Here is a 144,179-nt window from a genome sequence, read left to right on the forward strand (position 1 = left end):
TGGTATTGCACTTTGCACTTCGGAGTCTGTTTTACTGTTAGGGTTTTAAATGTTTGAATTTGATGTCATTCGTGTTGATAATTTTGGGAGATGTATGCTACAGCACTTTATTGGACTTAAAACTGATGAATAAATAGTCAAAGGTAGATTGATTCCTCCTCGATGTTATCTATTTATTTCGCCTGTACTAGCAGTGCAGGAGGTTTTGTTATATTTAGAGGTTATTATTACCAGGGATAACCTCCCTGATGCTTTATCAAACACCCTGGATTCTCCCTGGAGTCTCCCATAGTATGTTTGATCACTCAGGGCACATGCAGGTCTCTCTCATCACCGGCCGCTTAACTAGAAGTGCCGGCCAATGACATATAGAGGCTAGTACAGTGCACAACTCTACAGGACCAGGAGGCATTAGAACCCAGGGCTAGCACACCAACATCCTGAAATGGGAACAAGGCATAGCAGACGTTTTGGAAGGAGAACGTGCATGCTTCACACACTGTTAATGTACACCTGTAATGGGGCTTTGACCGCCATGTGGTTGTGCTGCACTCCGGTGCCACCACAGTGTTTCAGCAAGCCACTGAAAGTCGGGGTCCTCAAGCATCACCCTGCCTTCACTGCCAGATCTGGTCCAGGTGCCTGGAATTGTCACATTGTCCCTTAGACTCCTTGGCACCTCGCTGGAAGTGATTGGGGACCATTAGCCACGTCATAAGGGTGCTTATAAAGCAAATTATTAAAGTTAAGTGTGAGCCTCATTCAATAGTGGCTTTTGAGGCGTTTTACTAGTCCTGGGTGAACAGGTTCGATGACCTGCCGAATCACCTGAATGTGGTGTGTTTTTTGCTCTCACAAACCTTTAGAAATGTTCTGGAGATTCGTCTGGGGAAGTTAAAAGTCACTCAGGGGTTACAATTAGGACCCATGAAGAAGATCAGGGTCCTGCCATGGCTCACATGGCCCTAAAACATGTCCCCTGCCCTACTGGGGCTTGGTGGGCACCGGCAGGGCATTGCAATATGTTAAAACATTGTTCTCTTTTCGTGTATAAATGAAGTGACATTATTCTTGGGAGGCTGTTGGGATCTGGGGCGACCAAGAGGTGCAGTGGGGAGGCAGAGGGAGGCACAGAGGTGCAAATTGGATGTGCAAGGTGGCAAGTTTGCAAACTCAAAAGTGGCCCGCCATACTATCTGGGAAATAGAACTTTTGACTCTGTGCCACAACAATTTTACGGAACAATTTTGGTGGCGATCGTCCAGCATGGCTTCCTTTTAAGACAATGTACTGAATTTGGTGGTCTCACGTAGTTACTTGGAGATTTCTCTTCATGTCGAACTGATAACTTGGTTTCATGGCTCAGAGAGGTGAGCGAGCTATGTGTATTTACCTAAAACATTAAACAATGCTGCAATTGTGCAGACAAAGTTTAGCACCTGGCAGAATACAACATAATATTATGATGTTGATTACTCAAGAGGAGGTTACCAGACTGAAAAATATGAGAGAGAGAGAGAGAGAGAGAGGGGGGTGCGTGGGAAAAGAGGGGGGGAGGGAGAGAGAGAGAGAGAGAAGGGGCAGAGAATTCTCACACATTTATATTATCTGTGTATATATTTCTCTGTTTGATGTGGTTATATGTTAGATCTTGATGCGTCTATTTTGGGTTAAAGTATTTTGTATCAATTGTTTAAAATTGTTTTGATGGTTTCATGGATTGAAAATATCCGAAATGAACATGCACTGAAGTGAACGGATATTATCTTTTATTTGGGGTAAAATCTTATTCTGTTTTTTGTTGTTGTAGCCTTATAGCTTTTGACTATAATTGAAATATATCATCACAAAGATAACTAAGATTACAGTGATTGTTGAATACAAAGAGCAATGTGAAAGTACAGGAAGGTTGATTTCATGTCTCAACATTGGACCTCCATTTTGTGTAGGTTGGGGGCCATCTGGCTTCCTTGGCTATCGAGAGCAACCTGGCACCGCAGGGATTTCGGGTTAGTGTGAGGGTGTCAGCACGGCACGGCAGGGCTTTGTGACCAGCACTGTGGTACAGGTCTGTGGCTCTGTTTCATTGGGGTCTCTGGTAGGTGGTGCATGTGTCTCCATCCACAGTAAATCCAGCCAATGAAATGCGCAAAATACAGACAATCAGATCTTAAGCATCACAGTTCCCTTTTTGCCATTAAAGGAGACACGTCATCGCCAGAAAATAGAGATACTGGAGCACTTGCTGTGACTTCACAAGCGAAATTACATATTACATTTACTATTGTAAAAGTAAGAAGTAACCAGCAATCTCTTCTTTATTTGAGATTGCACCAGAATTATGTATCCCTATTGCAAACAATATCTGATGTGTCTGAGAACGTCTAAGGTAAAACAAGGATTGCAAAACTGGTTGAGGTCCTAGGGGAGTGGGGTAGTCACTCTCCGTCACCATTTTGGAAATTACACCGATATATGACCTATGGGTGTTCCTTTTTTTAATAGATTTCATTTTAATGGTAAACTCTTTTTGGTAAAAATCTAGCCTGAAATAAAATGCAGGAATTTATTTTCAAGGAGCATGTTGGTGTAAGCTCACGTTAGAAAACGCAAGACAACCTGGGTCAAGCGAATAGGTGTGCTCAGCAGGCAACATATCCCCCAGGGTGGTAAAAAACCCGGCGGCAAAGTCAAGGGCAGCTGAAGTCACCTCTGTGTCTGGGAAGTCAGTGTCCCATAACAACCCAACAGCAAGGTTAGCAATAGACATTTACCCCATTTGAGCTCACTGCCTCACTTCATAGACACATGGGCAGATCGCTGGAGTGGATACATCATCGGAACCATTAGAAACACATCCCCGCTCAAGATATATTCACAAAGCTATCCCGCGTGTGAGCAGAATAAGGGGCCATATAGGCCAGAGACGAAGACTGCTATGTTTGCAAACAGTAACCAAACTGCTACGGTGTTGACCAGTAGCGAGCTCAACAGTGTTAGCAGAGCATCTAATCAAGCATTGCTCCCTTGGATGGACTACTGTATCATGGCTACCTCGGACGACGAGGGGAAGCACCCATGCAATAGAAAATACCGAAAACTCTAAGGTAGCACGCACCCAAGGCACAGTCTTAGTCAAAGGCAATCTCATCTTCAAACACAACTCATAACTTCAGAGATTCAGTCCCTGTGAGTGCAGCAGCTCAGACTCGCTGCCATCTGATACGCTAATGCTCTTATCATTTCACCATTTCACCATGACACCATTTCAAAACTAAAAGCCTCCAATTGCAAAGAAGATAGCGTGCCAGCCAAACTAGTGAAAGCCTGTGCCTCCACACTCACCCCTACTCTGACTAATTTTATCAACTCCTCTTTTAACACTATTTCTGTCCCATTATTACTATTACTGTTAACATCAAAAATGCTTGGGTCACCCCCTCCTAAAAAGAAACACTTCAGACCCCTCGGTACCTACTAATTATCGACCAATAACAACAGTGCCATTCTTACTCAAATTCATAGATAAAATAGCATACACTCAGATCCAATCTCATCTTGAACAGAACCAACTCCTAGGAACCAGACAATCAGGCTTTAGGCCCAATCACAGCACAGAAACTGCCCTTTTGGACCTAAAAAGCCAGATGGATAACATTAGGGACAAAGGCAAACTCTGCACCATAGGAAAGGAAGCTGCTGATCCCATATCAGTACCATTAGGAGTACCTCAGGGCTCGTGCCTCTCACTGACACTCTATAACGTCTATACTAAACTCCTCTTCTCTGCCCTCGACGACATGGGTGTCATCTACACCAACTTCGCAGATGACACCCAGATCCTCATACCCATCACAGGAAACTATGCCCAGGATACTATCTCATCAACAAAATATATGCTATCATCCAAAACTGGATGGCGCTAAATAGCCTCTGTCTCAACGATGAGAAGACAAATATTCTCATCGTTGGATCACCATCCAAAATAGCAACCCTCCATTAGGATTACAAATCCATTAATATAGATGGATCTCTGATCCCAGTCCTTAAGCAGGTATAAACACTAGGTGTCTACCTCGACGCGAACCTCAATATGACTAAATATATCAACCCCCTGTCATCATCCATAGCATACACAGCCAAATTGATTGCATTAAGTCGACAATTCTTGACACAGGCCAATTGTCTTACCTTGGCCAGAGCCCTGGTACTATCAAAAGTGGATTATTGTAATGTTCTTCAACTAGGAACCTCCAACACCAACCTCAACAAGTTACAACTCTTGCAAAACAAAGCCCTAAGGGCAGCATTGGGTATAAAAAACATGAACATATCTCTAAGATTAGGTAGGATAATCTTTAAATCTCTTTGCATTGCGCATAAGTGCCTGGCTAAAAAAGCTCCCGTATATCTGAACAACACCCTTCAGAAAAAAGAAAATGTTAGAACTCTGAGATCTAATGACAGTCATCTCCTTGTGGTACCCTGGTACAATTACACCAGAGCAGGAGGCAGTAGTTTCCAGGTCCTAGCTCCCAAACACTGGAACTCCCTCCCTATCAACTGCAAATTAGAGACCTCCTTCCCTGGATTCAAGAAACAATTAAAGACATGGTTATTCAAACAATACTAGCACACTGCTGAACGGACACCTATGTGACCGTCTCCACATTGTATATACTGATTACCTATGCCTTGCATGAATATTGTCTTCTGTGTTTAAATATTGTCAAATGTGTTGCCCTCAAATGTTTCACCATGTACTAAGCTGTCTGTAACCACACCGTGATACCCTAGGGTCTGGGCGTGTAACAAATGAATAAATAAATAAATAACATTGTGTACCTTCTGACATCATTACAGGATGGTCAAAATAATAAAAAGTGCTTCAAATCCTCTATGGCAGCTCCACGTGCTGGGCAACTGGCTGTATTAGAGTACATGTGCCACTCCACTGTGTTTCCCCTCAACAGCAAGCTGTCAAAACTTGCACACGTAATCAACCACCAATCTCCCTTTTTCTGGTTTAGGAGAAGGTATGGTTGGATTTCATTCACCCTGCTAATCACAGCGTGATCTCTATCAGAAATGGTGGCAAATTCCCTATCTTCCCTCTTCTCAATCACCACTCGATTAAGAAGACGCTTATAATGATTCATTTGCCCTGAAGCCAACAGACTATTTCGAGGGCAAACGACCAAGCAGTTACCCTTGGACATTGATTCATGAATAAATGCCAACTAAGGGATTTTATGCCAATTTGGCCTCTCCATAATGGTTCTAATAATGAACTTGCATAGAGTAGCATGATCATTGGATCATAGGCTCAGCCAAAAAGTATTCAGTGCTGACATCCACTGGTCCTCCCAAATATCCACCCCCAGTTCCGTATGTACTGAGACACTGTGGGTGGAAACTGTGAGTCCCAGGAGCCATCTGAGAAACCAGTTCTCCTTAGCCTGTATCTCAGATGCCTTCATGTAGCCCCACAGAGGTGCTCCATACAATTTTGCAGCTCTGGTCTGCACAGCATAGAACTTCAGAACCTGTTTCAAAGGTTGTCCCTTACAACGGGACAAAAAATGAAAAATCCCCCAACGTATTGGCTCATCTTCAGGGATTGTTTCTTAACATGATCTCGACCCGTGACTATCTCTGAGAATCTGAGGCCGAGATAATCAAATTCCTTAACTCTAGGAATGACAGCCCCATTACTGACCATCGGGCGCCTCTTTACCGGACTCTTACCACTGATTTTGAGGTATTGATTTTCAGCCCCCAATTATTCAGAAAGGCTGCATAGGCATTGATCAAAATCTGGAGGGCCCTAGGGGTTCTGGCCATTAGCACCGTATCGTCAGCGTAAGCCAGAACCGGAAAGGCCCTGCCCCCCCCCCCCCAGCTCGGATAGTCCCCCATCTGTACCGGGGCTTTCAAGAGCCTGTTGATGTACAAAGTGAACAGAATGGGGGGCCAAAACACAACCCTGATGGACACTGAGTCCAACATCAAAATGTGTAGTGCACTTCCCCCCTGGTCCACTACACACACTTGCCCAATTGTCCCTGTGCAGTTCCTGCAGTACCATTAAAATTGCCTCTGGACAACCCATGGACCCGAGCAGTGCCCATAACTTTGATCTATCCACTTTGTCAAAGGCCGTGCTCAGGTGCATGAAAGCCAGATACACTGCCCCCCCCCCCACCTCTGCAGAACACAGAGTTCGAAATCAATAGATATATGTTCAAACCCTGTTTGATTGTTCCCACTCCTGGATAAAAGCCAAACTGTATATCTGAGAGTACCGTTCCTTCCAACAGCCAGGTCTCTATATAGCCCAACAACACCCTCCCAATATTTTGAAAGAAGTATCCAGAAGGGATGTACATCTATAGGACATAGGGCTACCGGAACCCCTTTTTTAAAAATGGGGACAATGGTGGCAGATTTCCATGAGGGCGGGAAATGGCCAGAATCTAAACAAGCATTAAATGCTGCTGTCAGGACTTGCATCCATAGATTGGGTTGGTCTTCTAACAAATCCGAGGGGATAGAATCAGGGCCTCGGGCCTGGTAAGGAGCCTGAGTATTAATGGCCAAAGAGATCTCCTTTAACTTAAAGTCCAGTGAGCTGCGACTGCTCCTAGGCCCCTCAGATAGGGCTCTGTCTCCAAACAGGGTAGTGAAGTACTCCACCCAAACTGCTGCTTCCACCTTGGTGCCCCTGGATCTTTCCTTGCTTTATTGGTAGGGCCCCCATTCACATTTTCACAGAATACTTTGGAGTTATTTGACCAAGATGCCTCTAAAAACTCTTCCCATGCTACCTCTTGAAGCACTAACTTCCTCTTCCCCAAAACAGGGCTATAATTGGCTCTCGCCTGAATGCCCCCCTCCTAGAGCGACACAGTGATTTTAATGCCTTCAATTATAGTTTTTTCGCCGAGCTACAGACCTCGTCAAACCATTCCCTCTCCTTTAGCTTCGCCTTCCTCTTGCACTCCACCACAAATCCCTTTTTCAATGCCCCCAGCATATTTACAAAGCATTCCACAACCAACTCTGAGTTTGTGATATATTCCAGAATTAGAAATAGTTCAGGGATTTTCCCTGCCAGAATGTTATAGTGCAACTTGGAATCCCGAATTTTAGCCCAATTGAGTCTCCTGTTAGAAACATCCTCCGCTTTCACCGTACGGGGGGATCGTTGGACGAGCAGCCTCCCCCGCCGACCACGGCCCTTAGTTCCAAGCTAATTGGGTTATGATCGCTACAGGGGTGAGTCACCACTTCAAACCCTACTATCCTTTCCCATAACCCCAAAGAAAGACAAAACTAGTCTATCGTGGATGATCGCATCCCCCATTCAAAAAGACAGGCAGAACATTGCAGGCCCTTCGCACAAACCCAAGCATCCTTCATTAACGGCTGCAAAATGTGTCCAGTCAGGTCCTCAAGTTGGTCAAAGAGAACATTGGATAACCCAACATCCATTCTAAGAATAAAATCTCTTCCCCACACAGTTTTCAAGTTTAACTACGCAAACCTTAATCACACTTTCTGAGCCCCTATGGTTAAACCAATGTGACTCAACATTTTGGTTTAACTGGACCTTGCCTCTAGGGACCCACAACTCTTGAGTACTGTGGTGTGTATCTGTGGACTCCGATCAGAGTTGTTGATGGGGGAGCTTCAGATAGAGGAATGGTTCTGGAATCTGTGGCGCTAATTTATTGCACAATAAGCTACAGCATTGGCCTAGACATTGCAGAATGGCCAGCATTCGGTGCATTTATATTATTTGCAAATGGTCAATAGCTCAATATTGTTGGCAGCTGAGCATACTGAATTGGCAGCAAGAAGAAGTCTGCCTCCCATCATGCTAATGCTGCGGGTAAAATGTGTCAATTGTGAATGAAAGTGTGTATCAAACCACATTGTATCATTACTCCATGTAAGACTGAATGCTGTTGTCTTTGGAATGTCTGTTAGAAGTTAGAAGTCAGTGGGCAGTCAGAAGGCCAGTCCAGGGCAACTGACAACATTGTGAGGCTCCAAAGATGAAGCCCTGTCCTAGCATGACCTCATGTAGCCTGATGGAACCTAACATTGGATAGTATAGCCTAATAAGTGTAGCAATATGTATATATATATATATATATATATATATATATATATATATATATATATATATATATATATATATATATATATATATATATATATATATATATATATATATATATATATATATATATAATGGTATAATGATCTATATAGAATGGCATAACATTATTAAATTAAATGGAACTCAAATGTATTCAACTAAAATAACTGATGCCAAAAAGCTGCACTGCTTCTTTCAACAGTGGTGCAAATGGTTCAACTGTATGGAGAAATATTGCGCAGGTAAAGCAAACAGGTAGTAGTCGCCTCATTTAATGGATATCAGCCAACAAGAACATGGAGATGGCCCTCAATTTAAAGTGAAAAGGCACTGGAATAATGTCTTCCTTCATTCACATTGGGTGTGTTCTTTTTTAATTACCACAAACAGGGTGTACCTTTGGGAAGCAGGTATTTACTTGATTTTACAAAAGATAGCACCCAACAAAAGGCGCAGAGTTTGACACATACTAACAATAGTACTGTGACTCAGAGGGATTGGACTGCAATGTGCAGTCTAATGATTCTAATGACCCACACCCGGGAGGGACGATTGAGTACATAAAACCCCCTCAGATGCAGGCCAGGAGAAGAAGCAGCAGAAGAGGCAGAGGGTGGAGTGATTACCATGACGCCAGATTGCAGTGGCAGCAGCAGGAGCTCCCGCAGAAACGCCGGGGCTGTCACTAGTTACAGAGCAGATGCCGGTTCTGAGAGGGCCTCTTATCCTGAGAACCTTGTATGCAGAGGGTGTGTGGCGGGAAGCGTTGTTGTGGAAAGCTTTTCCCCTGATGGCCACGTATGCAGAGGTTGTGCGGTGGGAAGCGTTAGAGAAAAAAGCTTCCCCCTGCCAAAGACTTGGGCTCCGGTGGCAGACGAGCACAATAGTGCTTCTGGAGCAAGGACTGCTCCTTCCCCAACCGGTGTGGGTTGTGGGAAGCGGACCAGAGGAGTTTCATCACACACAGGGTAGTCCCTTAAATGAACCAATTATGATTTTGATTTACTAAAGCCACTCCCTTACTAGAGCATGTGGCTATCATGAATTCTATTTGAATAAATCTGTATGGAGGCACACACTAGCGCATACAAAAATAGATTATTTATTTATTCAGTAAGCCCATGGGTCCTACAAACATATATGCAACTGTGTTACAAATTATACCGATGAAATTATTCAATAACAAAACAATAATAAAGCCCCACCTAAAGCTTGCTATTCATTGCAAATTCTTACATAATAGTGGACCCATGAAATGGTCAATTACACCTTTACATGATTGATGTAAGATACAGAGAACAAAAGGAATCAGCCTTCTATCTTATGCAACAAGTAGGACTGAGGATATACAAACAAACAATGTCATTTATACACAAACAGAAAAGAAAATTTGTTTTGGTTTTAAAGCTAAAGATAAAGAATCATTCCAATTATTAGTACAAACTAGACCCAATCCTTTCTAGCTAGCTCTATCTGACCACTTAAAACAGAGTGCATAGGTCCCAGTACCACAAAAAGGAAAAATATAAAGTAGTGATAAATCTAATACACATCCCAGAGGAGTTTGACATGCGGGAGGCAGCAGAGAAGGCAGAAAGCACTGTGGCAGGGGAGCGAGCTTACCTGTATGCAGCAACTGGTGAGTTTACCAAGAGTAGGTAACCCCAGTACGCTCCGTCGTTGCCCGCTGGTCTGTAGTGTTTATTTTGAATACCAAATTGATGTAAAGCAGTTGAAATGGTGCGATAAGAAGTATTTGAGCAGACAAGAAGGAAAAGATTGTAATTGTTATCCTGAAAGCAAGCGTTATTGCCAAGAAAGCCTATTAATAAAAACTATAATTGCCAAAGTCAAGAAAGGGCAATACTAAGGCAAACAAATTATCACCACCATTGTCAAAGCCAGGAGAGGGCAACATTCGAACAGGTTAAGTAAAACCTGGATTACCAAAGCCAAGAGAGGGCAAAGCTGAAGCAAGTTAATTATAACCTTTGTTGCCAGAGTGAAGAAGAGGCTAAAGTTGGAAGAGACCCCAACACGCATTGTCAAACCAAAGAAGAGCAAGTGTGCTAGAGAGCCATTGTCAACAACTGTTTGATGTGAAAGTGGGAAACAAGAGTGGCAGGAGAGAAGCCCTCCCGATAGGAAGTACTCAGGAGGAGAGAAACATAACCTGCATTGCATGTGGCAATCACGAGGGTGTGACAAATAGCACCTAGGTGTATTATGTCTTCCGAGAAGAAGTAGTAAATTGTTAATGTTGTAAGTGAAAGACTTTACCAAATGGTAATACCACAGAATTACTTGCAGTAGTGTTAGGAGGTTTCTTTATCTCTTCCAGGCTGCGTACCAGAGTAGAGACCATGTAGTGGTAGCCCTGGCAGGTTAGTGGAGCAGGAATAAATAATTAAAGTACTATGGTGTGGTTACGAGTTATTAAGAAGAAGAAGTAGTGGCAAAAACACTAAATGTGCTTTGTGAACTGTTGTGAAATAATCCTGATAAAACTTTGCTGTTGATATTGTGTGGAAGCATCCTGACAAAAACATTGCTGTGGATACCGACAGATTGTGAAAGTGTTATGATTCCCAAAGGAAAAGAAGTTATGTTGGATTCTTTGCTATTGGTAAAAAGATAAATACTTGTTGTCTAGTTGAACTGGTCATTGAAAGCCAACTGGAAGTCTGTTGGAGTAGAAATAACATTATAAACTGGAACTTGGTCACAAAACTGAACTTTTCTATTTTTTGTATTTTTGTATTTTATTTGGTTGTATAGCGTGCCTTACAGCAAAGCGCTGGACATACGAACAAGCACAGTACAAATCATGAAATTACCATTTAGAACACAGAAAATGCCTGTGGTTGTAGTGACCCTTATTAACCAGGCGAGAGAAGATAGAACCGTAGAGGGACCCGAAAGAATGAATAAACAGTGGTAAAACAAAGAGAAAGTGGGAGAGTATTCCAGTTTAGAGGTGCTAAGAGCGAGAAAGACTGAAAACAAGGTTGATCACAGGAGGGACAGAGAACTAAAAGGAGGTGATTAGAAGCAGAACAAAGTGAGCAAGAAGGTAGGTAAAATGCAACAGGGGAGGAAAGATTAGGAGGAGCAAGACCATGGAGGGCTTTAAAAACTAAACACAACATTTTTAATTGTAAACAGAGATGAAAAGAGAGCCATCCAAGATTAGTCAAGGAAGAAGAAATAGAATCACGAGGACCAAGCAAGCAAAGAGCACGAATGGAAGCATTAAATACAGATTTCAAAGAGCTAAATGAGATAGGGGAAGTCAAGTGAACGGGATGAAATATACTGGGGCATTTGTCCATATGGATAGTTAGATGAAAATTGAAAAAACGATAGCCGTTTGCAGCTAAGAAACTAACAACGGAGCAGAGAATAACACACCTCTATAGTTGAGGACAATAAAGAATCATGACGCTTTTAAAATGATTGCAATAATAGATGAGGCTTGATGACATCATCCTCTTGAATGACTACAAAGCAGCTATAGAACAACTAGCATTAACTAGGCTGAGAGAGAGTAAATGTGTTCTTCTTTTAAAATATTTGGTTTTAAAATAATTGTTTCAGCACGACTGATGGCATAAGACAAGAAAAAGCCCAGCAACCAGTGTAACACTGAACAAAGAAGGCCATGCCGCAATATGGCCCTATAAAAACAGGTTGGCACAATGCAAATAAAATGTAAAAACAATACACAATTGATATGATCATGAACATTAGGATACATGCAACTCATTGCTTGTTGCAGGGAATAAGAAGTGACCTCTCACCGCATATAAGAAATTATAGCTGCAAGAATAAAAGAAGTAGTAAATTGCAAGAAGTAAGAAGCTAAAATACGACTGTTTGAAAAACATGTCAGTTCCCACAGTAGGCTGATACTATAGGAGCCATACACATGCTCTCCTTTTTAATTAACTGATTTTAAATGTAGTTTATGTTTTTGTATTATAGTGTTTGAGAGACAATGACACCCAAGGGGTTCCTCTGATTTTTTACGCAAAGTTTACAAGAACTATATTTGTCCTGAAGATGGCGATAACATCAACAAAAGACGCCAGGGATAGCATCTAATATACTCGTTGAATGCCGGAACATATGTAGACATTCCTACAGGTTTTGCAATAGAACACTTTGGTTAATTAGAGATCAGAAGAAAGGCCTCTATGTGAGAAAGACCACTGTGACCTGAATAGATCAGAATATAATGTCATATTTCTTTTGTGAAATTGCCAGGTAGCCAGAATATAGCGTGTAAAAGATCTGTGTCAAGTACTAACCCCACTTTTGGTAAAATATCTGAACATCTTTATAAAGTTGTTGAAGTTCTGTTTTGTAAAAATATGCCTTGGGAAAAAGGCACATGCATAATCTTAATTGGTTTTATGTTGTTGTATAAGAACATAAATAACATTTGTTTTAATGGTAATATATTGGAGATAACATGTGACATCTATCAACTGATTCAGTGGTAATGAAAAGGTGGTGCACTGACCAAAATTAAGCGGATCTAGAGTGGGGTAATCGTTCTCATTTTTCATTATTTCACATTTAGAGTGACAATGTAGACTTTTTTGTGTGTTCAATGCAATGAAAACACTGTTTGGGAAATTCTGGCACACACTGTGCCTGAATCTTGATGAAAGTGATTTAATGTGACCACACTGTCATTGATAGTGGGCACAGCTTCATGAACGTGATTTACAGTGAACATACTTGCATAGATGGTGGCCACAGCTTTATGAAAGTGATTTTGAATGATCATACCAGCATAGATTGAGACTGCAGCTTAATGAGGGTGATTTACACTGAAGATATCTGCATAGATTGTGGCCACAGCTTCATGAAAGTGATATTGTGAATGATCACACCAGCATCGATGGAGACTGCTGCTTAATGAGGGTGATTTACAGTGATCATGCTGGCAAAGCTTCTGAACGCACTACCTGAGTGATTTACACTCAGAATGCTGGCATGTATTATGGGTGCAGCTTAATTAAAGTATTTGGAATGGCAATGAGAACATACATTCCAGGCACAGCTGCATGAAATGGATTTTTAAGGTCTGCCCATTTGACACAAAATCCAGTTTGCTTTATTGTGCAATTCAAAGGTTTTTCTGCACATTTAGGAATAACAATTTCACAAGCCTGTGTTTTTGGAGTATTTAAAGGTTTAAACTGCAAAGGAGAAACCCACATTAAATCTGTTAAGATCACATCAATTAGAATGCTGGTACTTATATAATTCCCTTCCTGATGGAGACCATGAAGCTAGAATCATTCCAAATTCAATAATATGCTTCTATACCATTAACCATTACAAAATGTTATCTAAGTGAAAACATTGAAACCGTTACTGCAAATTCGTTTTCCTCTAAATCTGTTTAACAAATTTCAACCAAAATAAATGCAGGGACAACCAACGCCTTAGCTCGCTGAAAATGATGAAAAAAAATATTATGAAAACGAATTTGCAGTAATGGTCTGCAATGTTATTGGGTGTTACCATTTTATTTTTAAAAAATGGTCATATTCACTTATGTGGTTTGTGTGCTTTCCTAGTCAGTTCTATACAATGGGATTATTTAATTTCATGGTAAAGACTGGAAAAGAAACTACTAAAGTGCAGCAATTGCACAGTGGGCACAAATGCTAGCATCACCACTTAACCAATGTGTGATCCTGGGCACCTAGTTTAATCTAATATTGCCTAACCTTTACAAATTACCATTCCCTAATCCTTTCAAAATGTCACTATACAGAGTGATTTTGTTCTCATGATATTATCTTCAAAAAGCATCACCCGTGGTTTCACTGGCTTTTATATTATATACTATTATATTAATAGTGAGGCTTGATATAGTTCACACCACAGCCACTTGTTTCTTTGTTCTCTAATAGCAAACCTTCGAGCCATCACATCTTTGTTTTTGCTTTTGTCATCCCGAATGGGATGGGTATGCCCAGACGTGAGTCCAGTGCCTGCTGGGCCTAGAGACCCAAGCTACTCCTCACTGATGAAGCCCAACAAGGACGAAACTTGTTTGGGGATGCTTGTGGTCTTGTGCACAAGAAATGTAACCAAGCAGTTCGGGCTGGACTGCCCCTTTTGGTGTGGGACCAAGACTGATTTGCATATGGTCTTTCCCCTTTTGTAATGGCTTGGCAGGTGAAGACCGATGGTCTAGAGGGTTGCCCCGAGCAATGCAAGAGGTTAGGATTCATGCCAAGCCTTCCAGCCATCACCTCTTTGTTTTTGCTTTTTCTCTAATGGTAACACCACTTGAAAACCATGTCCCTCTTCTAATGTAAGTCTGTCTGGATATCGACAACTTCCAAGTAGCTTCTGATCTGCATTCACTGTCTATGCCATGGTATGGGCAGCTTTCTCCTTGCTTCCAATTAGTCTCCTGTAACTATGCTTAAACAGATTTGCATTCTGGGAGGGATGCTATGGCTCGTATTCCTTCCTTGCGGCAGCCATTGATGAAAAGAGTCCTGCACCTAAACTAGAACACAAGTACCCTTGTTGTGGGCTGCTAATGCTTGCCTTGAAATGCTGCTGGTTTATCATTCGGATTACAGCGAGATTGAAGAGGTCAGTGGCACTGAAAGGGAGTACCCATGCTTATTTTTATTACTGCAAGACAGCATTTCAAGCTATGGGTTGTGATAGCAATGTGTGTGGGGGGGCAAAATTATATTTTGGATCTCTTAATTCCTTTGGTTCAGTGGAGGGGGTCCCCAAAGGTGTCCGTGCCCCAGGCCCCAAAAGTGCTTAAAATGGCCCTGGGGGTGAGTGTTGGTTTTGCTGTTGAGTAAACTGGACCCTGAATATAAATGTTCAAATCATGTCCATGTCATCACCCCATAAGTGTCCCTCCTTCTGATACTAGTGTAAATACAGAGGCTCTAACATTAAGCCTCGTTCTTAGCTGATCAATCGCCGCGTGCTCCTGCGCCACACCCCTCGCCTCAACAGTAACATTTTAATGAGTCCTTATGAAGGTTTAACCTGTCCATATTAAACTTTGATCTGTCCCTGTGTGCGACTGAAATCATGTTTTCATTGGTGCATATAAAGGTTTAATTCCGTCACATAAAATTCCAAAACACTGCCATAAAGTATTCAAATCATAGTTTAATCAGTCTGTAGACTATTTGAATAAGTCGATATGTGTTTTTAGTTGGGCAAGTTTGAGTTTTGAAGCAAGCCCATTATTTTTGCTGTCACGGTGCCCAGAAGAACGTGTATAATATGTTGGCCCTGTGCCCAGAAGCTGTGTGTTTTATTGCTAGATAACTATAAATATTCTGCTTGTTATAAACGACAGCACAGCCCCTATCGAGCAAAACATATTAGAATACTGTGTGTACCCGCGTCAGCGTCCTGGATGTTTGCAGATCATCTAAGGGAGGGAGAGAGCTGCTTTTCTTACATAGGGCCGCATCACGAGTTTGGCGGTAACCCTTAAATGCGGCGGTAGCACTATTACCGCCGCATTTATGGGTCTGCCAAATCACAGGTTTGGCAGATTTCCCCCCAGCTTAGAGCCGAAATTTCGCACTGTAAGAGCGCAAAAATTCCCCATTGAGCCCAATGGGGAATGGGGAATTCCCAAATGGGCTCAGTGGGGAATGGGCAATACCCGTTCTGCCAAACCCTTGATCGGGCGCTATTAGCGCCGGGGGGTTTGGCGGTAGGGCTATAAACGCCGGCGCTAATAGCGCCGGTGTTACCGCCCAACTCATGATGAGGCCCATAGACTGGTAACTTAAGAGTTATTTCACTGTGAGAAGTGTGTGCAGTGAAAATGTTGCGCATAACGCAGTTGATCTTGTTTCCATCCAAGGTAGTTTCAGTGGGTAATGCTCAGGCCTGGAGCCAGCCTCAAACATTTGGGGGTGGGCTGGATGGCAGTTTTGAAAGCTGGTGGTGAGTGCTGTGATCAAACCCACTGCTTTGTAGGTTTCGGAGGCTGTCTCTAGGGCTTTGCCGTTGGGAGTGGACGGCTTATTTTTATACAAATGTTCGAGGGCTCTTTTCGCACGACGTAGGTTAATGAGTTCTTTATCAAACCAAATGTTTGCAGGCTTGTGGGGTTTGGGTTTCTTTTCAGTAAGGAGTGCATGGCAGTCTCACGTGAGTTGCAGGCAAGAGTGCTAGAAGCTGTAAATGTTGTGTGGACGCGCATTGGTGTAGCTGTGCTGAGTGGGGCATGTGCTGTAGGATTGTGACAATCCAGTGTTAGGTTGCCTGTATTTCTGGCCAAGATGGGATTGGGAGAGGGAGGCCCTACAATGAGCAGGTTGGTAATACCTAGCTCCAAGTTGATGAAGAAGTGATCTGATGTGGGGATTTCTGTGATAGCAGAAATGGTGATGCTGGTTTTGGAGGTCAGAATCCAGTCTGGGATTCGGCCTTTGTTATGAGTGGGCATATTGACTAGTTGGTTGAAGTTCATATCATCCAGGGCAGTGGCGAGGGCATTGGATGAAGGATCATCTGGATCATTGAAGCCGAGGTTAATGTTGCCCAAAATTATAAACCTGATTGAAGGCTTCAGGAGTGGAGTGATAAGGAGTGGGATGTTTAGGGCAGGATGACTTAGAACCTAGAATGGCTCGTATGGGTGTGGATCTGATTTGTAAAGAGGCTTTTGCAATGTGTGCACTCCCCCACCTATGGAGTCAAGACGGTCAGCCCTGAGGATGGTGTATTCAGGAGGGAATGCAAGCGCAAGGGTGGGGACTGTAGCCAGGTGCAACCAGGATTCTGTAATGGCTAATATATCCAATTGGTGGTCTAGTAGGAGGTCGTGGATGTCAACAGTGTGTGCTCCTTGGGAGCGGGCATTAATGAGGGCACATTTTAGTGTTTTATGTGGTTCAAGAGGAGATGGGAATCTCTCCAAAAGGCTTGAGGGAGATGTAGGGTTAGAAGAGGTTGGTTGAGTGACTACGCTCGCCAAAATCGTCAATGGCTGGTGTTCGTAATTATGTAGTGGTGACGGTTCAGGAGTGTTAGGGTACTATGGGAGATGTGGGACCTGGCAGACTGTGAGGGGCAAGGAGGAGGTGTGAGTGGCAAGTCTTTTGAGTTTGTGGGTGACTAGAGAGGGTACTGTGGAGGGGAGTTGGTGATCATTAACGTGATAGGTTCTAGATCTAAGTCGAATGGAGCGTGCGTGTCCATCGCAGGCTTTGGTAGTGGAAGTGTTGTCAGGACTGTGATAAGTGCTGTGTAGGTGCTTGCTGGGGATACCTGAGCGTTGTGCGTGAGTTCAGATTTGGGGTGATTAGGTGTTTTAGACGTGGGCTTGTTTGTGAAGGCTAGAAATGGCAATGGGCAAGGCAAAGCTGTATTAGGTTTGGGTGGATTGTTGCTATAGGTACTGCGTCCTATACCAATAGTGAAGGCTAGGACATTTTGGGAGGCCGGGGGGGAGTGAGAGAGAGTGAGCATCTGTAAAGTTGGTATGGTACTGTTAGCAACGGGGAACGTTTCATGGCAGTGAGCTGGGTGTGGGCAATCTGGCATTGGTGGGCCGGGCAGGCACTTTCATGGAGGTAGGCTGGGCGGGTGCAATGGGGGTGGGTACGATCCATTAAGGTTTTCAAGCAACACTTTGCTCTGCTTATTACACTCTTGAACTATTTCACATTAGATTAACAATTACATTGTGACTCCCACTCAAAACAAGGTACTCTGGCGGGACAGGCAGAAAACATTTGCAGAACACCTGTAGTGGTTCTCTTGGAACTTTCACCAGGCTGGATCACATAGGTTCCAGGACAAAACAGGACAACCCTCTGCTTGCACACACACACACATGGCAAAGAACCTGTATGTTGCAGCTATGGAAAGGGACTAAACATTATCAGACCTACATATGCTCAGAAAGCAAGTAACTAAAGTGAAGTGTAGTTCAGTGTGTATCACACCTGCATGCAGGGTCGTGTTGCTCGGAAGCTGCTATCAAAATGTACACACTGCTTGTACTTTTGGAAATCTTTTAAAGGACCTGGGCAGCTGTACGCGGGCCCTCATGAAGGGCTTTTGGGAGAAAACCCATGAAGTCCTCCTGCATAGCACCGCCTCTGCCCCCTTTGCTCACTTGCTCTCACTCGACTGAAACAAAGCGCAATGCCCAAGCGCCAGCTCCCAAGGGTTCATGCACCAGCCCTTTGTATGCAAAGGAATTAACAGAATAGTCAACTTGCAGGGAGCCACGCCCATCCAGAGACTGCGTCACAGGCTGTGGGCTGTCCTGCATCACTGTTTCCCAAGCATGCATCACATCAGACAAATAGAGCAATTAGCATACAGAGTCAATGGCATACCTGGTCAGGTGACAACAAATGGACAGAATAAAGCGCTCTCTGTAAAGTTTGTCTAAAATGCTATGGATCACTGGCCTCAGAAAGGCCCCTGAAGGCATTGCCATAAAACTGTTGTGTACATACACGCATGGTGAGTGTCCTTAGTGCTCCCCTCTTCTTTTCTAGGTATATTGTATACCTACAAAACAACAACAGGATCCCTAATGTCTAACAACTGGTATTAACAAAACTAGTCGATGATGTTATTACTACATTCCAACCACAATACAAAATGAGTTCCCAAATAATCAGTTTCATTTTGCAAAGATAACGCACACGCTATATCTCATAGTCCGTACGAACGTCCTACAAAATAGCACATATTAAGGGAAATCACAAAAACACATCACAACATATGCAAATGTGAACATTATTCAATAGGAACAAATGCTTCCCATATGTCACATATGTTTTTGCAAGCAAAAAGACTTTTCAGGAAGAGGCAAAGTTCAAAGAAGGGCGGCCTTATCAAGTCTATTTGTAGAGACCACAAATAATATTAAAAGGTTTTGGAGCGTAAGTAACACACTCATATCACAGTGATTGGTGTGGTAAAAAAAAAGCTTTATAATGAATATAACAGAAAATAAAAATAATAATTGTTTTAATGATAATCTACAGGATTGCCCTTAGCAACGCCTGTGGTTATGATTAATTCAATACCTTCCCGCCATCAACCTCCAGCTTTGCTTATGTCACTCTGAGTGGGACACGGATGCCCAGGCATGGTTCCGATCCTGTTGTGACTAGATACTCAGGCTACACATCACTGATAACACCCAATGAGGCTAAAACATGTCTGGGGATGCTTGAAGTCTCGTGCAGAAGTGAAGCGGCCTACCAGTTCAGCTGCACTGTCCCTTTTGAGGTGGGACCAAGCCTCATTTGCGTATGGGCTTTCCCCTTTTTGAATAGCAGAGCAGGCCAAAAAAACGATTGCCTGAAGGACTGCCCAGAGCAATGTGATTGATTAATTCAAAACCTTCCCTACATCAACCTTGCGTCTTGCTTGAATCAAGCATCCCACAAGGCCGAGAAAGCACTCACAGGGCCTCCATTGCAGCTGCAATTGGATCCATGCATTTAAGCACACATGGGAAGGTTACCAGAGAAGGGTCGGACTGGGCCATAAAATTGTCTTGGGCACGAATGAAAAATTGGCCCACAGTTGCAAATGGCTATTCATTCCTTTTAAGACACTGTTTGATGAATAGTGCCCAAGGGGGAGATTCTGATGAAGTGTGATGCAAATTGTGCATGTTAAAGAATATGTATTCAGCAACACTGGTAAAAACGACTAGCCACAGAGTGAATTAACCTATCAAACTGGCCCAAATAAGCTAAAAAAGTGGCCCACTTTGATCAACAAAACTCACCCACATTAGCATTTTGTGTTTTTGGTTCGGCCATGGGCCTATTGCCCTATAGACTAGTCCGGACCTGTTACCAGATAACTCCATGTCACTCGGGACACAGTATACCATTTCTGCGCCTTGCTTATACTTTACTTTGAATCCCTTTTATTCAGTTGAAGTGAATCAAGACTACAAATCCCAGAATGCAATTAATGGATAAGGAAAAACTCTGGGCAGGAGCATGGTGTCTCCGATGATCTGAGCCATCTGGTAACCTTACCTCTGGGCCTAGATCTTAGAGGAACAACGTGGCTTAACATTCCCTAGTCTAAATCTTCAGATGTGCATCGCTTTGAGGTTTGTCTGCTAAAGAACAGTTTGCTTAATTGAATAGGTGAAATCTGATCAGATAGAGAAGAGGCATTATACATCTCTGAAAAAGTAACCCACATAATGAAACATGCATGTGATATGCACGCCCACATTTGAAATTACAGTTCAACACACAGGGCTGCAATGTTGAAAGGAGAAAAAACAGAATTGCAATAATTCTTGGGGTCGATTTGTAGACACCGCTGCCCCTCTTCTCCCTGCCACACTGTACAGCTGTACCCCTCCTCAGTGCCCCTATGTATCCTACCCCTCCCCGCTGTTTATCTGTATTTTTTTTTTTTGTATTTATTGTTTGCTTTTTAGGCGCTTATTCAATAAGAATACACTGTTTCAAAGCACCCACAGGGCAGGGAGGAACGGTGGCAAGTACAAATTACAACATTGCACACAATATTAGGAGCAGAGGGGGGAGAAGAAAGGGTTGACAAACCTACTATGCCATGTGAGAATTCAGAACGTGCAAGTGCAGAAAGGAAGAGGGAAGAGGGGGTAAGTGCTGGGGAGTACGAGCCCGTGGGTGAGCCAGGACGAAGTGCTAGAATGTTGAGTGCTACACGGCCTGGGCCGCAAGAGGTGTAAGTGCGAGTCTCCAGAGCGGAGGGTATGCAGATGCAAAGTGTGGTGGAAAGACAGGAGCTGGGAAGAACTGGTGTGGAAGGACAAGGCCCAGAAGATGCATAAGGGCCAAGGATACCGATTCAGCAACTGTGAAATTAGCAGAGGAGAGACAGGGTGAAGGAGGAGGAAAAGAGGAAAGTCTAAGGAGCTTCCGGTATTTGAGAAGATCCTGCTCAAGTCACAGAGGGAGGGGGAGGCTGTTGCCAAAGAGGGAGCCCACAGAGGAAAGTGATTGACCCCCTGCCCTCTGCTTAGCAAAACGCTTGACACACAAGGAGTTGGAGCGAAGTGGTCTAAGGGGAGAGTATTTAGAGAGATACAGTTGAAGATAGTGTGGTCCTTGGGCCCAGACAGCCTTCTGGATTATGTAGATGGATTTCAATTTAATCTGTGCAACAACCGGGAGCCAGTGAAGACTTTTTAGGGCAGGAGAGATGCAGTCCCTTGGCTTAAGGCCCAGGATTAGTCTTGCTGCCCTATTCTGGATAGGCTGGAGGGTTCAGAGAGTGGAAGAAGGAAGGTTCAGGAGGAGGCTGTTACAGTTGTCAAGTCTAGAGAGAACAAGGGTTTGAGTCACAATGAGCCTCTGAGGGAAAGTAAGAAAAGGTAGAATTCCTTTGAGATGGAAGCGCTGATAGTTGGACTTCTTGGAAATGTCCTGAGAGTGTGAGGGAGGAAGGAAAGAGAGGAGTCAAAGATGGCTCCAAGGTTTCTGGCTTCAGTTGAAAGCGCAGAGGGAGAGTCCAAGGAGAAAGGCCAGAGTGAAAAGAAGAAGGAGGGAGCAGGGGTCCCAATGGAAATGATCTCCGTTTTACAGATGTAGAGACAGAGAACTTTGGAGGTGCACCAGGAATGGATGTCAGATAGGCAGTCAGGGATGATTGAAGGATGCAAGAGGGTCAGCAGGGAATTTTAAGAAGAGCTGTGCATCATCTGTGTGACACTGGAAGTTGGATGAGAAGGAGGAGAAGAGGCGTGCAAGGAGAGCAGGGTAGATGTTGAAGAGCCAGGGGGAGAGTATAGAGCCCTGAGGGACACCACAAGTGGAGATGAAAGAAGGAGAGGAGAAGTTGCCCAGGATGACTTGGGAAGAACGCTTAGAGAGGAAAGAGGACAGCCAATCCAGTGCCCGTTCCGAGATACCAAGTGTATCGTTGAGCCTTTATATGAGGATGGAATGGTTAACTGTGTCAAACTCAGAGGAGCGATGAAGAGGATAAAGACAGATGTGGAGTTGGAGTCCAGAGATGCAAGTAGTTCTTCACAGGTGTTCAGAAGAGCAGTTTCTGTGCCTTTGGATGCTCGGTGTACTGTTGTATACCTCTGTAAAGCACTCTTTTTTGTATCTGTATTGTTGTACCTCTGTAAAGTGCTCCGTTGCTTCTCAAAGCTAGGCCCGTGCTTAATAAATACCATAATAATAATGTAGTAGATATGGGTCATAATTGAAAATTGCCCAAGAGATATGTCCTAGACCCCTGAACTTCTGTGCTGCAGTTAGAGAGTTACAAGGGACACTTGTGTCCCAAAACAAAGGCTCCACAGCAGTTGGTTTGTTTGCCATAGAGAGTGCATCATTCCTGCAATTTCTGGACAGTGCAGAAAGAGTGGTGGTTTCCTTCATATCTAGGTAATGCAGCTCTGAGGCCTGGTCCTTCTAGGTCAAGGAACTGATATGTAGTTCAGTTCTAGTTTGTTTACAGTCAAATCATGTGCACTGAGAAAGAGAAGGTCTGCACGGGGAGAGGCAAGGTGGGTGATGGCCCATCCACACACCTTAGAGAGAGCATTGCCTGTTAGTGGTACTGAGCCCCAGCAGTGTGAGCTTCCTCTGGCACCGTCCTCCGTGTAAGTGCTATTTGTCTCCAATAGTATGAGAATTCTGCAGCATTTGTAAATTCCTAGCAGCACTACCCTTAGTGTCAGTAATATTAAACTCCAATAGTGTGAAAATGCTGCAGCAGTTGTGAATTCCTAGCAGCACTACCCTCCATTTCAGTAATGTTAAACTCCAATAGTGTAAGAATGCTGCAGCAGTTGTGAATTCCTAGCAGCACTACCCTCCATTTCAGTAATGTTAAACTCCAATAGTGTAAGAATGCTGCAGCAGTTGTGAATTCCTAGCAGCACTGCCCTAAGTCTAAGTGATATTAAACTCCCACAGTGTGAGAATGCTGCAGCAGTTGTGAATTCCTAGCAGCACTACTCTCCGTGTCCGTAATATTAAACTCCAATAGTGTAAGAATGCTGCAGCAGTTGTGAATTCCTAGCAGCACTGCCCTAAGTCTAAGTGATATTAAACTCCCATAGTGTGAGAATGCTGCAGCAGTTGTGAATTCCTAGCAGCACTACCCTTAGTGTCAGTAATATTAAACTCCAATAGTGTAAGAATACTCCAGCAGTTGTGAATTCCTAGCATAGCGTCTAAATTGTTCAAAATCCCACTACATAATGCAAATGCCAAAGTACATAAATCCAAAAAACGAATTAGTTGAATGCACCACTAGTAGCAGCACTACGATTTTGAAATGATATTGGGAGAAAGGTCTTATGCTAACAGGTTTAAAATGAGCAGCCCTGAAAATCAATGAAGGCTGTTAAATTAAGGAGGCCTCAATCGCTGTCAACTCAGAGCTGTGGGAGGTTTAATAATGGGGATATTTTCATTAGTAAACTTTGCACACTGTATCCTGACCAAGCTGGGCTATAGAGGTGAGATGAGACCACCATGGAGTGGGACTGCAGCACAGGGAAAAGAGGTCCCCTTTGTCTTTTGCAGAGTTCTAGAAACATTCAAAACCCTTCCAGGGGAACTTTCGGAGCTTGGGACAGCTGATGCAGGACATGGGGCGCCCAAGAAGGAGGGGACACCGAAGGCCTAATTTGGAAACTCAGCCAGCAGTGTGACACTACAGTATCAGCGGGATCAGGGTGCTCTGCTCCTTTATTTCACAGATAGCCAGGGCTATGATCCCACAGAGAATAGCAGCATCGCAAAAGTGTTGCAGGAAGGAGACTTGCAGGCGCATTGTGCTTTGAATTGCAGCGTATGTTAGGGTCTTAAGTGGTACAGACATGATGCCAAGTCAGGTGGGCATGGCTTCATTTCTATGATGGGATCTGTAAGGGTTCAGAAGTAAGGCTCGGACACAGTGGTGACATGTTTTGGGGTATAGGCTTTTACTGAAGACGAAAAGGTTGGAAAAAGGTTTTACTATGCCTAACTCTAAGAGGGGGTTCCCTCCTTCAAAACAAACTAGTGAAATAGTCAGGATTCCATAAATCATGAAGTCAGTCACTATTGTGTCTCAATCCTACTTCTGTCCCTAACACTAACAACATAACTTGACTTTGCACGGATAGTCTTCTTCTAAACCAAGAGTGTTCAATGTAGTTCCTAGTAATCGAAACGTTCCAAGTCTCTTGAAATTAACAATGTCCCCCCCTTGCACTGCCACCTGCTGGCTGCACTTCTTGTTTTTCATTGTCTAATCCTATGTCCTGCACTTGCTCCTCCTCCCCTTTCCCTGGCACTTCTCCCCTTCCATCTCCCCTGCACTTGTGCAATCTCAATGTCACTGGGCCTTGTAACATAGCTGTCTTGCTCCCTCTTGTTCCCCTCCCTTGCCTCGTTGCGCCTTGAAACACTTGTGTGTAGGTGCAATATAAATAAAATATCATATCATATCATAACAAATAGCAGACTTGAAAGTTAGGGGCCATGATCCTTTCCCCTAGAGTCTTTCTTGTCTTTCTTTATCCGTTCTTTGGACTTCTAAGCCTTTATTTCGCTAGGCAAATGTGCTCATGTTTTTCACAAACAACCAGTTCCTTTAACTCAATTATCCTTTGTCCTACCAACTTGGTACCTTTTTCCCACCAAGGATAGGGTTTTTAAAATGTGGCTTTCCAATTGCCGGGTTCTCAAAACATCCACTTAGTGTTCATATGGGTGTGAATCCCAGACTCACAATATCACTTTGTAAGGGATTGGTTTACTCTTCTGCCAAGCATATGATTTAGTCCCCCTGGCTTTCAGAGTCCCCCCGGCTTCCTTCTCCTGTGCACAGTGTCCTGGGTTGATCCTGTTCCAGGTACTGTGATGATGAAGATGCCCCAATGATGCACTTCTCAGTTTCTGAGTATGAGTCCCGGACTGGCATATATTTCACAATGTTACTTCTGGGTGAACTTGGTCTACTTCCCTGCTAAGTACTACTTTCTACCACCAATTGCTTTAACGCTTTGTTAGTGTCGATATAAGGGTCCCACAGCCTGTATGCTGGGTTCTTGTCTTTTTCCCCCGGCTGCCACTGCCTGTTAGGCTCCCCAGCATTTCCAGGACCAATCGCATACCTTATTATCAGGTAGGTGATGGCCTATGACTAGTCCCTGCTCTGCTCAACCTTTACGGGACCCTGGAGCCTTCGATAACCGGTTTTGATGTTGCAGCATCTCTGCATGTCTCAGGGACTGATCCTGGTTCCTCTGGGTGCCTCTCTTGCCTTCCTGACCTCGGGACCACCTTCAGCACTAGTCCGCTCGCCTGCTGTCCTCGTTTCTTGTCGCCATCCAGCTCCAGGCCGTTCTGTTTCCTTCACATTTCTTCTCCTACTCTCCTAAGAGGTCTGGCATCTTCTGCGATTCCTCTGGCCTGGACTTCTCTCCCGGTAATATCCATCTGTTTTGTTATGCCCCTCATGGAATTGATTGTTTCAAAGCAGCTAGTCTGCTCACTTTGTCCCAGTGAAGGACTCCTCATTATCAGCTCTTCTTTTGCGTATCAGTCCTTGGAGAGTCATCTCCATGTAGGTAACCTCTACTCTCCGTCGTCACAGTCATGGGTAATGAGTGTAAAGGGTCTACTCTAAAGAAAGGGATTCTCAGATCCATGGGAGGAAAAGAGTGGGATGGAATCGGAAATTAATTTGGGGATCCCATGGCTCTCCCGGTTTGTTGTTCTGCATCACAAAGGGGTCATCCCCTCCCAAGTGATCCTCCCTCTTAGAATTACCCTCAGGAAGACCAATAGGCAACATCTGCATCTCCCTAACCAGATTATAACTGGCCCTCCCCGGGCCTTGTGCTTCGTCACAGATCCAAGCAAGTTTGAGTACTTAAATGAAATGTTTGAACTCTGCCCCAGTAGAAATGGTTGTGGCAAAATATAATATGGATTGGTGCCATCATGGTGGTACTATGCTACTTCTCTATGCCTCACTACAACTACAACTACGCCAGAATGTCTTTCTCCACTTGTTTGATCGATTTTTGAAGAACCATCAATAAAGAGAATCTCCCCTCCAGACAATGCATTTTCCTTTACACGTGGTATGTCATCGTAAAACTCTATATAATGTGTGCATTCATGCACATGCTTGCCCTCTGCCACGGGCTCAGCTACAAATGTGGCAGGGCTCATTATTTTATATCTGACTATTTTAATCGCTGGATTCGATATTACTACCTCATATGCAGAAGCTCTGTGAGATGTTAATGTACCGTTGGGTTTCCCCAAGATGGCAAATAAAGCATGCTCTACAAAAAGCGTCATAGAATAACTATCACAATACTGCAACATTTCTCAATTGGGAACGTGGCTGCTGCCAATGACTGTTTGCAAGGAAATTGTCCTTTCATTACTGGATCTAGAATCCCACTATAATATGTCAGAGGTGTATATCCTAATGTAGTCCTCTGTGTAAGCACTGCTGTCATGAATGTCCAATTTGTATGTGAAAACAAGAAAAACTCCTCAGCATAACTGAGAATTCCTAAAAGGGGAGCTGTACAAATTGCTTTCTTTAACTCTTCAAATCCTTCCTCCATTTCCTCATTCCATTCTATGTTCTCCCTATTCACCTGTGCTTTCTTTAGAGCCTGCAAAAGGGGTTTTGTGTATGAACTATAGTCAAACACCCATGCTCTAATGTAGTTCCATAATCCCAAACACTTTTGCATCTGCTTTACAGTGTGCTCTTTTGCTGTTTTCATGATTGCCTCAGGTCTTTCAGTTTAACCCTCTTTCCCTCATTTGAGATTAACTGGCCTATGTACAACACTTCTGTATTCCTTGTCTGCCAGGATAGTCATTAACTGAATCAAGTCTTGCCTGCACTCATCTTCTGTTGTGCTACAAATCAAAATGTCATCTTTTCAAATCAATATTGCTTAGGTCCATTTGGAGGACTCTACTAAAGATCGATGGGGACTCACAGAACCCTTGAAGCAAATGAGTATGTTTCAGTTGGATTTGGCGAAATGTAAATTAAGTTAAGTCTTGCGAGTCCTTGTGCAATGGGATTGAGAAAAATGCATTTTTTAAATCAATCACCATGAAATATTGCACTTCTACTGGGATGCTGCATAGTATCGTCGCGGGATTAGGAACTAAAGGAAACTCTGCCTCTACAATCTGGTTAATCAGTCGCATGTCTTGTATAAATCTCCACAACCCCCCCTTTGATTTTTTCACAGGGTACACTTTGGTGTTGCACGATGATTCTGACTTCACCAGTATACCATGTTCCATCAGTGCTGAAATAGTTTTTAAAAATACCTTCATCCGCCTCTCGAGACATGGGGTACTGTCTTGCTCAAGGTAAAATTGCTCCTGGCTTCAGTTTTAGACCTACATCATAGGGACCTGTAGACCATAAAGCGCTTGGCACATTTTCCAAGTTTTCATCAAAAGATTCTGGACGCTGCTGCATTATCGAGATTCGCTGTGGGATCTCTCTTTTCTCTATTCTAATCCAATATGTAATACTCATAGAAAATGCTGTTTCATCATCTGATGGATCATCTCTAAACATGTCAATGTCAGTGACGTCAGTCAGTCTGCACCCTTCCCCAATTGCAATCACTGTTCTCCATGGCCTACCCTCGTCATCTGTTCCTTCGAGCATTGCCTTTTCCCTCGTACTTCGGCTAAATCTAACTCTAGGGGAATAGTCTGTCCCCCCTCTTCATCCATAGGTATATGTGGACTAAATAAAAATGTGTTGTGTATTCTCATAGTCCTTACCACTAAGCCAGGTAGCCATGTTAACAGAATGCTCACCCCATAAAGAAAAACTTCTGGTTCCATTGACACCCCTCACAGAGCCATTTGCCCTGTAAATTCCAATATACATTTGCCCACATTCATATAATTTATCCCATGAGTGGAGCACACTATGCCTTCATCAGTCAAATAAATAATCATGTTAAGTTTTGTTATTAAATCTCTTCCCAAAATATTAACCAGTGCCTGTAGTGAATACAATAAGGAACAGACATGTCACATTCTCCTATGGAGACTGGTAATTTGTTAGTAAAAGGAACTCGACTCGTAGCTCCAGAGAATCCCTGAGCATTCAAGGCAGTTCCCAACATTGGGTATTGTCCCTTTCGTATACTTGAGCGAGTTGCACCAGTGTTTACTAAAAAAGAAAAAGATTTGCCTCCTATCGTCAGAACAACTCTTGGTTCTTCTTGGGGGTCTGGTGTCACTGATAGTACTGAACACATTAAGTCACCCTGTGAGCTGTCCTATTGTGGGTATACCCCCATAACTGTGAAAGGATTCCCTCCCACCACAGTGACACCCCCTATTCTAGGCGTCAATAATTGTCCTCTATTTGCGGGTGCATGCTGCGACTGCCCTTTCAGTGGATTCAATGGTACTTGTTGTGGTTGCTGTGCCTGTTGTATTTCCAGCGCTTGTGCCCAATACATTGTCTGATCTTGGGTGAGCCCTTCCCTAGCTTGGAGGATAAGCTGATGCCGCTCTTGAGAATTGGCCATTTTGTACATACCCTTGGCTTTTGCATATGCGCACAATGTGCCCTGTCATCCCACATGTCCAACATATAGGAGGGGCCCTTCTGACTAGTCCCCCTTGATTGAATCCTCTTTCCACTTTTTTGATTACCATTTTGCGTATTCTGAAACCCACCGTGATTATTCTGAAAACCACCCCTTCCACTATATCCCATTCCTATGCCTCTTGGTAAAAAAAACCCATTCCATCCTTGGTCCATCAGGGGCTGATTATTTGCCTGTGATGTACCCACTGCTTGCTGTATTCCCAGTCCTTATTCGCTTGTCAATACCACCCCTTCTATGGCATATTTTGACAATTCTTTCTGAACTAACTTGGCTTCCTCAGGTTTTCTAGCATCTTCTCTCTATTCTTCTCCTGTAACAGCCGACATTGATAAACTATAGTCAACTGTATTTCTGCCCATGGCTTTGCTTCCATTCCCACTAGTTTCTTGAGTTGCCTCTGTACCTGATCGGGCAACCCCTGACATAAAATGTGGTAAAATACTGCCACTGTTTTCCCCATGGCTCGTGAGTTTCAAGAGTCCAGCATTCCTGAATGTCTTGAATGTAAGCAAGCGGATCTTCGTCTTCTTTCATCCTACGTGTCATAATTGCTGCCCTGTCAGGATATCGCACCCTGGGAGATCTACAGACATCTGCTCTATTAAATGGTGCTCCATCCTGCGCTGTGTTTTGTGCCATGACACTTGAATAACCTGTTTTCATCCAAATATCATTAGCTCTTTCCCCAAGAATGGCTGCTAGGAGTCCCTTAATGCCCCCTATTGCCAAAGTATTTGCCCCTGTCATTTTTTTTCAAACTCATAAATCCATTCTTTCACACCCGCCATTAAACTAGGGAGTTTGCATCTTAAATTATCCTTATCCATCTGGAGCCACGGAATATACTGTGGTCTTGCTCCTCCTTTTTCCAATAAAGGAAACTGCATGAATCCCAACCCGCAATCGGGTCCCATCGTCTGCCTATCCATAGTGGGGACAATGGTTCCTGATCATCTTCTGCCTGGCAATGACCTTAATCTGTTCACATATGGTGGTGACTCTCCCTTCTCGCTGTACGATCATCCTTTGAGAGGCTCTGGATATGCTATGGGATCTGGCATCCTATCTTTAGGTTGTTCTACATCAGACCATCTCACTTCCTTGTCTGTCTGCAGACTTCTCTTGGGGTGCATGCCCTTCATCCCTCTTCCACACGGAAGGATTCCCTTTCCTCATCTAACATGTTTAGTCCCCAACTAGTATGACTCTCGTCCCCTTCACCCTTATCTAAGGTTAGTCTGTCTAAGGACAAGGCTCTATGCGCGAGGCTGAGTGGATCAATTTCTTTGCTTTGTGATTGGAAGACCAGAGATTGATCTCCCTTCCCTCGGCTTCCCGATTTGCTACTTTCTCTTAAGTCTTGATAGGCCTTAGCGATCCTATCACGCTCCCGCTGTCTCCTTTTTCGTTCCAACTCTTCGTCTAATTCTATTCGCTTTCTCGCTTCCCATCTAACTCTTTCCTCTTCTTGAATTTTCTCCTCTCTTTGTTCTTCTTCCTTTTGACTCTGTATTCATTTATCCCTTAATTTCTGCTCTTCCTCTTCTTCTCTTTTAGTTTCTTGTCTATCCCTTTCTTCGATTGCTCTCTGCCTGTTGTCATACTTTTTTTGCTCGCCTGCCCTTTCTTCCTTTTTTGCTGCTCTTCCTGGTACATCTGTTCTTGCCGCTGTCTGCTCTTTCTTTTGTGTTCATCCTCTTTTAATATTTTTTCTCGTTCCCTGTATTTTCTATCCTGTTGGGCTTGATCTTCCCTTTGTCTGACTTCCTCAACACTTTTCCCATCTAGCTTGAGTAATATCTGTCTTCCCATCCAGTTGTTCTGTATGAGCGCTACCCCATCAACTTCATCCTTCTCTCCTTTCCATATCTTAATCTCTCATTCTATGTCTGTTGCTACATTCAATTGCTCACTTTTTGTCACAAATTGCTCCCTTCGCTCCCGTTCCCACCACTTGGGGGCATGATTTGGGGTTTATTCCCTACTGGACCTTTCCTCCGAACCTTATGCTACAGTGCTGTGATGAATTGGGAGCGCTAAATCCCTATTTTTCAAGCTACTTCCCTTCCGGATCCATTCCAGGTTTTTGGCAGCCAGCATGCTTCTTTAACCAAATGACTATGCTTCCCAGAATGCCTGGCCCACTGCTCCACCTCCACCCTTGCAGGACAAGGTTGGGTGGAGGATAGGTAACAGCTGTGGCTGCAGGTGCAGCAATCAGCACACCTGAGGCGTGTGCTCGTTAAGCAGCTTTAAAAGCCTCAGTCTTACTTCAGTCCAGCGCTGGTCATCGTTTGCAGTGTTCCTGTTGTGACTAGTCCCTTGTTCCTTGTTCCTTGCCTTTGTACCTAGTTCCTAGTTCCTGTTTTCTTGTTCCTCCGCCCTGAATCTCGGATTCATGCGCTAATTGATTTCTGCTCCCTTGATTCCCTTTTTGTCTTCCTCTGTTTGCAGGCAGCATTTCTCAGTGCTTTCCCCTTTTAGATGCAGCCCAGTTTGTCTGTGTTCTATATTTCTTTGACTCTGTCCTTTGCTGCTGTAAACCCGTATGCCTTAGCCTTCCTCTTAGATTAGCTTCCTGTCTTTTCCTTGGAGGGGTAGGGAGAAGTTTGCATTGGTTATTTCGTTTTTCCCTGCTCCTGATCCTTACTTTCTATTGGGATCCATTCCATGTTTTCCATTGCACTTCTGCATTTATTTCCCATTTGATTATTAGGTGTGGTGTGCGGTTGTAGCTAGCTCCTGTGTGAATGCTTATGTTTTCCTCACTAATTTGTAATCACTATTCCAACTTAGGTATTTAGTTTTCCTCCCATTGCTGTTCTAGCCTTTCGGGGTCCCAGTTTCATCAACAGGATTCGTGGGCTAGCTGACATTCAAGAGGTTTATCTCGTCCTCGTGAGTACAGTTCTTTAGTTCCCTTATTTAATACCATCAAGAGTGTTAGTTCACAGATCCTGTCATTGCTTGCCCTCCACGTGGGTTTAGCGCTGTCAGTACCTGTAACAGCAATTGGGGGTAAGGCGCTTGCCGACTTTCCTCGCGGTCAGGTGCTTACCCCACATCCCTTTTCATATATTGGTTTTGTTGTCACACTCTATTTGCACTCCTGGGTTCTAGCATACATGAGTCGTTGTTCCTGTGTGCACGTAGTTTAATTTGAAGCTCTTCACTGTGTGATTTAGTGCACATTTCCCTTGCCATATTCGCTGCCTTTGTACTCGCCTGACTAATCCTGACACTTTTCCCCTCCTTGCTCTGCAAGAACTTAAAGATCTCCTCCTTTCTCTTGGTTTCTTCGGGGCTATCGTCACTGCCATAGGCAGGCGGTTCGTATATCGGATTGCTATACACTGTTGCCGCTTTTAGTTCCTTTAACGGATATAATCACGAGGTGAGGGGAGCAGGAGGCTCGACACCTTCCCCCTTGCACTGGTTAAGCATCCATTCCTCTGGTGGCGGATCCTCTCTCTCTTCCTGGTACATTTTTCAAAGCTCTAAAATAGCTAACTTCTTTTCCAATTTCTTCCCCGTGTACGCAGCGTGCAAGTATGTGCTGCCATACCGCTTTGTCAGTGAACCCCCTTGTGTCCATGGCATGAACATTTGATCTGCTGTGCCCTTTACCCACTCCACAATTCCCTGTTTGAACATGGGTATATGTTTTGGCAATGTTTATCATAAATGCATCAGATGAGTAATATCTCGCATTGTGACGAGTCTCAATTGACTGTCAATACTTGCCAGTGCTTACACAGATACTTTTATGAAAAATAACACATATGAGCGTGATCCAACAGTCACCGCTCAAAACCTCTATTTTTCAATAATCTCAGCCTACCTCTATGTAGGCGCCAACAATTGCCCTCGAAAGGTAGTAGCTTCTTATATTAACTTCCATGTTACATAATTTATTCATGTCGCTCCTCGACACCCTTTTCAACACAAAATACACAAACAGACAAACTAGTCGACTCTTTTACATTAAACCATGGTAATCATCCTCATCATCTTGCCCCTAATAATACCCTGATTACAGAATTTTGTTCATCTCCTAATGCGGACATGTCCGATACGCAGCCTATTTTACTCCGATTGGACTAGGATTAGGAATCTTGGGCTTTCTCTTCTCTTTCTCTCTTTACACATACAAACAATCTATCGTTGCTTTTGTAATTTCACTGTTACTTTTCCCGTTACTGTTCTAAATTACCATAATCCCATCCCCTCAGTTTGCCATTCCCCTCAGTTTACTCATCATTCGCTCGTTCAGCTAGAAGTCTTCGATATCTGCTCTCTCCTTCAATCGACCACTTTCGCCTTCCGTCCGCAAAGCGCCTGTGGAAACCAGTTAGGGATTTCATCAAAGAGGGACCCTACCCACTGTCTTGATTTTCTTGCAAGTTTTCTATTTGGCAGCTCTCCACAGGATCCTGCAACCTTCCGGCTAGATGGCAAAGGTCACAAAATCATCTGAAACTTTGGAGTTTTACAGATCGATGGGTCTTTTTACCCAACCATCCGACATGCTACCACGTGAACCCTTGAACCCTTTATGGTCCTTTTAATTGAGGCAGCACATGTACGATGGAGGGGAATGTAGAATAACTCTTACACCAAATAATAAGACTGACTTAGGAAATTGGCAAAAAGACTCTGTTTTAATCTCAATTGTCTAAAACAGGGAGTTACAACGGACATCAACTGATGTTATACAGTATAGTCTCCTTCCGCACAACTCAGCGTATTTCATAAAAAATGTTTCATATGTGACGTCATAGTACATGGAAAACTAAGAAAACATATGTGAGATTGTGGTTGGTTCAAGGGGAACATCTAAGTATACTTTCTATAAGGGATTGGATTGTGATTGGATCTCTATCGTCAGGTGGACAAGACATGCCCACCCCTAGTGCAACTCATCTTCAACATTTGTTAGCTACACAATACATCATTGCCTCTCAAACTATAGGGCTCTTCGTTATATGGCCCTCGATAATTGGTTGGCACGTTTGTACCCTTCTGGAATATTTGACCCGCTAGCAGCACGTAAACTGGCTCCCCAGGTGTCAGCGGGTGGACTTGACCATGTCTCCCCACCCAATTAACCCAACATCTATCATCGCTCATGCCTTCTGCGATTTGAATTGTCTTTGAACTCGGCCTTGCAAAGTATCACTGCTCCTGTGAATATAAGGGAGTGCAAGCGCGTTCTTATCTTCAAGTCTTGGTGCTACTTGCCCAGTTTCTATTTCCATCTAACCCATGAGACAGGACACCGTGCTCTGGCTCCTTTTTCATATTTAATTGTATTAAATGAATAAAATCTGGCACTCATGCAGTCTTTTCCTCGCACCTTAACAGGGGCTCGTCTCACTTCTCATGTTCTCTGTATCTTCAAGAATAGATAACCAGTTCTTGGCTGCCCCAACCCTTGACACCAAGCCAGGCAGCTTTCTCGATCCTTCCTCGATTTTCTGCTTTTATTTTGCTGCGCCACACTTCCAGCCTTTCTGTTCCTGTGTCCAGGCTTACTAAAGTTGCGACATTGAATATCCAGATTCTATATAATGGCGGCACCACCTGCCTATTCACTACGCATAGCCAGCCTTTACGATTACTTAGTCTACTTGCGTTACAGCATCTGTAGAGTTATAAAATGGCTTGCATTTTCTGCAGTGCTCTCCGCACGTGCAATCTTCATTCTGCATCCTGAAGTCTTCTCAATTCTTTACTTTGTCATCAGATTCTATACGGACTATACATCCTTTCCTTCAGTTATTCTTCTCAGTGTGTCACCTTTACTTCATGTGACATCATCCATCTTCTCTTTTACTCATCCTGACACTTCTTCAGGGATCTCCCTCAAGAGACCGTCATCTTTTCAGGGGTACATCGTATAGGGCTTTCTCAATGGATACCTTGTCTCAAAGGCTTTTCGTTGTATAGGCATCATTACTGGCATTGCGCATGTCGCAAAGTCTGGCTTCCAACATACAGGCAAAATAGGGGCGGGACTTCCGGTAGAGGCATTTCGGCTGTTCCTCTACAGGTCCATGGCTCAAAGCTACAGAGAACCCTATCACTGGTCTCCTAAATAGACCGCCCAAGTGGCCAGTTAGAAAGCTTTCTCTGGTATGTTATTGTACCATACTTGCCAACATGACCCATTCCAATCTGTAGGTCCTTATCCAGTCCTGGTTTTTTCTTTGCATTCTGGGACTTGTAGTCTGAGTTTTATAATGGGAAACGTGGAACTGCAACTCCCAGAATGCAAAGAAAAATGCAGGACTGGATAAGCACCTACAGATTGGAATGGGTCATGTTGGCAAGTATATTGTATGGGGTGCCTGTTCTTGGGGCTACCTGGTGCTTCAGTCTCAACCAGGGCTAGAGGCTTGCAAGTGGGCAACCTTTCCCAAGTAGAAAAAGAGAATTGTGAAAGTGCACTCATTGTTCTACAGAGTGAGAACGGCGAAGTACTTCTTTCTTCGTTTCACTTTGCCGTGGGAAATTCCCGCCACACCTACAATGGAGCACAGCTGAAAAAAGAGACATGACATCACAATGCTCTTTACATGCTATAGAGGGCAAAGGAAAGGCAGATAGCAACAAGAGACAGAAATAGAATAACACATGCACACTTGCAAAAACAGGCCTTACCCACAGCCAATCCACAACAAAATAAACATGAGTTTAATGTTTCAAACAACAGCAGCAAAACATTATGTAGTTTCAAAAAACAATCCTGTGCTTCTTTACACAAACTGAAGGACCGTGGGTACTCTCTACTGAGTGCGAGTGCACTGAGGTTGAAAGGAACCTGTGGATTGGACAACAGCACTCAACTAACTCACAGATGCATATGTCCTTTTCTGTTCCTGGTCACTGAGAAACAATCTAAAACTATTTTTTAGGTAAATGCTTAGGTGGATATGAAATAAGAAAGAAAATATGTATCCATTTCTCAGATAAACATTATCTAAAAGCAGCCTCTCAACATAAGCCATTTCATTAAACTACAGCTCTCGCTGGTTATTTAATACAATTTATAGAAAAAATCTTACTTGGAATTGGCACCCATAGAGTAGGGAACAGCCAATCATGTTAGTCGGAACGTGGGATGCATTTGCCGGTACAAACTTGCTGATCTGAGCAGCTTGAATGCAGCGCTGCCATCGCCCTTTCGCCCCCTGCACATGTCGCTTGCATTACCTTTGGCAACTGTGATGCAACTGTGATGCACACATATGCTGTGATAAAAAACCTAGGAATACTCATGCACAAAAGACTATCACTAGAACCACAAGTGAACGCAATAGCTAAGAAATTGTTCTACCTCCTGCGAATAATTATAGGGGTACTCCCCTACCTCACCACCCCACAGAAAACTCTTCCAATCAGCTCCCTGGTATTATCATGAATAGACAACGCAAACAGCCTCTACCTTGGAATGCTAGAATGCCTCACAAAAATACTCAAACGCATCCAAAATACTGCAACGAGACTACTCCTGAGACTAAACAGAAGAGACCACATCATACCAACCCTGAGAAGCCTACACTGGTTTCCAGGAAAAAAACAAATTAACTTCAAAGCCTTCTGCATCACGCACAAAGCACTACACGGACAATCCCGGAGGATAGCTTAGGGGAAACGGGTTTCTCTTGGAAGCGAGACAACGCATAGCAACACCGGTTCGAATCCCAGTCTCGCGCTTAGAAACTGGTATTAAGCATGTTATAAAAGAACAATTATAATTATAACAATTAGAATTAGAATTATAAGGAGCTAAATTTCTGCAAGCCATAATACACTGCTACCAGCCAACAAGAAACCTAAGCTCAAGAAACGATTTCCAAATCGAAAGGCGACACTATGAGTAAAGGAAATTCGGAGGAACCGCATTCTACCGTCTGAAACTTGTTACCAGAGGAAATAAGATCAACACAAGGTCCCCTAACCTTCAGAAAACGACTAAAAACTTTGCTATTCAATTCACCAAGACACGCATTAAAAACAGGCACCCCATAACTCACACCCAGAGCCAATGCAATCATGGGACAACATGGATCAAGGAACCAACAATAAAACAACCACTAATTACTAGCCACCCCCTGGTCCATGCTCCTCTCACGGAAGCCCCCATGTGCGTACCACACACGGCAAAGGACTAGTCAGCACTAAGAATAAAACACACAAGCCACACCTCCACCACAAGAAAAAACAACAAACATCTCAAACATGGTACGTTACACCTCCGGACACAACAAGCCCAGTGCACACAACCCAAGCACACTCAGAAAGCCGACACGCACAGTCGTCAGTTTCTCCTGGTTCTGCAAACATCAATAGAAGAGTACAGCCTCTATCCTATTCCCTTTCCCTCACTAACGTAGCCCATCCACTTTCTTACAGAGCCAGGTGAGCAGCTGGAGACCCTGCAAATGTTAGCAGTGCACAGTATCACATAACATAGCATGTGGGGGCATATTCATTTGTAATTTATTTCACATCTTTTATTGGGAAGATATACAGAAAAACACAGTAAAGGAGGGCCGAGCATTAAAACACCTTAAAGTAACATCCTCAAAAAAGTGCATGCCTCAATATCACTAGCAAAGCTCGTCCCGATGGAAACTAGGTGTGTTCCTTCGAGCCCTCACATGAAGACAGCATGATCCATCCAGAGCGGGTCCGACCGAACCAACAGGCAAAGGTAGAGCTGCTCAAACCTCTCAACAGGAAATTGGAAAATAATCTCCATAGTTGGGGATCACTCGCCCCAGAGCCGTAACTCCTGCATAATCAACCCAAGGCGGATATTCACCACCACACAACATCCCCTCCTTTTCTGGTCACTTTGCACCAAGCCTATGGGAATGGGACACTATCAGAAGCACTCCCTCATGCGTGGATCCCAATAGGTCAGCCACAACCTCCTCCAGTCATGTAACCAGCAACTCCCCTACCCCAATCTTTAGAGGAACACATAACACCTGCAACTGAGCACTCCTCCACACATTGACGAGCACCTCCATTTTAGCATCCAGTTTGCACAGTTCCTAAAGGTTCAACGCTCATCCAGCTGAGTGGCCCAGTGGAATTCCTCTGTTCTGGACCCACTCGTTTATTTTCCACTTTTCCTCGTCTGTAGCGCCAGAGTTTCCAGTTTATCCTCCCATGTTTTAACAGCTAAAACAATCTTACCCAGTGTCTTAGGTGGCACAGGAAAATGACCCGGGGTTCATCAAGGGCATGTGGAATAACAGTTGGGGGTCGCCAGATGGCACCTTACGCCACTCCCACTTGACGAGGCATGGCTTTATAGGCTGCAGCCTCCACCACCAAGCAGCCCTTTATAGAGATCAGCACCCTGTCCCTCTTGGGGGAGAGGGTGCTGATCTCTACATTTATTACCTAAAGAGTTGTCTGGCGGGGGACAGCACCGCACATTTTCAACCTTAATAATGGTGCTGCCCCTCGCCAGGCATCCTTTTAGCTAAGAGATGCAGGGATCACGCCCGGGTGATCACTGCATCTCTCAGCTAAACGAACCCTTGGCGAGGGGCAGCAACACCATTAAGGCGGAAAATGTGAGGCTGCTGGAAACTGAGGCATCTTTTCCCAAAGCGTGAAGCTCCCGTGAATGAGCAGGAGCTTCAGTCTTTAGAAAAATAAGGCCTCGGCTTCCAGCAGCCTCAACTTTTCTTCTATAATGGTGACACTGGCCCACGGGCATCTCTTCATTACAGGGGTGCCTCGCATGTGGCGCCGCCGTCATTATGGAGAAAAGGCATTTTGTTCTGAAGCCTGAAGCTCTCTCACATGAGTGAGAGCTTCAGGCTTTGGGAAAAAGTCCTGGCCCTCTAGCGGCCGGGGCTGCCAGGGGACGTTAGTGAGCCCCATTAGGGCCCCAAATCAGAACCATATTTCTGAGCCTGCCAGGGCCCCCCTGCTAGCCCGTGCTCACTTAAAGCCCTGACCCAGCAGTAACATCAGTAGGGAGATTCTTAATGGAGAGGAGGAGGGTTTTCGCGCCCTCGGGCCTCCTTTCTTCTTACTGCAAACCCTTTTTTTAATCTTCTTTCGGGACCTTTTTAAAGGAATGCGTTCTGGAACCAGACAAATATGTCTTTGTCTCCTTTAACCGGCCATTCATACCCTCCAATATGGCTGCCAGCAGTAACACAGTCAAGTATACAGCTATATAAAAAGGCTGCCACCTAGCTCACCTCACGCTCCACTCTGCCACATTAGGGACTCAAACAACGGTGGCCATGGGGGGAACCTCCATTCAATGTGTCTTGCATCAGTTCTCATGCCCCAGTGCAGAAGGGAGGTGCATGATCGACAAACTAGGAAAGTGGCTTCTGTTGGGTCCTGTTTCCCTGAAGAGCACTACAGTTTTAGCCAATTCTGCCCCCACCACAGCCTCCAGATCTCCCACCGCTGCCGACACTGCTCTCCCTTCACTTAGTAGGTCACTGTTCAACAGTCTGGAGAGAAGAGGAGGTCGCCAATTACGCCATCACCAGGGAGGTTTTGCATTCCACCTCACAGCCTTCGTATGCATCAGGACATCTGTTGCACAATGCCTATGGTTAAAAGCATCTGATGCTGTCTGGTAACCATCAGTCCACCGTGGCATTGAACACCACACGGGAGACAAAAGAGAAAGTGGCTCTCTTAGAATCGCTTAGTCACACCCCTTTCTAATTAACAAAACTAAAGTGAATGCTTATTTAAGCCATTAAGGAAACCATGTCGGACTGCTAAAGTCCCTTTTCTGTGTCGATGTATAATCAACACAAAAAACGAACTTGAGCAATTTAGCATGACTTCCTAGATGTCTCAAGTAAGTATTCTTGTTAACGTTTTTCATTTCCCAATCATCCTTTAGCACCTGTGCGTGAACAGTGTGGTTGCTAATGGCAATATAAGGGCAGACTCTGTTGGTAAGGGTGCAACCGCCCTTGTTAAGCATTCTCGCTGTCCAGAAAGAAGACAGCAGAGAAGCAATGGGACAGATTCTCAAAACATTTTGTGGAGCAAGTGAGGAGATGTCCTCACTTCTGTCAAAGAAGGAGTAGCCCAATTCACAAAGGGTATCTGAAAGAGAGCGTCCTAGATGCGCCCATTCATGTGCCCGTTTTCAACCCTTTGTGCATTTACACAAATAGGTCGGCGTTTCTGGACATTTAAAAGCCCATCCTGAATTCACAAATGGGAAAGGCTCGGACTGGCCTATAGGGCATTAGGCCCATGGCCGAATCAAAAACACAAAATGCTGGTGGGCCAGCTTTTTTGGTCAAAGTGGGGCACTTTTCTGCACCCTTTTGACCAGTTTGATGAGTACATTCACTCTGTGGCTAGTTGTTTTGACCTGTGTTGATGAATAAATATTATTCAAAATGTGCAATTTGCATCACACTTGATAAAATAACTCCCCTTGGTTACTATTCATACAATGTCACAAAAGGAATGAATTGCCATTTGCAACTGTGGGCCACTTCTTCATTGGTGCCTGAGACAATTTTAGGGCCCAGTACGACACTGCAAATAGGATGCACTTTTAAATGTGCTCACTTACCAACTCTACTGCCACCTACTCAATTCCCACCCCACTCTACCTCACCTGACTCTACCCTTGCCCCCACTACTAACCCACTGCACCCGCACCCGCTCTACATCACCCCTTTCTGCATTCCACCTCTACGTTGCCCCACTCTACCCCTTACTTCCCTGACTCTTCCCCACCTCTGCCTCTAAACCGCACCCCTCCCACTCTACCTTTCCCCACACAACTTTACATAACTCTCTCTACAGTCCCTCTACCCTTCCCACTCTATTCCACCTCACACCCCTCTACCCCTAACTTTCCCCACTCTTCCCCACCTCTGCCTCTAAACTGCACCCCTCCCACTCTACCTTTCCCCACACAACTTTACACAACTTGCTCTACAGTCCCTCTACCCTTCCCAACTTACCCCACCGTACCTCCCATCACCCACTCTACTATCACCGACACTGTCCAACACTCTCTACTGCAGCACTCTACCCCACCCCACCAATCCATCCCACCACCTCTATCCTCACCTCACCCACTCCATCTCACTCTATGCCACCCACTCTACCTTGCTGTACCCAGCTCTAGCAACACCACTCAGACCCACTACTCTGTTATCACCATGCTGCCCCTATCATGCCCCTACCCCACCACACTAACCTACCCCACCCACCACCATTCTACCCCACCCCAATACCCCACTACCCCACTACTCTACCCACCATTTCTAACCATATCCTCTCTATCCTACCCTACTATTCTACCACATATGCTACCCCACCCACCTCTACCCTATCCCAACGTAACCCCACTCAACCACCCCAGTCACTCTATTGACACCCATGTTACCCATACACTCTATTCAAACCGTTCCACATCATCCTATTCTACCCCCACCACTCTTCCCCACACCACCATTCTACTCCAGCTACCCCACCCACCACAATACCAAACCACTCTACCCTGCTCCACACAATGCACAATACCCCACGCCATATTACTCTACCTCATCTATCCCATCCAATGAACACAAACGCCACTACTCTACACCACTCTACTGTCACCCACTCTACCCCTTCTACTCTACCCCCATTCACCCCACCTCACTTCACTCTACAAATTTGCACCCACTTCACACCACTCTACTCACCCTCACTCTGCACCACACAACCCTACCCCACCCAATTCTGCCCCCACCTAAATCTACCCCAATCCACCCACTCTACCCCATCCAACTCTACCACTGCCAGGGACATCATAGGCTCTCCCTTGCTACCCCTGTGGTCTCCCTTGCTACCCCTAAAAAACACACACACACACACTTTTAAAAAAAATGTTATGCAAGGTTGTGGACTGTGGCCAGCACCATGTGGCTCTTTGCTTCTGGAGTGGCTGGCTTTGGTTTTCAGGCCCCTTAAAAAAATATTTTTTTAAAAGAACAGGGGTTCCACAAGTCTAACACTTTCAGCAGTGACCCTAAATAAGAAATAATGGGAATACCAAATAATTGTCTTTCTAGAATTCTATAAGGTGATTGGCCGGCTGGCTATCCAGCAAGGACAGTCACCCTGCTGTGTGATTGACCGCTAGGCTGAAATGAATGGGAGAGACCTGCATAAAAGGCAAGGCTTTTTGACTTGAAAGTCAGAGTCAACAACTGGACAAATGAATCCGAAGAAGAACTTGGAAGAGACACCTGCTGAAACTCCTGGACCATTGGTTAGCCTGGTGAAGCCCTGCTGCTGTGCTGAAGGTCTGAATTTGCCTCAACTAGAGAAGCCGTGCAAAGACGACTTCTCCCCTTGAGTTGGTGGGACCAATCAACTTCAAAGTAAGCCTGTCTGGACATCCTCTCGGAGCTGGCTGTACTTCCACTGCTGTTGCTGCTGGAACCGAAGTGCCAGGGAGAGGAACACCAGATTGCGTGTGTTGCTTTTAAGTTAGACCTGAGCACCAGGAAGATCCTCCGCACCTCCCTGAAGCAAGACTGACCAAGCCTGAGCCGCCTCAACAGAGTGCTGGACCCCAGATGCGAGAAAAGTCCAGAGTGGTATCCGAGAACTGCAGTGTTGCTATTTGCAGTCAGACGCGAGGACCTGAAACACTGAAAGACTGCTGAATCGAAGTTTGCCCATTGCTGCCGCTGACGTTCCCATTGCAGGGCAGGAGTCCCCAGACGTCCTCCTTCTTGTCCCCATGACTGAGGCTCAGGAACAACAGGATCTGCAGAGCTGTACAGGGACAGAAGCGAGCTGGAATAATGCTTTCTAACCAGAGGTACTGTAAAGTCTAGGAGAGCTTACCTCTTGTTGTGTAGCCTTGCGTGCTCTCAGTTGAGACCTGTTTTGGTTACCTTGCTGAGTTGCTAAAGCTTTGCCCCTCACAACCCTCCCAGCTTGTGGCCCTTCAAGTGTTCTATTTTCTACAAACCTTTCTAAAAACACTGTGCAAGACTTTTTACCTACCTGCAAAGAAGATTTTCAGCTCCCCTAGACATTGTGCAATTAACATTGGCTGTCCTGGCTCCCCTAGTGACTCTTCTTTACCTTTGACTGTGCTTTATCTTTTCCCAAGGAAAGGGTTCATTTACTGAACATCGGTATGTTTCAAAGGTACTTACCAGTTTGTGAATTATGTGTTAACCTTTGTTTTATTCCTCTCTTCTATCTTTTACACCAAGCTCAGTATTGCTCTAAATGTACCAATGATAAATCGATGTCCAGAGTGTCCTAGCTATTTAAGTCACCTGAGGGTGTAGGAAGTGTCTGATACCAATGGGTATCATCTTATTTAGAGAAATGTCTCCCTTCTGAATAAGGCTTATGCAACTGACTGTGAAATAAATTAATAATTGTTTTATCAAGAAACCTTGAGTACAAGTGTTTATTTCAATAATTGCTACTGTGAAACTGTGTGTCACAAAATTACTGCTCACGTTGACCCCTCTTCAGATAAGCCTGGCTGCTCAGCCACACTAGCAACCTGTGTAGTTCAGACTTAAACCAAAGATTGGGTCCCTATTGCCAGGAGGTCAGGGTTATTGTAGTGCATCCAAAGGGTACTGCATACAATCTTCTTGCCTAACACCACTCTACCATGCACACTCTACCCCATCTCACACAACTGTAACACTCACCCTTCCATACGCCTACCTTAGCCCACTGCCACCCACTCTACCCCCTCACCACTCTACCCCCACACCACCTACTTAACCTGACTAAGCTTGTTCTGCCACTATGCCCCAATTTACAACCACCTACTCACTCTACCCTTACGACTACCACAATCTATTCTAACTCCCACACCTTCCTATCACCATACTCCCTACCTCACCCCATCTACTGACAATGATCCCACTCTACCCCTACCCTACTCCACCCACTCTACCCGATCACACCCAACTCTACTTCACTACTCAACTTCCGCCTCACTACTCTGTCCCCCTACCTTGCTACTCCACCCCACCCCATATACTCCCATCACACCTCTCTACCCCACCTGACACCACCTAACTCCACTCTGCACCACCTCACCCCACTTGTATTGCCTCCTAATTCCTTGCATGTTAATTAAAAAGAGATTGAATCATCATACTACTCTCATGATTTAATCTTTCTACTGATATATAATTAAAAGTCACAAACAATGTTTACTCTCAAAGGTATGAATACCTTGGCATAGGCACATGCCATTATAATGAAACAAGGAGCAGATCACGTCAATCCCCCTGGGTAGGGTTCCCTCCAGAGTTCTAATTGGCCTGGTCATGCAGATCAGCTTCTATGATAACGCCAGCCAGGTAAATGCTTTACAATGCAGCTAGCCCACTTCCCTTTCCTACTTTTCTCCTCGAGCACAGGTCGTGACCAAACATGCTCATTGTGACTTTTTTTTTATTTACAATGGAGAAACACATCTGTGCTCTCAGCTTGGGAAGAAAACTGACCTCAAGACCTACAAGGTTAACTCCAATGGAATCCTACCCAGTGAATGTTGCTTTGCCTCCAGGCCCATAGCTGGAAAAACCCACGGCTCTGTGACTCCGTTCTCATGTTTACAAGCATTCCTTTTTCTTAGAGTTTAGAATGCAGTGTACCGCCTCCAGAAGCAGCTTCCTAGGAAGCACCTCGTGATGCATTGAGGGCACTTGGAGTTCAAGCATTTGGTGATCCCTATTGGTGGATATGTGACAAACAAAATGACATCTCTAGTCCATTTACACGAGTCTTCCTAACTGCCCCCAGTCATAAGTGGTGCATGATCAAGTATCATGCCTTTACCATATTTGTTTTATATTCGAAACGCTATTCTGTGCACTTTCCACATAGAAGATACTGAGCATTAATGACAGCACACATCCCCTACAGGTAGAAATTAATCCAGTGATTCTTAAAATATGTATTGGTGTGACTAGACATTACAGTCTTCTAACATTACACAGTAGTTCTAGGGGTGTTTCAGCTTCCAAAGTCACACTGTTTTAATTGCATATTTGAAATACCCAGTTCCCCTTTCAGTTGCCTAGCACCCCATAGAAGGATTTCTAAACATTCACCATCGTTCTACAAAAGAAAATGGGCACTGTCAAAAATCAAGGCCCCACTGACTTCATTATAAAATGGTTCTGTTTACCCCCAACCCCCAGGCAGCAATTCAGTTAATATGTCTTTACTTTTTTATATCACCATTTGACTTGACCTTGCCCTATTGATGCATTGTCTTTTTCGTATCAGGCTTATGTGTTTTGTGACTAAGGGCCTGATTCATGGAAATGTGTGCAGAAATCCCGCAGGGGCCACACGCCGAGAAGGACACTGCGTGAGCCTGCGTGCAGGATAAAAAATGTGCACCCCGCGGATTCATGGAATTTACTGCGCGAAGTAACCGTATTCGCAAGTCGTGCCCAGAACGCCCCCTGACAGACCCCCACGCAAAGCAAAAACACCCAGGACAGCTACCTTTGCGTGCTCCCCTGGGTGCGAATGCACGCACCCTTCAAACAGTGCGTGGGGTCCCGTACAAGCAGGCCTGCATCTCGGGGATTTTATCCGGCACCCCGACAACATGTGTATGAATAATCAGTTGAAATATCGAAAAATCTGTGTGCAAACGCCTGTAAACCGTTCCCGCACCTCACTACACTGTGAACGCACACCCCTAAATTGGATCAGAACCCTTGTTGCGTACACGCATGCCGAAATCCGACATGCAAACCCACCTCTGCGCTGCAATTCCTATGGGCAAGTGTACTTCGGGTGGCAGATAGTATGAACATGACTTGCATGGCCATTTTCCGGCAGAGAGGTTGCACGATCAAATCCATGAATACGTCTTGTGCTGCGCAACTGTGGGCGTGCAAGGGACTTACTGCGGGCTGTCCCTCAGAAAGCCCACTTTTTCGCAAGTTCTTCCCCATTTTTGGTGTTCTGCCCCCTACCCAGCCCTCTGAGCAAGCCACGCCCATGCTATGCATGGTGTATCGCGCAAGGCCCTCGACAGCTCATAGAGACATGCCAAGCCTCTGAAAACTCCATGCAAGTCCAGGAGAAGTCCCGCGCATTTGATTCCATGAATCGCCAAACGGGGATTGGCGCACGGTTTGGCACGCAAGTCCCCGAATTTTCCCTCAAATCATTCCATGAATCGGGCTCTAAATTAGCACCTCTGGCAGGGTTAAGTCTTCATCATATTCAGACGACTTCACTAAGAAGCAAGGCTTTGGCAGGGATACTTGGCTTAACTCAGAGCATTGTGCAGACTGGGCTGTAGCGGGAGTTTGGCTTTATCCTAGTTGACAATCAGTTTACTCTTATTACAAAATAGACCATTTCTTTATCTACATGTTATTTGGTGCTTTGAACTGCTTCATTGCTCTAGGGAGGGACAACCAGGAGTTAGAGTAGGGTAAGAACAGAAGATAGGCAGGAGGTAAAGAGTTGGTAGGTAATGCACCATTCAAAACAGCCATTACAGATGCATTCCTGGGGGCCCTATGGGTGCCATTGTGTTGAGAGCAAAGGGAGACAGTGAGGGATGCAGGTGCAGTCCTTACTCATTGTTGAACATCTTCCAGGTTGGTCCTGGTCAGCTGATCCCAGAGGCCGGCCAGGATCTGTGAAGCCCACAGTCCAAGCACATGGTGAGATGGTGTGAGTTTCCAGAAAAAGAGAAGCACTCAAGCCGTCCCTCAAAAATAGAGCAATGGTGTATTAAAGGCTCAATAGGTGGAAGCTGCCTACGCCCAAGAATGATCTTCAATAGTGACACAATAGGAGTCTGAGGTTCTATAGGAGATCGGACTTTGTGTGTCTTAGAACCAGCCTTGCTTCTCTGTTGTGGTAGGTATTTCAAAATACTGTTATGATAATGCTACACACCAATCATTTTAATGGTCAAGTCTGGTCCGGACAAGAGCCCATTTCACCAGAACTTGAGGAACGGGAGAATTTAGCACAGCATGCATAGCTGGTAGTGAGCTTTCATAGTGGCCGACCAAACTCGTCCCCAAAGATCATATCCAAATCAAAGTTGGCCCCCAGGTTCCTGACTGCATCCATTGGGTGTTGCAGGTTATTTATTGACTCTGGTAAGCTAAACAGCAGGTTTAAGGGCGTGGGTGTGCCGCATATCAACAGTTTGGTTGTACTTTCTTAAAGTTAGGAGCTGCTGCAGGACACACAGGCTTACATCGGTTCTGCAAATCAATGATATTATGGTGGATGGGCTTATTGTTGTCCAGCTGTATCATAATGCAATGCAATGTAAAGTGGTCTTGTATAGTGCCCTTCGGCCAATAATGTTGACCTCACTGCGCATGGCTTTATCAGAAAGGAGGGCAAGGTGTGTTAGTCAGATAGCGGGAAGGCAGATACAGAAACCTTTGGTGTTGATGAATGCAGATCGGAAGTACCTGTGGCCTGTATGCCAATATGTAAATCTCTATGTTTGTGGTAGGTACCGACTGGGCAGGATAGCCATATGGGCAGCCCCGGGAAAACTGGAGGCTTCCAGCCCTTTAAGATGAGCAGCAATACCCTGGAGATGGGTGGGGATGCAGATTCTAGTCATACATCAATAATCAAGACGAGACAAATAGTTTGGCAAAGTTTGTCTGTTTTAATGCAAGTCTTAAAACAGGGAGTACAACGAACATCAGCAAGCGGTCGATACTCTGACTCTCAACTACTTCATAAAAAAGATGGGTTCTTATACTCATAATTGGTCATAGCTGAAGTGTTGACCTGCATCATTACCAACGTCATCCTACGTGGCAAACTTCAGAAACTTATCGGGAAGCGGGATTGGGTCTAAGTGAATAACTAAGCATAGGTACTATATCTGTATGGAGTAATGGAGAAAGGTAATTGGATAGCTAAAATCAGGTGCGGCAAGTAAGCCCTCCCTCCAAAATGCCCACTATGAACGTCACTAAATGTACAACGTCCCATTGGCTACATAAACTATAGGACTCCTAACTGCGTGGTCCCCTACAAGTGGTTGGCTTCTAACCCCCCGTCAGTAATTTCCACCTACGCGCGCAGCACGAAGACTGAACAAGCAGGTGCGGATAAGCTTGTCTTTGCACCAGCTTCCCACCAATTAAAATATCATCCATCATCACCTCAATGGTCCAGTGTCAATTAGTACTTTGAAGTTGGCCTTGAGTTTGTACTGTTCTCTGAGAATTTTTAAGGAGTATGGGCACTATCTGGTTTCCGTGCGTAGGTGTAACCATCTCGTCCATCCAACTTCCTTCCATCACGTGACTGGACACCATGAATTGGGCCTTTTCCTCTATTTGATTTTTTTTCTATAGTCCTCTGACGTCTTTTGTTTTTGCTTGACCTTCTTGAACAGGAGCTTCTGTTCTTTCACGTTAATTGTATCCAATGTCAGCCAACTCCTAGTTTGATAAGACCTTGGCTTTCTTGGCTCAGTGAACTCCTTAGCTGAAATGGATTCTATTTATTTCAATTGCTTTTTGTAACTGTGACACTGGAATGAGGCCTTCTCGTGTTTGTTCAGTACTGCTTTTTACGTAATGGAAATATTCATCCTTTATTTGTCCATATGTATCTATAGCGGTATATATGTATATATTGTTGGCACTTGCCGCTGTCTAATCTATTTAAGCATGTGGCTAGCTTCATGATTGCTTTGCTGCTTGCGTTTCATTGCATCTGTACACATTTAAACTAACTAAATATCTTCATCACGTTTGTGGCATATGTTTTTTTATCTTGATCCCAAGATGTCACTTATCCTTGCTACTTCTTTGTTCTTTATAAACCGCCTGCCTCGCTGGTCTGGTTATCATTCTATCTGGGTGTCCATTCAACTTTGTATGATGTCACCTTTCATCCTGGTGTCTTTCAGTTTCTTTGTTTCATCAGGCATATCGTTCAAATGACCATCATATTTTCTTGGATGCAAGTATGGTTTCCTCAATGGGTACTTTACTTCCCAAATTCTCTTAGGTATAGGTATTCTTATGGGTACTACACAGAGTCCACGCTCTTCTCTTTGCTGGTCTAATTGTTCAGTATACGTCACATATTTTGGTTCATATGTTTCAGGTAATGTAGGCAAGGCAGTTGGAGTGGGGGTACTTGGCTCCTCCTCTACACCGGATTGTGGCATCGAAACATTGATAGCATGGTTTTTGATAGATGATGGATCGGGTCCAAATCTGTTACGTATACTAAAACTGGAGATCATCGGACTGAGTTTGCAAGGTGTAAGGATTCAAGATTGTAGTAGTGGGAAGTTAGTTGAGGATTGAGGGGGATGGAGAGGAGGGGAGTTATGGTGCTGTCCCTTCCTGGCTCTTGGTTGTACATTTCACTGAGATTAAGTTGAGGACGAGTGTCACACAGCATAGGATCCATGAATCAACCTGCTTTACCACAGATGGTATAGTGCTAAGAGTTTGGCTGTCATAAATTAGCCCAAGTTTCTGGTGCACAGTTTTTAATTGGTTGCTATTATTTTCCATTTCTTTCAAAGTGGATGGTTAAAAAACCAAGTCTTGATCTGTTTCCTGAAAGTCAAGTGGTTCACTTCCAGACAGGGAGGTTTAGGTAGGTTGTCCCACAGTTTCGTAGCCAGAACTGAAAAAAAGGAACCTCCTTGCCATTTCTTGTTGCACTGCTGCAAAATTGTGTTCTGGAAGGAGCGTAATGCTGAAACGTACTTCTGAAGGAGTAAGGGCCGCCTCCATGCTATGAACGGTGGGTGATGCACGAGATTTGGAAATTAGTCTGCCACGTACAGATGTTATCTGTATTTGCCATTTTATAGTGTGGACCTAGGTAGAGATCAACAAAGCATATTAGTTGTTTCATGTACCTGTTTATCAACCAAGGAGAGAATGTAAACCCTTGAGGGACTCTGCAAGTCTGATGGGAAGACTTCAAAAGGAATTGACCCATAGACACTTGGAACCATCCGCCCTTGAGAATGAAGATAGCCAACCAGGACTAGGCCTGGAGCCCCTATAAACTGTACATGGCAATATAGGATGTGGTTGACCGTGTGATATGGAACAGGGAGGTCAAAGAAGATCATTGCAGCCATTTGGCTACAGCCCATGGTTTTTAAGATTTCCTCTATGGTGTTAATGTTACTGTTAATGTTAAAGGTTATTATAACAAGCACAGGTGTCACTTGCGTGGTCTCTCAGCGCTCTGGCGGTTCTGTGAAAAAATAAGAGGGAGGAGAGAGTACAGTTAGTGAAAGGAGTGGGAAAAGAGCAAGGGAGCTGTGATGTGCTGTTGGCAGCTTCAGTTTGGATGGATCGTTCACTGAGCCTGGTGCCAGATCCGGAAGCGGCCGCCTTGTGGTCTTGTTATGTGTGCAATGTTTTCTTGTTGCAGTTTTGTGAAGTACGTGCAGTTTGCTGTGCTAAGGAGTTCTGGTTGTCTTTAGTGCAGTGTGTGAGCGGTGTATGCGAAGGGTTGAGTGTTAGTATTAGTTCACCCAGATGCGTGTGATGGCTAAGCACAACATTTTGCCCAGAGATGACAAATGGCTGATTAACGCAGTTCATTTAGATGTGGCAAATGGCCGACTGACGCAGTTCATCTCGGTGTGACAAATGGCTGACTGACACAGGTTACCTAGATGTGGCGAATGGCTAGCACAGTTCACCTAGATGGCTAACTAACACAGTTCACATAGATGTGACAAATGGCTGATAATCGCATTTCTGTCTAGATGTGATGCAAGCCACTATTCACATTTCTGTCTAGATGTGATGCAAGCTAGTATGCACAATTCTGTCTAGATGTGACGCAAGCTAATATTAAATATTCACATTTCTGTCTAGATGTGATGCATGCTAATATTTGCATTTCTGTCTAGATGTGACGCAAGCTAATATTCACATTTGTCTGTATGTGACGCAAGCAAATATTCACATTCCTGTCTAGATGTGACGCAAGCTAATATTCACATTTCTGTCTGGATGTGAAGCAGGCTGATATTCATATTAATGTCTAGATGTGACGCAAGCTAATCTGCGCAATTCTGTCTAGATGTGCAGCAAGCTAATATACATATTTCTGGCGGGACTAGCTAGCGCAGCTAGAATACAGTCCACCTAGATGTCATATATCATTAACTAACAGTTCTCCTAGATGTGAGACATGGCTTAGGCAACATTGTTCACAACTCAGTGAGTCTATATAGGGCAACAGTTGCTGAATAGAAATGGGTAAATGCCGGCTATAAGTTCTTGGGAGGAGGGGAAGATAAGATATGAGAGAGGTGGGCCAGTTTAGTGGGGCGCAGTGATTGCTGTGGCCCTGTCTGCACCACACTTACTTTGTCTGTAGCTGCTGGTTCATGGCTGCCTTCTTCCTGCTTCTCCATCAGGCACCGGCAGACACCATCTGGAGCTGCTTCTGTGCCAAGGGCGCTGCATCGGGCAGGGCGCTGCCCTTGGGTGTTGGAACTAAATAGGGCTGCAGGCCCAATCATGATGCTCTGGGGGGCAAGATGGAGCGGAGCAGTCCTAGTCCCAGAAGGTGGTTTTGTCTTCCTCTGAAGGAAATGCCAATAAGGGGTAGGGGAGGCAGGACACGGTTGGGAAAGAGGGCAGGGGAGAGGTTGCACAAGAAATCCAGGTACGGCAGAGGCCGTAGAATAAGGAAAGGCAGAAGAAGGATGCAAATAGAAGAAACGAACAGAAAAAAAGGGTAAACAGGGAGTGCACAGTGCGGGAAGGGTCACACTCACCACACAGCGGGCAGTGTGAAAGATGGAGAGGAGCAGTCTTGGTCCCAGAAGGTAGTTTTGCCTTCCTCTGAAAGAAAGGCCAATCCGGGGTAGGGGAGGCGGGTGGGGTAAGAAAGAGGGCAGGGGAGAGGTCGCACAAGAAAGCCAGGTACAGCAGAGGCCGTAGAATAAGGAAAGGCAGAAGAAGGATGCAAATAGAAGAAACAAACAGAAAAAAGAGGGAACGAGGGCAGGGAAGAGGTCGCATATGAGAGCCAGGTGTTGAGTAAAGTGGGTTGAGTTCTGCCATTGTATTGATCCCAGATTGGTGATCAAGGACTGGGGAGTTTGTTTCAATTTACCTTCGGGGCTGTTCCTCAAAACTCTTTATAAAAAACATCACTACAAATGGTAGGTTAACTATCAGGTAACTTTTCAGTGGTCCTTGTTAGGATAGGAGTCCTCTGGAGGGGTGTTACCCTCGCCTTTTTTAGGAGTGTGGGGACTGTTCCTGATGTGACAGAAGCATTGCAGAGGGCGGTTAACACGAGGCGCAGGTATCCTAAAGCGCTCTCTCAGAAAGGATGCGGGAAAGGTGTCCTTCTACATAGAGAATGCTTTTCTGCTGGTGACCGTCTTTATCAAGTGTGACGATGAAGGGATGCAAGTCCTAATGGACGCTGTCATGGTCATGTTTTGGTGGCCACTGGATTGTTTGGGCAGGCATGAGCCAACCTTCCCTCTGATGATCTCAGTTGGAGTTGAGGAAGGGGGCTGCAATGCCTTTCACTGACCTGGGTGTTGGGTCACTGAGTTTTGGCTTGGGTAGGTTCAGACAGTTTGGTGAAGATCTTGAAGACCTCAATTGATCTGTTGTTACACTCATCAATTTGCTTATAGATATGCTCAGTTTTTCCACCACAAAGTCATTCATCCTGCTTAACAGCTGATATTTCAAGGCATGCAGGTTTTTCTTCAAAGCTAGGGATTTTGATTCATGAAAAACTATCAGAAGCATCAAAGACAAACATCAAACTATCCCAAACATATAACAACGGCATTTGTAGGATGTTTTAAGCATGGTTGCTCTTTTTTCCAAACACCGAACTTTTTCCTGTTACCAAGCGGTGTCTGTTTTCAGCTCGAAAACATTCGGAAATGTCATTATAGCGCTTCCAGTCATTTTAGAGTATGAGATAGTTTATTCGGACCTCATGCTCTTAAATATATGATGCCTCGCAAAACTTGTTCTAGGGGCACGAGCACATATTTCATTGAAAACTTCACACTCCACCATTATACCCTTTCCAGCATCACATTTACAACAGAGCACGAGCAAAGCAATATTGGACAATAAAAAAGGTAGTGCCTTGATAAACCATCAGCTGGCTTACCCAGCCCTCACAAAAGCCTCTCAGGCACTTTGTCATATTTATCGCAGCACTTCACTCTCCTCTGGCACCGGCGGAGCCTTCCAGATGAGAAGAATCCACAAAAACACAACGCAAACATGCACACAACCACTTTAGCCCAGTGCATCAAAACCTGCACATTCATCGCAGGAGACTATAGGTCCAAATCAGCAGGCTTTGGCCGGGCAGCCAATCAGGTTGCTCGCATCATAGGCATTATGTATGTACATGGCCCAAGTTCCCAACAGACAGGCAGCCCACACTGCCTCCATCAGCCATTTCCACGCTGGCCATGTGCATAGAGAAGTCCTTGTAGAGTTGTGCCACGGCCCAGACATTCTCACAAAAAGGAGGCTTTAGCAGCCCAAACCTCGGGCCGGGGTGCTAACATCCATAACGTGAGATTGGCAGCTGTTCTAAAAGCTCACCACCCCCTTTAAATGCGCTCACATATGGGTAGCTGGTTGTTATCTCCTGGTACAGCCTGCCAATCTCATCATTATGGCTTAAATGTTCATCTTTCTTATACATGTCCATTGCCATCAGCTTGAAATAGTCATGCACTCGTATGCCCTTTAAATGAGAGCAGGCTTTGGAGAAGAAACGGGGTGGCTGCATAGCTTCAGCTCGTCCAGGTATCTTATGGCCAACAGTCGCCTCTGCTTATTGACAACCATAACCATGTTATCCCACATAGGTTTAGTTGCCTTTCGGACAGACCATCCGCTAATATTGACGGCCTGCAAATGGTTTCCTTCAGCTCGTTTGGATGATCTCACTTTTGCAATTTGACAAGCTGCGACTTTAATGACAGGATAGCTCCCAGTCACTCCTGGCAAACCTTTTATTAATTTGGGCTATTAGGGGGCAGCGGAAATGATTGCATTAGAGTATAGATAGGGTGGCATGGCGTTCGCGCCTAGAAACACTTGTTTACAGACGTGTTATAAAGGCCACATCATATCATATGAGGAGGGGCACAAAGCTTGAAGGTGTTGTTTGATTATGCGCCCACCCATTGACTGCCCATGGCTTTGCAAATCCATATGGCCATCACCACCCAGTTCTTGTCCCTCCCGTTCCAAAGCACGATCTTGTGGGAACTCATTCAGCAGCTTCAATCAAGCCTTACTATCAAACAGTGCACTCGAAGTACCTGCCAGTGTTTTTTCAAAGCAGTCTGTTGAGAGTTAATGACTTAATTGGAGCTGTGAACATGCTACGATTTATAAGCACTATCCATGTCCTTCACTGAAGTCTTGTTAAAAACAAGCATTAGCAAAGCCAACAGTACTGGCTTGAGTATAAGTATTAGTCATTTGCCAGGCACTGCTATTCGATGCCCAGGTACTTGCACCATTTTGCACACACTACCATCAATGGCCAGTTAATACCACTATGGCATGCCTGGCAGGTTTCTTTCCCATGCCTACACAAAAGCCCAAACTGTTGGCATTGTCAGTGCTTGTTATAAATGCTGAGGCTACAGGTCACTGATGGCACCGGGCCCAGAACAGTTTCCCTGTGTAAATACATGCCACGACCTCCATCTTTGGTAAATAGGGAAGATAGTTGTTGTATCTACATGACACCAGACAGCTCTCCCGGGACAGAACCTAAGTGGGATGTCTGTGGGCATCAGCTAGGCCACTGCACCAACTTGTGTTACTATGCAGAGGCAGAGGTATGCATTCGTGTGATGTGCTGTGCACATCTGTTTTGGGAATCACACAAACTGGTAAGTGCCACTACTTGCAGAATCCACCTAAATCAATATATCCTGCCACCCACTGTGTCTAGTAGGGACCCCTAGTTCTACCCAGCAATGGTTATGTCTGGATATTTATAATGCGCGTTAGGCCCAAGGGCAAATGGGTGCGCGGCACAAGAAAGCAAACAAACAACAAAGAGAAGCGCAGTATATAATCCAGCGGCGTAAGATCTCCTAAAATCAATGAAAACCAAATCTAAAACCAATAAGACCAAGCTATATAAAAGAATAAAACCAGAATGGGACAACATCAATAAAAATATTAATTGGATAAAAAGGAATCATAAAATCAGCAGGATAAAAACATCAGAGCAGGTCCCTAAAATTAGGTTAAAAAGAAGGTCTTCAAGGCCTTCTTAAGAGATAAACGTGAGAGCACTCGGCAATGTGTCCTCGCGCCAAAGCAAAGAGATCAGGATCTATTTGGTGTGATAACAACTCCAGATGTGGCTAGTGGGACATGGTCTCTAGACACACGGGAATTGTGTGTAGGTCCAGCTGCTCTAAATTCGCCCAGAGCGTCACAAGGGGTGCCCCTCCACTCATGCCCACACAAGACCTGTGCACTTTCTCTTAAGTCAGCTTGGGGATTTCCAGCTACCCTGCGCCCCTTGACCCATGCACTTAAATCCAGAGTATTTAGCTGCCCAGGTGAAAGGGTCCATAAAATGATCACGCATGCTTTACCAGATAGTTCCGAGAAACATCCAAACAGCTGTCCGTCCATGTCAAAGTAATCTTAGTGCGCCTATTGCAGACAGTGCCTTATCAGAGCCAGGGACCTTTCACCGCTGGGCAGAAATGTGCCATTGGTTACTGTTAGCACTGTGGGGCCTGGTTGGCAAAACAATCCATCTTCATGTGCAAAGCATGTTGATTCACAAAGAAACACATCCATGCCATGGGCATTTGCCGCCAGCCGTACTTTGCACACACAAGGGTCTTGAAAAGAGCACATCCCCAGGCTCAGGGCCCTGAAAGTTCGACTGAACATGGGGAGGCGAAACATTTCAAAAACACATTTTTTGGCATTTTACCTGCAACTGCCAAACCATAGGGGATGTGAAGCATTGTCAGGAACACATTTTTTTTATGCCATTTGGTCCTGCAGATTTTCCCAGGTCCCAAAGCAGCCTTATAGCAGGTGGGAACATACAGGTGCATGTAGGTGCAAGTGTCATGATTGTGTGTACATCACGCCACTGTGTGTGTGTGTGAAATGGCCGGCCGTTACCACTCCTCCAGACGCTCCCTTCTGTCATTAAGCCATGTGTGCATCCAGTTGTGTTATTGTGGCTGGCCTCAAGGGATCATCTGAACTCTTTTAAGGTGCATTTTGTTGCAGTTGTAAGTCGTGCATTTTGAGGTCACAAATGCTTCGTGGGTATTTTGAGGAGTTCACACATGCTTTGTAAATAGAGCAAACAGGCTTGTTGCCGTGGTTTCACAGAGTCCATTTCTCTTGCCAAGTAAATCCCCTAAAGATACAGGGGGATACCATGGGGTTCCTTAGACTTTCCTACTTTCCCAATGCTTTCCCCATTTCTTTTTTACTTTCTCTACCAAGCTCCCTGAAGACCAGAAGTCCAGTCCCCAATCATGGGCGCTACGTGAGAGCAGCTTACAAGTACACAACATATACACTTATACCATGAGCGAGGAAGATGCATAATGACATAATGAGCATTGGCAAACCATACAATTTGGCCTTCGTATAGAATATTTTTGTTGTTAGCACCGAGTAACACCTTTTATTTGAAAGTATAACATTACATGTGAAGGTGCTGCCGTCATATGCAAGCATAGCCGAAAGTGCCCCACTCATGCCAATTCATTCTAGTTCATGCCTCACATGCATCATTCAATCACCAAATGTCATTTGCAGTCTCACATGTTTAGTTGCTCCCATCATGTGTCATTCACAGCCTCATATGCAACAGTAAGAGCAGTTAGCGTCTTAGTCACCAAAAGTAGAATGAAGCCCTCACATGTTGAGCTGCTGCCCTCATATGCCTTGATCAGCCTCATATGTTGGAATAATACCTTCCATTTCCAGTTAAGGTCTCAAATGCATGGATTCATAATTAGAGCTCCTATATAGCACTTCATGTCAGATTTCCCCACTTCACAGAGCTGAAAAGGCAGGTGTTATTATTCCCCCATTTTATGTTACTCAATTTATCAATCTGGAAAGGATGAAAGGGTCAGTCATCCAGGGCACATGATTTGAACGTGAAGGACCGGGCTCGCCCCATGTAAGAGGCAAGCACTTTACCTCTGAGCTATCCACCTGGCAGGTTAGATAGTTGCAATGTATGAGGTACTGTACAGCCTCACAAGTTATGTTATGTTAACTACATTTATAAAGCACACTATCACCCGGAAGCATCATGGCGCTAAACAGGAGACTAAACGAAAAGTGTTACCATCATTAGCCAAGCAGTCTCAAATGTCGATGCAATGCCCCTCAATTTCAAAAAGCAAAAAGGGCTCTCAAGCCGGGTCCCTGCCAGGACTCACCACGACTAGCCCCAACTACAAGGACCCCTCAGGCAGCCCCTTTAGCCGAATCGCTGCATGGTTAAAGGGCTGCCTTCGGGTGTCAGCCCTTCAGATTACAAAAAAGAAGAGGCGTCAATGCCTCTTCTTTTTTCTAATCCAGAGGGCTGATACTTGCAGGCAGCCCTTTAACCATGCAGCGCTTTGGATAAATGGGCTGCCTGAGGAGTCCTTTTAGTTGGAGCTAGACGGGGTGAGTCCTGGCAGGGACCCGGCTTGAGAGGCTGGGTAATGCAGCCCTCCTGCAGTTTCTGAGCAAAGAACCAACACCCAGCGGCCAGCTCTTTCACTCAAGGAGCTGCATGGTTAAAGGGTGGCCTGATGGGTGTTGGCCCCACATTAAGACACAGAAGGAGAGCTGGGTGCTCTGGTATCATACCTTTGGTGCTCGCGCCCTCACCTTTTGTTTCTTAATCACAGGCTACGACCCCCTCCCACCCCCAGTTAGAGCCGTGATTTGGAACAAAAACGAGGGGCTGGGCACACCAAAGGTATGATACCAGAGCACCCCAGCCAGTGGCAGATTTAAGGCAAAGGGCCCCGTGGGCAAAAATTACAGAGGGCCCCCAAGTGGGCGGGTCCTGGAGGCGGGGCCCCAAAGTGGGCGGAGATGAACTTTAACGCCAGTTTAACGTTAGGCAAGTGGACAGAAGTGCCAGCCAGCCAGAGCGTCGTTGAGGCTGGCTGGCACTTCTGTCAATCACTGTAACTTCCCTGATGACCCCCCCATCTGAAGGGTCATCAGGGAAGTTACAGTTCCTTTGTTTGCCTTCGCCAGGTCACTGACCCTGCAGGCTCCATGATCTAATATGTAGATTAGATCACGGAGCCCTCGGGTTCCCAGAGGGTGAAAGAGCCTTGGGCTCTGTGATCTCTGCTCAGAGCAGAGATCACTGAGCCCAGGGTGCCTGTCTCCTTTGGCAAATCTTTATAAAAGATGCCTTGAACTGTGTACGTTTCAAGCCATCTTTTATAAACGTAGAAATATTTCTACGTTTATAACAGACGGCTTGATTGAAACGTACACAATTCAAGGCATCTTTTATAAAGCTTTGTCGACAGACAAAGCCACCTTGGGTTTTGTCCGTCCTCAATGCTTTAAAAAAGATGGCTTGAATTGTGTACGTTTCAAGCCATCTTTTATGAACATAGAAATATTTCTATGTTTATAAAAGGTGGATTGAAAAGTACACAAACCATAGTAAGGTAAGCACACACGTGTGCGTAACTTACTATGGCTTGTACACTTTCAAGCCACCTTTTATAAACATAGAAATATGTAAAATTGCTATGTTTATAAAAGAAGGCTTGAAAAATACACAAACCATAGTAGTACGCATAAAAATATATAACTGCTCACATACATTTATATATTTGTTTGCGCACCTTACTATGAATTGTGCACTTTTAGGCCACGCCCACAGTGGATGTCACGCCCCCAAATGAGGGCCCCCCCCTTCAATTTCTTACCCCACTTAAAACACTGCACAGAGTAATAGTGGGCATTGTGCACTGCGCGGCAGGCGTTTAAAACCCATTAATAGTTTCATTGCCTCCATTGGAGTGCGCTGTGACCATCTGCTGAATTTCGGCTCTGACCTTAACGTGTGTCTCAGAGAGAGACTGGGGAGGGAAGAGGTGGGGCAGGGCACAGGGGCCCGCTCGCCATTTGTCTGTCTGCAGTTAAGTCCGCCACTGACCCCAGCTCTCCTGCTCTTGCCAGGCTCCCACACCCCCGCAGGCCACGCCCTCTGACTTGAGCTCCTCCCCTCGATGTAGCGGCCCATTTAAAGCACTGAGAACACTCAACTCAAGTTCAGTCCATACATTCCACATGACATTGCAGAGTAGCGCATGCCACAAGCAGCAATCCCACATGCAGGACATGGTACAAAATCGCCCTTCTTACAAAAACATCCAGAGCAAGACACCATATTTCCCTTCTTCACAAATGCAACTGGATGGCAAGGGGCTGAAAAAAGCCAAGCAAAAGCATCCCCATGAAAGGAGCCTCGTGTGCACACAAAACTGAATAACCACTTTAAAAAAGCATCCAGAGGGCAGGGAGGAACTCGTCCAAAAGACACTGCTGTGTGAGATAGGGCAGGAAACACTCCTGCTTCCCCTCTCACAGAGCATGTATTGGACTCGGGGAAAGGTTGGAACTCCATGTACTCTTGTTTACACCATACAACAGGCGATGCATTTGCTATTCGCAGACAGGCATGAACCTGCTCGCATGCAGTCAGGCATGCATCTAACTCCATGTGCACGGTGGCATGGCCCACCCGCATGCACTCAGGCATGCCCCCTCCTATGCCAATGGCAGTTCATTGCTATGGATAGGAGTTAGGTGCATGCCTCAGTGCATTGGACATTAGGTGCACACCTAAGTGCACATCGAGCTAGATGCTTGCCTGGTTGCATGTGGGTCGGGGCATGCCACAGTGCACAGAGAGGGAAGTGCAGGTCTTAGTGCACCAGGAGTTTGATGTATACCCGAAAGCATGTGATCTCTTACAAAAATTCATGTAACAGCGCCTCGATGCCTCTGGGCCTCTGGGCTGTAAGTGCGCTATACAAATACAAATACATAAAACATTAAATGTGGATAGGTGCATGTCAGAGTTCATACAGCAAATACATTTCTGACCTCTGCATCAATTTGGGTGATATGGATATTTTTGTCAAAGTTGAGGGACAGTGGGTGTTTTTGGCTGCCTCCTCACACAGACTGCTTGGCGTCTTGCACGGCTCATTGTTGTAGACACATTGTAAGGATGACACAGGAGCCAGAGGCATGGTTTCATGTAGTCCTTCGCTGATTGACGGTAAGTGCCTTCACCTCAATGGCATGTGCCACCATGACCAATCTAATGGCACTCACTGATCGCCTCGAAAGGATTAAAGGTAGAGGCGCCCCCCTGTGCTTGGAAGTTGGAGACAGATCTCATCAGTGAGCGTGAAATGCTTGCGTTGCCCTGGGCGTCGGAGGCCTTACCTATCCCTCATGTCATCCCTATTGACAATAGTAGCTCCATCAGAGCCATTTCTGGTCGGTCCAAGCTGCTCCTGGCTGACAAACTCACCTGTGGCTCCTGGGGCGTGTGAGTGGGAAAGACATTCTATTCCCACCGTATCTTCCTGCTCCCCTCTCCCCCCCTCTTTCCTCTTCATGGACTCACCTCAATCAATCAGCAGCTTTCCTTTCTCCATGGGACACAGGCCCCTGCTTTCTTGCAGCCTCTCCTTTTATTGGTTTATATTAATTGTTTTAAGTGAACATTAGGAATGTCATTTCTAGCATGCAGGCTCCGACTGGCCTAGAGGGCAATAGGGCAATGCACGAAACCAAAAACGCAAAATGCTGGTGTGGGCACGTTTTTTTAGTCAAAGTGGAACACTTTTTTGGCCCATATGTGCCAGGTTGATACGTTATTTCACTCTGCAGGTAGTAGTTTTGACCAGTGTTACTGAATAAATATTCTTTAAAATGCACGATTTGCATCACGTTTTATCAAAACCCTCCCCTTTGGGTACTACTCCAACAGTCTGTCACAAAAGGAATGAGTTGCCATTTGCCACTGGTGCCCACTTTTTCACTGGTGCATGAGGCGATTGCATGCCCCAGTCCGACCCTGTTAGCATGCAAAAAGGATGACAAAGGCAATCCCTGGGTAGGGAAGGGTGCCTTTACCATGAAACATGGATCCCTGAATGAGAGTGTGCCAGTTGATTGAGAGGTAGCCTGTCTGGGGTGTTGCCAGGTCTGGAAAAGATCAGGGGCTAAGCTACTGTCGGGACTGGCGGGACTCGGGGCTAGCTATAGCCTTTTGGGTGTAGCACCTGAGCTTCTATCTGGGTCCATGGCCCCCTCAGCCCCCCCCCCTGCCCCTAGCAGCGCCTCTGAGCCTGGTGAAAGGCAGGCCAGGGACATGAAGTAAGACACAGAAAGAAGATGCACATGAAGGGCGCAGTGCCAGAACATGTGGACGACGCACGCACGCACGCACGCACGCACGCACTTACATTGTGTACACTCACCCTTCAGCCTCCCCCTTTCTCTCCACTCATTCATCTCTGCCCTACTCGTCCCTCAATCTCTGTCCTTTCACCCCCTCTAGTGTCCTATCGCTCCTCTGTTGGCTCTCCCTGGTGTGGCCCTGACTCTTCCCCGTCGTCGCTTCACTTCTCCCTGGCCCTGGTACCATTCCACCGCCTCCCTGCGCATGCGCACGAGCCGCCTTGGATTTTGGTTCCTCTCCCTCCCCATCTCTTCCCGAGCCATCGCTCGCTCCTTCTCTGCTCGCGCGCGGCGCCCTCTCTCTCCAATTCAATTTTTGTTTATTGGCTTTACTAGAATATAAGAGCTGCCAGAGCTATTACAAACCAATAAAATTAACAACATGCAAAACTGAGATTTCATAGCATCTAAAATTAGATAACGCTAGTAAAGGCAGGCGCCATCCCTGCCGCTCACCCTCAGTCTGCTCTCTCTATCTCTCTCTCTCTCACACACACATATTCTCTCTCTTTGCATCGCTCCATCTCACCTTCCTTCTCATTCTGCTCGTCTTGCCCTGTTTCGCATTCTTTCTCTCCGTGGCCCTATATATCATTATTTGCTCTCCCCTGTGTCCCTTTGTCTCCTACTCTCCTCGGTTCTTCCCTTCCCAATGTTTTCCCTTTGCCTCCTTTGCTCTCTCTCCCTCTCCCTCCCCCCCTTCTCCCCCTCTGCGTCTTTCCTCTCTTCAGCCGGAGCTATTTTCTTTCCTTTACGTTCGTCTGTCTTTCTTATTCATTATTCTTCTGCGCCTTCCACCTTTTTTCTCCCCCACATTCTCCTCACCTTCTCATGCTTCACTCTTTTTCCCCACCTCTCTCCTCTATCTACGTCTTTTATGTGTGGGGTTCTTCAGCCGTATTTCTCTCCATCTCCTCCGTTGCTCCTCCCGCTTCTTTACTTTACTTTATTACATTTATATTGCGCACCACGTGGCGCGGAGGCATACGGCGCAGAACAAACAGACAAAGACAATAAACGGTTCCTCCAAGAACGTCACAACTGAAAACATCAGGCAGGCATCGTCAACTAATTAGAAACCGACAACTACCAAGAGAGCAACGTTTTAAGCTTCTCTTGTCGTTCTTCTCATTCCTTGTTTGCTTTCTCTCCTCTTCTTTGTCTTTTACTTTTTACTCTCTCCCTGCCTTCCTCTATCAGTCTCCATTTCCTCACTCATTTTCATCTCCCTCAGTTCATGTTGCTTTTCTCGCCTCCTTCTCTATGCTCCTCCCCCACGCGCCCATTACATTCCTCCCCATTTACGTTTCTCTTGCTCTCTATCGCCTCTCCTTTTAACCGCCTAAATCTCGATTTCCGTGCATACTGCCTTCCCCTGCCATATGCCTCTACATCCCTCCCGCTCACACTCTTTCTCTCCATCTTTTTTTTACATGCTTACTGTCTGTGTCTGCTGCTTACACCAACCACCATCGCCACCATCAGCCACCTTCACCCTTTTATGACCTCCTCACTCTTCTCACGCAGAAGCTCTCCTCCTTCACCTATTCTTAGAATCTCGCCTCTTTCTTTTTGCTCTAGTATGCTTGGTGTCCGCCTTTCGTATATCTCCTTCACACAGCGGTATGGAAAAGATGTGGGACTACACTAATGTCCGGAATGTCGGGACACGGGGATAGCTAGTCATTCAGTTGTAGCGCCTGAGCTTCTATCCGGGGCTGCAACCAAAAGACCCGGGGCTATAGCATCCTCAGCCCCGGACCCCCCTAGCAGTGCCTCTCTATCACTTCCGCCCCCCACCCCTCTTGTTTCACTGCACTCCCTTTTTCTCTCTCCTGGCTCCTCCTCCATATCTGTATGTCTTTATTTACCTGGCCCCTTCTTTGTCTCTCCCTATCTCTCTGTCACTCTCTCGCTCTCTCTTTCTCACGTGGTATATTCCTTTCTTTCTATCCCCCTTGCTCGCTCTCTCTCACTCATGTTTTCTCTCTCTGTTTTGTCTGTTTGTCTCTCACTCTGCCTCTCTGCTACCTTTCACTGGTAGTTCTGGTCTTGCCCATCCAGTGAATAGTTATGTTACCGTGACCTACTCCATTTGCATGACCTCCAGCCACTCTAACCGATCTGAAACAGAACGGGGTGGCTTGCGGGGGGAGGAGAGGGAAAATACAAGATAGCTTTCTTGTGTTGACGGGGGCAGAACGGATGTACCCTGAACTCTGTGTGTGGGTCTGTTTCTAGGTGTTGCATGTCCAGAGAACAGAGGTGTGCTGTCTCCAACAGGAAGCCTCGTGTGCACATGGGGATAGGATGCAGTGGCCACGGCTGTGGCGTGTAGGTCGGCCATAGAGGTGTAATGTTGTGCAGTGTGTGGTCTAACCGGCGGTATGCTGAGATGTGCATGTGTGGAAGGCATGGTTGGGATACATACAGTGCTGCGAGCAAAGGAGTTTAGGATGTTACTGAAGGGGGTGCAGGATCCTGGGGGGCCGGTGGGTGGTTTAGAGCATCCCTCTGATGCATCTGTGTCAAGGTCCTCAATATTCATTCTTGCTGGGCTTGCACTTCATTCTGTTTTCTGGACCATCTTTCCATTTTTCGTCATGTTTGATTTTCTTTAATTCTTGCTCTTTCTGTTCTGTTGTTCGTGATGTTTTCTTGTCACCTTACTTTGATTGTACCATTTCATTAATTCATTGTAAAGCACTTTGGTTAAAACCATTAAATAAATAAATAAGGTCTTATATCCAGAGGCCTTGCTGGCCTACAAGGTAAGCTGTCCCCCCCACTCCTTGCCCTAGCCATGCCACATAAACCAGTGTCCCACCTTCGTTGCTTCCCCCTCTCACACTCCTGGATTAGGTGCTATTGACCACGGCCTCCCTAAGCCCCATTCGTCAGCTAGGGTCATCCCTCCCGCCCCCTTCTCACCAGGGCCAACCACACGTGTCTCCCGCATCTCACAATCAGGGTTAAAGCATTACTAACCGTGACTGAAGTCACAGTCGCCAGCCAGGGTCAACCACCCTAGCACCCAGGGTCAACCACCACTATCACCATACTTCTATTTCTGTCCAACCCGTTGGTAATCACAAGTTAGACCACTTACCCGGGCCACAGGTCGTGCCCCCGATATGCATGCATGGGTGTAATTTTAGGGGGGGACAGGGGTGTTTGTTCCCCCAAACTTTCATGGCATACCATTTTGTCCCCATTCATTTGGCTGGGGCACCTTTTCTTCAGATGTCATGTCCCCACCAACATTTTCATCAAAGTGACTCCAATGTATGCATGGCCACCCGCTGGGCCGCTTCAACTCATACCCAGCTGGGACACTTGACCAATTGGACCAATGGATCCCCTAGATACATGATTATACATCCGTTAGCAACGGCCAAACCCCCGCGGGCCCCCATACTCTCCCACCAGGAGTCAGCATTTAATGAGCGCATTGAATCACTTTCCCTCTGGCTTTTCAGCTGCGGTTCGCTATAGAATTGATGCAGCACGCACCGTTTCGTATAATACAGCTAACCATCTATGCAAGCACCTGGACCCTGTCTGACACATATGTCTGCAATGAGTGCTTGACACACTGAGCTAACTAAACGATTGTGGCATTCAATTTATCAATATGCATTTCAACTATGCAGATAAACATAATTCCCACAGGAAGGAAAGAATGCCACAGAGTTGTGCCGTAGGAACATACACATACCACAGTGAACACAGAAGGCATTACATAATGAGTTGATCAAGGCAGAATGTACTTGTCAAAACAGACAGGCAACAGGCTTAGAACCTCAGCAGCATGCCATAAAATATCCTGACACATGCTATTTAACTCTGGTGAACTATGGAATCTTACTTCTTTAGATCATGCCCCCTTATGGGGCGGTGGGGGCCCTGGGCAAGTGCCCCTTTTGCCCTCCCATAAAAACGTCTCTGACTCAAGGTCATTCTCCTATTGGATGTGGTTGGGGAATTCAGTGAGCTCACTTAGATTCCTTGCGTTCCTCACTGGAGCCTTCAAATGGGGGCATGCAGGAATGGGGTACGCGGTGGCGTAAACAATTAACCCGCTTTCCTCCTGGGAATGGAATCGAGATTATTTGAACATCAGCCGATGAGATTGCTTGAACATTGTCTCACTGCATATGATGTGTTGTGAACCCGCTCAGATGCAATGGGCAGAAGGAGTGGAATGTCCCTATTATCCTGTGATCTGTGAGAATGATTAGGGGTTTCTACAACCCTTAGTCTGGAATATCTGCTCGCATGGAAGGGGGATCCTAGTTTGTAGGGAAGATGGATGGCCACAGAGGGAACGGGTGGCAGTGTGGAGGGTGGTCTAGACAGACACACTGGGAGACTCAACTGGGTACAGTATGTAAGTGGATCCATGTACCTTCTCTGGAGAACTGTGAGTCACTGTCAGGTGAACCTCACAGGGACCAACTCAGATTTGTATGCTTGCAAGGTTTATGCAACAAGCACTATTCATTTTTGTAATAGTGGCAACTGTTATTGAAATCTTTATGAGCGGCAAGCCTTTAGCAGCAAACACTAGAGAAAGAATGGTAACTATTTTTATGGAACTCCTCAACAAAACCCAGTGTTACAAAGGATGTGCACGCATATGTACCAACAACACAGGAAACCCCAGGGAACTACAGGGCATAGGAACACATCCACCCAACAAGCAACCTGCTAGAACTATTCAATGAGGAACCTGTGTCCGTCAGATGGGGTGTTGTGAAACCTAGGCAATCACCTCCAATGATGAGCATAAACTGTTAGTCCAAGAGGTGAAAAAGTATCCAAATTCAAGACTGTGGAACAAAAGCATTCATGCTTGGATCCTGGCTCTGTCAGCAGACAATACAGTGATTGTGGTCAAATCATCTAATATTTTACATTACTGTGCTTTCTTATGCGAGGTTTGCCTTCTTGCAAGCAGTGGCATTGTTTAGCCCATTACTTGATCTTTCTTCTTATGTAGGCCTTAGACAGAAGAGAGCAGACCAGATGTTGCAGGCCTCGGGCAAGCATATTTTAAGGTCTACTCGTTTGACACCAAAACTCGTTTGCTTTTTTGTTAAAGTCGAAGTTTTTTATGCACGCTTATAAATGACAATGTCACAAGCCATTGTTTTGGAAGTATTTAAAGCTTTAAAATACAAAAGAAAAACCCAGATTAAATATTTAAAATCACATTGATTGGTATGCTGGTACTTATATACTTCCCTTTATGATGGAGAGAATGAAGCTAGCATAATTCCCATTTTGCGTAACACCCTTCTATAATATTTTGTTTTTACAAATGGTCATGTTTGGTAATATGATTTGTGTACTTTCCAAGCCAGTTTTATAAAATAATATTGTTTTAGTTCATGATAAGAACTGGAAAATAAAGTGTTCAAATGCAGAAATTGCAGAGTTGGCACAAATCCACTCCTTAACCAATGTGTGATCCTGGGCATCTCATTTAATCTTGTATTGCCTAACCTCTCAACATTGCCAGTCCCTAAACCTTTCAAAATTGTCAGCCCTTCAGAGTGATTTCATTCGCAGGGTATGATATTCATAAAAGCCTCACTCATAGGTTCAGACGCTATAGTGTTCCTTCCGCTATAATAGTGAGCATTTATATATTGCACACCACAGCACTAGTTCCTTTGATCTCTAATGGCAACACTATTTGAAAACCATATCCCACTTCTTATCTCAGTCTATCTGGATACAGACACCTTCCTGATAGCTTCTAATCTGCATCCACTATCCATGCCATGGTATGTGTAGATTTCACCTTTCTTCCAATTGGTCTCCTCTATCCATGCTTGAGCACTTTTGCATTCTGTGAGGCAGCTAATGTGAGTTCTCTGTTATGCTATGTTATATGGCATTTATATAGCACTCTATTTAGTGCTCTGTCTATTCTAGGTTACATATACCTTTTACATACGGTTCTGCATTAATACTGCAGACTGCATACCTTCCTGGATGCTATTGATAAAAAGTATCCTGTATCTATACTAGAACAGAAGTAACTTCTTCGTAGACTGCTAATGTTGGACTTCGAATGCTACTTGTTTATTATTCTGATTAGAGCAAGAATGAAGAGGGTAAGGGGACCTAAAGGCAGTAAACATGCTTATTTTGAATGCTGTGAGGCGGCATATCAGCCTATAGGTTGTTATCAGGATGAGGGGGTGCAACCAGATATTATTGATCACTTGATTCCTTTGGTTTGGTGGAGGGGGGCCCCAAAGATGTCTGTGCCTCAAAAGTGGTTAAGATGGCACTGCCTTGAGTCTGTGTCATAGGCAACATTTTGGGAGAGGAAAATGAGAAGGATCACTCCCCCCACCTAAACAGCGAGACTTGTCAAGTCTGTGCCACTCGAAGTGATACCTTTAGAGGGGAAGAACTCAAACCTTTCAACCAATGTGTGCAGAATATTCTAAAACAAATTACTGCCAGGATCTGCTGGGAGCCAGAAGGTGATACACTTCACCTTGAGTATTGTGTCCAGTCCCGGAGGTCATATTCTGATCATTATGTACAGTTGGGGAGACCACATCTGGGGCACTACATCCAGTTGTAGAAACGTCATCTGGAATATAATGTACATTTGTCGATGCCATACTTGGATCGTTATGTCTAACAATGGAGACCACACCTAAAGCATTACATCCAGGTGAGAAAAAAATAAACTGGAACACTTTGTACAGATCTGGGTGTAATATTTGGATAATAATGTTAAGGTATTGTTTATTTATTTCACTGTATGACATGGCGTGAACTTCACCCACAAGGAATACCAATATAGGCAATTAGCAATCTGTAGTAAATTAATCAATTAAACATATAAAGAGCAAGAAACCAGAATTCATAGAGTTAAATGAATATCTCATAAAACAGTATAAAACAATCAAATGGCCAATCACAAATATTGATACAATCTTTAATAGAATCATCGAGCAAAACCATTACCACAATGATAGCGCTTAAAAAGGAAGGTCTTCAATTCTTTGCGGAAACGTACCGTAGGGCTTAAGCGCAATGAAATCAGCAAGGAGTTTCATAGTACCGGACAAAACAGGAAAAACTCAGGGTTTTATTTGTTTTCATTATTTGCTCTATAATCTTAAAACATCATTGTTGAAGTCCTTCGCAAGCCTACAGAAATGATTGCTTACCAGCTGGATAAGTGGGTTAGCTCTGTCTGTGTACTTTATATAGATGGCACCCAACCTTAAAGATAATACGCACTTATAATGGCAGTCAATGTAAAGCTGACAATAATTGTGAGACCAGATCAAATGTTCTTTACTTGGCAATTCATGTTGCTTGCAGGAAAAGAGAGCAGCTTTTGGCAAACCCATTGAATCAATGTTTCTCCAGGGTTATGAGCATTCACAAGAGCCTGAAGGACTATTATGTAATTTGCCGATGATGGAATTAACAATGTTATCTTATTGAACAGATGTAGTTGATAAAATGCACTGTGTGCTGTGAGGTTCTAGGAATAAGAGACGGACGCAAAGGTGGCATGTTGATTGGCAAAGACGTTTATTAACAAAAACAATGGGGGGGAAGGGAATCCTAACTAGCCCTACCTCTAAGAGGGGTGTACCTGCCTCAACAAAAATTGCTGAGGAAACTGTCAGTGTCAGACTGTCCAAAGTAAAATTCACTGTCCTCTGTCCAAATTCTAATCTGTCTTTCACAAGCTAAACTCAATATAAAGGGAAAATGGGAAGTGTCTCTTCGCTCTCGACCTGTATCCCAACTCTGCAGTTCAAAACAAAAGTTACAAAGGGGTGTAGAAAAGCGAACAAAAGTTCCACAAGACTCATTATGTCCCTTTTCTAGGAGTCTTTCCAGCTTTATCCAACTTCGTATCTGTGTCTTTAACAAATGGGGAAAATCGTTATCTCTACTTTATAGACCTGCCTCCCAAGTCCTGCCACAAGGAGGTATGGCCTAGATACATTTGCCAATCTGGTTTGAGTGTCTTAGAACCTATTTTCAGTACCCCTCCTCTTGGCGCACTCTCCTGTCAAGTAGGCCACAAAATGTTCTTGGAATCACAATTCTCTTTCACTTTATTCACTTCTATCCAGAGCTTTGGTTTACTCTCCTGCCAAAGACTTTGGGTGACCCTTGTACACACAAGTTCCGAAATCTTCTTGCTTATGACTTAGGGCATACTTCCCCAACTTGTGCCCCAAACCCCCTTCATGCGATTGTTCACAATGTTCTCTTTTTCTATTCTCTTTTCTTTCCACGTATATTTGCAAAGTTTGTATCCCCCTTTGTAACTGGTAGGGGATGCCTTCCTTATGTAGGTCCCAGACAGGCTTCACTGTATTATTGTTCTCCTGCAAGCGTGCATCCCTCCAGGACACCATCTGCTGATCTGTTTTTTTGCTTTGCGCGGGTCTCGTCGTGTTCTCAGTCCGGGCTGGACCAAAGTTGAAGATCCCATCGTTCTCTTACCTCCTTGGCTTTAAATGACAGCTGGCCGATATGAGTGTACAAAAGACTAGAGCATGCTTGTTGGTTCTGGCGATTGATCATCATTCCTCGTGAAAAGGGGCGGGGGCTGAACGATTCCATTTGAACAAATTGAAAGCGTGCAATAAAAAAAGACAATTATTCCAGGACTTCACCCAACCCTCAATCCCTTGCACTCTGCAAAGATTTTCAGTAGTCTCCCACAGTCAACCATATCAAAAGCCGCTGATCCAATATCTACAGTACATTATCCATTTCCTTGAAGGTAGCAGTCTCTGTCCCTCTGATGAGTTTGAAACCTGACTGCCTGACACCTCTGTCAACATGTGCCTGCAACTGAACTACCTCAGTCTTCACAATAATCCACCCTTGAAAAGGGATATTTAATAGAGCTGAAATTCCCTCAATCTGGTTGATCCAAAATGTCCTACTTCAAAACGGCAAAATGTGATCAGAGTTTAAGTTGGCTAGAAAGAAACCAAGAAGTGTTGAAGGTATGGATTTCATGTGGAGAGCCTTATGCCAAGTTCTAGAGGCCCCAGATAGAATATGTGTACAGTTCTGGCACCATATCTGGATCATTTTGTCCATCAATGGAGACTACCTCTGGAGAATTTAACCCAGTTCCACTGGGTCATCTCAAGCATTGTGTACAGTTCCAGAGGACTCACGAGAAGTGTTGTGTCCTGTTCTGGAGACAGCCTTTTCAGAATGTTCTCCATTTTTTGTAGCCTTATGTGTTTCAATTTTGAAATCCCCGGTTCCAGATGGACTTTCCAACTTCATATTAAAAATGTACCCCGAACCCCGGGCAAAGTTGTATTTACAATTTTTAGCAATATTTCAGATACGAAAATGATTCCCATCCTCCTGGAAAACTGCAATTATCATTCCCTTTTTTAAAAAGGGTTGTAGATCTTCTCAGAAGAACTATCGTCCAATAGCATTGTTGGATGATACAGGGAAGCGTTTTAGTTTTAACACAAATGAAGGAATGGGTTAAGCGCTTTGAAACACATTGTGTATAGGCGCTATATAAATAAACAATCATATAATATCATAAAAGAGTCTTTTAAATTTGATTTTCAGCAGACAGGCTTCATAAAGGGAGTAGGAACCGGTCTGAATGGTTTTATTCTAAATTTCTTTTTTAAAATAATTTTAGCATTATGTACAGATATTTATTTGGCTTTTATCGACTTTACCCAGGCTTTTCATAGTATTGATCGGGATCTTTTTATGGAAGAAACCTCAAGGGTGGAATTGTCCAGTTTATTTACTAGAGATTCTAAAAGTCTTTTATAGCGAGACATTGTTAAAAGTAAGATTGAACCAGCAGGGGAAGCTATCAAAATCCATCCCTACGTTCAGAGGTTTAAAGCAGGGATTCTACCCTTGCCCCTGCTTTATTCAACCTGTTTATTCTGGGCCTACGAGACACCTTGAAGGAGACACAGACGTTTCCTCTGCTTATGAATGGGTATCCGGTCCAATGGCTGCGATACACAGATGGTTTGGTTCTTTTGGACGGGATGCCCGCGGGTCTGCAACGGCAATTGGGCACCCTGCAGAGCTATGATTGCATGGATATTTTGATTGTTAATGTGGCAACATCAAACACGCTGGTCTTAAGGGCCATGAGGTCAAAAAGGAAACAGAATTGTACCTGGAAATTGAACAAAGTTCCTCTTCTGCAAGTGAATTCCTCTCCTATTTGGGTTTTGCATTAGATAAAAATGGACATGCTTTGACAAACTGTAGCATGCTCTGATCCAAAGTTGAAGCACTAGCGACCCAAGGATTAGCGATACATCGGAGATATGGCCAATTCTCGCTACTTCCTGTGATCCAGTATTATAAAATAAAAGTAGTACCAACCCTGATATCTTTGGCGGAAGCTATGTCATGCACTTCGATGCCCCTATTGGATCTTCTAGAGGAGCTTGTCTGGAAAGAAGTTCTTAGCTTTCCCAAGAGTGTCCTCATCCTGATCATTCGCTTTGAGGTGGCGTTACTTTCTCTAGAGGTTATGATGCAGTGGAAAGTACTCAGATTATACAGAAAATGCTTAAAAGTAAATATGATTTCATTGTTTAAGATCATAAGGGACGCTATTATTTCAAGAAATGACATTTTGATTATTTGGGAAAGCAAAGTTTGGAATGGATTCAGGATTTTGACTTAGACCTACACTTATTAGTGGATAACCTGCTTAAAGCAAAAGTAAAATGCTGGTCATGAGACTAGATTAGGATGCAAGAACTGTGTTGCCACTATAGGCTTTTTGAAGATTTTATGGGAGAGATTAAGTTATTAAATCAGCTACCCAACTATTTGCAGCAGTTTCCTAGTGCTGATTGTAGGTCCTTCTTTTTAAGATCGTGCTTCAACCTACACCACGCTCGGGAAGTTGCAAATATAAGAACAAAACTAGGGAAAACCATGTCCTGTTGCAGATTTTGCAGAACTCCATCTGAAGCAGAGACTTTAAAACATCTACTAATAACCTCCTGTCCTTGTTGCAACAGCGGGGCCTGCATTTAGACAGGTTTATAATACTCTAGCAGTTCCTCAGAGCGCAGTCATGTTGACCAAACTTGCTGAGTGGAAATTTGGGTTCTTTGACGCTGACGGTAGTTAGATATTTTAGCCCATTGTAATTGTAGATTGTGCTTTTAACTTGTGTATTTTATTCCTTAAAGTGGTGAGGACAAGATGTAATAATCCAATGCTCGTGATTTTTTATAGATTACATTTGTAATATGAAATTAAAAACTGTATTGGAAGTGTTGTATGTGTTAGCGAAAGATTTGCTTACAATTTAACTGTTAAAATAGATAAGAAAAAAGAAAAAGAAAAGAAAGCCACATATGGCGTTTTATGTCTATTTGTAAACGCTGTGTCTGGATGTGGAGGAGAATGGAGAAACGATATGTCTTAAACTACAAGTCATTCAAGGAATTAAACATCTAATCACTGGACGAAGGGAGGAGTCAGGCAGGGGCAGGCAAGAGACAATCACAGTATTATGGCGAATAAGGGACAGCACCGAATGCTTCATCTCTCAGCAGAAGAGAACTCCCAAAACTAGCGAGCGTGATTCAAGATGGGAGGAGCAACATCATGAAAATGAGTAAAAGAATGCTGTAAGAATGGTCCACCCTGTTTCCGGCCCTGCCTTTAGTCCTGTTGCTACCATCCAATGGAGATGTGGCTGGGACTTTGAAAGCTAATGCATATTATTGTCTTTTGTCCAATATAAGGTCTGCAAATCTCGATTTCTTTTTATTCTGAGACCCATACAGAGACATTGTGATCTGTAGGCATTACTTAAAAATGCATTCATAATATTTAACAAACCTCCACAGGTTTTTCTTCACGCAGGCCCCATATCGTAGCAGTGCAGCGATACCGCTCGACAAACACATATGTTAATTGATGTTGTTGGATTTCATTCCGCGCAATTTTTCACGGCTGTTGGTGCATTGCGACCTGCAGGTAAACGTGTTGGGTTTCGTTAGTAGGTGCAGAGGGAGCGGTGAAAGATTGTTTTATTTATTTAAAACGTTATCGTGCATTTGGTTAAACAAAACCTTAAACACTTAATAAACACATTTATATCACAACACATAATATCAGATATTATAACACATTTTTATAAAATCTTGTAGTATCACATTTCTTATAAAATATAATGTGTTCAAATGAAGGTTCGCAAGTAAAATTTCTTTAATGTTGTGTTGATGTGTGCATATCGGAAAGCACAAGCACTGGGCTGTGTGTGTGTTGTAGGAAGTGGCCTGTGGTAGAGACACATTTGTATATCTTGTTGATGTCTGTTGTGGTGCATTTAATGGTACGTTTCACCCTCATGGTTGTGTAGGCTGGTCTGTGGATTTGCGTCTCCGCTTTGCTTTGCGTGGTGACCGCATAACCTTGTTTATGTCGGCTATATATTTTGTGGTGGTTCTGGTTGTTACTTTCTTTGTGAGTCTTAAGTGTTGTGATAAGATGTGACGTCAGTAATGGTGGGCGAATGAAAATACTAGAAGGGTGCACTAATCACAGTGCACTCTACCAGGGAGCAAATACCCTGGTGCAAACAGACGGCAGCAGATATTTTATTTTATTTCATGTATTGGTCATTTATATAGCGCCTATACACAAGTGTTTCCAGGCGCATCACAGTGCACAGAGCAGGAAGTCATTATAGTGGTGCCTTGTTCTAGGGGGCAAATATCACAGCGCCCATCAAAGTGCACATGAAGACGGAGAGAATTATTTTTGGTGATGGGGGTCGTAATGCAAGAGCAAAGGGATTTGTTAGGGTAATGTCCCCTGCCTGGCTGACTTATATCTATCGAAATATTGTGAAAGACATTCCTGGGAGTGGGAGCAATAAAATGTTTGTCATTTGCAAAATATTTTGCTCTCAGTAATAATTTGGAGGCATTGTTCATGCTGCACTGTATTACAGCACAGTTAATCTATAACTGGGCGGTTGTCCTACCCTCTATAGATCAAAACACTTGCACAATCATTCCAATGCATACTAGTTTAAACCCTTTTGGATGCCTGTGAACATAGGGCAATCATGGATAGAAGCAAACACTCATTGCTAATAAACACATATCTCTAAGTTTTAGAAAAATGTCAGCCTTTTATTATTAATTAGCTGGTATTCTTTCGTTTGCAAAATATTTAAGTATTTTTATGCATTTTTATGCATCAAAGTTCATCATAACCATTAAAGTGAACACGTACATAGTTATGTCTAGAGAATATTAAAGAAATATTCATAGGAGTACACAGCATAGAAAGTACTTTAGTGCATTTTAACAATCGACTTGCTGTACAGCACAGTTAAGACTATGTTGTCGGCCCTTGTTTTGGGCCGGATATGTTTTCTATGTGTAGCTCTTGTTTTGTGGCTATAGAGCACGTTGGAGTAGCATTGAATGTGTTCATTGCGTTCAGCAATGTTCTTTCTGTTTTATAGTTGTTACTTATGTCATCATATTTATGTTTGCAAAGTAGCAGTAAAAGTGCAGCTGTGCAGCAGCTATCCAGTGCAAATTGCTTCCAATCAAACCCATTGCACAAGCCGCAAATGTTTATGTGATCCGGCCCCAGGTATTTGGATTTTAGCAATCAATTCCTAGTATTATGTAAAAGGAGGGGGCACGGAGTAAACATATACAACGTAGCATCAACACCTGCAATGTGTAAATGGGTTTGGAGGTGCTTGCAAGCAGACTTGGGGGCTGATTTACAAAGCCTTTTTCAATGAGATTGTGCCACTGTAAAATGTTTTTGTAAATCAGACTCCTGTAGTCCAGCTCTCGCCTGCCAGCCTTGAGTCTATGTTGAAGCTCTGGGCTGTAAGAAATGTGATGTGCTGGCGCTGTTCAAGCTAGTCATTCTACTACCTAGTGATGCGATGGTTTAACAAGTACTGTAATATTTTTAAATAAAGCATGATTTCAGCGCCCTGAACCCACCACAAGGTGGTATGTTGTGCCATATTAACAAACCTACCTGGCATTTTCTTACATGCCGGGCATTTTGCACAGTTGATGAGCTGGAATGCGGGTTCTATGAATGATTGCCACCTATTTTTTGTTGACCTACACTTTTGGCAAATTTCTGTTAACCTAATTTTCAACTTTTGTGTACTACAAAATGCAGGGGGAGACCCCCCCACACTCCCTCTTACTACCACCTCCAGCAAATATACCTTACCCCATCTTACCATCTGTATTTTGTGGCAAATATGTGGTAATAAAATCGGAAAAAGGCATGCAGCAAAAGCGTAGGTCGGCAAAGGTGGGCTAGACCGGAGTGCATATGTCATTTGTGTGTGGGGTTTAATAAAAGGCCCAAACAAACATAATTGAAAGTCCCACTGGAAAACCGCCCTGCCAGCATTCAAAAACCTGCAAACTGAAAATGGGCCCATTTAGGCAGACTGTGTGGGTTTCTGCAAGTAATACAAGAAAGAGCTAGGTGAATGGCCAAGCATTGGAAATTGAAAGACCTATCTTTCATTACAAAAGAGAAGGTCGAACGGAAAAGCAATATTTTCTCTGAAACTGTCACCTATCAAAAGAAAGTGCACTATGACAACTCAGACCCAATTTTCATCACAAAAACTAACAGCAGTTAATTCAAAATATAATTTATGAATGACTCAAATAAACAGCTGTCATATTTTTAAAACAACAATGCTGTGTGCAAAGAAATAAGAAATCCACTGATGCAAAAGCAAAGTGAACCATGATCAGTAAAATACACAGTATTTCAAAGAATAAAGGCTGATGTTAGAAAATGCAATATATAAATTCATTTCAGCCAAGGAAAATTGGTGCGTCTCTAGACAGAATCTGCAAATGCCCCCCCCCCCTCCTCCCTCACTCCCTGCAAGCCAGTTTTCCTCTGTATCTGGAAAGGGAATGCCTTTGAAGCTTGTGCATACTAGTATTTACAACTGAAATAAAGTGACTAGCAGCCCTAGGTGGGGAAACATACAGGAAAATAGAAGGTTTTGGGATTGAAATTGTGGTCAACTTCAGATAACAGGACCAAGTGCCAGATTTCAGTATGGCCTAATGGCATTACAGGGCAGAGGTGAACAGTCTGCTGCCTGATAAGGATCTCCTCAACCCATCAATGTTTAACAACAAAGAAACTAATGGCTTTTACTCTGGCCTTAGAAAAGCTTTCAGCCCAGGAGGCTCTGGTCACATGCTTGCAGAGTAATGAGAGTTGTGATGTGAAACTAAATATTATATACGTTAATGATGTGGCCATAGACTTACATCAGACATGTGATTTGATTCAGTGATTGATGAATGGTTATAGTTACAGACTTGTGGAAGATGTCATATTAAAGCTAATTTCAAGGTGTTTCTGTGAGCATGATTTGCATAAAAGTCAGAATTTCAGAACTCTGGTTCCTAGCCAAAAGGTAATTCCCTCTCCCCATAAAATGGAAAGAAGCTGAAACTTTGGACAATAGTGTCTAAATGTATCACATAACTGATGGTAAAGTTTGAACATAATCCCTGCTATTGTTTCCATGTAACTGAGATAAAATCACCAATTGTGTAGGCAACATTGTGCAAACATGAGAGACATCTAGATAGGTTTACCACGATGAGATGAGCACACAAATATATATGTTAGGATGATTATGTGAAAAATAAAAATAGTTACCATGTAGGAAACTTTTTTGCTCAGATTCTGCAAAGTACAATATACAAAAATGTCACTCTAGAGAATGAATTTGTCTCCTCCCTTGCTTTTTTCCATAATTTAAAAGTCACCACCACCCGAACCTATCTGTAGTCAGGGGGTGGAGGGAGAAAGATAACTGTCCAATCCTGGCTGGTTGTGAGATAATAAGTTGGTTGGCACCTCCTTAGATTATTACATTTGTGGTTGTGATGAGTGGAATATACAGTGGATGCACTATGAGAAGGGGGAGGGCTGTAAAATGATTACCAAGGTACAGCTGCCAAAAATGACCAAAGGAGATCTGCTGAAATTTCATCTGGGTGGAAATATTGTGGGGGAGATTAGAAAGCAGAGGCTGTGATACTTCCCTGGAATCGTAGAGGGAGGACTGCTGTGGACCATTGACTGAAGTGCGATCCAGAACCATGTTTTTCCCTTAGACTGAAGCCCTGCTTAGTCCAGTAATGTTCATGTTCACCCCTGACTTCTCTAATGAGAAGGGGTGTCCCTTCCTAAAACAAAATTCCCAACTGAATCCCTTCCCAGCAAAATATATTCTTGCCACCCATACAAAATTGATAGTTGTCACCAATCATCCAGAAACCATGCCTTTCAAACCAAAAGATACCTGTCCCTAAAATGAAAATTCCCAACTGAAACCCATTCCCAAAACTTGCTTTTAAATAAAAGATATTCTTATCTTAAAAATGCAGTTCCCAATTGTCACCACTCTTTCAACATTGTATTTAACAAAGGGGTGCTCTGAGCCCCACAGTAAAGACAATTCTCAACTGCCTAACTACCCCAACACAGGACTTTAAGTGAAGTGGGATCGGAAAAACCAAAATTCATAATCATCTCCATTTTACTGTTCAACTTCCCCAACACAGGCCTTTAAGTGAGGGGGGGGGGTCTGCAAAACGAAATTCCTAAACTGTCTCCACTCTCTAGACCGGGCCTTTAAACTGAAGGGTGCTGCATGTCATTGATGCCTGGGTTTTCAGAGCTGGGAGAGAAGTGTTTTGCTAAAATTGAAACTTCATGTATACAACACTGTGATGTAAGTCTTGTTTTTTAAATTAGCCCTGTATCTATTCCTAAGCTAAATGCTGGTGAACTCTTATTTGCCAAAGGCATTTTACAAATCTGTGATTTAAACTGCTAGCATTTTGAGTGTGCCGGGAAACCTAGATAGCAAGCCTTGAAGGGGAACTAGTTTCCACAAAACCAAAATGGTGCTTTTGTTTTGATATGAAACCTCTCAGCCAGTATGCATGAAAATTATGTTCAAGCATTGTGCAATATTATTATTATTGAAATTCAACATTCCACCTGGATTTATGGGAACAGAGTTTTGACATTTTATGTAGCCTCTGTTCCATGTTTGTGAGACAAAAGGTAAATGTAGACCAAGTGTGTTTTGTAATTGAAGCTGTGTTTTCTGCCACAAAGAAGGTGATGGCTGTGATTGTACAAAGTTATTATTCATTGAGTTTATAATTAAAAATAAATAAATATTCTTTCTATACCCCGGCCTGGTTCTTGGTTCACTGTGGGCGCAGGAGGGAGATTTAGATGGCTCTATATCAGTCTCCAGCGTTAAAAAATGTAAGCGAGTATTGAAGGGCTCCTTGTTTGGGGGTGAGAAGGAACTCGCCAGGTTTAGGGTGGTCTCAATATAACGCAACATGTGCAGCAAATGCGTGATGACAAATAAGGAAAGCAGGCAGAGGAACAGAGAGTAACTTGCCCAGGTTCACACAGACTATTCAAGTCGTCAAAACAGGCAATAATTCAGTTAATTTGTGTGAGGACCACACAAAGCCCTAAATAATTTCCTGAAACGAGAGAAAGGAAGAGTCCCATCGTACAACACTTTTAGTTGCGATGACACAACAGTATTCCCATTGTAAACTTGCATGTGGGCCTTTTGGTCATCTTCTTGAAAGTCTCCCCAAGTCCCCCCTCCAACTTCTGAGTCCAAGACAGAATTGCTATGAGTCTTCCCTACTTATTTATCTCCTTTATTTCATGGAAGGAATTATTTGGTTTCAACAAATCAAAGCAAAAACAAAGAGGTGATGGCTGGAAGGTTTAGATGAATCTTAACCACTGGCATTGCTCTGGGCAACCCCCCATACCACCGTTCTTCGCCTGCCAAGCCATTACAGAAGGGGAAAGACCATATGCAGATCATGCTTGATCCCACCCCAAAAGGGGCAGTCCATCCCGAATTGCTAGCCACATCCCTTCTGCACGAGACCACAAGCATCCCCAAGCATGTTTCGGCCTTGTTGGGCCTTATCAGTGAAGAGTAGCCTGGGTCTCTAGGCCCAGCAGGCACAGGACCCACGTCTGGGCATACCCGTCCCACTCGGGGTGACAAAGCAAAAACAAAGAGGTGATGACTGGAAGGTTTAGAATGAATCTTAACCACTGGCATTGATCTGGGCAACCCCCCAGACCATCGTTCTTCACCTGCCAAGCCATTACAGAAGGGGAAAGACCATATGAAAATCAGGCTTGGTCCCACCCCAAAAGCGGCAGTCCATCCCGAACTGCTAGGCCACATCCCTTCTGCACGAGACCACAAGCATCCCCAAACATGTTTCGGCCTTGTTGGGCCTCATCAGTGAGAAGTAGCTTGGGTCTCTAGGCCCAGCAGGCACAGGACCCAGGTCTGGGCATACCCGTCCCACTCGGGGTGACAAAGCAAAAACAAAGAGGTGATGACTGGAAGGTTTAGAATGAATCTTAACCACTGGCATTGCTCTGGGCAACCCCCCAGACCATCGTTCTTCACCTGCCAAGCCATTACAGAAGGGGAAAGACCATATGAAAATCAGGCTTGGCCCCACCCCAAAAGGGGCAGTCCAGCCCGAACTGCTAGGCCACATCCCTTCTGCACGAGACCACAAGCATCCCCAAACATGTTTTGGCCTTGGTGGGCCTCATCAGTGAGGAGTAGCTTGGGTCTCTAGGCCCAACAGGCACGGGACCCACGTCTGGGCATACCCGTCCTGTTGGGTGTCCTGACCCACGTTTAAGCTATCATGCCACAACATTTGGTGCTGTGGGCTTAGAAAATTCAAGATGGCGGAAAACCCACATGTGCGCCGAAATCCAGGAAAGCTGCGCAGTTTGTGCGCACACCAAAATGGTTGCCTCACTTGCCACCCACCAGTGCGAGAATGAAAGGCCGGGTTGCCATGAGGGAAATGGGTTGCCAAAGGAAAAACAGTAGCGCCGGTTAGCTTCAAAGCGCTTTAAAACCACCATTGGACTACCCGCACAGTAGTCTGAAACCATTGGGAATGGCAATGCTGATTGCCAAATGCAACCTAGAATGGTGGGGAATTCATTTCTTAAATCTCAAAAATGGGTGCAGTACCAGTACTCACCACTATCCAAAAGCCGGCAGTTTAAAACCACCCTGTGTTTCTCTGAAGGCAGGCTCAAACTGTCTATTTTAAACATTGCAACACATCTAAAAACTCACTGGACACCAGTAGACATTTGGTAGAATGGAGTGTTGTGTGCCTACAAAATCTGGGAAATGAAGAGCCCAAAACAATGCTTATAACAAAACTGCTATGGAGTCAGCAGTTTAAGTTGCACTGGATTTAAAGACACTAAAATCGAAAATGTTTAGATTAAATGAGTGACCTATGTTTGGTGTCACATGCCTTTGTAACTGTTGGAATGTCATAGTTTTGCACTTAGAATCAGCCTTCTAGCTGCATATGTGAAAATGTTTAGTTTTATTTGAATGCAGAAACTGGGGAACAGAAATGACAGCCTAAAGAGATTCCAATTTGCCTGGCAACTACCCCCATCAGGAGTGAAACTTGAGTCACAGCTGTGTTCCCAGGCCTAGCTGCCCTTTTGCTGCTCACACTAAGGATATGCCATCTATCTGATAATTGAATTACCTGTGCTCTGCAGGAGAGTGAACAATGCAACTCCCTTCACCCAGGCAGAGGGTTTATTGAGAGGATCATAAATGGCTTCCTCTTGAACAATGAGCCTCTCCTGACTCAGGCAAAGGTTTTATTACAGCAGTCGTAAAATGTAGCTTCCTCTCGGCAGAAGCTGGGAGGAGCACTGCCTGTGAGAGCAAGCTGGCTTGGCAGAACTGGATAAACCAGTATTTCTACCTGGTGCTGAGGGGAAACCACACCCCTTTGTAGCCAGAATATTGTTTAGAAAAAGATGAATAACTCATAGTACGGACATGTGAAAATTTTATAAATGACACCATAATTCTTGTGATTTTTCTGCCCACATTTTAAGAGGTTTTTCGACTCGGTGGCATGTTCAGGGGGGTTTTAGCGGAAAAGTGGATATTACTCTAAATGTATGCATGTTAAAAATCTGAAACTTCATCAGTTAATGTCCATACTCCCTGCACACATGTATGTAAAGTTGGGTCAATGTCAGAAATTGAAAAATCAGTTAAAAAGTCAATTATGTGCCATTTCTGAATGCAAGCTCTTAGAAACAGCAGATTTGGACAGAGACATGGCTAAATTCAGCCACACCATGTATATGTAATTTCAAGCAACTGTGTAACTGTGAAATATGTCTTTTAGTATCAAATATAGAATGTGTGCAATCTGACAGAGGAGTGTCCTATCTGCAAGCCATAAAATGACATCCCTCTGACTCACAGTTCATTCCCCAATCAAATGCTAAATGGAAGTTTGACCAATTAGAAGCTGAGAGAGAGGTAGGGTCAGTGATGCTAGAACACACCCACATTCTAAACACATAAAAGCAGACAGACAGGACAGATAGGGACCTTCAATTCCATCTGCAGCGGGACGCTCTGCCGGAAAAATCCATACTTTACCTCCATCAAACCTCCAGAGAGTCAAACTAGAGACTTCAATCTATCCAGAACTAGAGACCCAGACCAGAGAACCAGAGAGAGCTGACCCAGATCACTGTGAAGTGCAGAGACCAGAGGCGAATTTAAAACCTGACCAGATCCATGGCGAGGCCCATTTCACTCAAGAATATAGTGTGAGTACCTAGAAAACTGTGCAGAACCAATCTCCTAGTTAAATTAATATAATTCAATCTATTTAATCTAAGTAGAACTGCCTCCTAACTGTCACCTGTCATTTGTAAAGCTGTCACTTGTCATTTCCTAGTTGCAAGCTGCACTTGTCTTTTTGAACTTTAAAATTTCAAATCTGAAAAACGACCTTCACAAAATCGCTCATATCTCCGCAACCGTTTGTGCTAGAGACTTGCAATAACTTTCATCTGAAAGGTTAGAATCGTGGCTTTCCTATGCACCTAGAACCGCATTCCTACCCCTTATAGTTTTACCGCAATCGCGGAACACGCATTCGCGAATTTTACCGCGATTTGCAAATTTCTTCACATGTAAAAACTGCTGCTGCTTGCCTTCCATTTGCCAGAAATTCGTTTAACCTGCTAACTATCCCTGCATCATTGCTAGTGTGAGCCTGGACTAATATTAACTAGATACCACTCACCCTGAACCTCTGAAAGGGAATTAAAAGCATTTCCAGCATATTTCTCATCCATTGCTAGCACATATCAAAGCATTTGCCTGTGTTTTAAACTTCTGTTGTCTAAGCTTGCTGGGGTGAACTGATTTACATTGATTGCATTTCTGAGAACTGTGAGTTTTCCTTCCATTTCCTTGCCTTGCATCAAGGGGGGGAGGGGATTGCCAGAGAAAAGTGATTACATTGTTTGGTTGAAATCATATTGAGTATTTTCTGTACTGCATTCATTGAATATTGCATCCACCTGAGCTTACATAAAGCATCCTCTACCACATTATACTTTTGTTCCTATTTACCAGTGTGCTACCTTATCCATTTCATGTCAACTCATTAGTGATTATAAGAAGTGTGCTAGTGCCAGATTCTCCGTTGTTGATCTTTATCATATCATATTAAGTGTGCTATTCAATTATTAATTTATTATAAAGTGTGATATATATATATTTTAAATTATCAAATAAACCTTTTAAACTTGCAAAACAGAACTACTTCTTGGCTCAGTGGGGTCAGGGGGATTCCAAGAGAGGGGTGTTATATAGGGGTAGTCATCCAGAACGCATGAACTGGACCTAAAGATATATCAATAAGGGTTTTCATTCAGTATTATAGACTAGGCGTTGACTTAGCTGTAGTGTTGAATTGAATCCTCTTACAAATTGGGGGCTCGAGCCGAGACGTTGGGTTAGATTTACCACTTGTGCAGCTTAATACAGTGTGCTAACTGACGGGATACATACATCCGGTCGGATCACCACGCTGCATTACGCTGTGAAGCATTCCTCAAAAGGGACACTCCAAGAAAAGTTCTGTTCTGCAAAAATAAAATACAAACTTCTGTAAGTCAGGACAGAGACCAATCTCTAGAATGACGACCTTAGTAGACATGAAAATAGCCAGAGAGCACCTCTTGCATAAGCTATTTTTGAGAGGTGAATGGACCGAACAGGGCCAGGATGTGTGGTTGCAGGCCATCACACAACAGGTCACTGAAACAGGGTCAGATATATATAGAGATCAGGGTCCCTTACATGTGGCCCTGAGTGAACTATATATGGCTCCTAAAGCCAAAGAGGAACACAATAAGATTGCCAGGATAGCGGCATACCTGTACCTATATATGGGAGACATGCAGGATAGATGTGCTGAAAGCCAAAATCTGGCAAATAGGCAACAGATGGCGTTAGAGAAGGTCCAATCTGACCTGGTCTCTTCTGAGCAGAGGCTGCAGAGGAGCCAGGAGTCAGAAGATGATAGTAGGCAGCACATCATTAAAATAAAGAAGGATATGGATGTGCTGCAACAGGAAAAGGTAGAACAGGATACCAGATTTCTGGCCTTGCAGAAGGAATACCAAGAAGGTTTGGACTCCCTACTGCAAAACCAGAAAAAGCTGGAGCAACAACTGGACTTCAACAGGGTATGTGCTGAGCAGGTAGTCACCCTGCAAGGCCACCTAGATAGAGTGAAGGCAGAGAGCAACAAACTAATTCTGAAAGGCCTGGATACCCAGGCAGAGTTTGATCAGGAGCGCCAGAATGCTGGTGCCTTCCAAAGGCAAAGGGACGACCTGGCGGCACAGATGCAGGCTCTTAGTCAGGAAAGGGATACCTTAGGCCAGGAAGTCTGCCATTTAAAAAGAAAAATGGAAGAAAATCACCTGGCCCTCCAGGGGCTGGGTGACCTCCAAAAAGAAAACCAGAACTTGTTAGAGCACACCAGGAGGGTGGAAGAGGCTCTGGCAAGAAAGGAGCAGGCCAATAGGGACACAGCTCAGGAGGTAAACCTCCTGCAGCAAAGACTGGCCCAGTTCTCCAGGACCAACCAGGAAGCACAGAGGGAAAATGAGGCCCTCTGTCAACACAATGATAGGCTCCAGCAACAGGTAGCGATGCAGGAGAAACTGATAGAGTCGAGTAAGGCCTTAACAGAGGAACTGAAAGCACAAATGCAGGCTCTTGAATTGCAACAGGGAGCAGGGGCGGATAGAGATGAGGTCCGCTGGGAAAGAGAGACTCCTGACCATAACCGCAGGAGCCCTAACACCAGGGGCCTTCATCTCCCCCAGTCCCTGGACTCTACCACCCCCATGTCCCCTGGCGCACATGAGCACAGGGCCGCAGGGATGGCAGATTACTATCCAGCTAAGAGTATGGGGCTCATAGGCCAGTACCACTCAGGAATGGAGGGGTGGGCATCCGGGTATGGGCACCCAAGTACAGTACAGTTCAATGGGGAACCCCAGGAGAGTAGGCCCATTAAGGGCATCCTGAAAACCTCTGCCCAGTTAGGTCAGTGGAGGGGGTACCCATCAAATCCTGGCAGCAAGGAGGAATCTGAAGACTCTTCTGAACTGCGCAGGACACAGGAGACCAGGTCCCCACATTCTGCCAGCCATTCCCAGGCTCGCAGAATCCGGGAAAACCTGGAAGAACAGACGGGAACCTCTGGGAGCAGTGCCTCTGAGTCCGAGGAAGAATGGACAAGGGTTACCCGAACCAAAAAGGCCAATAAGGCAAAAAGGGCCTTGCTTAAGGACCCCTTAAAGCAGATTAAGGCGATCAGGAGCGTCATCACGCCTTACCATAAGAACGCTAAGTATTCTGTTTGGGAGCACTTAGAGTTGTTTGAACAAATGATGGAGACTTTCCATTTGAAGGACAGCCAAAGCTGTATTCAATATGTAAAGTGGACATTCTCCCCGGAATACTCCAGTTTCTTTGCGGGGCTGGAGGACCAAAATCATTTAAGATGGTCCACCTATAAGGCGGCCATCTTGAAACATTTTTCTGTTCACAGAAATCCTCAAGAGGCTTGCAAGGCAGCCTACAATTTGCAATGTGGGGAGGATCAGGCCCCACAAGAATTTGTGCAGGAGTTAAAGCGTGCTTTTGCACAGACCACAAGAAGGGTGCGCACGGATAGCAGGGAATTTATTAATACGTTTTTCCATGCCTTGCCCAAATATATCATGACCCAGCTCGTGAGGGATTTTCACGAGAAAAGATCTTTAGACTGGGTCATTGAACAGGCTACCCGGATCTATGAGGTGCAGAAACCGGTAGATAGCAAAAGTAATGCCCAGAAAAACCCCAAAGCCAACAGCACCCCTGCTGCTGCCAAGGTGGCAGAGGTAAAGGTCACCCCCGTTTTGGATTTGGAGATGGGGGGGCCTAAAAACCTACCTGCACCTAATAATGCTAGGCCCAGGAGGTCCTCGCGTCAGTCACAGACAGGGAGCCAAGGAGGCAGCCCCACAAATGGGGTCCCTCGCTCTCCTGATTATGTAAGTCCCCGTTACAAGGGAAATCGACCCATCCTGGGTTATGTGTGGACTCCTCCAGCCCAAGGGGGGGGATCCAGACAAGCACCTAACCCAGGGAACTTCCCTCCAAACTTCCCACAGGAGGGCAGAAATTTACCAAACCCTGGGCAGAACTTTTTCCCCAGATATCCACCCGACTTCCAGCCCCAAAACCATACATCCTTCTTTCCCCAATTCCCTGAGCCCAGACCACTGAATCCGGGAGAGGGGAGGCCAAGGGTGGAGGGGTACCCAAATCTTCCCAACCCGGGGTATTACCAGAGGAGGGACAGCTACCCTTCCCGGGATCAGCCCAGGGGGGAAAACAGGGCCCCGTATCAGCCTGAGCGGGTTTCCCAGTTAGAGCGCCAGGTTCAAAACATGGCGCGGGATCTGGGTCACATACTGAGGGCTCAGCAGAACCCTCAGATGGGCGTGCCGGCGCAGAACGCACCCAACTCTGGACCTGGTGCTCCAGAACAATGACGGGGGCAGCACCCCGATAACTCACCGGTTCCCAGGGAGGAGGCACAAGGGGAAGGGGGGTGTAAAGCCTTGGAGGAAGCTTCCTTCCTCACTTGTAAACAGCCCATGGAAACCCAGGAACCGGAAACAAAATCTCTTGCCCCTGAAAGTCTGCCCCCTAAGGAGCAGAGGGGGGGTGGGAGAAACAAAAGACCCAAACAGACTCAGTTTGAGGAGGAGGTACAGATCTTCCAATTTGAGGGAGAGGGATCCTCAGAGGATCCTGGGAAAAGGATCTTCTCCTTCAGAGAGGGGGGAACTCCTCCCAAAGAAAAATGGGTCCCTAGGGATGCAAATCCAGACTGGGGAGATGTGGAGACTGAGCTACCGCCGCCCACCATCTCATCCCAGAACCAACAGCAAGAAAATCCCCTGGTTCAAACCCATCCTGGGGACTGCCTCCAAAAAGGGGGGGGCGGCCCAGAACCGGAGCCAGGGGAACCCACAAGGGCTCTGATCTCCAGTTGCCAACTTTTTCTTTCAGATTCCCAAGACTCTCCACAGAATTCTGCCCAAATCTCTTCGCTATCGATGTCCAAAACCAGAAAGTTAGCCCACCAGTTGTCCAAAAATGTGCATTATCTGTGCCCCCTTGAGGAGAAGGAGGGAAGATATTATGCCCCGGTACAAGTACAGGGGCAGGGTACAATCTCGGCACTGGTGGACACGGGATCTCAAGCTACCCTTCTGTCCAGAAGGGCCTTTGACGAACTGAATGCAGGAAGGGGAGAGAATTACCAAATTCCTCTCACCTCTCTTCCGGGACAACTACAGAACTTTGACGGGAAGGAAATTCCCGTTGAGGGGACTGCAGACTTGGACATTAAAATTGGGCGACACAAGCTGAAACACCCGGTCATAGTTGTGACCCCGGAGGGCACCCCTTGTTTACTAGGGAATGACCTCCTGAGAAGGTTGTCACCCCTAACAGATTGTGTAAACAAGGTCCTCTGGACCCAGACTAGCCGACCAATAAAATTAAAACAGAGTGTCAACCATGTTAGTTTAAACGGCACATGCCACATGGTTGAACAAAAATCTGACCAAGTAGAATTTCACTTCCAGAACAACCAGATTCCAGACGTGACAGTAATAGCAGTAGGACAACAGACTAGTGATGGGGGGTCCTCTCTATTTCTGAAAATCAACCTTCCTTCCAGTCTAAAGTGGTATTCCACGCTGGAAGGAAACACTCTGAAATTCTATACCAATCCACAATCTGAAACTCCCACTCCTATAGTCCAGAAAGATGTGAAATCAGCTCAGAGCCTGGCTGATATTCAGCAAATTGGAGAGCAGTTGTTCATCCCTGTTCAGTTAAATGATGGGAAGGACTCTGTTCTCGCTCGAGTGTGTGTGAACAACGGTAAGAGCTTCATCAGCGAAGCCATGTTTCGCCAACTCCCAAAAGATCCAGCCATTCCCACCTTCAAACTGATAGACAAATGGGAAATGGACCTGGAAGCACCTAATTCCAAACATCTCCTGCCAAGCAGGTGTATGCTCAAAATCTCCATTGGCAACAAGAGCATAGTCCACAATTGTTGGGTCGTGCGAGACGTCCCTGCCGCCTTTTACTTAGGCAGTGACATTCTCAATCGCTTTGCCATTAGTTTGGACCTAATAAACTTCAAAGCTTGGTCCCAATTAGCGGATAATCCCATGGGCTTTGATGATCCAGAAAAAGCATTTAGGTCAGCTCAATTGCTACCTTATGCAGTTGAAATTCAGGTTAAAGAGGAAGTCACCATCCCAGAAAGGACCCGACAATTCTCCCTGGAAGTGAAAGTTAAAAGGGGACAAGAGTTGAAAAACCCTGATGCTTACATACATCTAAACGCTTCTCTCCAACAGCAAGGGTTGGGGGTAAACCCAACTCCATTAGTCAACATAGAACATGACACCATTCCAATAGAGGTGGATAACAGCGACTTAAAGAGTATTACTCTAGCCGCAGGCACCATTATTGGAATGGCGGTTGATGACCGACATTTTTCCATCGACTTATTAAATGAACTGTTAGGACCAATCCCCAAGGACTGTTTTGACAGTGACAGTGAGGACAATACAACACCAGACAGGATTTTTACCCGGCATGGGGGGAACTTCCTGGTGTACACTTCCTGCCCCTATGGTAAGGAAGATGTGACGTGTGACTTCAGGAGGGATGAGGTGATTTTCCAAGTCCATGAGGGCTGCCTTTCCCACCTGAAGCCTCCGGTCCAAATCAGCACTCTGACCAGGGACTTCTCCACCCAGCTGGAGGAGGCCGCGGAGATAGCCAAACCAGAAGTCTTTCCAGGCTTCAGGCAGATGGTGGAAGAGAGAGTCAACCTAGCTGATGCCTGTGTGACTCTGGAACAAAAGCAAAAGTTGAAACAAGTTTTCTTGGATTTCCAAGACCTCTTTGCGGTAGACTCATATGACTGTGGTCGCACCGACATCCACACAACCACAATCCCCACGGACCCTGGCATGACTCCTGTGTTTGTGAAGCAATATCGCTTGCCTCTTGCATCAATGGAGTCCCTTACTGAAATAATTAAGAACCTTGAGTCCCGGGAAATAATCCGTCCAGTCCACAGCACCTTCAATAATCCGGTGCTGGGAATATTGAAGCCAAACGGCCAGTGGAGACTCTGCGCCGACCTCAGGGAGCTCAACAAACGGGTCCATACTTCCCGATGGCCTCTCCCCTACATTGACCAAGGGCTGGCCCAGATCCAGGGGTCACAGGTATTCACAGCAATAGACCTGACCAATGGATACTGGACCGTGCCTGTCAGTAGGGAGGACCAATACAAGCTGGCTTTTACCTTTGGGGGCCAGCAGTATACATGGACCCGGACTCCCTTCGGATACCTCAACTCCGGCAATGAATTCAATATTTTCCTACATAAGGCCATGCCCGACCTGGGTGCGAGGGGTAACCTGGCTTATGTAGATGATGTCCTCATCAAAAGTTCATCTGTGGAGGAACACATAGCGGAGATCCGTTATGTTCTGACGCAGTTGAGGGCCGCCGGAGCAAAACTTTCCTTTCAGAAAGCACAGTGGTGTAGAACCCGTGTTAATTTCTTGGGGCATGAGATTACTCCTCAGGGTCTCTGTCCCCAAGAAAAGAAAGTGGAAGCACTTCAGAAACTGAAAGACCCCACAACTCTGCGGGAACTAAGGAGCCTCCTTGGACTGACTAATTACAGCAGAAAGTTCATTGAGGGCTACGCAGAGATCACCAGACCCCTGATTCATCTCCTGAAAGGGGGGGTCAAGTGGGAATGGGGTCCAGAACAATCCGAGGCAGTAAGACAACTCAAAAGAAGCCTCTCACAAGCGCCTTGCCTAGCTTACCCTGTCAGAAACAAGGAGTTCTTCCTGGAGACGGGGTTCTCTAATACGTGCTTGACGGCAGTATTATATCAAAAGCATGACAAGGTCAATAAAGTAATCTCCTATGCGAGCAAAACTTTATCCTCTGTGGAGGAAAAATTCAACGATTGTGAGAAGGCACTCCTGGCAACGGTGTGGGCATTGAAGAATTACCGCCCGTTTATCCAGGGGGAACACATCATAGTGGAGACTCCACACCAGCCTCTGCAATATCTCCAAAGTGACAGAATCCGGGCCGGAAATGTGAGTAATTCCCGAATTACTTCCTGGATTCTGTCAATGCAAGGCTTTCCTGTGGAGGTCAGATATGGCCAAAACAAGAAGAGTCCCCTCGCGCAAGGTCTGGCTGACTTGCATGATTGTGCCAGAGAAAACTGTCTCGAGGACGAAAGTCTAAAAATAAAGGACAACATGGAGGCATACCTTAATTCCCCCCACAAAGTCTTTGAAGAGGACAAGTGTGAGGGAATGCCCACTGTGTATGTGGATGGATGCTCTTACCATGTTGACAACAACGGGGAGAAAGAACTGGTGGCTGGCGTAGGGAATGCATGGGTGAAGGAGTTCCCAGAACCCTCCGCTGGGTACAAAATTGGTCCCCAAAGTAGTCAGGTGGCAGAATTGATGGCTGTGCATCAGGCCATCCTCACTGCTGTCCAGCATCGACTCCACGAACTGGTCATAATCACAGATTCGGATTATGTACGGAACGGGTTCGTGGAGCACCTGGTTAATTGGAAAACCAGAGGCATGTTATGTGCTAACAACAAACCCTTGAAACATGGGAAGTTGATCCAAAACATTGATGATCTGGTCACATCGAATGGGACGACCATCTATTGGAAGAAGATCAAGGGTCATTCCAAAGTAGAGGGACCAGACAAAACTGGAAATGACTTAGCTGATCAGCTGGCCAAAACCGGGGCCATCCAAGGGGATCTAATTGAGATTGAGTCCCTGTTGGGGGAAATCCAGGTCACTGCTATCACTAGGTCCCAGACAAATGCTCACAACGACCTTTCAATTGCACAATGGAGTAAGGAGACCCCTGATGCTGATTTGATTACTGCTCAGAAGGGGGATCCAATAATTGGTAAATTTTACCAGCACCTTGAGGACCCTGAGAACTTTCCCCTGACGGATACCGATTACATTGGGAAAGAGGACCTAAGAGTGTTGATGAAATGTCCAAAAATGTTCCGGATCCAAGACGGTTTGTTGGTAAGGAAATCCAAAGCTGGCCACGATCAGTGGGTGGTTCCTACCTCATTCCGAAGCCTGATGTTAAGTCACGCCCATGATGCGGCCACCGCCGGTCATAGGGGGTTTCACACAACACTGGAAATCTTAAGAGAGGTTGCATACTGGCCACACATGGGCCAGGACCTCAACCAATATTTGAAGGGTTGTCTTGTGTGTGCACAATTTCAGCCGACATCCCTCACACACCGGGCGCCTTTACAAAAGAGGGGAATGACACTGCCATGGTCAGATTTACAAATCGACTTTGTAGGCCCTGTGATTCGCTCGGCTAGGGGGAATAAGTACATGTTGACTGTGACATGCTTGTTTACCAAGTGGGTGGAATGTCTCCCAGCCCCAAATTGCAAGGCAGAAACTGCAGCTGCCTTGATGATTAACCACATCTTTTCCCGTTTTGGTCTACCTCAAAGGATTGAGTCAGACAGAGGTAGCCACTTCACCAGTGAAGTAATGACAAAGATGTGGGAGATATTGGGGGTCAAGAGAAAGCTGCATATTGCTTATAGACCAGCTTCTTCTGGGGCAGTAGAGAGATATAACCGGACAATTGTGAGCATATTAAAGAAGTTTGTGGCAGATTCTGGGCCAAGTTGGGATATCCGATTACCTCTGGTCCTAATGGCCATCAGATCTACCCCTTCATCTGCAACCAAAATGTCACCATTTGAGTTGATGACTGGGCGCAAGATGGTGCTTCCTCAGCATTTGCTCTACAGGACCCAAGAGCAGACACTGATAAATGCCTCCACTACTCATGAGTATGTGGAGAATTTAAGGAAACATCTTCAACATGCTTTTGCTTATGCTCAGCGGAATCTAGAAAGATTGGCTGATAGCATGAAGACCCATTATGACCTGAAAACTTCCAGGAAGGAATATCAGGTGGGAGACCGGGACTATCTATACAACTTCCAAAGGAACCAGGCCAAGCAGCGCAAATTTTTGCCTACATGGAAAGGACCCTTTGAGATCATCGACAAGATCTCACCTGTGGCCTACAAAATCCACATCCCCAAAGGCGGTTCGGCAGAGGGGGAAGACAAGTGGGTCCACATAAACCAGTTGAAATGTTGCCATCCCAGGCACACTCTGCAACAACTGGAGGAATCCTCTGGAATCCTAGCGGGTACTGTCTCAGACTAATTCAGTTCCAATCATAAACATACCACATCTAGTCTCTAAAATATTGTGATTTGCATGAAACTGTCTCTTAGTTATACTGTTTTTTTTTCAAAATAAGAATGTAATGTTTCGTTATGATGAAATGCATATGCTGCCCCACTATCTCAACAGTGGTGGAAAAACGTCTATGAGTAGGTATTGCCGCTCTTCCTTTGTCGTCCTAGGAGAAAGAAAACCTGGAGACGGGCCAAGGAGGGCGATCCGGAGACCAGGAACGAAGATCCAATGGGCCCAGTGGACCGCCCAATACTCCCATCAGGACTGGCGAGGAGAACCGATCGATCCGACCGGATGGAGAAGAAGATGCTGAACTATGCCATCTACAGAAGAGGAAGAAGATTATGCGGACAGACCGGTGCGTGGGTCAAAACCCTTGGGCACGCGACTCCCCATCGACTCAAATTCAAAGTTCAGTCGCGTGGGGGGGGCTTGTTGGGTGTCCTGACCCACGTTTAAGCTATCATGCCACAACATTTGGTGCTGTGGGCTTAGAAAATTCAAGATGGCGGAAAACCCACATGTGCGCCGAAATCCAGGAAAGCTGCGCAGTTTGTGCGCACACCAAAATGGTTGCCTCACTTGCCACCCACCAGTGCGAGAATGAAAGGCCGGGTTGCCATGAGGGAAATGGGTTGCCAAAGGAAAAACAGTAGCGCCGGTTAGCTTCAAAGCGCTTTCAAACCACCATTGGACTACCCGCACAGTAGTCTGAAACCATTGGGAATGGCAATGCTGATTGCCAAATGCAACCTAGAATGGTGGGGAATTCATTTCTTAAATCTCAAAAATGGGTGCAGTACCAGTACTCACCACTATCCAAAAGCCGGCAGTTTAAAACCACCCTGTGTTTCTCTGAAGGCAGGCTCAAACTGTCTATTTTAAACATTGCAACACATCTAAAAACTCACTGGACACCAGCAGACATTTGGTAGAATGGAGTGTTGTGTGCCTACAAAATCTGGGAAATGAAGAGCCCAAAACAATGCTTATAACAAAACTGCTATGGAGTCAGCAGTTTAAGTTGCACTGGATTTAAAGACACTAAAATCGAAAATGTTTAGATTAAATGAGTGACCTATGTTTGGTGTCACATGCCTTTGTAACTGTTGGAATGTCATAGTTTTGCACTTAGAATCAGCCTTCTAGCTGCATATGTGAAAATGTTTAGTTTTATTTGAATGCAGAAACTGGGGAACAGAAATGACAGCTTAAAGAGATTCCAATTTGCCTGGCAACTACCCCCATCAGGAGTGAAACTTGAGTCACAGCTGTGTTCCCAGGCCTAACTGCCCTTTTGCTGCTCACACTAAGGATATGCCATCTATCTGATAATTGAATTACCTGTGCTCTGCAGGAGAGTGATCAATGCAACTCCCTTCACCCAGGCAGAGGGTTTATTGAGAGGATCATAAATGGCTTCCTCTTGAACAATGAGCCTCTCCTGACTCAGGCAAAGGTTTTATTACAGCAGTCGTAAAATGTAGCTTCCTCTTGGCAGAAGCTGGGAGGAGCACTGCCTGTGAGAGCAAGCTGGCTTGGCAGAACTGGATAAACCAGACAGACAGGACAGATAGGGACCTTCAATTCCATCTGCAGCGGGACGCTCTGCCGGAAAAATCCATACTTTACCTCCATCAAACCTCCAGAGAGTCAAACTAGAGACTTCAATATATCCAGAACTAGAGACCCAGACCAGAGAACCAGAGAGAGCTGACCCAGATCACTGTGAAGTGCAGAGACCAGAGGCGAATTTAAAACCTGACCAGATCCATGGCGAGGCCCATTTCACTCAAGAATATAGTGTGAGTACCTAGAAAACTGTGCAGAACCAATCTCCTAGTTAAATTAATATAATTCAATCTATTTAATCTAAGTAGAACTGCCTCCTAACTGTCACCTGTCATTTGTAAAGCTGTCACTTGTCATTTCCTAGTTGCAAGCTGCACTTGTCTTTTTGAACTTTAAAATTTCAAATCTGAAAAACGACCTTCACAAAATCGCTCATATCTCCGCAACCGTTTGTGCTAGAGACTTGCAATAACTTTCATCTGAAAGGTTAGAATCGTGGCTTTCCTATGAACCTAGAACCGCATTCCTACCCCTTATAGTTTTACCGCAATCGCGGAACACGCATTCGCGAATTTTACCGCGATTTGCAAATTTCTTCACATGTAAAAACTGCTGCTGCTTGCCTTCCATTTGCCAGAAATTCGTTTAACCTGCTAACTATCCCTGCATCATTGCTAGTGTGAGCCTGGACTAATATTAACTAGATACCACTCACCCTGAACCTCTGAAAGGGAATTAAAAGCATTTCCAGCATATTTCTCATCCATTGCTAGCACATATCAAAGCATTTGCCTGTGTTTTAAACTTCTGTTGTCTAAGCTTGCTGAGGTGAACTGATTTACATTGATTGCATTTCTGAGAACTGTGAGTTTTCCTTCCATTTCCTTGCCTTGCATCAAGGGGGGGAGGGGATTGCCAGAGAAAAGTGATTACATTGTTTGGTTGAAATCATATTGAGTATTTTCTGTACTGCATTCATTGAATATTGCATCCACCTGAGCTTACATAAAGCATCCTCTACCACATTATACTTTTGTTCCTATTTACCAGTGTGCTACCTTATCCATTTCATGTCAACTCATTAGTGATTATAAGAAGTGTGCTAGTGCCAGATTCTCTGTTGTTGATCTTTATCATATCAGATTAAGAGTGCTATTCAATTATTAATTTATTATAAAGTGTGATATATATATATTTTAAATTATCAAATAAACCTTTTAAACTTGCAAAACAGAACTACTTCTTGGCTCAGTGGGGTCAGGGGGATTCCAAGAGAGGGGTGTTATATAGGGGTAGTCATCCAGAACGCATGAACTGGACCTAAAGATATATCAATAAGGGTTTTCATTCAGTATTATAGACTAGGCGTTGACTTAGCTGTAGTGTTGAATTGAATCCTCTTACAGTCCCACTCGGGGTGACAAAGCAAAAACAAAGAGGTGATGGCTGGAAGGTTTAGAATGAATCTTAACCTCTGACATTGCTCTGGGCAACCCCCCAGACCATCGTTCTTCGCCTGTCAAGCCATTACAGTCCAAGCTACTCCTCACTGATGAGGCCCAACAAGGCCGAAACATGTTTGGGGATGCTTGTGGTCTCGTGCAGAAGGGATGTGACCTAATAGTTCGGGCTGGACTGCCCCTTTTGGGGTGGGACCAAGCCTGATTTGCATATGGTCTTTCCCTTTCTGTAATGGCTTGGCAGGTGAAGAACGATGGTCTGGAGGGTTGCCCAGAGCAATGCCAGTGTTTTATTTATTTATTTATTTTTATTTTAAATTTTATTTTAATTTTCAAAATTACAGTAGTAAGAAAAACAAAACAAATAACAAAAGAACAATATACATAATCTTTAAACTGCATACCCAACTATATACAAACCCCACCCACAGAGTCACATCTGATCTAAAATCAGGCCTAATACATTAAAAGAAATGTACCCATATCTTGTTGAACAATGCACTTTTCTTCTCCCTTAGGGACAAAACCCTTTCGATATCAGCCAAAATATGCATCTCAGCAAACCACATTTCAATTGTCATAGAAGTAGAGGTTTTCCAGTGCCTCAATATCAGTTTATTTCCCACCATTGCTCCCCAAAAGATCCACTTTCTCTGGGAGGTACTCAAGTCTTCCAGCACATCAGTACTGCCCAGCACAATGGTCTTAAAATCCATGTGAACTCTCTCTTCGAGAACCTTCTCACAAATCTGATCAAATTCGAACCACATACCCCTCACTCTTGGACACTCCCACAGCATATTTTCAAAGGTGCCCACCTCATGTACACACACCCAACAGTCAGAGTTATCACTCATTCCTCTTTCCAACAGTCTCTCCGGTGTCCAATAAGTCCTATGCGGAATTTCGATCTGCCGCGATCTTTCAACCAGACTCAAAGAACACAGCTTCACATTCTCACAAATTCTAGACCAATGATCCTCTGCAATGTCCTCACCAATCCTTCGGTTCCAATCCAGTCTCACAGCATCATTCATCTTGATGTTAGACACAATGTGTTTATAAACATAGCTGACTAAGCCACAACCACACACCCCCGGTATCCAACCAAGCAAATCCAAATTGATCCCTTTCTCCATATTTACGTCACCCAATGTTCTCCGGATCTTCCGATAGTCTGCCAGACAAAGGGTAGGAATGTCAAACTTCAACCTGACCTCCCTAGCAGTCATCCAAGTCATACCATTAAAAAGGTCCCCAATCCACTGAACCCCAGAAAGGAACCATTCATGCCAGAACAAAACTTTCCCTTCATAAGAAACACTCAGATTCAGCCAAAGTGAAGCATTCGGGTCTCTCAATGCATTAAAACCCAAACATTCATTCAAAGCCAACCAAGAAGTCCGCAGACTCCTAGTCAACGGATTCTCCAACCTCCGTCTGCATGGATGACTCGTCAACAGAGCCCTAGGCGACAACAGACTTGCACGGCTAGACTCTGCACCAAACCAATCCACACGATCTGATTTAAGACAGGCAAATAAGGTACGTGCTATGAAGGCCAGATGATATGCCCTGAAGTCTGGCACTCCCAGCCCACCTTTAGACAAGGGCAACTGTAGTTTACTTATCCTCAGGCGTTGAGGTTTATGATCCCACAAGAAACCTTGTATGAGCCAGTGGTTAAGATTCATTCTAAACCCTCCAGCCATCACCTCTTGGTTTTTGCTTCAACAAATCAAACACAGAAGTATTGCTGGCTTGAAAAACTTGAATTAATTCTGAATCAGAAGGTATCGCAATTGGCGACTTCCTCAAAGGTATACTGACTTTGCAAGGCCAGGATAAGAACGCAGGGCCTTGATAACTTGACTCTCTGCTATGAGGACATCTCTTGTGTAAGAAAGATGGGGGGTTGGGGTCCACGTTTTAGGTCACTTTCTCTTGTGAGGGCAGAGGGCTGCAGTTTGTTCTCACAGCTGCACCTCAAGAAAATCCTTTGATCTGTGTTGCTCCTACACTTGAAGCTCTTTTATTCAAAGTCAAAGAAGCTTCTTTTGGGTGGTAGAGGAAGCGATGAGGGAGGGGTAGAGGGAAATAAGTAAGCTGAAACATTATTCCCCAATAAGGCTATGCCTCAAACCAGAAAGGGAAGTGTGATATAAATCATTGGTACGCTGTATCACTAGTAATTTTTAGAGCACGTACCTTTACTTCAAAGGCTGAAGAAGGATGCCTTTAGTTTCTCGCGAGCCAAATATAGAATTGGCTCAGGCCGAACATTAAAGCACTGCCAGTTTCCCAAGTCACAGCAGGAATGTCATTTAGGGGTTGCCAGCGGTCACAACTGTGACCACTGAAGTCTCCCTTGCTACCCCGTGGTCTCCCTTGCTACCCCTAAAAAAGATTGCATTTTTGATTTATTTTTTAATTTTTTTGAATTGAGGCTCCTGGGTTGTGGCCAGCAGAATGTGGCTCTTTGTTTCTGGAGTGGCAGGTTTTTTGGTAGCTACAGCCAGTGAGATAGCTCAGTGGGTAGAGTGCTTGCTGCTGCAATGTGTGTGTGATCTGCAGGTTGCAGGTTTGACTTCCGGCAAGGTCAATTCAGACTTTCTTCCTGCTGAGGTTGATATATGAGTACCAACACAGGTTGGGTGATATTTCATGTACATTTGTTCTATATGAAGCGCTTAAGCGTAAGTGCTATATAATAACACACCATTATCATTTGGCCTTTGACATCTGCTTGCATTCACAGTAATTTGGTAATATGGGCCTATACGCACTGATATTAACGATACATATGGTGATCCATTCTTGGATGCAATGTATTTCACTTTAGAGTGATACCGTAACCATATTTGTCATAGTGTACTGGGAAACAATGCTATGTGATGCCACTTCCTGCTTTGTCAAGGGGTGAAAGGTCGTGTTCCATCGCTTCCTGTATTGTCACTTCGGGGTGGGGTCAGATGACACCACTCCTGTGATGTCATGAGTTCAAGGGTTGTGTGATGTCACTTCCGCAACCACAGTCATATTGGTGAAATGACGCCCCTGAGTCACAGCTCGGCATACACACACATCTTCGGTGGCTCTGCAGTTCGCTAAGGTACTCAAGTTGCAAGTACATTTCCTTTATCCATGTCAGAGCCTGTCGTGTGCATGATGGAACATTTCCAACTCAAAGAGCTTGCAAAGCACTAGTTACCTTGCAATTCTGTGATAGTTAAAGTGAGCAACACAAAGGGCCCATTTAAAGATGTGTTTGTATCCATGATGCCTACTATCTTTATATGAAAAAAAAAAGTTGCTTTAAGTCTCTAATCAAATATTTTCAACATCAATGGGTAACAACGAGCTGGAGGTTCGTGGCACATGTTCTACATATCTGTGTTTTAGGTACGTGTTTCACTGAAAGTACTGTGGGGTTAACTCGAGTCATCAGAGTGTCATTATCTTGCACTCTGGGGCTTATGGTTTACCAGTCAGGAGGTGAAAATGAAAGCCACGTTGATATTCTTGTGGCTTAACCTGTTGCTATGAGGATTTACATGTTGTCATGTGGCTTTATTATGCAATTTATTTTGTAATTAAACTCTATATGACAAATATTACTGCAGACCTTGAAATCTAACTATCTGAGCCAAGGTTTGTGATCCTGGACACCCCCGCTACTCCCCACAACGCACTCGACGTGTCCACCCGGCCCTCTCGCCCCTTTGTCCGACCATCGCGCTCCCTCCTTTTTGAATGCAGCCCGAGTACCACTAGTTCCTTCCATCTCTCTCTCCCGCGCGACGTGTTTCTTTGGCTGTCGGTTTTCAGGTCATGTTTTTGGGAAGAGCCTCTAATGCAGCTGGGCCGGGGGCCAAGGCGGCGCTGGGCAGGCATGTGCAGGCCTGATCAGATGGACAATGAAGTGCGAACGATCCCCCGGGGGGCCATCCCGCGTAAAGCTGTCATTAATTTCTCTGAATTACACCAATTCCGGAACATTCTTTATGGACACATAGTAGGGGAGACAGTTATATGACAGGACTTGCTGTGCTAAGCAGATGCGGCTGCTATTCTTGCATTCTATGAATACTAAGTCGGTGCAGGGGGAGCGCTCCAGCTTGGACCGAGAGCGGGAAAAAGGGCTGAGCTGTTAGTCGCTCGTTTCCAATCAGAAGGGGGCTCCAAAAATCGGACTCCCTCCTCTCAGCTGTTTGGCGGTGTTGTGTCACTCTCTCGGCTCACAATTCCACCATCCCGCGCTCGGTACACTGAGGTAGGAGGACTGAGTTGCCCTCGAGCGCCCCCCCCCCCCCCCACTCAATAATAGCCGAGAATAACCATCAGTAGTTCATGACCAGGCCTGCGCATACTTCACACTCACCCATTTCATTCTGGTGCCCTGCTGCCACCATTGCCCTCGGTGTGCCAGCACCCTGCACCAAAGCACCTCGTCATGAAAACCAATGACGCACATAGCCTGACAAAGCCAACCGATCCCGCCATATATCCCGCCATTGCTCTGACGGACGTGGAAATACGAAGCATTGATTCTCGTTTTCCATTTGGTTTTGTGTGGTCTGTTGTGTTTACGTTATAGTCAGTGAAGAAGTACACGGGAAGTGAACACTGTGACCCCTTGCGCCAGCTTCACGGATGAAGCCAGGTGATTTGGGCCAGATTGCTGCTTATGGAGCAAGATACGACTGGTTTGCGTATGATTGGTCGCCTTTCGTAATCATTCTCGTGATCCAAAATACGATGGGGGCATCTCCGAGACCATAATGAGACCCTTTTGTTGACTGTTGGCTCTGTCCACCTTATTGTCCCTGGACGATAGCTCAGCGGCAACGTGTTTGCCTTGGAAGCAAGACGACATGAAAAAAATAAACAATTCCTGTAACAGCGCCTCGATACCCGCGGTCTGTGAGTGCTTTGAAAATGCAAATAAATAAATAAATTGTATTTGGCGGTGTCTCGGCATGGGAATTATGTTAGACAAGACCCTTCTTGCACCACTGTATCAAATATGTAATTATTTCCGCCCAGGGTCAGACTGGGGCTTACAGTTGTAACGGGCCCCAATGAAAAAGTGGCTCAACGTTGCAAATGACAATTAATTCCTTTTGTAACAGACTGAATAGTACTCAAGGGGGAGGTTTTTGATAAAATGTGATACAAATTGTACAATTTAAAGAAAACTATTCAACAACAATGGTCACTCGTGACACTGGTCCACGTTGGCCAAACAAGTGGGCCAATTTGACCCCAAAAAACTGGCCCACACTAGCATTTTGAGTTTTTGGTTCGGGTATTGCCCTGTTGCTCTACAAGCCAATCCGAGTCTGGCAATGTGCAATTAGTGCCACAAAATATTCCTACCATTTTGAATCAGGATATGCCCATATTGTGCTCCAGATTATGTTGCCAGTTGTACCCCGATATAAGGCTTTCTCAACGCCATGAAATATGCCCAATCGAACCAAACAACGTTTCTTATAGTGAAAGAAAATAAACGTGCCCAAATACGCTCCGGAATATCCAACCACTTCCAAACCATTTCACCAATTGTTCCAGAGTATCTGGCGAGTTATGCAGGTGAATATGCATAGCATTCTGCCACACAGTATGCCCACTGTTGCACCAGATAATATGCCCAACACTGTGCAAGCGACTATGCCCAGCTGTGCATAGATGCAGAGAAAAAATACAAGTACGCTAAATATCTACCATATTCCCGACGAGAGTGGGCCAATCATTGGCACATACTATGACACACTCCGCCAGAGGATATGCTCTCTATAGTGCCCAAAATATGAACATGGTATCAGAGAATATGCCCTTTACTGTGCAGAGACGAGTATACAGACTGTCTGGCCTGGCTGAAGATGTGTGGGGGCCCAATTTAACATGGTGATTATCCCTTCCGCCCCCTTGCTTAGAGCAGAAAGCAGTGTGAGGCACCCGTGAGGGGAAGACAGGGAGATAAAGATAAGGTTAATAGCTGGCAGTTATCAAGAGCCAGCGAGCCAGCAGGGAGCTGAAACACTGAATGCCCCCGGAATAGCCATGAATCCTTCTGTGTAGGCAAGAGGGTGATGTGAGGAGCCAGTGTTGAAATGCAACGAGGGGATAACACTTCTGATTTCCTCAATGTAAGCGACGGGCATACGGGCACCAACAAACGGAGCTTGTAAGGCGAGCGCTGCAAAACGCACAAAGTAATTCCCAGAACGAAAATAATATATAAAGGAATACATTGCTGTGTTGTTAGACTGCTGACTGGCAATATGGGGGCAGTTACTGGGGGCCCTCTGATGTTCAAAGCCCCTTTTATTAGAAACATTGAAAGGCCCTGGTGACATCCCTGCAGACTGCCCTTCACTGCTCCAGAAATAATGATGAAATATGACAACAAATGATCATGTCATCTTGCCCAGATTTGTATCATTGCACTAGCAAACATGGCCACCATTGTGCCAGAGAACTTGCCTGATTGGGACTCAAGATAGAGCCATTGTTCCTAAAACGGTATTTGTATCAAGAAATGGGGGAAGGCTTTGGAGTCTTGACGGGGGAACTGGTGGAGGTGAGTGGCACTTGTGGAAGCTGTTAGTAGTGCTGTTTGGGGATGGAGAAGTGGTTTAAGGGTTTGGGGCAGCTTGATTGGGTGTGTGTCTTTTTTGTTGGATGCTGAGATGTGGGAGGAGGTCACAAGAAAGAGACCTCCTTCCTGCGATGCATGTTACCCAGGTGAGGTGCAGTCCTGAGGGATGCAAATGCAGAATTTATGGAGCCCTAGGGTCTTGTTTGAGGGTAACCCAGCAGGACACTACGGAGAATCTGTGAGGGTCGTTTTTGGAGTTTATAGAAATCTGATGGGAGAGGGCGGAGGTGGTTCATCTGAAGGGAGAGCAGAGAGAAGTGTGGACATCTGAAGGGGGGCTGGCAGGCATTCTATCTAGCTTTAAGATGGCAGCAGGTGTAACTTAATGGGACCTCTGTTGCAGCCGCACACAAGGAAAGTCAGAGGTTGCAGGGGAACTGTGAGACAAAGGATACAGGATGCTCCTAAGAGTCTCATTTTGAAGCTGTGAAGGATACCCGGGAGAGAAAGAGGCTGTAAGATATACTGCAATGAAGAACCCCACATTTCACTTTGATGTGCGGAGCTGTGGTTCTCATTGCTATATATTAAGTCACTGGAATCAGGGGTATTTTTAAAGGTATGTGGTTGGCAAAATGGTTTGCATGTTTTTGGTGGGTGGGTGTTGCTGAGTAAGTAGCACAAGAGCCGTTGTCTCCCTGGGGAGGCACACATCGTATGTTTGTGGCATGTTGGGGTGCACACCAGGCATTGTCTTTGCAAAAAAAGTTCATGAGAAGAGTCCACAAATGAAAGCAGCTGAAAGAGTTGTGCATGGGACGGGGGGTTAAGGTATGTCCCTGCAGCATTTGTTTCTGTAGGGCAGGGTTAGGCAACCTGCAGCTCTCCACAGGTTTTGGTGTGCAACTCCCACATTCCCTGGTCAAAATACAATAGTGAGGGCTTGTTATTGTTGTATAATTGTTATAGGGTGCAACTCACTCAAAAGCCTCAAGGCACAGCAAGTCAGAAAGGAGAAAAGAGATCAGGACCAGAAGACTTCAGAGAAGATGTAAGACGAGTCATCAAAATCATAAAGAAACATTACTGGAGCTCTTTCGAAAGAGGATAGTTCCTCACAGAGACAGAGAGACATTGGAAGGTAATTCCATAGGTGGGGGGGGGGCAATGGAATCACAGCTAATGCCCCCATAGCACTCTAGCTTATATCTAGGTGATACATGTTTATTACTGAAGTTGGACCAAAGTGTAATGAACGGGACGAGAATGCTTAATCCAGTTCTTAAGGTAAACTGGTGTTTTATCATTAAGACATGTATGGGTGAGTGGTAGGACCTTATATGTAATGCAATATTTAATAGGAAGCCAGTGCAAGGAGATACAAGCCTCAGTCACATGCTTCCTTCTGGAGAGGCCACTAATAGCACGCACCAGGTTATTCTGAGCAACCTGAAGCATTTTCATATGGGACTTTGACATGCCTGCCAGCAGGCAGTTCCCATAGTCAAGTTTAGAATTGTCCAGGGCAACTGCTAGGGGGGCAGTATTTGCTTCAGATAAGAAAGGTTTGATTTGCCTAATAGGACGAGTAGTGTAGGCACATGATGCTTTCATTTGACTGGCATGTTTCTTCATATTTAATGATGAGCATAAATAAACACCCAGTGTCTTAACCCAGGGGCTAGTTTTGATAGGAGAGCCAGCAATATCAAATGCAGAATATCTAGGGTCCAGCTTCTGAAGACAATGACTGGTACCAACAAGCGTACGCTCAGTTTCGTTGCCATTGAGATCCAGGGAGTTGTTTATCATCCTGTTTTCGATTTTGGCATAGATATGTGTAATTTTCTGAAGGTACTTCTCGTAGTTGCCAGTAAGTTTGATGATTACCTGAGTATTATCGGCTTAGTTAGTGTAATCTACGCCAAGACTGTTGAGAAGTTGGAAGAAAGGATGAATGTACAGGTTGAAAAGAGTGGGAGAAAGACAGGCTCCCTGTGGGACACCACATGTAAGAAGTTCTGGAAGGGATTTAAAGCCGTCAGAAGCATCCCGGGCAGACCTACGGCCCAAGAAGGAGGCCAACCATTGTAATGCGCCACTAGAGCAGTTGGCAATATTCCCCAACCTCGCAAGCAGCAGAGAATGATCCACAAGATCAAACGCTGCTGAGAGGTCGAGGAGCATGAGCAACCCAACCTGACCCAAATCTGCAATGTGGCATAAATTAGCCTTCAGGTCAACTAGAGCATTCTCAGTGCCACGAAGAGCTCGAAAGCCAGACTGGAGAGGGCCAAGGAGGTTATTGTTTTCTGTATGTTGTTGGATCTAGGAGTAAGCAACCCTATCCCGAATCTTCATGCGAAAGGTAATATTGGCGATAGGATGATAATTGACAAGAGAGGACGGATCGAGGGAAGCCTTTTTAATCACATTGGAAATCCATACCTTTTTCATGGGAGTCATAGGCCAAAACATCTGGCCATCTGCAAGATACCTCCCCTGTTACGGGTGTAGATCTAAAATCTGGCCACACTGGATCATCACAGCAGAGCAGTGTCTACCGGGGAAATTAAAGGAATAGGGGAACATAGCACTGCAATTGTACTGTCTTTGGACACGTGGACACCCAAAAAGAAATTTTCCATTTGAAACAAATGAGGTTGCCCTAAAGCCTGTGCCTACAGGTGGGAAATTGTGAGAGGTGCCATTGGGTCGATAGGATTTCAGCGGCACATTAAAAATGGTGCTTGTAGCTGTGGGAGGGAAGTACGTGTTAAGCTATCCATACCTCAGCATTTGTTTCTGTGGTCTGATATGGAAAATAATCATGAGATCTGTTGCTGTCTGGGAGCGTTTGATTTATGTGCATGCTCAGGAATCTGGGATCCAGCCGCCCCATACCCTAAATAACCTAGGTTAAGGTTTAAATAAAGGGGGTGGGGTGGTGTAGTATTTAATTTGCTTCCTTGGTAGCCAAAAGACCTTTATTCTACAACTGAATCTCTTTTTTAATTAGGTTAATGGTCTAATCCTGGCCAAAGCATTGTATCTACGCTTCAGCCGCCTTATGTACCACATAATGGAGCACCTACAAGCGACTCCACTTGCAGTGCATGCCGTTCAAATAAATGCCTCAAACTGGGATTCAAGGCTTTTGAGCACTACCTCAGGGAACGTTACATACTAAATGTTTCTGAACTAATGTATTTCATGTGTTTTGGGCCAAACTACATTTACCAAAAACACTGCTGCCTGGTCTTTGTAAAGTTTCACTAAGATCTTGACACGCGCATTGATCTCGTAGTCTCAGGCCTGGAGGAAGAGTTTACAGATGTGTAATAGGGCCTGGATGTGATCAAAGCATCTCTGGGAAGAAAAAGCCTTAATCCCAAAGGCTCCGGCCTGAAAACATTCTCTCAACAAAATCAGGAACCACTGCTCAGTCATCATCTTCCACCTTACATGAAAGAAAGAGACCTGAGCAACAAAGAAAAGGGATAAACTTGGCAGCCATATGGCTCACAGACATGGCCGTAGATTCACAAGTAAATAAAGCTGCAAAGGACTTTTTCTACCAATTCAAACTCCTGAGAAAAGCACTTACCAAACCCCCTTTCTGTCACTGCCAGCGTGCTGTTCTTCACCTTCCTGCAGCCACTGCACCCCTTATATTCCAGGGTGCTGCACATTAGAGGACTCTGCACTGCACTTGACCTTTTATCTTTTCTGCTCCTCATTTCATTGTGAAGTACTCCCAGCAGGGTTGCAGCATCACTCTGCTACCAAAGTCCTGGTGTTGCCCCAAAACCTGGTGAGCTGCGGATGTTGGGGGTGGGAGAATGACATTTTGGCCTGTGTGAGAAGCGTTTTGGGGCTTGTGGGCGACAGCAGGGCAGACCCATAAGAGGAGCAAGGATTCTGGCCCCTGCCTGACTGCATGACGAATGCCCGCCAAAAGCTTTCTTGCCTTGCCCAAGACAAGCAGAACCCGCAGCAGGCCAGTGTGCACAGTACCATAGCATGCTAGAGTGAGCTTTGAGGTATCTCTCAACCTGCAAAACAGAATACTAAGCAAGATAGAATGGTTGACAGCAGCCCAACATGTCAAGTAGCTCCAAAGGCTCTTGCATATCAAAGCCCTTAGCTGTAGCTTATGGTAATTGACTGGATTTTCCAGATTGGCCCTTGCCCCCTCATTTGCCAACTCGCAGATATGTATTTTGCGGCCCATGTGCTCCCATGTACTGATTTGAGAAAGAAAGAAAGACAGAAAGGGCCTGACAGTGGCAATATGAGCTAGTGAAATTGGACCTGTCTGCAAGAGCCAAGTGGTGGGAGTCTAGGGTTGCAGGTTGCTTTGCCTTGCAAGGCCTGCACCCCCTTACTATCCAACTCCCCCCTGTGATCTCCCACCACCCTACAGTACACAGACATACCCCCTACCCACATACAGCCACAACAGGCATAGCCATTAGCACATTAACACTAACCGAACCAGGACTAACCTCTCCTCTTTTGCCCTAACACACTCTCCCACGGTGTCAGGTAATATTTTCGCCAGCAAAAATATCGCCGTACATATGGTCGTCGGGAACGGCCATAGGCGATATTTTCGGTGGCCAAAATATTAGGTGCGGGGGTTGAGGGGGTGTCCCCCGCACATAAAAAAATGATGCGGGAGTTGCGGGGGTGTCCTCTCCCACATCAGAGCTAACCAGATCCAAAGCACTGTACTCTATCATACCTTGGCCTCTTCTTTGTGGATAACATACTCCCAAATTACTCGACCAAAACCATAGCAGATTTGACACTCAGGAACTAGGTGCTTCCGACCTGCACCCATCTACATCCCAGGTTTCGAAACGGACTCTCTCACTATCCCACTAATGAACTCCTCCCCATGCCCCTTTTCTTACAAAGCCAAATGCAGCAAGGCCACCAGTTGTGCTGGAAGGGCGTTATAGAAGAATACTTACATTACATGACATGCATGTGAGCCTCCCAGACCACCATCTAAAGAGACTACAAAGGGGGTGCCATTCTGGTAGCTTGCTGATCTTTGAACTCAATCATGCCAATACATTATGTCCCTATTAAGCATCCTAAACCGACTCACCGTTTGTTCTAGGATCACCTTGAAATTACTGTGTTTGTAATATAAAAGTTTAAACAGAACAGGTACAGTGTTGGCTGATGAACTTTCAAACAGCTGGTGAATACAATATCTGCCCCAAATATGAACGAACGAACGAACAAGCGATGGAGTGTAATATCCCCCTCCCAAGTGGTTTAAAGTGAAATGTCTACCCAAAAGAATATTTTGGAAATTATGGGTCGTTATTGGACATTTTACATCAGAATGTTCAGATGAAAGTGAACGAAAAGCCATAGGCACTACAGGCAATATCCGCTTCTTCAGATGCAAAGTCTGTCGCTGCACTCAAAAGCCATTCAATTTTGTGAGCTTTATTCAGATTCAACGTGCATTCCGAAAGAGAAAATAAGATCAACAATGCAATCACGACATTGCACTAATGTTGCAAACCTTAAGCAATCTCTCTGCATGTCTGCTCAAGCCTTATGTTACAAACACATTACATCAAATGGAAGGTGACATTGTATAATCTTACATTTATCCAATTAGTTATCAATATGGTCCCTAATGAATGATTCATTTCATAAGTAATCAATTTACAATCACTTTCAATATGATGATTTCCGCAAGGTCTCCTAACAAGGTAGACACGTGTTTAAATGGGTTATATCTACTGCCCTTCTCAACCAGGGCCACCCGATCTTCTTCAGGACTGAGTTGTTCTTTAACATTATAATATAAGGATGTTTAGGAGAGCAGAAGAGAGAGAAGAAACAGAAATATCAATGGAGAGAGAAGAAACAGAAATATCAATGGAGAGAGAAGAAACAGAAATATCAATGGAGAGAGAAGAAAACTTGGTAGCAGAAGGCAGTCTGGAATTAAGTGATGAAGTAAAGACTGAAGAGTTGAATGAACGAAGATGACAGCGCTGATAGGAAAGTGATGATAAAGGAGGAGGCCTAGATGATGGGAGGGAAAAAGAACAGAAAAGAAGAAAGTAATCAGAAAAGTGAAGGGGAGTAGACTGCACTGAGGAAAGGGAAAGATGGGAAGAATAAACCAGGCCAAAAGAGGAGCCCGAGCTGTGGGAAGGAGCAGTTGGAACTGTGGACAAATTATAAGAATCAATTAGCGGGAAATCCTGTCACACGCGAGGAGTGCGAAAAGTGAGAAAGAAAAGTAGATAGAGCAGAAAGTGAAGCAGTATTAGAGGAGGAGAGCCATGTTTCATTGAGACTGTAAGAGGATTCATTCCAGCACTGCAGCTAAGTCAATGCCTAGTCTGGGATACTGAATGGAAACCCGTATTGATATATCCTTATGTCCAGTTCATGAGTTCTGGATGACTACCCCTATATAACACCCCTCTCTTGGAACTCCCCTGACCCCATTGAGCCAAGAAGTAGTTCTGTTTTGCAAGTTTAAACAGTTTATTTGAGAATGTAAACAATATATATATATATCACACTTTATAATAAATTAATAATTAATATCACACTTCAGAACATGAGCAGTTAACAACAATGGGTAATGTTCTACGAATAAACTGATTTGATTACCCAGGAGTAGTATAAAGGATGAGGTAGCACGCTTGGGAAGAGGAACAGAAGAATAAGGTGGTAGAGAATGCTTTATCTAGTTTCAGATGGATGCAATGTTGAATGAAAATGCAATACAGAAAATACTCAATATGATTTCAACAAAACAATGTAATCACTTTTCTCTGGCAATCCAGTCCCCCCCTTATGCAATGTAAGGAAATGAAGAGGCGAGCACACAGTTCTTAGAAATGCAATCAAATAGAATTCAGTTCAATCCCCCCCCCCCCAGCAGCTTATACAACAGATAGGAGTTTTGAAACACAGGCAAAATGCTTTGAATATGATGACAATTCAGTGAGAAATATGCTGAAAATGCTTTTAATTCCGTTAAGGAGGTTCAGGGTGAGTGGTATCTAGTTAATATTAGTCCGGGCTCCCTCTAGCAATGATTCAGGGATGGTTCTTAAGAGGCAAACGAAATTTAGCAGTTCAGGCAAAAACAGCTATCTTTTTACAAGTAAAGAAATCGGGCCAAATCGCAAATCGCGGCAAAATTCGCGAATGCGTGAATCGTGATTGCGGAGAAAGTATAAGGAGTAGCAAGTCGGTTCTAAGCTTGTTGAACAGCTGAGATTCTAAGCTTTCAGAGGAAAGTTAAACCAAGTTCCTAGCCCAAACGGTTACGGAGTTATGAACGATTTTGTGAAGGTTGTTTTTCGGATTTGAAATTTTAAAAGTTCAAAGCGACAGGTTACAGCTTGCAGCTAGAAAATGACAGGTGACAGTTAGGAGGCAGTTCTGGTTAGATTAAAATAGTTTGGATTAAATTATTTTAACTAAGAGATTGGTTCTGCACAGTTCTGCTAGGTACTCACAATATATTTTTGAATTGGGCCTCGCCACGGATCTGGTCAGGTTTTGGACTGGACTCCGGTTCTGGTCTCGGCACTTCACAGTGATCTGGATCAGCTCTCTGGTTCTGCTAACAGCGGTCTGGGTCACTCTGGATCTCCGGCCTCTGGTTCTGGATACTACTCTGCTTTCTCTGGGTACAGCACTGCTTCTGGATCTTTCTGGCACAGGGTTTCAGGCCAGAATCAACACCTGGGTCCGGCTGTGAATAGTCTGCAAATGATTTTTGGGCCTGCTGACAAATACTTTTGCTTGCAGTGGGCCTTCTTGGTTCAAAGTTCTGTAGTCTCTGTTTAGCTTGGAAGTCTAAGTGTAGGATCTCTGGATGTGAAGTCGTCGGTCAGCATGCTCCGCAGCAAATGGAATTGAATGTCTCTACCTGTCCCAGCAGTCTCTTTTTATGTGTTTTGAAAGTGGGTGGAGAGGCTAGCTTTCTAGGCCCAACCCCTTCAGAGTTCTGATAGGTTGGAGAATTCTTTGCGTTCTCACTGGAGAACAGGATTGTGTGTCAGAATGATGTCATTTAATGGCTTGCAGAAAGGACACTCCCCTGTCAAATTACACACAAATCTATATTTGACCTAAAGACATATTTCATAGATACACAGTGGTTTGAAATTACATGCACCCATCACGGATCACATGAGGTATACTCTGTTCAAACTCTGATGTTTCTAAGAGCTCGAATTCAGAACTGGCAACATTTTGCATTTTTTAACTGGTTTTGCAACATTGGTTTTTCATTAAAAATGATACACATATACACGGCCTGTCCATACATACTCCAGTAAATTCCCATGTCTCTAGCTTAAACACAGAGTCTGTGGTGTCAATAAATAACAGGGTTTTGCCCCAGAACATCACACAAATTCCCAACGCGTCTTAAAACTTTCACCGAAAAATTACAAGAATTATGGTATCATTTAAATAATTTTGACAAGTCCGCACTGTGAGTTATACATCTTTCTTAGAATCATACTCTGGCCAACAGGGGTGTGTCTTTTCAGGTCACATGGTATAGAAACCAGTTTATCCAGTTTCTGCCAAGCTCAGAGACCCTGCCCCTCCCAGCTTCTGCCAAGAGAAAGCTGTTTTACGGTCCCCCCAATAAACCATCTGCCTGAGTCAAGGCAGGGCTTTGTTCAAAAGGAAGCCATTTACGACCACCCTAATAAACCATCTGCCTGGGCCCTTTCTTTAGTTTCTTGCAATCCCCTGGTAATTCAATCAGAGAGTGTGTGACCTCCTTTTGGCAGGAGCAACAGAATGCAGCCAGGCCTGGGAATGCATTTGTTGGGCAAGCCCCCACTCCTGTCGGGGGTAGATGTCTGGCAGGATTCCAGTTTCCTTAAGCCAGGCTTCAGGTAAAATGTCACTTTTTGTTCCCCAGTTTAAGTCAAGACAATTTTTACATATGCAGCTAGAATGCTGATTCTAAGTTCAAAACTATGACATTTTAACAGTTACAAACTATGTGACACTCAAAAGTAGGTCACTCAGTTAATTTAAACATTTTCGATTTTTGGTAATTTTAAATCCAGTTTCAGTTAGGCTGCTGCAGAGCTCAGCCAGTCTTGTTATGAACATTGTTTTGGGGCTCTTCAACTTCCCAGATTTAGTATGCACACATACTTCATTCTGCCAGATGTCCACTGGTGTTCAGTGAGATTTTTGGATGTGTTGCAATGTTTGAAAATAGGCATTTTGAGCTGGCATTCAGAGAAACCAGAGGTAATTTTAAAGTGCGGTTTTTCCTTTGGCACACATTTCACTCATGGCACCCTGGCCCATCCTGCTCGCACTGGTGGGTGGCAAGTTAGGCAACCATTTTAGTGTGCACAAACTGTGTGGTTCTCCTGGATTTTGGGGCACATGTGGGCTTTTTGGCCATCTTGGATTTTCTAAGCCCACAGCACCAAATGTTGCAGCATGATAGCTCAAACGTGGGTCAGGACACCCAACAAGACATAGGACCTGTAATTTCAGACAGAGTAAGAGGTCCAGTACAGAATGTTTCTTGTTACAGAAAGAGCACGTAGTAAGTGAAGCAAGAGAAATTGAAGGATTGCAGTTGTTGGACATAGACAGAAATGAAATGTTCAAAATATCACAAGTCCGAGTAGAAGGACAGAGTACGGGACAATATATGAACTGGGATAGCTTCAGGCATGTTGACCTTAGAAGAGAGAAAAAGAACAGAGAAACAGTGAAAAAGTGAAAGGATCTGTTGAAAGGACTGTGTTTAAGTATGAGAACGTACTTGAACTGGTATAACCCATCCCCAGATGAATGAAAGGAGGGGGTATGGAGCAAAAGTAAAGTAAAGGCAGCAGTGGGCTTGGCAGGACGGAAGTAGGCAGGAGCTGGACGAGCGTCCAACCGGGTACAGAACAACATAAAAACCATGTTCATGGAGTTTAAGCTTTGCCATGAGAATATTCACATTATCTGCATTATGAAAGCCCCATTTAATCACACATTTCCGTCCACGGTCAACAATGCAATTCTAGTTTTGCACCAGTTAACTGCTGTGTCAATCATTATTTACATTATCGCCAAACAATTGTTATGCCAGTTTCAACAGTGGCATGTCAAATGTACCCATTTAAGAGCAATGCCACATGCGATGATGACTTCAAAATTGTCAATAGAATTCCTGGCTTGTTGAACAATACCTCCAGAACATTGAAATTCCCATGCTAGTTTCAGTACAGCTATGCCTGTATGGTCATGATAATTTCTACATTTCCTCCAGGAAATTGATATGCCAGTTTCACACTTCGCTGGGAAAATGCAAATGATAGTTTCACATTAACTCAGAAAAGGACCATTCCTGTGTTTTAAATGACCTTGTCAGCATTAGCCTCACTTAAGCATATTTGTATACTAGTTTTCAGCTTTCTCCAGAAAAATAGCATGCAAGTTCTATGTTGCCTCCAGAAAATTGTTAATTCAGTACCAGTGTTGCCCCATTTTAGCATATTGGTATTCAAATATCATCATTGCCCAGAATATGTTTATGTCAGTTGTGAAACTGCCATGCCAGTGTTGCTTCAGTCAGCAAATATTCAAGTATGTTAATGCATTGCCCACAGAAACGTGCCGTGCTGGTTTCCAACTTCCCCCAGAAAATGCAGAGGCCAGTTTCAAATGACCTGCATATAGGAAGGGGGTATTGTTGACACATTTCATGACAATTGCACCTGCAACACCAACAAAAATGTCAGCAACCTTGTTGCTGACACATGCATTTCCATGGATAACAATAAAAAGCACATCAGACATGAAAAGAAAACTTAACGTGTATCACCTCTTTACGAACCAGAGATCCATTTCCTGTGTGCTGCTTATGACTTCACCCCAAAGAAAGTTGTTGGGAGGCAGAGATAAGCCTTCTAAATATACGAGGGATGGCCTCTGTGTTGCTCTTTGTACTCAATTCAGAGATCGTTTCTTTAAAAAATATTACATTGGTAACAGAAATCGTTTTATTTTTTTTATCAAAAGACATTATTTTAAAGTTGTATAGCCTATTGGTGGCTCTATGAAGTTTGAGGCATAAATTATATATCATAAAATCTATCAATTTATTAAAAAAACATTGGTGAAATCTTCTAAATCCTTCTCAATTTGAGGAATTTCCCATATATTATTTTTCCATCTATTTCAAGTAGTATCATGAGCATCTATTAATTACAGATCCGACTGCCATTATGCTTTTAATTAATTGTTGCAATATTTCTACAGGTTGAACTTCAAATTATCTTGCAAGAGGTAGCCATGTTTTGACCATTCAAGAATATTTCCATAAACTGGCGGTTCCCGGCATAACATATGCCGTTATAGCATATCTTTAAGATCAATATCAGTCAATAGTTCATAGGGTCACTTCCAAACCCCTTCTTAGATATTGGATTTACCACTGATCTCTTCCAGGAAGGGGGCATAGGTCCCTGTGACTTATTAATGGTAATTGAAAAGGCTAAATGTATCAGATGGAATGAGAGGTATGCGCTGTATAAGAACAGTATCTAAGTTCCATCGATTACACAGGCCTCTATGATGTGTCTTTGTAGACATATAATTGTCAACCTTGTTCTATTGCAGAGTCACTGTGATGGCATAAGATTGCGTAGTAGCATAATTACAGCACCTACTTTCAGTTTTGGCTCGTGAGGAGGCATTCATCCTACAGCGTTTTGCTCTTTAGAGATTGAAACGTTGAGCCAGTAATTAACTGTTCATTGGCACTGGAACTGCTGTGCCCTGTGTGAAGAGAAGTGGGGGTGGAAAGAAGTAACTTCTAAATGTTTTCGATAGTGGAAGGGGAAGGTGACCGCGTAGAACCATGCTCATTCTGTTTGTTTAAATGGTAGCTTTTGTTGAAGTGGGTGCACTTTGCCATTTGGACAGCAGAGGACAACCTAACACTGATAAATTTCATCCGTATTGCATCATTATGTTGAAATGATAGCTGTTGTTGAAGGGAGTGCACTTTACCATTTGGACAGAAGAGGGCAGCCTAACACTGATAAATTGCATCAGCTGAGTACATAAATATACCTAAGCATTTTATATATATAGATGTGCCATGAATTGAAGGTATTTTTGCCTCTATTTCCATTATTAATTGTAAATACTGTTTCTGGTATTGAGAGTTATAGTAGATTTTCACTCCCAGGTAAATAAAGAAAGGTTTATGCTTTGCAAAACTATTTTACAATATGCTTCCCAGTGGTTGCCTCAGAGAGAAGGCCCAAAGATAATGGTTGTGTGAGGTGTCAAAACAGGTAAACCATGTCCAGGTTGGCAATTGTGAACTAGCGTGACTTGAATATGACATAGTCAAAGGTCTTGTAAAAGAGTTGTGTTTTAAACTGACTTCCTGAATTTCTCACCCAATCAATTATTTCATAAGCCTAAACTCAGATCCTCCGATTTAAGGCCACGTGGCTTAATTTTCGAAACTCTGGGACCCTGAACAAAACTGCCAGAAAGAACTATGATGTCAGAGTCACTCGCATTTAGTAAAGAAGTTGTGTTGTTAAGTGGGACCTACCACCCAAACAACTCTGAAGATGAAACTGAGCATCTGAAAATCCCTTTACACGACCAAAGGCAGCAACTACTGCCTGACAGGGAAATGTACTTCCTCGTTTCCAGATTGAAATTGATCAGTCAGCTGTTACGGACTCCCAGTCACCTACGTGACTTAAAGCCAGTTGGTATAAATGAGCCGGGGGGTGATGACAGTTTCGATCAATGCTGATCTATGATGGGCAGTCAACAAAGCCGTAATGGTCTTTGGTAACCATGGGCAGAAAGTACATAACCTCTGCAACCTTTGTCTTAAAAACAAGGTACTGGTCAAACCTACGCCCTAAATTCGGTGAGACAGTGGCAAACAGCAGCGCTAAGAATGCCTGGCCATCTGATGGGCAAGGAAGATGGTATGATGGGTCCCTCTTAATCGCTCATGGCGTGGCCCTATTAAGGGCATGCATGGCTCGCCTGTTCATGCCCTTGATTTCTGTGCTTAATGCCATTTGTATCTTAATAATGGGGCATTTACGGTCCACATTTCCGGTTATAGAGGAAGCAGGAAAAAGATGAATAGCAAATTAAGGGACAAAAACGGACTATGGCCAATTATATAAGGGGTAATATGCAGGAGGTTTGATAGCAGGAATACATTATCAAATTTCAACGTTGCAGGAAGGTTACTTTGCCTGGAGATATTCCCAATCCTAACTAAAATCATAAGTAAGCGCAATCAAGTTCTTGTATATGTTGTACACCCCTTGTCCATCAATATGAGGATAGGAAAGTGGCCATAGGAGAACATCTCAAAGGCTTATTGTGACCCAGTATCAAAGTATACGTTTTTCCCATGATTATTTTCAGATAAACATTTATTTTATAGGATTTTTCCCTGGTTGTCATGCCCATATGCTGGAAAAATCAAAAGGAAGACATTTCTAATGGGAGATAAAGGCACATGCCAGAGGAATGCTTTTCCTATGGCATGCCAAGTTGACCGACTGCTCACACGAGAGATTCTTTCTAATTTAATTTCAATTTCACTAGCAGCAAAGAAACAGCCAGCTTGCAAAATGGGAATGACTGCGGAAAAGGGTTTGATTAAAACTTCCAGTAATTGGAAAAAAGCATCCAGAGGAGTATTTTCTGTTATAAGCATTTTAACAATCAAGTGACCAGAATCTGCCAGACAGCAGTCAGAGGAAGGGCATCGGGATTCGATAGGAGTGAGCGACCACTGTAGCGCGACCAATGGAAATGGAAGTGCATGTTAATCAGAAATCCCAGGAAATGCATCTGTAGCACGGTAGACCAAGTGTCCATTGTTGTTAAACTGACCGTGGCAAAGAAACGAACAATATTCTACTGTGCATGGCACTGGCCGGGGTAGGTAGGGTATCAAATGTTGGTAAGTTGCCCTGTGAAGTCAGGGAACAAAGGAGAAGGGTGCGCAGAGAAATATTGTGGTACAGTCCACACTATGAAATTCTGCTGCCTCTATAACTGATGTGTCTCGATTACAGCGCAGACCCTGTGAAACCATCTCTACTGTGACAAGAACACAAATCAAAAAGCATTTCAAACCGCGGCTACACTCTCAACCAGAGAAATTGGAGTAATGAGGCACTGCTTCGATATGCAACATCCCCCACTGACAGATCAAAACTGTCAGCAAGATGAAGTTCTCTCGACTGATGCGTCTTGGCAGTGATAGCCTATTGATGTATCAATCCAATTCCTTGTACTGAAGCCAAAACTAATTTCTTTTCTTAAGCCACACTTAGACCTAGTAAATAGTTTACGCACGAGTAAGTGTTGAAGACATATTATGCAAATAAACAAAGTAGATGCAGAATAAAAATGCTTTCTGTCTGCTGTTTTAAGATGGTAAATAGGATTTTTGATTGGAAATGGGATTAAGCAAGGGGGACAAGGAAAGAATCTGCAGAGGACGTTTTCTGTACCCAAACACAGAGCCAGCTGGCCAGAATGTGATGAGGGTCTACCCTACTTCTAACTGCTGTTTTAACAGTGAATGTTTGATAAATGAATTATCCGCAGACCCATGTGGCTGGAGGACAAAGAAAACATGGCTACCAAATTCCTTTCAGCTAATCAGCACACCCTCCAGTTTAGGCATATTGAAGGCCTACACCAGCATCTGCACTCACCCTGGAGGGAGTTTCCTGCAGGGAATATGTTACTGCCAGGGCTCCCCCACTGCCTTTATCCTGTGGCAATCACCTTGCTATCCTGTTCACCAGGCGCACCTCCACTACAGCGCTACCAAAAAGTACCACAGTGCCTTTAGCAATGATCGGCCATGGACATCAAGCTAGATGTGCTCCCTACAAAAGTGGAACCATCCAAACCTCCTTCCTCCTCCCCACAACAGACAAGAAAACCAGATGGGCATCGCCACTGCCTCCATGAATGGATCTCACCAAATCCTGATGCACTGGATCCAGAGAGTTCCCTCAAATCATCCCAAAAGAAGGAAACCACTAGCTGGTTCACCGCCAAACTCAACCTCAAGAGGAGAACAAAGGGCTGGAGCAAATCTGGAGCAATAACTACTGGGTAGAAGACACAATGGCACACTACTGATAGCTTTGAATAAAATCAAAAAACATTTTCGGGAACATAAGCAGCACCACACACTTTACATTTAACAAATATGTCTTTGAAAAAGTAGAGATGCATGATTGAATAACTTAGTGCACAATGCCCACTAGGCATGGTGCTCATTGTATTTTTTTACAAAACTCACCCTAACATTAAAACATCTGTAACATCGGACCATATATACTGTTCCGGCTAGCTCTAGGGTTTGCATCTAGGGATAAAAGGGCTGTGGCGTCAGTTACTTCATTGGGATCCGTGAGCTGCCTGGACATAATAATTCCTTTCTGTGCCAAATGTTAACCACGACTCCCGGTCAGAAGGGCTGCATGCACGCTCAGTTCCTAATGCACCAGAAACACTTTACTATAGTGGCGTATGACGCAAAGCATTCCAATGGAAGGGCGTTTAACATTGGTAGGGTTACTCATTCCTAATATCAAAAATACTAGTTGAGAAACAAAGGCATTGCGATGAGCTTAGTATTTTTTTTGGGGGGTGTGGCATGACTATTTTAGGCACTGCCAGTTTTTGATATATTTGCCCTGCTCTTTCAAGCTTATCAAAATCAGATAACTAGTTAAAAACACAATTCACTACAAGTTTGCCGGTCCATAAATAAGGGCACTGGTAACCTCACCGCCACCCTTGTTTCCGGACCAGCAAACTATGGGTTTGCCTGCCAGAGCTGATATACCTGACAGGTCTGACCCTGCCGGGCACAGCGGTCACGGCAGGCTAAGTCATCACGGAAGCCCCGTCACCATTAACAACGGCAACGTTAACAACTTTGCCAGTGCTTCCGTTTCCCCACCCCCATAGAGTCCACCAAGAAGTTGGGCAGTGGTCATTTTTTACGGGTCCAGCGGCAACCCGCCAGTTGCACCGGCACGGTTACCGCCGGACACGTAACGAGGCCCAATATCTGTCAAATATGATCAGCAATGCACTGCTGGTTTGCATTTAAGAAAAAAAACACTTTTGGACTTTAATAAATGCGCCTGAGACATGCTTGGCGTATCTGAACTCCAGTAAATGTGATCATGTCTGGCACAGCATGATCAGGAAGCTTGTTGTAATGAGGACAATGATCATTGAGAGTAGATCAAGGGTAGTTTATTTGCCAGATAAACTCCACGGTGGTCGCCCCTAATCCTGAACTCCCATACAGTGACATTTATAGAACTCATCAGCACTCAGATTCCTTCAAAACACACTTACCTCATAGCCCCATATACCTCCTGGCCTGGATTAGCAGCCATGGCCATAGGCAGGATGGACACATCCTTTACCTTCACATAGATAGTAAACAGAATAAACTGACTTTACAATTAATTCACTTAAAATATCATGATACATACATGAAACTAATTTTCTGAAAAAGCTGAAATTCTAGGAGGGTGTTTGTGCATTTTAACTCTTTCTGCTATTATAGTAGGCTCTGAATTACTTTCTGGTTTCCTGCACCATGCTCGTTCTCGATATTCTCGTTATCCGGGCAGTTTGCCTTTGTTTCTTCAGTTTGGTCATGTATTGTGATATCTAACATATCCGAACTGAACACAGTCACCCTCACCTCTGTCAGTGTGATACCTTGCAAAAATTCAAAGAGACCAATGGTTGCCATCACTGGTCCTAAAGGAAGACTTGCATATTGTATCTGCTCTGTTGGGCTCACTGTAACTAGACATACATTTAGCCGTATAGTACAGAAACGTAATATTGATTAAATCACCAACATCAATCCAAGATGATTTAGTTGTGTCATAACATCAGCCTCATTTTAAAGTTTGCACATTTGTAATCCTTTACCTGGTGGACTCTAAATCAATGTCTGTGCAGGAGGCACACTGGTTTCATGGTACTTCTCTCTAACCCGCCCATAAAAAAACTTAAATCAGGATTTTCATGTACTTTAATGTTGGGTGCACCTATATTCTTGCATCATTTCCTGAACTGAATCCAGCTAATCAAAGCATTCACTAATGATAGTTGTCTGCTATATTTGAGGACCATATTCATTCTTTCAAACAATACATTAGACTTCAGGTGGTATAGAGCCACTACACAACGAACAATCCCTGTTCATTTTAGGAAAGATGTCATGGCATGGGAAGATGGCTGGACACCAGTATCTGTAGCCATAGGTTCAGGTACCCCTTTTCCTTCACAGGGTCTCCTCCGTTGCAACTTGTTGAACAAACGTAATCTCAGTCCATTTGGAAAAACAAACTACCAAAACGAATGCCAACCCTGTTATTCTATGTCACAGCATTCACTGAACCCATAAAATCCACAACAATTATAACAAAGAGGCCGCTAGGTGGAGGAGAGGTCACCAAGAAATTATTAAACATTTTCAGGGATTTGTTCCCTTCCATACACACTCTACAGACATTGATGATTAAACAGCCAACCTTATTATCTATTCAGGCCACTAAACATGTTCTCTCATTTGGGTAAGGCTATAATATCCAGTTGTCCCTGATGAGTATTGTGGGTGATCCTGTCTCTGACACCATTTGGAGGTATGCATTGATCGCCGCTTAACCTTTCTGAAGGTTAGTCAGCCTGCCATCTTAGAAATTCAATTATGTGTGTCAAATACCCTATTGAGCTGTATTTTGAAGGATTCCGATTGCCTACTTTATTCTTCAAGGTGGGTTCATACAGGCCATATGGTCTCACCATGTCATTGCTACACTGCACAACGGCTGAGAGAAGGACTTTCCATATTCTTCTCCATCCAAAATCAGGGTCATGGTTCGTCCCCACACTCAGCTTCTGACTGTGAATTAGATTTGCTTGCCTGGCACCAGTGCATCTGCCTTTTTCTTGTTGTGCCTTTTGTTACATACTTCTTTAAAGTGGCTCCGTTAATTGCAGTTTGCACAGAACCTCCACCATGAACAACACGTTCTTAGAGTCGGGCCCACACCTTAGACAAGATCATTTTTCGGAATGTTCCTTAAATGCGGATCATCCTCGTTCTGTACCTTGACAGGTTTAGATCCACATATGTGGGAGTCTGTGTCTGTACATACAACATTCTTCCCCTTGCCTTTTCCTTTTCTAGGGTGTTGCACCACACCATAGAGTGTCCCATGCTCTTTGCCTGATCTGACATCAGTTCTCATGAAAACTGTGTTCTCTCTCCCACTTGTACATTTGTTCTATATACCATTAATTAGTCTTGTGACATTTCATCGAGGAAGAACTCAAAATTACATGAATCGGCAGCCATGTATACTACTGAGATGTACTCCTGCACACAATCGTATTGACATTTTGCTTGTATTCACTATTCGGGACATTACAGGATGATACACATTTTTGGTACATGAGGTTTATCCATTGAGCCTATAGCCTCATCAAATGCATTCACTGCGGCACCTGCCTGCTGTGGTACGAAAGCTAGTAGGCGACTAGGCAATAGAGCATAATTTCTTTTTTGCATGGTGTAAACAGCTCTCAACGATCAATTGCAACCAGATAGGCAAATGCGCATTGCTTCCATGTCCTCCGTGGTGTAGAAGGAACCTCTGGTTTGTGTAGAAACTGTGGAGGGGGTTAAAGGTGCTGCCGATTGAGGCTGAACCCTTGATTTTCCGTGATTAGAAAGTCAGCGCTTCACAGATCCCTCATGAATCCTTAAATGACTAACCCCATATCATGCACTGGAAAAGAAGCTGTTGCAGGATTGTTATATACAGTACTTAAGATATAAAAAGAGAGAAGAAATGAACCTAGAAAGGAAGGCCAAAATGTAGGAAGATGATCACAAACAAGACAGGGAAGAACATTCAGATAGAGTCAAAAGTTCTAGGGTAGCAGCACTCAGGTACAAAAACAAACCAAAAAAAATATGATAGAGAAATTGGGAGGCAGTGGCACAGAAAACTAAGGAGGAGGAACAAACAAATGGTGCAACTATCATATCCGTTTCATACTCAAAACACATATATATTTTTATTTTAATTTTACTTTTATTGCATATAGTTCATTCCAAACTTTAACATTTATTAAAACAGCATTTTCTATTTCTTCATGAATTCACCTCAATGAATAAGTTACATTATTTCACCATCAAACATCCATCATGATCTTGTTGTTAGGCTTTATCGGGTATGGTGTCATCAACACCGCCATCATTATCAACAAGTCTCTTTTCAAGCTCTTCCAAGAAAAATATCAGTGCAAATATGAATTTATTGTCGGTTCCTTCTGTTATCACACTCCACCACTCTTCACCGCTTAAACAAGGTCTTTCTGTCATCACTTTTCCCTTAGTTTGCTGCAGTATAATACAAGGTGTTTCAAGGTCTCGCTTGATGTATCACAGAACCTGCACAAGTCGTCAGATACTGATGTTCTATTTCGCAAATTCAGTACCTCTTTTAAAAGGTAAAAGAGGTAATAAAAAGATTCATACGGAATTTCATGAAGATTTTCCTTTTATTGTTGCAAGAGAAGGTTTCCAGATATTTAGGTAAAGTGTTCAGTGCTCTCGATTCGGACGAAGTTTGGCTCATACATCTATGAGCTGATCTTAATTCTACAGTTTCGCACCAGTTCTGATCCCACAGTTTCTTCTTCACTTTATTTGGGTTCTGGATCCGGATTTCTTTATCCAAATTTAATTGTATAAGCAAACTTTCACACATTCGTTTCCATTCAGCAAGGATTGAGTCCGATGTTGGGTTTACAGGTGTATTCAAGATCTTGAATTGAGGCAGGTCATCAGCACCAATTACTTTTCTGAATAATACTAGTGTGTTCCACATCACCCTAGCATTAATCGATGTTAGTCCCAATTCATATCGTATACAGGCATTTGGAGTTCCTCTTGGCAATTGTAGGATTTTACTCCAATAAGTATTTTCACAGCAAGGCCAACCCCAACATTGCTTCAGCTCCAAATATCAGAGACGGTATAACTTTGGCTTTGTAAAACTCCATTGTTGGTTTTAAGGGGAATTTTCCATATTTATTATTTATTGTCGCTCCTTGAGCAGATAAGAGTTTACATTTCTTTTAATTTTTTGCACCATCGGATCATCAGTTATAGGCAAGTTAATTAAGACTCCTAGATATTGAATCTGACTTGCGCAATTTATGGGTTCTTCCCTAATTCCATTTAAATTTCTTACTTTTGTTAGACTTGGATCCTATTAGATTTTGTATAACTAGGATCTCAGTCTTTGCCGCGTTTATGACCAATCCATTTCTTTCTGTATACACTTTCAGAGCAATCAATTTGTGTTGTAAACCAACCGGTGTTATATCAAGCGAGACAATATCATCTTCATATAATATGTAGCTTAGCTAGTTTTCATTGATCTTCGGGGGGAATGCTCTTACTTCATCCATCTCTCTTCCCACATCTGAAATGAATAGATTGAACAAGGATTGAGTCCGATGTTGGGTTTACAGGTGTATTCAAGATCTTGAATTGAGGCAGGTCATCAGCACCAATTACTTTTCTGAATAATACTAGTGTGTTCCACATCACCCTAGCATTAATCGATGTTAGTCCCAATTCATATCGTATACAGGCATTTGGAGTTCCTCTTGGCAATTGTAGGATTTTACTCCAATAAGTATTTTCACAGCAAGGCCAACCCCAACATTGCTTCAGCTCCAAATATCAGAGACGGTATAACTTTGGCTTTGTAAAACTCCATTGTTGGTTTTAAGGGGAATTTTCCATATTTATTATTTATTGTCGCTCCTTGAGCAGATAAGAGTTTACATTTCTTTTAATTTTTTGCACCATCGGATCATCAGTTATAGGCAAGTTAATTAAGACTCCTAGATATTGAATCTGACTTGCGCAATTTATGGGTTCTTCCCTAATTCCATTTAAATTTCTTCCTTTTGTTAGACTTGGATCCTATTAGATTTTGTATAACTAGGATCTCAGTCTTTGCCGCGTTTATGACCAATCCATTTCTTTCTGTATACACTTTCAGAGCAATCAATTTGTGTTGTAAACCAACCGGTGTTATATCAAGCGAGACAATATCATCTTCATATAATATGTAGCTTAGCTAGTTTTCATTGATCTTCGGGGGGAATGCTCTTACTTCATCCATCTCTCTTCCCACATCTGAAATGAATAGATTGAACAAGGATTGAGTCCGATGTTGGGTTTACAGGTGTATTCAAGATCTTGAATTGAGGCAGGTCATCAGCACCAATTACTTTTCTGAATAATACTAGTGTGTTCCACATCACCCTAGCATTAATCGATGTTAGTCCCAATTCATATCGTATACAGGCATTTGGAGTTCCTATTGGCAATTGTAGGATTTTACTCCAATAAGTATTTTCACAGCAAGGCCAACCCCAACATTGCTTCAGCTCCAAATATCAGAGACGGTATAACTTTGGCTTTGTAAAACTCCATTGTTGGTTTTAAGGGGAATTTTCCATATTTATTATTTATTGTCGCTCCTTGAGCAGATAAGAGTTTACATTTCTTTTAATTTTTTGCACCATCGGATCATCAGTTATAGGCAAGTTAATTAAGACTCCTAGATATTGAATCTGACTTGCGCAATTTATGGGTTCTTCCCTAATTCCATTTAAATTTCTTACTTTTGTTAGACTTGGATCCTATTAGATTTTGTATAACTAGGATCTCAGTCTTTGCCGCGTTTATGACCAATCCATTTCTTTCTGTATACACTTTCAGAGCAGTCAATTTGTGTTGTAAACCAACCGGTGTTATATCAAGCAAGACAATATCATCTTCATATAATATGTAGCTTAGCTAGTTTTCATTGATCTTCGGGGGGAATGCTCTTACTTCATCCATCTCTCTTCCCACATCTGAAATGAATAGATTGAACAAGGCGGCTCCCAACGGGCAACCTTACTTCACCCCCCCTTAATGTTCTTATTGCAGAGGACAGGCAACCCTTTTGATCGAGCCTGATTTTAATTTCGGTGTCAGAACACAGCTCTTGAATGACCTTCATTAGGCTTGTTGGGCATTTTCTTGCCGCCATCTTTGTCCAGATTGTTTCCCAATCAACAGTGTTGAAGGCGTGAGCCAGACCGACAAAGGCTAAATGTATTCTTGTTTTTTTCTTAATCACCTCAATTTTTAACAGGTTGATCAGGAGCAGGTTAAGGACACAGCCAACTCCTTTTACCAACCCGTTTACCAAATATCTATTGCTTCTGCTTCTTTAATCCAGGTAGACATTATGGTGGTTTGTGTATTTTGATAAAGACCACCTTGGATTGTAGGATAGAGGTGATTTCGACAGGGCTGGATTTTTTACAGGTGGTGTTACTATCAACTAGAAAGGGTGATGATATCTGCATCATTAATTTTTATAATTGCCCGCATATTTCTGATCTAGACAGATTAACTAAGGTTAAAAAGTTTATTGAGGATTTATTGTCTAAGGGTAGGCACAAGACTATATTCTGTATCTGGGGCAGGGACTTTAACATCAAAATGGGGGGGGCAGAAAAGGATATTCTCGATCCCTTGGAGGATCAGGAAGAGAACATCCCGCCTAGGTGCATGAGGGATGGGAGAATGTGCCCAAAGGGTCTTCGGTTAAGTCTTTGGTTGTTGGAATGGGGCTTCCGTAGGTGTTAACCGTCGACTGGCACCGGACATACCAGCTTAGGTGACCTTTAATAATCATCAAGGTAGCTGAACAATAGATTATTTCTGTGTTTCAGTGAACCTATGGGACTGTGCCGTAAGTTTTGAGGTGATGGCAGATTTACATAGTGATCATCTGCCTATCTGTCTATCACTTAAGGGCCTGCTATGGGTTGGGGTTTCCCAGGTCACAGCCTCTAGCCCATTGTTGGGAGTGCCCTGAGGCTCAAGAAGAATTAAATGGGGAACCATCCAAGTGGAGGAGCTGCACTATAAATTAATTGGCGAGAACAAATCCCTAGTGATGGATATCTTGGGCAATCACACATCTGCGGGGGTCATAGTGGAGAAATTTGTAGAATTGTTGGCTGCCCTCACAACTAAATTCACTATAGCCACTAGGGACTAGGGAAAGGTAATAAAGAGAGGGTGGTTTGATGAGGAATGCAAAAAGGCAAAGAAATCAGTGTTGATAATACTTAAGGATCCGACTAGTAGTAGATCTATGATCTTGCAAGTAAGGAAAACTTACCAAAAGGAGTTAAAGAGAAGGAAACTTGAGATAGAACGGGTAGCATGGGAAGGATTTTTTAATGCTGCCAGGAAAGGGGACCAGAAGGCCTTCTGGGCCTAAGTAAAAAGTGGGCCGGAAGGATGTTGGTTAAATGTCGGAAGTGGTACACATGTGGAAGAAGGAGCTTGGTTAACCCATTTTGGGAACCTTTTTGGGTCAGAAAGCTTACAGGCAAATATAGATCCTGCAGGGTCATGCCTGAAGTTTGAGGTGGAGGAGACGGAAAAGGCAATCAAGCTTCAAGCGCATAACCGAGCCCCTGGTCCGGATATGATCCCTTCAGACATATTTCAGGATCCAGTAGATATGTGGGCACCACTCTTGACAGTGGTGATTAATGCATGTCTACAATTAGGGAAGTATCCACCCTCATGGAAGAAGGCGATTACTTTCCCAATTTTTAAAAAGGGGGATATATCTAGCCCCGGCGCACATAGGCCAATATCTTCGCTGGACTCCTCCTTCAAAGTTTTTGGGAGAATATTGTTGGCCCGAATCGAATCCTGGATTGGGGAACAGTCGATTCTTTTGGACATTCAATTTGGGTTTCACCCGGGAGTGGGCACAATAGAACAGAGAGCCTTAGTGGCAATTCAGTTTTTTCTGTCGGGGTGAGGCAGTATATGTCGCCTTTATGGACCTAAGCACGGCCTTTGATAAGGTGGATAGAGTGGAGCTCTGGGCTGTGCTTGGGTCCCTAGGGTGCCCCGGGGACATCTTGCGGGTGCTAGTTGACCTCCACTGATAATGAAGCCTGTGTACGTGGTGGCCCAGGTGGGCATTGTACGGCCTGTTTTCGGGTGGGGTGTGGTGTAAGGCAGGGCTGTGAACTGGCCCCTATCTGTTTTTGCCTCTATATTAATGGCCTTTCTCAGGATCTCATGGATGTATTGGCTGACTTCCTGGTATTGGGGGGAAGGGGGTTTCCAGTATTGGTCTATGCGGACGACACAGTCCTACTAGCAAGAACACCAAGGGCGTTACAGGTTTTGATCAATACCTATTCAACATTTATGGATAACCTGGGCGTTAAATTTAATACTAAGAAATCAGCAGTAATGGCCTGTGTAGGAAGAAAACGTCCTATGGTTTGTGCAGGGGAAATCATACATAGATTCAAGGTTTTTGACTATCTTGGAATTCGTTTTTCAGAGGCCTTAAATGGCAGGGCCCACGTGGCCAAGCAATCTGCTAAATTGAGTCAAGAGATAGGCGGCATGTTTAGATGTATGTCAAAGTGTAGGAGTCAGCCCTTGGATGTGATAACAAAGATTTATGGCACGCAAACTGTAGCAACCACTATGTATGGTGCACCCATCAGGGGCTTTTTTAAAAATCTGTTGGGGCTCCCAACCAGTGCCTCTGGAATAGCCATCCATAGAGAATTGGGTGTGGAGTTCTGGGAAGACCAGTGGGCGATGGCATCCGCTTTTATTTTGGGTTCGGCTGTGGGCTAATAAACATGCCTCCCTCTGTCATTTCATTATTCGCACTGTGTTGGATAAAGTTGGCTGGAAAAAAATCCCTTGGCTTGCTTATGTCTCCTCTACTCTGGGTGAAGTTAATTTAGGTGCCCTCTTTCCTCCTGCCACACTGATAACCAAAAGCGAGGGGGCAGTCTATAAAGCTACACTGGGAGACATTGTAGTAAGGAAAAGAATTTTGCTAGAATATGGCCATAAATCTGGCCAAGTGCACACAAGTATCAGCAGGCTTACTGGAATACAACCATATCTGACATGGAGCCCGTATAAAGAAGACAGGTGGCTGATCACGAGGGCACGGTTCGATTCACTGCAGCTGTAAGGAAATACCCACAAGTGGAAAGGTTTCCCTGACTCTGCGGGTTGCCCGGTGTGTGGCCACTCTCGCGAGGATCTTTCCCATCTGCTGTTTTTTTGTATAGGGTATGTGGGTATTCGGAAAATGACTTTGATTCCTGCCCTTAAGAAGACAGCGATACATTCTCATAGGGCTGCTCTTGTGTTTCTTTTGAGTGCGGATACAGTCTTTCCAGCTTGGGCTCTTTTGATGTTTCTGAAAAGAGCGATGTATTTCAGAAATAGTATATTGAAACTGCAAGGCGGTGAAAGCTAGTGTTGGGAACTATATCATCTTTGGCAATGGGCTAACTGTGTGAGTACCGTTTGTTGTATGATTTTATTATTTAATTTTAATGTGGCCATTTTATATGAAATTGTGTGATTGCTTATTCTATATGCATGTTATTTTCTGTAATGTGATGATATGTATATAATTGTATTTTTGTCGTTTAATGGATATTCTTGTATATCCGAATACACTTGTTTGATTTGATTGAAAATGGTTCAGTAGTTGAGTTGCGAAGATCTTCCCCACAACGTCCAATAGTGCTATAGGTCTAAAGTTTTTTGGCTCAGATCTTAGGCCTTTTTTAAATATTGGAACAATCAGGGCACTTTTCCAGGACCTAGGCACCCTCTTTTCTTTTAGGGTATTTCGAAATAAATTATAACAGAACTCTGCCCATTCTTCCGGGTTCTGCTTAAGTATCAAGTTCGTCAGCCCATCAGGGCCAGGAGCCCTTGATGTGCTTTTTTTTTGTTGTTGATGTTTTCAAGTATGTCGTTCTTGCTAATTTCGAAATCCCAAGAAGTAAGGGTCTCTTGGTCCTGATATTTTGTTTGCCCTTGCTTCTTAAATAACTCTGAGTAATGGGCAATCCATTGGCTCTCAGTAACCAAAGATGCTTGGAGTGCACCATGGGGTGCATCTACATTGTTTATGATCGCCCAAAAATTCCCTGTGTTCTTGTAGGTAATGATCTTCAACATCTCCTCTGCATCTTTTTGTAGCATTATATTTTTATGGGAGCGTATTCAGGATTTGTATGCCCACTTAATTTTCTTAATTTCTGTTGGTTGATCACATCCATTATTGCTCATAATCTCTCTAAGAGATATTCTTGATATTAACAATACATAAAGAGCATGGTGAATATGTCATAATATGATACAGACAATGTTAAAGGAGGACAGACATAATTCATATAGCCATACTACCGGGGTAAGGAAATATGTGCCCCCATAGTCATTGTAGGGATCAAAGGTGGAAATTGAACATCTTTACTGCCAAGATCAGTACATAATGATCAAAGAGAGTAATCGTAGGGGTAGATAAGATGTCTCCAGGCTTCACTGGACGAAATCTGGTGGATGTTTCTCCCAGTCCTCTGGAGGATGGGATAGGTTTGAAGGCTTGTCACCACTTGTAATGAGTGCACCACTCACAGACAGTAGCTTAAGTGCTGTTTATGTACACTCTCCTTCTCTCCTCACATCTCTGACGTCTCTAAGAAGTCACAGTACCAGCTGCACCTCTTCAGAGGTATTCTTCCTTTCCTCTCCTTCCCCCAGAAGCTCACTGTCTCCAGAGCTCTGGTTCTCGCTAGGCTGGACTATTGTAACAGCCTCTTTTTAAATCGGCCTGCTTCTACTCTCCGCCCTCTGCAACTCATCCAGAACAGGACTGCAAGACTTGTACTTGGCCTCAAGCCCAGGGATCGTATCTCTCCAGGACTGAAATCTCTGCACTGGCTCCCAGTGGCTGTGAGGATTAAGTTCAAAACCCTCTGCATCGTCCACAAGGCCTTCTGGGGCCTGGGGTCTCAATACCTTCAACTCTCTCTTCCTAAATATCTTCCTTCTCAAGCTCTTCGCTCATCCACCTCCAACTCCCTCAGGGTCAGTCGCTTCTCCAAGCAATGAGTTGGTGGTCGATCTCTTTCTTCATCTGGTGCCTCCCTCTGGAACAGCCTCCCTGCCTCCCATAAACTTGAGGAGAACCATCTCTGGTTCTGGAAACACCTCAAAACCTTTCTCTTTGCTTCTGCTTTTTCTCCTCCTCTCCTCTACTGACCTCCTGGCTGTAACCTGTACTGCACTGGCTACCTGGACACCCTCTGATCTCGGGCCCAGATCCCTACCCGCCAGTGTCTCACACCTGCACTGCCCACCTGGCAACCCCTGCACTTGGGGACTGTTTCTGTATCCCTACAGTCCCCCTACCATCCCCTGACACCTGATGTCCCCACTTACCCATGCACTTGCCACATGTTGGCCGTTACTTACTCATTGTTAACATCTTGTACTGCACTGTCCCTGCCCCCTTCCCGTGCACTTGCGCGATCTGAAGCACTTGTGCATAGGCGCATTATTAATGCCATGTCATATCATATGTGCAAGAGTCACTCACACACCATTTTGACCCTGACGCTCACGTTCCATTAGAACACAGTAACCTCATAGTCCCGAATTGCCGTTACTTGATTACAAGTCAAGACCAAAGTCTGGTCGGAACAGAGCTGCCATCATGATGACCAGCCTTGCTAAGATATTTCTGTCTCTGATTATTCTGCCTTAACATTTGTGTTGTCAAATATGAAAGACTCCGTTTATTTAACAGCTTTGGCCCAATGCATATTGATTGATTGTTTATTTATTATGCGCGGGACATGGTCACATTTGGAAATGTCTAAAAGTGTCCCAGGTTTCTCTATAACAATGTGAACCAGGCGTGTCCCATTCTTGAGTGTGTTTTGTTCGGAAACCAAGTATGGACCCTTTAAGACTATCTTGACCTTTCTCTACATACCTTCCATTTAATAGTGTGAGGAGTAACAGTCCTCTCTCTAGTTCGGAAAAAGCGACGAAATGGTTCCGCATTCATGCACATGAAAAGCAATCGGGGTGATCAGTTTGACTGAGAGGAGCCTGTAGGACCTGCGTCAGGTTCCTCTCTGGCTTCAAGACCGCAGCCGGCCATGGCCCGACCCATGTTGCCGCCTTTGCAGCTCGCCCGCGCCGCCTCCAGGGCCTCAGTGAAGTTCTTAGCTCTGCTGGGAACCAGCCTGCTCAACTACTTCTAACAACAACACAATAAAACGCAGAATGCGCTCGTTCTGTTTTTTTTTATATTTTTACGACCATCGTCAAAGAGCTGCAGGAACCGGTTGCGAAAACAGATTGAGTTGTCTGCTGGCGCAGCCCTGTTCTGAAGTCGCCAATTACACGGGATTGGTAATTTTCTGACAACAGCCCAGAAGCTGGATGAGCAGCGTGGCCATTACCAGGTGTTCGGGATGGAATGCCTCCTTTATTGCAAGGTATTAGGCCCCAGTCACGTGCTCGCTTTGCTTCGGAGGCATTACTGCAAGTTGTGTTAGACCGAACATCCCGTTCGCCCGCTTCTCTATCCACTTCTGCGAATTGTTTACTGTGCACGCCTTCCCTGAACTATGAGCTACCCCTACCTACAGCTGACTACACAATAAGAGCACAATTAACTAGTATGCACGCATTATGGGTTGTGTAGAAGTCCGCTACTCTCGGGGTGTTGTGCGCCGGAAGTATTACCTCATTCCGCGCCATCACACAGGACTGCGTGATTATGCGAGGAATGCGTGCGCTGGGCAGGCTCTAGGTTGCAGGAGCGAGTGACAGCGTGTGTGATGCAATGGAATGTTGGTGCCATGGACACTATGCGGCTGTGTTTCCTTGGCTTCCTTTCTGTTATATCTCTGAGTGTTTTCTACATGGCAGTGAGGATGTTGATGAGGAGTGTATGACTCTTGTCGGGACTGGTGGGACAATACCTTTATACAGAGGTGCAGCGATTCCCTGATACAGGCCAACTGTGAAGAAAGGGACAGATCTAAACTCATCTATCATCTAATGCGTTTAGTTATAAATTAAATCATGACTTCACTTGACTATGGAGACCTCCGCCTAATGAACGGTTTATGGTCATTCCATCGACAGCCAAAGCATCTAATGCCGTACCATCTAAAAAAAGCATCTAAAAAAGCATCTAATGCATTTTTTTTAATGGTAGGTTTTTAATGGCGGGGTCCCCCCACCCCACCCTTCTTTCTTTAACCTTAAAAACCCATTTTATTAAACTAAACCCTTTACCATCTAAAAAAATGCATTAGATGCTTTTTTTAGATGCTTTATTTGAGATGGTTTGGCTCTCGATGCTTTGTTGTCAATGCAATGACCGGATACGCTAATGAACATCTTAATAACTATCATAACATCCCTAATATAAAATGAATGGCATTTGTTCATATGAAGTAAACTAACTTATGGTGTTTTAAAGATCTGAAAATATTCCACTGTCAAGCAACAAAAACACTCCATCACATTACATAACAAAAATCAAGGCATTGCCATTCGAAATTGTGAACATAAATCAGTAACTCACAAAGAAAATAAACGAGAGCAATGCAGGCCAAGCAACGTAAGCACAAATCACATGACAACCATATCAAGACACATACATTCAAATGAAGGGTCTAAAGCCATCATTAAAAATACAACCCATATTCAATGATGTGCCAAAAGTGACAAAGCCCAAAAAGCAGTCTACTAGTACAGACGTCACGTGTCTTCACGCCATGCCTTCCTCAGGACAACAACCAATAGCAGTGTCTAAAATAGTCAAAATATATCATTATAAATCAAGAGAGAAAAGACTCACAATATTCAATTGCCATTTCATCATTCTTCCAATGGTCAAAGGTACCTTTCATTAATTTTTCACCGAAGACGAATCCTCTAAATAATGATTAAGTTCCAATGCGTGTTTTCTTCTTGTGTCGCACTTTCCATGCGTACTCCTTGATCATTGCTGTTCATGACATCAAGACTTAAGAACATGAAGCGTATTTTCCACTTTGTAAATGGGGGGCCACCTTGAAACAGGAATGATTCCTGGATGTGATCCTTGAACTGCCACGGCATCTACAGACAGAAGCCCATAACATTCTTCTAATGGGAATAATGTTTTTGTCGGTGGGCAGGCCAGGCATCAAATTGGAAATGGACAGAATCGAAAAGTTTTCAGGTTCTGGGATTCTAAGTATTATTTGGCAAAACGCAGATGCCAGCCAGAAACTGGACTTTCTTTCCTCTCACAACATCTCACAATATAGTCAAATACCACCAATCAAATATCATCTGCAAAATCCGATCTAGTCCCTTTAATTCTCGATTTACAGCGCAACTAGGACCTAGTTATATCACTGCACTGAACAACGAGAGTAGTGCAACTACAACACACACACACGCGCGTGTATATTTCCTGGAGCAGGCACTGTGAGTTGAAACTCAATGCCGAACAAGCTTGTAACTTTAAGACACTGAGGGTTGATGTCGTCAATGGGACCACGAGTCCTCACAGAGTCTTCCATCGAGCTTTGATGCTTCCGTGATGGCCCGAGAGAGCGCTGTACGGAGGTCCTTGTAGTAGGCCGGAGGAGGTGGTGGAAATCAACCGTTCACTTTCCAGCTCCCAAAGTGTGATGGGTAATTGTATACGAGTGTTCCTAAAATGCCTTTTCATGAATTCATTCATTAATTCATTCATCCATTCATTTCATTCAGTCACACGTGAACTAGGATTGTGATTGCTGGGACTGGGCTTGAGACTGATCCCCCAACTTTTGATTATTGGTTTAATGAATAAATGAATTGCTCCATGCTTGAAGAGATAATCTTTTGTAAAGCATGTAATCTGGAGGTGTTTCTGTCAGAGCTGCACCTCACTGTGTGAATAGACTCCCGGGTGCATCAGGACGGAGGCGGGATTTTCATTCTATTCTTTGATCCCAGGGATTCATCCATGTTCATTATATTCTAAATGCATTCCCTCTGATAATCTCTACATTTATGTTTAAAATTAACCTCTTTCATAAGCATGAAATAAACAAGCATTGATTAAGTCAATAATTTTTGCTTTTCTACTGGTAGATATTTTTAACATCAGGACTTTTAGATGATGTATTTTTCTACAAAATAGCCAATTAATGTAACAACATTTCATTACGTGTTGCTGCTACCTTTACTTTACAATACAAACCGATAATAAGACACTACTATCAGATTTGATATTGTCTATGCTAAGGAAAAGCCAACAAGACAAGCTGAGTACTTCGCCCTTGGGTAGTCTATTGCTTAGATATCAAGTGGCTGGAAGTGCAGTTGGTTAGGAAGTTTCATTACATCAGAAGTTGCTGGATGGATGCAAATACCACGTGACCTTCTGGGGCAATGTTTTTGTGGAGAAAGATGGCTATTTTAAATAACCTAAAAATGACAGGTATCTAGATTAGGGTCAGCTGACTGGCTTCAATTACCCCATTAACTCTAGGACAACCATTAATGCAGGCAGAAATTAGTTTCTTTTAAACTCCCTGAATGTGACAAAAATGAGGGTAACACAACGAGTTTCTAGTAGTGATAGTACCGGAGTATATGTATCCCCACATATACTGTCTGTACTAATATTTAACTTCTCATAATAGTGGCTACCACCACCTCTCTGTGGCACAACCAAAAGGTTCCAGGTGATTATTCTGCATTTTAAAGGCTGCACAACAGAAAAGACAGACTGTTTCCGGACGATTTTGTGCAGCCTTTAAAACACGGAGTGGTCACTATTTTGGGGTCCCCCACACTCCCAGCCCAGCCCTCCTTTCCTCCAACACAACACGGGACACAAACACACACATTCACTCCCTCACCCGCCTTCTCACTCTCACCCACTTGCCCGATCCCCATCAAACAAACTCACAAATACACCAAAACACACACAGACACGCACTTTCTCCCCAGACCCCTCCCAACACGTGGCCTACACACATGCACACACACACCTCATGACCGTCTTCCCCTGCCCTTCCCTCCTGCCTGTCAGCCTCTGCGCGCACTCACGTGCGGCAGGGGCATGACAGTTAAGATTTAGAAAGACAGCTCCGAGTGTTCTGAAAGCAGTCTTTAGAAATCGGTCTTTTTTTATTTTCGTGCAAATGAGACATTTTCACTCCATACAAAGTAAAATGCCAACTGAACATGCACCAAAGTCAGTAGGTCATTGCAGTGCCCGAGGCCTTCTATGGATGACTGATTGCTTTCAAGAGCACTTGACTCAGAACTGGAGAACAGTACTGCTCCTTGCTGGGAATGAGTAGCTGTGTAATAGCTATATTGTGAGCCGTGGAATGAAGTGATCCAAGTTCGTATGCCCCTTTCCATGCTTGACTTAAAATAAATGTTCCTGGTCAAAACACCTCAACTCTTTCAGCCCCACATGATACGGTATGATATTTATAACGCACTTAATACCCATAGGTTTCTAAGCGGAGACCCGGGGATCGACCTCTGGTGCACAGTGAGCACGTTTCCCCTGAGCTATCCTCCCGAGACATCCGTTTTGTGTGTGAATTGTAAAGGATTATAGCAGGCCCACTATAGTATTAATCAAGTTATAAAGCATTGGGGACTTCCATTGCTCTCTGTTAAGGGCTTTTTCCTGCTAGGTCTAGATTAAGGCAAGCGAGGTCAGCTCTGCTGTCCTGTTCAAAGTAAACTTCCAGGGCGTCTGTTGGTCATTATATGATTGCTTAATGGACAGTTAGCACAAAGTACTTGTGAATTTCTTCAACCATAATAAACCAATTTTATGGGGGACATTTCTAATGTATTTTAGAAGGGTTGTTAACTTATGTGGGGCTGGAATCAATCTGTTTTTAGGAGTCAAATACCCCAATTGCAAGTGGTCAAGGTGCTTACCATTAGCAGAAGACAGGGCACACAGGGATCTTGTGCAGGTTTCCGACAATGAACTCCACTGCCAATGGCAACGGGGAAGAGATCCATGCTGGATCAGTTACACGTTGAGGCCGTTCCGACGTATGGATATGAGCCTAACGCAGCAAATCCACTCCCTCATCTGCAAGCTTGAGTCGATTGCCAGCACGCATGATGACTCGGGCTTTGCTTGACTTCTCTAAGCATGTGCAAGCAAGGTCTTTTGCGGGCCGGTCTATGCTGGGATTGTAGAGAGAGTGAGTGTTTCTTGATAGGTATCTTTTGTTAAGCAGCAGAAGTAACAATGGTGAACGGATCCCCGCTGACCTTTGCAGGACGCTTTGAAACAATCAGCCTAAGAATCTCAATATCTCATGGCGCGGAGCATCCCCGGATAAGCATATTCAGCACTAGGCCAAATCAGTGCACTTTTGCGCTGCACAATTGCTGTGTGCTGCGCATCAGCAACGTTTGTGTATCTGTGTCATAGTGTATTTGCAATCCAAATCATACATATCCAGATAAATAACGAAAACAATAAAAGTGTTATTGTCACATTAAATATGACGCATTGCCTGAATTGCTGTTCTATTATTAAAAGGGGGGGGGGGGTCATTTATTTAAAATACCTCATTCAAAATTCCTCTGACCATATCTCATGCAATATGACAATGGGCGTATCTTCCCAGGATGATTGAAGAGCACCTATTGCAAAACCATAACTCGTCAATCGTGTGCAATCCCTCTAGCGAATTGACCTAATCATCACATCCCTTATCCATTTACCATTGGTGAGATTAGAGCCGCGTAAGGTGTAAGGAACTGGAGGAAAGCGGTAATATTCCTTCTATCCTAGCGATCGACACAAGCCAATGTCAAGAGATCGCTACTGCCATGAGTGCTGTTAATAAGCAAATAGCTATGGTTGGGCGCTTAGGGGAATTATCCGGCCGGACAGTTCACTGAGAAACCTGAAACCTGGGAAAGTGGCCTGTGTACTTCTGCGAAACCCGGAAGACAACGGGTCGGAAGGGGTGTGCTCTGAGCTGAGCCTTGCTGCCTCACAACATATTCCTGCAATCTTCACGAGTATGGAGGTAACTATAAATGTATGCAGTATTTTAAATACCTCGTATTTTTTGAAAATAGCACCGGGTAACAAAGAAAGCACTGGATAGGGTAAATGAGCAATATTACATTACGTTCCATGCACTACAGGCACTCCCTGCTAAATTATGTATTTATTTATGATTTATAAAGCACCCTCTGCAAGCACAGTAATTTCATGGTGCCATCAAAACAAAGGCAGCAGCAATAGGAGAACTGATATTCACAAGCTTTGGAAAAATTCAGGTCAGGCAATAGCTGGAGAGGGATGTAGAGGAAGAGAATTAGCCAGGTTACATTAATAAGTGCCACGTTATGATGCTAAGTACAAACCAGTGGAGGGTTGTGGCCCAATGGTGGAAAGCAAGTGATTGATGAGCGACAGTACACTAGGGAATACAAAATCCTACGAAACATTGCATTTTGAGGTTCAAACAGAGCCTGAGGGATTTACAGCGAGAGTGGAAAGGATTTTTGAAAAATAAACTTCTTAAGTCTTTTGCAGAAGCTAAGATGATTCCCCACCTATCCAAGTGCTCCAGGGAGGTATTTCAAATACCACCCGTTTTACTGTCACTACTATTCCGATAATGAAACCCTTTAGGTGTTCCAGGGATCTTAAAACATGCAAGGCGCAGCAGAAGATTGTGTTTAGGTTACACTGGACTCGTCTAAGAATCGACAAATATGCATCCAATGACATTTTGAACTATGCAAATTAGATTAGTGTGAAACTTAAGTCAGCCTTGAAGAATGTCATGAGGGGTCACAGGAATTGATGTCACACCTTAGTGAAACACATGGATTTAGGCAGAGGCGTTGCTGGGGGGGGGAGGCGCTAAGGGGGCTATAGCCCCTGATCTTCTGCTTGTAGCCCCGGATAGAATATCAGGAGCTACAGCCAAAAGGCTAGCTAGCCCCCAGTCCCGACAATCCCGACATTAGCTTAGCCCCGGATCTTTTCCAGACCTAGCAACACCCCTGGACTTAGGCATGATATAATGGCAGGGGTTTAGGCAAGATATATATTGACTAAACAAATGCATTGTACATTAATCCCTTGACTAAGTACGTACTGTTAGGCAGGAACTGAGGTACAACACACATTTGCTAAATCAGTGGATGTATTTATGGTATTGCAAAAGAAAATAAGACAACGTTGTTTAAATAAATTGGACAAATAGAATAGAATTTGTGAAGATGTGTTATAAGTTGGGCGAAGAATTCCCTAGGAAATAGGGAGCATTTGACAAGCATATAATAAGAAACTAATTGAGCGGAATTAAGGGATGATCTGAAGTTGAATTTACCTTTGAAAAGTGTGGCATGTAAAGGATTGTCTCTTGGCTTGCAGCTGCCGGTCAATGGGTTCCAAACGTTAACTAGGATTAAGATCCAGGTGAAGTCCTAAATCAATGGTGGTATTTTCTCTGAGGGAAATTCTTGCCAGTGGCTTGCAGTATATTTCTAAGGTTAAATATAATTATTTTCCGCTCCAAATCTTTGTACTGCTTGTCTCTAAAACGTTCATGGCCACAGCAATAATAGGCAAAGTGATCTTGGATACACTGCACAGTCAGGAGGAGAGTTTTTGCCCTGTTTCTCTATGCACCATAATGTCCTGTGTGTGTGTGTTTCAGCCATAACTATTTGCACGACCTGTGCAACAAACTGAATCTCTGCTATTGTATAACAACGTTTAGGCCAAAACTTTGAGAAAAAACGGTATGATGGCACAACTACAGGCGATACAAATAGAAAGGGTTACTCTCCCTCCAGGTCTGCGAATGAAGAGAGTAGAGGCCAAATACAAGTTAGACCACTAGGTGGTTACTCCAATGGGATTTAAATTCCATTATGTCAAGGACTGGAGGAAGTGCACTCTTGGGTAGCCGAGACACGCCTTCTATTTCAGGGAAAGAATAAGACAGATCCAAGTAAATGTCTTGTGCATGGATTGGAGCACGAGGTGAGGAGGAAACTAGGCAGCAATCCGACCGGAAACAAGAAAACAGAACAGTAGATGTCAACAATAACCAAGTAATATGAGGTAGAACCATAAAAACACAATTGTCTGGTGGGAGAAATGGATTCTGAATCCAGGATGTTGACAGGCTGGGACAAGCAGAAAAGGGAGATCACAAAGGCATGAGAATGCAAAGCACTCACAAGCTAAGTGCTCCAGAGTTCAGACCACATACTGTGAGGATGTTAGGTAGGTCCAGAATTCAACACAGTTCACACGTTTCAACATCGGCCCGGTGACAGAAGTAATGAGTCTGCAGCTGAGGAGGGAGGAAGGAGAAAATAAGTAATTAGATCTGCTGCGGGAGGCAAGGCAAGGAATATAGGATGTGGAAAGAGGGCAGTGCATGAGGTTGTTTTAATAATGTCCTGATCTGGTGGAGGCAGTCTATGATTGCATCCACGTTTCAGTAACATGCAGGCTTCAAGGTTCAAAGGAACAGGGAGAGACAGTCTGCAAAGCAGCCCAGTGGTTGGCAAGTTACAGGCTTCAAGGTACCAAGGGTCAAGTGAAGGAGTTTTGGTAGTGGTCAATGGTTTGGTAAGAGGCACCCTTCAAGGTACCAAGGATCCTTTGCAGTAGACGGCTCACAAGCGTTGATCACAGGTGACGGTGACTGCTCCTCTAAGGCAGGAACTCGCTGAAGAGCTCTGCGCCATCGGCCTCTGGTATAGTTATAGTTGCACAGAGATTTGTTCTGCCTGAAGAGTTGGTGGGAAACATAGTCTTGTGCAAGGAAATCAAACAGTTCCGCGAGACGAATGCCGGTGCCACCTTGCAGCCACCCAGGCCAGCGCAACTCCCTTGTGCGATAGAAAGTATGGCCCAATATGGGCATGCATCTGGGCAACGGACATATAGGGACCTGGACCCTGATATTTTACCAGGATGTTCTAATGGGAATCGTAGTAAATTGCAGGCTAGATGATACATGCTTTTTTTGTCCTACACTTGCATATTCCCAGGTGACCCATGTATGTTGACATGCAGAATCTGAAACCCAACTATTGTTTACAAAGGCACTCTGTTAGTCCAGGAATATCTTTTTTTCAATCAACAGTTCGATACTGCTGTGGGCAGACATATGCTGCCCAGTCCAGGGAAACTGGTGATTCATGAACAGACAAGGGGCATGGCATCTCATCTGCCATCTTACCCATTGCAGGTATTCCTTTCCTTTCAACATTGTCAAAATTGACAAAGCTGGCCTTAAAATTGGCTGAACCCGTTGGTGCTAGCAATCTACACCAAAAAAGGAATGGATGCCCAGCCAATTATATCTCAGGTAGTGCAATTAAAAGAGGAGGTGCTAGAACCCCAAGACGATGGCCGCGATGAGAGGCTATTTGTCCACAGAGGAAACGTGGAGACTTTGGCAATCTGTGTTGGATTTGCATTATTGAGAGAAAGGAGGTATTGTCAAGAAATGCTGAAAGGGAATTAGGAATAAGATAGGCGCATTGAGGGCAAACAGGAGAGATGGCACTGATTCCATTCTGTGAGCTCAAGCGCCATAATCCTAACAGGACTACCTCATAAATGAGGCTGCATTCTTCACATTAAGTCAAAGGACAGGCCGCGGTGATTCCATTTTCTATTGTTTCTCGCTCGCGATAATAAGACAGGGAGACGCCCACGACTATCCTCACACATTGACAGCTGATGGCCCGACTGGCATACCCACAGAGCACTCATTCACATCCCTCACCCAACATCCCCTGAGCTGCACGTGCACGCCACCATTCTCTCTCCCGCTCAGATGGCCAACAAGAAAGGGCAAGACAGGACAGGGCACGTTTCCACTGAAACACGTTCACGTGCCCAAATAAAGAGAATTCTGTCTCTAGGCTTCTGCAGCAGCCAAAGATTACACGAATCGCAAGAATGTGATGAAAGAAACACATACGCTGGCAAAAAGGAAGTGTCCAGAGCCTGCTCTTTCTGGATAACCCTCAGGTGAAGGAACACGTCTCACGGAAGCTAAACAAATAACAAAATAGGCATTAGAGAAGGCTACAATCCTAAGAGCGAACACTCCAGCTTTTTACATGATATCCGCTAGTCCATGTCTAACACACTGCATCAGCCATCTCTACACGGAAGTAGAAAGCATGGTAATTGAGCGCACTGGACTGTTTGCAGAAGTGCCTGTCCGCAGAAATGACGCGTGGTGAAGGATATGCTAAGGCACTATCCAGTGTATGCTTCAGGCACGGGTGGGGTAAAGGTGCAATCATCTACTCCAGAATCAAGAAACGTGCAACATGCTCACCGGGGAAGCCTGCGGTCGCTTCCAGCCCTGCCATAGTTATGGCTGCGAGAAGGATCTGATTCCTGGTAGAGCAATTTCTCGTGATCAATGGTAGGCTTTGAACAGTAAAGGACAGGGGACCTGAAACAATCTTTTAAAGTATCCTCCCAACCTTTCACCCCACTGACAAGGGAAGCCTAACACCGTCCCCATAAGAACATTTGGAAATACAATCGTTAAAAGAGGTCCATGATGCAGAGGCACGCCAGGAAATTTCCCCTGGCCAGTCCACCCTTGATTTGCACATCAGCAAACGCAAAAGTTCCATTAACGTAACAACTGCTTGAGTGCACCCTCATTACGAGTTTGCCGGTATCCCGCCGGTATTACCAATACAGATATATAACAGAGTGCATTATAGAGGTGTACAACATTACAAATGCATAATGGAACACTTTTCAGTGGTAACAACACAACAGATATACAGCGGGGGTGGGGGACAGAGGAGGGGTGCAGCTGTATCAGGTAGTGGGGTGGAGAGAGGCGGGCGGCATCTAGAGAGTCAGGAAGCGCAAGCGACGATGTGATGGCCTAGGTGTTAAGGAGGAGAGACTCCTTGAAGAGGTGGGTCTTGTGTTCTTTTCTGAATAGTAGTAGCGTGGGGGCAAGTTTGATGCCGACGGGGAGGAGGTTCCATAGTCTTGGGGCGTAAGCAGAGAAGACTTGCTTTCTAGTCCTTTCCTTTTTTCAGCGGCAGATTTCAAGTCTGCACATGTCCTGGCTTCTGGTGGTGTGGTGTCTGCTGGAGATGCAGATTTCTCTGCGAGGTAGCTGGGTGACTTGAGGGTGACTGCCTTATAGATGGTGCAGCAATACTTGAAACTGATTTGTGCATTCAGTAGAAGCCAGTGAAGGTCGATCATACCAGAGGAATATTTAAGGGAGAGGGGATCAGCTGGCTGGACAAGTCCTACTCAAACTGAGACCAAACCATTCTTACCCAGAATGCTCACTAGCATTGAGAGAACCCGGCAAGTGCTCGCTACAAAGCCCCCTGACAGGGAAGGGCAGAACAATGGGCTTACCCTGCGCCTGGTGGCCTTAGATGAGGTCCCACAGCACCCAGAAGTCAAGCAGCAGCTCTGTACCATGTTATCCAGCTTTGATCCATTGTCAATCCAGTTCAACTGCTTTAAGATGCTTTTCAAGCTGTAGCAAGCACCAAGACCTGCCTTTGACACTCTTCACTTTACAATCTGCTATCAAGCCATCGAGATGCTGACTCCCAGCCTATCGCCTGTGTTTACTCTAGAAATTTCATTCACATCGCCACTGAACAACCGTATCAGATCGTTGGACCACCTGGAGCTGACTCAACCGATTCAAGATACCTACTCGACTGACCATCACTTCAGAATCACAACTCAATCGCTGGACCATCTTGAGCTGACTCTACAGTCTCGACAATCACGATCCATTGGGAGCAACCAACTCAAAATGTCTGAATGCCCACTAAACGTATTGAAAGACACTAGAAGCCTGGTTCATGCTGTTCAGACCCAATGAGAAACATTCAATGTATTCGAAGTTGTCCTGCTGTCCACATGGCCTGCCTTGAAGTGCCCTATTGACTAGTAAATAGGACTTTCTACCTTTTTAAAAGACATCGTTAGTACACTTGACATTGCTCCTAAAATAATGGTCTGTGCACCCTGTCTTAAAACCTGGAATAACCTTTTTATTCCAAAGTCTACTTTCTCTGTGTTTTCTCTTACAGGCGTGGGTTATAGTGTATAGTTTAATTAAAATATCCAATTTGTATAGCACTTTGGTTGGACATTCATATTTTGGTCCCACGGACTATTGTTGTTTGGACTGCTTCTGTGATAGCTTACTTCCCTCCTGATGAGTGCAGCGTGCCCTCGGCCCATTCTACCTTAAGGAGGCAAGGGAGGTATACTTGTTGGGCTGTGCCTGTTTCTCCTCGATGGTTGGGATCACTGCTGATTTCATAGTAGTGTGGGCTGAGTAGGAGTTTGAATCCATTACTCGCCCCTGTACTCCTGCAGAGCAGTAGTCTTTTTGTCACACTACCATCTTATAACAGCTATAGCCTCATATGCTATGTAAAGCTACGATATGGAAGGTGCAGTCGCACATGTCCAGGTGCTGCAATCATATGACATGTGTAACCTCAAATGCCATGCTAATGAAGCTTTATGGCATGTAATGTCTTGTATGCTCAGTATAGTTATCATACGGAAGATACAGCCTCACATTTTCAGGTGTTGCATGATTTGCCAGATACAGATTCATCAGCCCCAGTAATGCCATCTCATGACAGTTAATGCCTCATATATCATGATCACCATATGTAAGGTACAGGCCCACATGTACAGGTGCTGCAATTATATGATAAGAAAAACCTCAAATGCTCCAGCCAGTTAATGTCTCAAAAATGCCAGTATAATCCGTATAATTAAGCTATAAACTCACCTGTACAAGTGGGGGTTTCATATGCAAAATGGCACCTCAATCACCCCAGGAATGGCATTACATGTCAAGTAAAGTCTCCTTTGGCAGATACAGACTCATACGTTCAGGTGTTGCCACCATATGCCAATTGCACCCCGAAATGTCTGCCTTCGCGACTCTGCCCCTCTTACGCTAAGGGGCCTCCTGGCCCACTGTCCGGAGAGGCAGTGTAGAGGTAGGGACAGCGGCGACAGCGGTCTTATCTCCTCCACTCCACACTGCTCCGAATTTACACACTACCTCCCGCTGCAGACAATACCTGCTTCTGCCTGCCACATGCAGTGGAGCACCCTTGCCATGAATTGAAAAAACATGACATCTTCTCCCCCAGCCATTTTCCCACCTCAACCATGTTAGCAGCTTCTTGCTGATGCACTCCACACTGCATGTGGGATGAGGAGCCCCTGAGCAGCAAATAGAAGGATGCTGAAGCTGTGGAGAGGGACACGCATGTGAAACTGTTGAAAGCAAACAATTGCTCCGGGGACCATTCCCATGCATAAGTCTTCTGCTTTGTGTCCCCCTCGCCTTCGTTCACCAGGAAGGTTGTGAACTGCATAGGGGTGAAATGGAGAAGACGCCATCGTAATGAGTAAAGTATGACTTTATGCTCTTCATCAATGCTGCCCTAGCAGGTGCTTGTGAAGACTACTCGAGAGCCAATATTTTATGCACCGTACCTGGGGCTCCAGGTTTTATATTTCTGTAAGAGATTACATGAACTGTCCAGTGAAATGAAACTGTCATGTTCCTCTTTAATCATCCCTACATCACCAACAACCACTAGCAGTATGGATTCTAGAATGTTCCCTTTCTTGATGCTTTGTCAGAACATTTTGAAATTACTCACATGATTGCATTATTACACACAGGGGGAGGGGATGTAATTATACATTCTTTGGTAAACACCATCAACGTTATGATGGATTTAGAAAACATGAAAACACCTTTTACCGGAGAAGTGGGAGCAGAATTGGCCATTCCTGCTAAGCCTCACGTGCCACATCATCACCCAGTAGCCATCCCTGGAAGCTTGCAGTTCCGACCCACTCAGGAATGCAGTGAAAACTGTCTTAGGGCAGCACTATCTTATACATAGCGTTATTAACCCAACATAGATATCCCTCAAGGAAGCAGACAACCACATAGACTTTCTATCCACATTATGGATCATCAGTGTGTGTGTAGTTTGATATCCTTGTGCTAGCATTGGGCTATATTTCACAAACACCTTCAATTATATAAT

This window comes from Ambystoma mexicanum, chromosome 3q (assembly GCF_040938575.1).
Source record: "Ambystoma mexicanum isolate Mex_15411 chromosome 3q, UKY_AmexF1_1, whole genome shotgun sequence".
In the NCBI taxonomy this organism is placed as follows: domain Eukaryota; kingdom Metazoa; phylum Chordata; class Amphibia; order Caudata; family Ambystomatidae; genus Ambystoma; species Ambystoma mexicanum.